Below are 121,896 nucleotides of genomic sequence, written 5' to 3'. Positions count from 1 at the left end.
GAGGAAGGGAACTTCTCTCTTCTTCTCCCAGGACAGCCCAGCCTATCAGAGACTACAGTGGCCCAACCTTTGGGGTCCAAAGTGTGGGCTCTTTGGTTGTCACAGCCCCTCCCTGCTCCCCCTTTTCCCTATGAAAGCAAGTTCTTCCTCCCTGTTTTCTTGATTTCACCGTGGTCTGCCCCAGTTCACATATCCTGAACTATAGTTCCTCTGCTATTTCCAAATAAAGTCGCTTTTGCTGGTAAAATAACTAGCCATTATAGTATTCAAGTTGACATATATGGTGTCAGAAGTGGGATGTGAAGGGAACCTGGAATTGAGTGAGGGACCCACACCAAGCCCCTCAAGCTCATCACTTCTGTGAGTCTCTTCTTGGATTCCAAACTGCTCTGTTTGCATTTGAGCTCTCTGACTTTATTCAGGATCTGGAAAAGTTTTGTCCTTTCAGGGAAAAGGTTTCATCTTTCCTGGTTCAAGGCTTCATCCTCAGTGGGTCCTCAGTTTTTTTCTGGGGCATGCATAGTGAGGTTCTTTTAGGGGGAATCAATCTAACTAGAATCCAGTCATCTGTTTTATTTCTTTTGGAATCTGGGCTAGGACTCCAGCAACATTCTTGACTTAGGGAAAAGAGATGCTCTGAGAGCAGCCCTCCCCCAGGGACTCTGGCCAGGTTCATGTTTAAAAGCTGTGGACCCTGGCATGCTCATTTTTAACTAAGTGGGTCTAACAAATTAAAAGTAATTCAGAATTGCAATGGCCATTACGGGGAACTTCCGATCTTCCCAAATTCGTTTTTTCTTAGGACCTAATTGGAGGACTGTGGTTGTAAAATTACACAGAATGAATGGTATATTTATTTTCTTTGGTACCTGCGAGCTTCCAAACATGCACGAAAGTCTAAAATTGCCTCTACTGAAAGTAACCAGGCCCTGGGAGAGCATTCCTTTTGCCGTGCGCTCCCGGGAGACGGAGACTCCAAACAGCACACCCCACAGCCTGAAGGTTCTGTGCACTGGAAGAGGCACCTCCAAGAAGGAAGGGCCCCATTGGTCCTGTTGACTAAGCCTGTGTCACCAAACTCCAGGGAATGGAATCCGGGATCCAGTGTCACACGTAAAGGAGGCACCAAGCCCCACTGGACCTGCGCCCTGTCTGGCCACCTGAAGATAAAGCCTGTTAGGACCTGGAGCAGAGGCTATCTGGGGCCAGCAGCTTTCCCAAGATGCCCGGACCAGGCCTGTACATTTGATTTCAATACTGTCCCTCAACTGGCTTCTTTCCTCCCTCCCACGGAAGCACAACGCCCTCGCTCACATGTCCCAGGCCCTGGAGAAGGGGGGACCCTCTCTGACTGCTGGATTTGCCACTCGTCCAGGACAGCAAGGGCTCCTGGTTCACCCTGTGAGTAGTTCCACTGAGGTTCCAGGTGCTGTTGTCTGTCCAGATTGCTCTGTGGTCCTGCTTTATAGAGTTAGGGAGCCAAGTCCACCTAAATTTATTCTTTGCTTCAAGTTGACCCAACCCTGGGACAGAAAAACAAACTCTTTTGAATATTTGCATGAAAAGCTCTGCAGAGTTGCCAATGCAAGTTGAGTGACCTGTGAACTTGCTGACACACCTGTCAGGTAGCTTCTTGTGTAACAAAATCTCTGAGCCTTGCTAAGTGATGCCGGCACCTCTATGCCAATGAAGGAATCTGCAGGTACCATCACTCGTGTGGGGGCTTGATGTGTGTACACCCCCGTCACACTTCCATATGTGGAAGGTCCGTGAGCAGCCCTTTTGTTTGGGCAACCTGTTGCCCTGCTGGCCGGAGAGCACAGGGCAGTGTGCCCCGCCATATTCACTGTCCCCTTCTCCCTACATCACTGAACAGAAGCCTCATATGGATCCGTCCCATTAACCCTTTACAACTGCCTTGAGCGAGAACTTCTAGGAGGCATAAGCAGTTCTGGCTTTGCCTCCGTAGGGACAGCTTTCCCCCCACGGGTGGGAGTGAGCACCAGCGAACCAGGGATCAGGAGCCTGGGAGAGCCAGCTGACCCTGGAGCCCGCGCAGTTTCAGCTGGGCGACCGTCACTCCACACTCTGGCCACGGTGGTTTTGTGTAACCACGCAGCCTGTGATCACCTGCTTGCTGAGAGGTGTCTGCAGTCGTAAACTCCTCTTGTTGCCAAGTGGTTAAATGCCTCTGGGAAGGCAAAGACTCAGTTACATACACTAAAGGGCAAGCACACTGGCCACAGTGAACACCACCTGACACCCCACTGGCTGTTCAGCTGGGTACCTTCATCTCTGGCTCCTGGTTTAGAACCACCTTGCAAACTGGCCAAATTCCCCCACCTCACCCCCTGCTGCCCCCAGGGAGCCCTGGAGCTGAGAGGAATCTGGTCCTTCTGGGCAGGACGTGCCTCCTCCCCACCCTTCCTGTCCTGGGCCCAGGAACTGGCCTGCCAGGCCAGCTGCTTCCTGTCCTGGGACAGACTCCAGGGGCAGGAGGGCTCATTCTCCCTCCCCCTCTGACAGACCTCAGACCCCCAGGTCAGCAGAGCCTCCAGGGAGAGAACGGGTGGTGGGGAGGAGCTCTAATTACACTGGCCCTCTGGGAACCAGCCTGCCAGTGGCTCTGTTGTCCTTGAGGTCCAGGGGAGGGGAGGGGTTGGGCTGAGTTCAGAGGCAGGGGGGCTAGAGCTCCTGGCTCAGCCCACTTCATCCTTGGGGTGTCCCCACTGCGACCGGCCCTCCCCTCAGCCCTCCCTTGGGATGTGTTGTTGCCCAGTTGTGGTGCTGGTGTTCCCCAAGCCCCCAGGCTGTGTCTTGTTCCTGGGTGGGTTGGTCCGTGCTGACCTGTGTGCCCATCAGGTGACAACACTGAGGCCTCCCTGACCCGCTTGGGAGCCCATGCAGGAGGTGTCCCAAAACTTGGCACTCACCCCGCCCCAGGCAGTGGGCATGATGCCTGCAGTCCTGCTTTGGGAGCCATGGACCTGCAGAGCGAGGGTGGGTGGAGGAGCTGCACGCCTGGAGAGGAGCAGGGACAGCAGGCCCCACTCAGGCCTGGGAAGCAGTGGGGGCCAGGGTTCTGCTTCCCTGCAGTTGAGTCTGCAGGATCCCTACTCAGATGCCACCCCTCCAGTTCAGCACCTTGGAGCCTGTTGGTGGTCAGGGCCCCCAACTTGGACCTACCTCCTGCTGCTGCCACCCTGAGAGGCCCCCTTCCAGAGGAGTCAGGATCCCACTGGATCAGCTCATTGGGTGGAGCGCTCACCTATCCCTTTGCCTGAGGCTGTGAGAAATCCAGGCAGATCCCCCATGATGCTTGTGGTGAAGCACCTGAGACTTTAGGCCCCCAGGGTGAGCACATGTGCGGAGGTTGGGCTATGACTCTGTGAGTAGGTGTGTGTGTTGGCTGCCGCTGCATGACCACATCAGTGCTGCAGGGAACCAGCTGTGTGACCCTGGCGTCTGCGCCCCCTCTGTAGTCACCCATCCTCTGTGCCGTGGGGAAAGGCTGCCCACCTGCTAGAGTGCCTGCGATGTGGGACAGTGGGGCTGAACCGGCAGGTGGCCCCCTGGGGCTGTAGGGGGTTGGAACTGGAAGGAGCTCAGAGTTGACCCAGCCCGCCAGCCTCCCCAGGTCTCAGTGTAACCAGCCAGGGGCCATGGACAGATTTATTAGGGGCCTCAGAAGCCTAGGGCAAATCCATAGGGTCCCCTCCCCCCTACTGCCACGCCCCATCGTGCCTGCCGGCGTCCACTGCGTCCAGCTGCGCCTGGGCTACAAGAGGTTCACCGTGGCCACCACCTGCTTGCAGCCGGTAACGGCGAACTCGCGTCCAGCGACGCGGTGGTAGCTGAGTTGCGCGGCCAGGAGCTCGGCCCGGGCCTGGTCCGGAAAGAAGCCCTCCCCGGCCATCTCATCCCGGAAGCAGTTGACCACATCTCGCTTGTCCAGCAGCAGGAAGGGCACGATAGCTGCGGCCTGCCACAGCGGGTGCTCGCGGACCAGGAGTGCACGCAGGCTGGCGCGCAGCTCCTCCTCCACCTGGGCCGCCGCCGCTGCGGCCTGGGCACCGTGGGCGCCGTCTTGGCGCAGCGCCAGCGAGCGGGACGCGTTCTGCAGTACGAAGCGCGTGACCTCCGCGCCACCGGCACCGCTGAGGAGCACGTAGATGGCGTTGTGGAAGTGGTGCGACCGCTGCGGCTGCAGGAAGCCATGCAGCTCGTCCAGCAGCACCGGCGGCAGGAACTCCACCTCGTCCAGCACCAGAAGCGGGGTCTTCTCCTCTGCCTCAGCCCGCGCCACCACGTCGGCCACGCGCCGCGCCAGCTCCTCGCGGCAGTCCTGGGCGGCGCGGTGCTGGGGGCAGTGGTGCCGCGCGTGGTACTGCAGCACGAGCGCGCCGTCCTCGAGCACCGCACGGAAGTGGCGCGCCAGGAGGTGGCCCACGTGGCTCTTGCCCACGCCGCTGGGCCCGTGCAGCGCCAGGAGCAGCGGGCGGCTGTGCACGTGCGTGGCAAGGTAGTCCCGCAGCAGCGCCACGATGCGCCCCACAGCCGCCGGCTGGCCGAACACGGCGCGCTGTAGCGCCTTCTCCAGCCCGTCGAGGTCATAGCGCAGCGCATTATCGTCCAGGTTCTCGATGGCGTTGAGCACCTGGAAGCCCACGATGGCCACGAGCAACAGCAGGCAGCGCTGTGCGCGGCTCTGGCTTTCCGCGTGCGGCCGGTACTTGCGCGAGGTCTCGGGGTAGAGCACCACGCGGCTGCGCCGGCGCCTCTTTCGCGGCGCCTTCGAGGGCAGCTCCGCCAGGCTGTCGAAGGTGAAGAACTGAGGCTTGTCCAGGTTCGCGCGCGGCGCCCCGGGCACGTAGTCCGGCCCCACGCCCGGCGGTGGGAGGCGCCGCTTGCGCAGGAGGCACACGCGGCGTCGCAGGCGGACCACGGCGCGCACCGGCGCGATCACGCTTGGGCCGGGGGCGCCGGGGACCGCGTCCGGGGGCTCCGGGCTGGGCTGGCCGCGGTCCATTGCGCACGGGTGGCGCTCGGCATGCAGGTCTTCCTTCCTGCAACGAGAAGACGGGGAGGGTCTCCAGACTTCCGCATGGCCGACTGGGATCCTTTCCCGCGGTCTCATCCTGCGGGGAGGCCCCCCGGAGTGCAGCCCACTGCCCCCAGGCCAGGGCCTGGTCCCCGCCTCGCTGGGCTGGAGGCTCGCCCCCTTGACCAGGAAGCCGCTCCCCGCGGGGCCCCAATGCAAATTGTTTGGGTCCTCCCATAAACAGCCTGGGCCTTGAGGAAGTGGCTGGGGGAAGGGGGTGCGCATCCTCTCGGGCAGCCGCCCTGGCTTCCTGGAGGAGGAGTCGGTACCAACCGGGCGCCTATCAGGGGTGAAGCAGGGTCAAAGCCAGACCCCGCCCCTCGCCGCAGCTCCGACTGCTGGGCGCCAGGGGCCTTCGTCCTCCCTAGAAGGGGGCCAGGAGAAGCAGAGGCCCAAGTACCCAGGAACACTTGGTTGGGGGGGGGCGTTCTGGCTGGAACTTATGCTTTTGAGAATGGGATCTAGCCCTGACCCCAAGCTGAGCCCGGGCTTCCAGCCCCCAAATTAGGATCCTCCCCACATCCCTCCAGTGAACACACTAATGGAGAGGGTGACAGGGAGCCCCTGAGAGACGGGTGGGGTGGGGTGAAAAGACGGACAGAAAGATAAGATCCGGACAAAGGATAAAGCTAGTGAGGAGACAGCTGGAGAAAGGTGGAATGGATGCCCCGGCTCCTGACACCCCCGTACCTGCAGCTGCGTCAGGTCAGGCCAGGCTCTTGCTGGCCCCCAGCCCCGCAGGGCAGCCCCCTGCCCACACTAGACACCGGGGCCTGCCACTCAGGAAGCAGAAAGTCCAGGCTTCCTGGTGAGGGTCGAGGTGGGGTCAGGAGCCTCACTGGGTCAGCTCAAGCTTGGAGGGGTAGCAACACCTGCGGGTCCCTGGGGAGCGTCCGGAGCGGAGGAAGCTCTGGGGAGGTTTCCGCTTCTGTGCAAAGGAAGTGAGTCAGGGGTGCGGCACGGGCGGGACTTAGGCTGGATGGAGGCGCCAGAGGGGGAGGCCTGGCAGGCTCTCCCAGGTCCCCTGGCCATGGCCATGGGTCACCTACCCTCTGCCCTGCAGCCCTCCCAGTCCTCCAGGCTCAGTCCAGGCCCAGGACACCCGGTGAGGCTGAGGGCCTCGCCTCCCCTGGGATCCCATGTGCCCTTGCACCCCAGTGTACCCTGCACGGACCCCCACCTCCCAGGGTGTCTCCTTCACCTGACTCCCCACGGAGTCCACGGAGAAGGGGTGGGGCTAGGTGTGCAGGTTGACTGGCAGCAAGAGCAAAGAGGGCAGGTGGGGTTCTCTGCAGCTGGGGGTTCCCCCAACCCTCCCTGTTCCCCCTTTCCCCACCCCAGCCTGGGGGCCCACAGAGTGGGGCTTATTTTCTTCTCCTTTTCTACCAGGGCCTGAGGCTCCATCGGCCCCATCTCCCCCTTTCTCTTCCTCTGTAGCCCAGCCTCGAGCCCCCCAAGGACAGGCAGCCCACACTGGGACAGAAGCTCTGGAACTTGGGAAGGACCCCACGTGTGGCCCAGGGCCCTGGCGGGAGAGCAAATTTGGAAAGAACTTGGGCCAAGAGTTTGCAGATGGAGGGTCTGGACCCTTCCCCGCCACCAGCTTCCTGTGGCCCTGCCCCCACTGCCATTCCTGCCTGCTTGATTGACCCTCAGCTCCTCTCCCTCCGGCCCAACCTGGAAGCCTCTCACCAAAGAGCAGGTCTGCCAGCCAGTAATGCCCCCAAATCAGTCCCGGCTCTGTGCCCAACTGTCCCGCTGGTGCTGGCAGTCCTGAGTACTCCCCAGATTCTACCCTGCCGGTGGCCCCCATCCTCCCAGCATCCCTACGCTTCATCCTCCACACCTTTGCCCACAGGGGTCCCTCTGCCCAGCGCATCTCTCTCCTCTCTCTCAGCTTTCATCCACCTCCCTGCATGACCCACATCAGGGAAATGGTCATGGGCTTGGGGGTGCCTGTGCTCCCCAGAATATAGAATTCATGGCTTCTTGTCGGCACGTGGGAGTTCTTGTCTGTCCATCTGTCCACTGCCCTGGGGCAGGATCACCACACAGAAACCACTGCTTCTCTGCATCCTCCTCTCCAGCTGGGGGCCTGGCTCCCTGGGACTCGCTGCCCTTCACTGTGCAGGCAGTTATGAATGCCTCATCCCCCAGTGGCCTGGCGGTGCTTTCAGCCCATACCCAGGCCTTCCATGGACCAGGACAGAAAGACATCTGTCCAGGCCCATGGGGTGGCTCTCAAGCTTCCTATAATGTCCATGTCTTCTGACACAGGGCGGACCCCAGGGGGCGACCTTGAAGGCATTGCTGGGGTTGGGGACGGGGGATCAGCCCTAGCTCCGATTGATCAGCAGTGGCTTCTGCCGAACCATCTAGGGTCCAGAGCCCCATCGCTGCGGGGAAGAGGGGGCTTGTACGCGGGGTGTAGCAGGAGTCAAAAAAGTCCTTCCTCGGAGGACCTACCCTCAGTGGGGTCAAGGGTGAACCTGAGGTCTAGGCTGAGGCCTTGCCTCCTCTGTGCTTTCTCCCCCGTCTCCAGAGGTGAAGGGGGCCCCAGGACCCCACCTCTCCCTGCTGAAGGACTAATCCCACCCACCCCGTGCTCTGCTCTGGGGCGCCTCCTGTCGCACCCTCTTCCAGCGTAGGTCCTGTGATCCAGCCCCAGCCCCGAATTCAGGTCCACGTCTTCAACATCTTCTCTGTAGCCTCTTCACCTCGCTGTCCACACCCCCGACCCCAACAGCCCAGTGGGGCTCCAAGGCTCCCAAACTGCTGGCCTGGAGGTGGACAGGTTCCCCCACCACACACAGGCCCCTCCCCTTACCGAATCCCCAACGTGGTCGCTCTCTTCCTCAGACCAGACCTCCCACGCCCATCCTCCCTCATTTCCCCACAGCTGCTGGGGTTGCTGTCTGGTCTAGGATTCCCACCTCACAGCCTCCCAGGGCCCCTGGGCTCAGCTGCCTCCTCCCCCCGTCCTTCCCAGGGCTCTCGGTTGCCCATGACTGAAACCCCCACCCCATCCTTGCAGCTCATACCCTCCACCCAACAAGCCCCCACCCACTGCGGCCTCCAGTCCCTGTTCCCTTCATCTGGGCTGGAGGAGCCTGGCCGCACTGACCGGTCTTTGTCCTGACAGTGAGACTCAGGTGGGTCACGCGGGTCCCTGTCCGTCCACTCACTCTCTCCTCCCACAGCCAAGTTCCTTCCTTGTCCTTTCTCCTTGGCCCTGGCTCCACCCAGTCCTGCCCCCCAAGCCTGCGACCTGGCTGCCTACTTCCTGGAGGAAAAAAGCAGCAGCTGGAAGGGGACCTTCAGCATTTGTACCCCCAGATCTGCCTCCCCTGCTCCCGGGAGGCCCCGTGGGCCCCGGCACCACCTGCTCCCACCCACTCCGTGACACTCCAGCCACCCCACCACCCTGTCTACTTTTCACTCACTGGGTCATTGCCACCAAACACAAATGTGTTTCTCCCATACTGGTTCCTGTGGCCCCCGACACCCACGCCCCCAGGTCCCTACTTTCCCCAGTCGTCATCTCTACCGGGGTCTCCAATCATTCCCTCCTTCTGTCCTTCCACCTGCAGAGCTGTGCCTGTCAAGGTCATGGTGACCTCCACGCAGCCTGACTTCCAGTATTGTCATCACTGATGATGGGAGCTAGGGCCCGCCCAGCGCCAAATGAGTCCAGTCTCGTGGCCCCAAGCGCAGCCAGGCCCAAGCCTCACCACCCATGGCCGCTGTCCCGGGCAGGGCTGGGCATCCTGATGGTGCCCACAAAGACAGAAAAGCCAGGAGAGCGGCCACCCAGCCTGCACTGCTGCCAACCTCGGGCATGCATGTAAACAGCTTACTGTGGATTTACCAAAATGCCTTTTATTTACATAAGTAAAAGTCTCACTATGTGCAACAGTTGATCCTCACCTGGCCGAGACCCTGCAGCTAAGCAAGAAGGAGCAAGCCCAGCACGCAGGGTGGGGCCTCCCTCTGCCCCGCCTGCTACACGGGGTTGTCACCGGGGAGGAGCTCCTGCAAGAGGGCAGGGCTGGGCTCCACCTGTGGCACCTGGCCAGCAGCCACATGATCCTGTCGATCTGTGTCAACCCTACCCACGCGCCTTCACTGCCAGCCTTCACCGCCTCTGGCCTGGGACCCTGCCCTCTTCCCTTGGAAAACGGGTGGCTTTTTTCTAATTTCAACTACTGCCCTTGTCTGACCAGCAACAGCAGAAACCACACCGCAAGGCAGGAAGAAGCAGAAGCTCCCGTGGCTCGGGTGCACAGGGCCAGGTGGGGTGTGGCAGACCCGGAGCAGGGCCTGCGGCACCATGGAGCCGGCCAGGGGCTCACACCAGCAGGGACACAGGTCACAGTCACACAGAAAGCACACACCTCCCGGGACCCAGTTCTAGGAGAGGCTGAGGCGCAGAGCAGGGGTGCCCTGCCCACAGGACAGCCCCGGGGGGTCTAGCTCAGCCCACCCACTGTGCTGTGAACCGTCCTCTGCCTCTAGGAGAGCCGGGTCCTGGCTCTCACTGGTCCAGGGGCCCCACCCACCCCTGAGCAGCCCCAGGTGGAGCCTCAGAGCACAGCTGGGGCAGGCACGGTAGGGAGAGGTAGCTCCAGGGCTGGGGCCTCCGGGGCCTGGGCTGGGCTAGGCTTCCGATGGTCCAGCTGCTCCAGCTTCTCACCGAGCTGGGAATAAAGTTCCTTCACCGCCTCTCCGCTCTGTAGGGGAAGCGCAGGGTTTTGGGGCAGCCCAGGCCGCTTGGTGCATGCGCCCAGATGACACACACATGGGCAGGGTTGGGCCAGCACAGGCAGTGCTGCCTGGGGGTGCGGGCTGGAGAGGGGCACTCACCTGGCCCGTGGGCTCCAGCGCCTTCTGCAGGGCTTCCAGCTTGGACGGGGCCACCCGGTGGTGCAGGTGGATGAGGAGCCTCAGCACGTGCCGCTGCACGTTCTCTTTCCTGGAAGAGGCCGTGCAGGGCTGGGCTGCAGGTGCCCACAGAACCACCCACCCTCCCCAGCCGTGCCTGGCACTCTGACCCCACCGCCCTGGCTGCCACGGATGTGAATCAAGAGGACAGGTACCTCGGGGAGGCGGTGAGGAGGAAGCCGTCGAAGAGGCTGCTGCAGAAGTCCTCCAGGGCAAATTCGTCAGCCAGCAGCGCCAGGTTCCCCGTGAGCAGGTGCAAGAAGATGTCACTGAACGCCAGGTCGCCAAAGGTCTCCACTGCAAACATGGCAGGCGTCGGCCCGGCCCGGCCCGGCCTGCCACCCACACCCCCCGCCCGGCCCGGGCCCTGGGAATCGTGACAAGATGGCAAAGCAGCACCAGCTTCTGAGGATGGGGGGGCGGACATGGGCCTGGGCGCCAGCAGTGGTGCAGGGCGACAGCATGGGGGGGGGCGTGAGATCCCATCACACACAGCCCTGACCTGTGGCCAGGGGACCGAGGACTGAGTGGCCTCCAGCAGAGGGAAACCTGAGCAGACCCGTAATTACAGAAGAACAGAGAAGGGCCGTGGGCCGGCCCAGCAAGCCCACCAGACCGCCGCCCGTGCTGGTCGAGAGGAGAGTACAGAGAAAGATGGGCCTTCTTTTTTGAATCTGCACCATCAAAACTCAAAAGAGATAGCCAGAGTCACTACTGAGGAGTCGCACTGGTCACCAGGGACAGGGCTGCCTGTGTGCACAGCCGGCAGGCCGTGAGGGCACACACACCCAGGCAGGTGGCTGTGGCAGCTGCTACAGAACCGCCAACAGGGGACTCTGACCAAGGATCTGAGACATCCCCTGAGCCCAGAGTGCACCCAACGCCGCGCGGGGCCGCGGCACCACGGGGTGTGCCCCACTGCTTAGCCGGCCAGTCCTGGCTGGCCTCACAGTCACCAAGGGATGCCACCAGCAAAGTCCCGCCTGGAGAACAAATGCCCCGGTTCAGCCAACAAACCCCAGGTAGCCCTACAGACCGTGAGAGACTCGAGGCAGCCAGGAGAAGCAAGGTGGAGGCAGCCCTCGTCTGAACCCTGATTTGAACAAGCCATCTGCACAAAGATGCTACGACAGTCCCGTGAGCATGGCCACCTCCGGAACCTAGACCCAGAATAAGCTCGGTTGCGTTCGTGGTAGGTAAGAGCATCTGTCTTTGGTCGAGACGCCGGCTGGGGCCATCACCGAGGGGACGGTGGCATCTGTGGACCCCACAGAGGTGGGCGATGGGCACTGGGCCTCGCCGCCCCGTGCTCTTTACTTCTGACTTTACCCAAAATCCCCACAATAAAGACAAAAAATGAAGAGAATGTAAAGCCTGACACCTGTCCTTCCCAGAACCTCCTAACAACACAGAGGAACAGAGCGCCCTCCCTGAACGCAGAGACCTGCAGCCCAGCCCGCCGGTGGCAGCACGTGCCCGGTGCACACGGATGCTGCCCTCACAGGACACCCTATTCCCACGGACACAATTCAACAAGACGTGTGCAAACATTTGAAACTGAATAGGAAGGATGAGGCAAATCTAGGTTCCTTTCGACTGCGCCCCCGGAAGCCTCCAAAAACAGACACGCTCTAGCCGGAGAGGCGCCCACGCCTGACCCAGAGCCTGCGAACGTGCCACCTAAGCAGGAGGGCAGGGGCCGGTCCTGCACAGCCCGGCTGGGCCCCCAGGCCGCGCAGGGGCCTTGGGCGAGGAGGTGGGAGGGCCAGAGTCAGAGAGAGACCCGAGGACGGGAGAAGCGGGAGGGCCGATGGCAGGAGGCTGGAGGAGACAGGGAAACGGGACCCTCCCTGGAGTCTCCAGGAGAAGCCAGCCTGCCAGCACCTTGACTTTAACCCTGGGAGACTCCTTGCAGACTTCTGACCTCCAGCACCACAAGAATAAGTTCGTGTTGTTCAGTTAGATGGTGGCTGGGCAAATTAACACCCACAAATACAGCATCCTCCACACAGATAAGTCAGGAAACAGCACGTGCACCACTGTCAGACACATTGATGACTCAGAAGCACCCTTAGCAAGTAACGCGTGAGACCTTTACGCAAAAAAAACCACAACATCCCAGAGGAAATCTGTGAGGAGGCCCTGGACCTGCTGTGTGGTAGGCAGGCTGGGTGCTCCCAGAAGCTCCTACGCCGACTCAACCTGCAGCTGACTCTTGAAGGGATCCACTCAGACCCCTCCCTCTTCCTCCTAGCTTGTGGCGACACCTCTGCCCCCACTCCCCACCCAGCTCGGCCAGAGGTTCCCAGGGAAGCGGCCTCCTCACCACCTTGCTGGCGGGGCTCTCTCGATTGTCTGAGGACTTGAGGGACTCCACCCCCCTCGCCAGTTAGGAAAAGGTTATGGTGGCTCTTCCACAAATGTGGACTGTGATGAGAAGAGGGTGCCTGTGAAAGGGCACCGCTGAGTTCCTGCCGCTTTTGTACCCAAATAAGCACCGGCAACAAAGACCTAGCACGGGAGGCAGGCAGTGGGCAGAGGGCAGGCAGGACGAAGGTGCTGCCCACAGACTCCCAGAACCCCGCAGACGCCCCGAGCCCCGCAGACTCACCCAGCCCCGGCAGCAGGCGGAGGAGCGCATTCTTGTTTCTCTGCTTGGTGATGTGCAGCACGTAGTACAGCCCCACCTCGCAGGCCATGCGCTGCTCCTGCAGGAACCTGCCCCCCACCCCGCACCGGTCAGCCCTGGGGAGCATCACCACCGCCCCCCCTCCCCCGATGGCGCCCGGAGCCCATACTTAGTGAAACTCTCCGGGAGCGTGTTTGGGTATGTGACCGGGGCTTTCTCCTCAGCCGGGAGCTTCTGATCCACGTTGAAGGTGTGGTCATCCACCACGAAGGACATCAGCGTGGGCAAGAACCTGGTGATGAGCTCCACCTCCTGGGGCGGAGGCCAGAGAGCTCTGTCCCGCACCGTCCCTGGGCCTCGCCATCGGCCTGCCTGCCCCTACCCCAGTGTGGGCCTGGGGGCAGGGCCTCCTTCCCAGCCCCCGCAAGTGCCACCCTCCTCCTCCTCCTCCTCCTCCTCCTCCTCCGCCGCCGCCGCCGCCGCCGCCGCCGCCGCCTGCGGGGCTGAGAAGGCAGCAGCAAGGACCCCCACTGGTCCTGTTACCAGTCTGGGCTCCTTGAAGACCTGGCTGTCGATCATGTCCCACGCCCCCTGGCCCAGCGCCAGCAGCCGAAGCAGCAGCAGCAGGTCAGGGCTGTCCTGCAGGGACACGGGCCTCAGCAAGCGCTCACCTGAGCCTCCCTCACCCGGGACTTCTGCCCTCTCACAGGCTCCACCTGCCCTCTGCTGGTCAGACATGTGCTCACCCAGGCCAGCACAGACCTGGATGCCTGGGGTTCGCACCCACATCCACCAGAGCTGGCATACAGCCAGCGGGGCACTCACCCTGGGCAGCGTCTCCTGGCCGACCAGCTCCTGCAGGTGCCTGACGGTGCTCAGGGACAAGGTGTTGATGGCAAAGGGGTCACACAGGATCATGGACAGGTCCCTGTGAGGATGAACCCGGCGTGAGCAAGGGGAGCCCCGACCCAGGGAGACGGCCCTCCCACACAGACTAAGCCACCCGACCCCGGGCTGCTTTCAAACGGCTCGCAGCCCTCAGCTGACTCGGGAAGCTGGAAGTCAGACGTGCTTTTAAACCCTGAGGTCCCGTTTTGTCTGGGGGACGTGACCTGGCTCCACAGACTCAACCAGGTGCCCACGTGGACGACTCCAGGGAGAAGCAGTCGGAGACGGGCCAAGCAGAGCCCACTCGGGGAGGGCCATCTGGGAGCCGGGCCCCCGGAGCATCCGCCCCTCAGCCCGCAGGCAGCCCCACATCACTGCAGACACCGGAGCCCCAGCCCAGGCACTCAGCTTGCCCGAGATCGCAACAGCCTTGTCCCCAGCAGCCACGTCTCTCAGGCGGTTTTCCCAAAGACATGCCAGAAGACACAGCCCACTCCCGACTGCAGACACAGCATTCTCGACCGGAAGACTGTGGACAGGACCCTGGGGGGCTGGGGCACCACACCAAGCCAACCCTCACCCCAGGACTTGCTCCTGTCCCTTCTTCACCCCGTCCAGAAACCCCTGCAGCTCTCGGGCCCTCTTGCTGTCCACGAACCGCTCTCGGATGCAAGCGTCCAGGCACCAGGTGAACTGTGGGGAGAAAGCGCAGTCAGGACTTACCAGAGACCGTGGCCTCCAGGCAGCACTCACCCTCACCTCCTTGCCCAGGTGCCGCCGCTGCCTGAGCCTTGAGGAAGCCTCGGGACCCACCCCTTCACGTGGCCCAGGCCTGGCCAGGTACCAGGACCTGCACCAGGAAAGGACGGCACAGAGGAAACTAGCCCAGGGCCTGAATCCCCACAGGTCAGGCGGTGCAAGAAAGAAGCAAGATACACGTTTTGTTCTAAAAAGGGCCTCTCCCGGGACCCCACTGTGGGGAAGGGCAGTGCGGTCTCAGAGTGACACCACCTCTGGCCCCACTGCGTCCATGTTGGGACAAGGGCAGTGCAGAAAGCCCTGTTCCTGGAACATGGAGCTCGCTGGTGAGCAGCCCCGGGGGGCCCTGGGGCAGGGGAAGGCCAGAGGCCCCGGAAAGACCACAGGAGGCAGAGCAAGGGTCCAGGAGCGGCCGCAGAGCCTGCCCTGGCTGGAGTGGAGGCAGAGGGGGAGCAGGCGAGGGAGGGAGACATAGGGCAGCTGGCTCTGGGTCAGGCGCTCAGAGGACACCGCAGGTGGGCAGAGGCAGTGGAGGGGTCGGTGCAGGCAGATGGCCAGGAGGGCAGCGGTGAGAGCCCAGGGGCTAGGACCGTAGTGTCCGAGGGAGAGGGGCAGGCAGGCCCCCACCTTGTGGCAGGGGTCCACGGAGCAGATGTCGCCGACATCCAGGTCGTGCAGGGACATGAGCAGCTCGGCCCGCAGGGTGCAGTAGTGCACGTTGCGCGTGCGCAGGAAGAGGGTGCGCAGGAACTGCAGCACCATGTCGTACAGCTTCACGTTCTTGCCCACCATCTGCGTCAGCTTCTGCACCACCTGTGCGGAGACAGCCCCGCCCCCTCGTCCCACTACACGTCTGGTGCTGGGGCTCCCCTCTGGCAGGACACCGGCCCACGGGGGTGGGGCGTCCCTGGTCTTCATGGAGGTGAGCTCCACAGCAGGCCCCCAGATCCCCAGCATAGCTGCCCAGAGGGCCGACCCCACCACGAGGTCGACGATGGGGAAATTCGGTCAACGAGCATGTGCGGTGCCACCAGGTGAGGCCCAGCTGTGGCCACCCACGCCTGCCTCCTCTCAGGCCCCCGTCCCGCCTCCAGCACCACACCCTGCCCCTCTTGGGTAGCTCCTGCCACGCTGCAGCCGCCCACAGGAGGGGCTCCCCTCAGGGCTCAGCAGCCATGCAGATGCACAGGGTGAGACACTAAGGAGGCCCAATGGGCTGGACATAAGGAGGGGAGCAGTCAGCAGCCCACCTGGAGGACCCCTGCTGAGGACCCACCAGCAGGCCTCAGGAACCCCGACGAGCAGAGCAGCTCAGAGCATGACCCGAGTCCAGGCACCAAGTCCCAGCACCTCTAACACCGACGACAGGAATGCACCAGCCTGACCCGCCGGGCTCGCCTCACCCGACAGGAGGGTGCGAAGCTCAGGCAGAGGACCAGGGCCCCGCAGCCGACCCACCCCTGCCACTGCTCCCTCCCAACCCCTACCGAAGGAAGGACCCAGCCCCCAAGAGGGACCTTGGCCTGGAGGGGAGAGTGAAGCAGGGGCAGGGCCACATCCCACAACCCTGAGACAAGGGGAAGGCAAGCAGGACAGGGCTCAGACACACTCAGCGGCCTGATCAGGAATTGGTGCTGCAACCACTGGCCCAACACCTGAGAAGACCCTGGGTCAGAGCCCACCTCGCACCACCCACACAGGAGACCCTGGGTGGGAAGGCTGACTGTGAGAGGCCACAGCAGAACAGCAAATGCTGCTCGGCCCACGTCTGGACGCTTGCCGTTGCCTCCTCCTGGGTTGAGGGGCATCCTGGAACCAAGCCAGGGACCCCCACCTCACCAGGAAAAGTCACAGTGTCCACAGTGGCCTCCAGACCTCCACCTCCCCCGGCCCCCTCCCCAGACACCCTCACCTGCCCACCTCAGCGCCTCTGCTCACAACACCCCCCCCAACCCGGCCCTTCTTCCTCAAACCCCAAGACACCACCCCTACCTGGCCCACCCTGCTCCACCGCTGGAGCTCCGAGACCCACACGTGACACCAGACTGCAAGCACCTGGGCAGGCGCCCTGACCTGGGGTTACTGAAGGGTCCAGACACCTGCGGCAGTGGGTCAGCGCTCAAGAGACGTGTTGAAGAAGGAATGACTCAAACGCAAGAACAGACAATTCCAGAGACCTTAACCAAAAAGGCCTGCTGGGCGGTGGAGTGCGGAAGTACATAAGGATACCAAGACTTGCAGGGTAGTGAGCGGGGCTCCACAAGCCCACCCCCAACACACAGTGCCCGGGGACCTCACCTCGCCCTGGCGCCTGGTCTTGGGGGAAGGACTGAAGAAGTTGTGCAGAACAGAGAGCTCCGTGCTGAAGAGAGCGCTCTCCTTCTCCACGATGTACTGCTTCAGCAGCGGAGAGACCTCGTCACCGAAGAGTGCCTGGTTGTCTTGCCAGATCTGCCGCTTCACCTCCACAGCACAGGCCCGGTACAGCTCTTTGTCTGCCATCACCAGCTTCAACTTCTTCTCAGGAACCTACATGACCCCACAGGCCACCTGTGAGCAGTGCCTGCCACCAGGGGCCCCTCAAGACGAGTCAAAAGCCCTCAGCGCCCCACAGCAGAGACCTCATTCAGCCCAGCCCCACCAACAGGGGCACCTGTGGCTGGCCCCTCAGGCCCCAGCAGGTACAGCAGCCACGCTGACCACACAGCTTTTTCCCAGAAAGGACTCCACGTGCCAAGCTCCAGGCTCTGCGAGGCTCCTCCAGGGGAAGTGAGCACAGAGAACACGCTCTGAGGCTATCCCTCCTCGGGCGGCCAGCTCAGAGAACCTCCCCGTCCCAAGGAGACACCCAGCTAAGCGTGTGCTTGACCTCCACCAAGCAAGCGCCATGCAGGGAGGCCCCGGGTTGGGAGGGCCTTTACCTTAGGCAAGTGTTTCATGACGCACATCACCACTGGCTGCAGGGATGGCATCTTCACCAAAGAAAAGCTCTTCTCCAGAAGGTCTTCCAGTTTCTTGTACCTAGAAAGACTCGCACTCCTGAGGGACTAGCACGGGACCAAGTCATCGCAGCTGCCTGCCTGTCCCCAGACAGATGACGTCCTCAGGAGGAACAATTAGGGGAGAGGCTCTTCTTGAGTAGGGTATGTGTAGCCACGGGGACAGTGAGTCCTGCTGATGTGGACCCCAAGCTGGTAAGGGGCTGCACATCTTACCTGCCCACTTACCTTTCTTCAGCCTTCCCCTCTGAAGCAATGGCTGACACCCGCTCCAGCAGCTTGTCCCGCAGCTCGTCAAACACAGACTGGTGGAACTCCAGCCGGGGCGTCCCGTGCAGGTCCAAGAAGGGCAAGGCGGACTGCAGGGAGGGCAACAGCACGCCATTCTCTGTCTGAGGAAGCAAAGGGTCAATGTGAGGTCGACTTGGCCTCCTCCCGCGACAAGAGAAACCTCGGCGGCAGCCACGTCTGCCCAAGCACCTGGATGCCCTGAGTACACAAGGAGGCAGGTGCAAGGAACGTCCCCGCTGTTCCCAGCAGCGCTGGTTGTAACTGCAAAAAACTGGAAACCACTCAGATGCCCGTCGACGGGGTCCTAGCTCAGGACACCTGGTTCCTCCATCCCGGGGAACAGACGCGCTACCAGGACGGCGAGAAATCTGCCCATTTCTCACGACCCCGCCCCGCGCCGGACTCACGCCAAGACGGCCGGCCCCTCCACCCGGCTCCACCTGGAACTGCTCGATGGCCTTGAGCGGCTCCGTGCAGTTGGTCAGCGTCTCCTTCAGGTCCTCGCCGTTGGCCACGCCCAGGTCCTGCAGCCCCGCGAACATGGCCGAGGCCCCGGCCCCCCCCCGACTCGGCGCCCCATCCCCTCCGCGCTCCGCCGGCGCCGCAGGGCCCCCAGCTGCCCGCTCGCCCGGGCCTCGTGGTCCGCCCGAGCTCCGCTCCCCGGCGCCCTCCAGCTCGGCCTGGTCCCGGCCGCAGCGCGGCTCCGCTCGGACCGCAGCAGCCCACTTCCGCCCCGCCAGCCGGCTCCACGGAAACGCCGCCGCCGCCGCGCAGAGGCTCCCGGGAGCTGCGCCGGACCGGCGCCTGGCAGAGGCCGAGCGCGAAGACGGCGCCGGGATGACGCACAGGCCGTCGACGAAACCCCGCCCCGCACGCCGGGCCACGCCCTCCTGCGCGGCCACGCCCAGCCTCACGGCAGCCGCGGCCTCCGACCTGTGCCTCTCGCTTGGCGGAGAACCCGGGTGGGCGGGAGCAGGAGGGTAGGATCCTGTAGGTCCCTGCTTTGTCCTTTGCAATCCAACGAGCTCCTATAGAGGCGGTGGGCACTGCCTGCTCTGTACCCTCTGTGGGCTCCCCATCGCTAAGTGTGCGAGCTCTTGGACCACCCCTCCCGCCTCTCGAGGCTCAGGTCTCTGCAGCTCTCCCTCCCTCCAGTTCACCTACTTCCATCGCACCAGCCCTGTGTCCCCTGCAAGCTTGGCCACAGCAAACATTACACCCTCTCCCCTTTCAAGTGCCTTGGCTTCTGAGGTTTGTTCTGCTAGAAATTCCCTTTCTGCTGCCCGGTAAAGTAGCTCATCCTTGAAAACCCATTCCTCCACTGCTTTCTCCAGGAAGCCTTCCTTCCTCCGGGATTGCTCCATCCTTCCTGCTGCTCCCACTCCTGGCTTTGAGCCCTAGGGGTTGCTGGTGGTGCAACTGGGAGCAAGGCTCCTGGTCCCCCTACCCTGGGCCAAACTCCTAAGGCCAGAGCTACCACAGCTCTGTCTCTGTTGCCCGCTGGCCAAGCTGGTCAGCTCAGGGCCCAGTGACAATAGTCTGCAGTCCCACTGCTCTGATTCCTGGGCGTGCTGGGACTCAACCCCCAGCTGGCTCAGCCCCAGAGGAGGTCACAGGTGCACGGCACTTAGACTCCCTTGTCCCTGGCTTCCCTGCAGAAAGGGATGATGCCAACACCATGGGAAAAGCTCTTGCAATCCTTTTTGAAGGGGTTGAGCTCTGGCAGAGGAGACAGAGGAGGGGGCCTGGCCCGGGGCTGGGGTAGCACAGGGAGGACGCCTGGAGAATTTGATGCGGTGATAGGAGCCACCACAAGCTACAGGGGAGGCCCCTGCATGGAGGCAGTCTTGGGGCCAGCCCCTGGGTGGGAGGGCAGGTCAATGGTGATAAGGCTGCTGCTGTGGGCAGGGGCAAGGCCCCAGTGGGTAAAGTCCTGGGGAGTCAACTGCCTGCAGCTTGGCCTGTATGGCCCTGGATGAGTCACAGGGTCTTTGGGCAAGTGCTGGGAGAAGAGGGGCCAGGCCCTAATGAGCTGGTCCTCTGGGCCCTACCTGGTGGCTGGGCAGGTTGACCTCAAGGTGACAACTCAGGGAGTCTGTCCACCCGCCCCCCCATCTCCACCCCAACGGTCAGTTCCTCGAATCAGCAAGCAGCATGACTGTTGGGTAGATTGGCAGCTAGTCCTCTCCCATGGGTGGCACGGCTAGGTAAGAATGTCCTACACTGCCCATAAGGCCCCTCCCACCCTGTCCCAGACCAGGAAGTCTCAGGTTGCCACCCCAGCCACCCTAGAGAGAGGGCACTGAAGGGGAAGTTAAGGGAGACCCCTGGCCAAGGAAAGCCAGACATGATAGGTCAGTAGCAGGACAGCTCACTGGGCAAGGGACAGTGGCCAAGATATAGCGTGATTCAGAAGAACAAACAGCATCCCTACATAGCAAGGGGGTGGGCAGGTGGGGGGCTTCAGCCTGGGCCCTCTGCAACCACAGCCCACAGAAGGGTCAACTGGTCAGAAGGCGGGTTGGGGATACCCAGAGGGTCAGAAGGCCAGGCTGTGGACACTGAGTTCCAGAGGAAGGCCTGATCAGGCCCCCAGGGAGGCAGGGGTCTCGTGATCACTGGGGTGGCAGCTCTATATGGCGCAGAAGGGGCCAGTGTCATGGCGCTTGGGTCTTCGCACGCCTTGGATGAGCACTCCAGGCACTGAGGGGAAGCGTGAGTTGTAGTAGTCCTCCACATGGTAGGCAGCCGGGCCGGGGGTGCACGCTGCAGAGAGCGACAGTGGGAGCCTGCCGTGCCACGGGTCCCCGCCTCCCCAGGGCCCAGCCCGACCCCATCGAACCCCAGCCCCCTGCCTCCTTACAGGAGCTGACCCAGGAGGCAAGCAGCGGTGAACGGCTCATGGAGAAGGTGGGCGGGCATGGACTCTTCAGGCGGCACCCGGACAGGATGTCATAGGTGTTGGGGCTGGGGCCGGTCTTGCCAGCCGGGGCTGGCAGAAGGGCCTGAAGCGGGGGCTGGGGCAGCATCCTCAGGTGGGCTCGGGCCTTGGGTGTCCTTGAGGCAGGGCGGCCCCCAAAGCTGGAGGCCCGGCAGGCGTGCAGGCTGGGCTGCTGGTAGTCAGCGGGCGATGGCCACTGCAGGGAAAAGTTGCTGCAGGCCCGCCCTCAGAGGACCTGCCCCTGCCGCCCTAGGACCTGCCAGGCCAGCCCCCAACCTTTTCCTCTCGGTTAAAGTCGGCTTTCAGCGTGAAGGGGCTTTCGCTCTGGAACCACACCGTCTGCCACGCCCTGCGGCCGCCGCCTTCTGCAGAGGGGACGGCATCACTAGGGGAGGCTGGTGGCAGGGGTGCCACCCCCTGGGCGAGGGGTCAGGGCGGGGTGTGGGGGAGGGCGCCTGGAGTGGACACGCACCGTGAGTAGGGTGCTTGCGGCCGATGCTGAAATGGGGGTGTGGGGAGGACTCTCGGATTGAAGCATCTGGCACCTGGTACTTGGTGGGGCCAGGGACGTCCAGGTCAATCATGATGGGGGGGCGTCGCTCCAGCACTGGCAGGAAGCAAGCTCTGTGCCTGGGTCCTCCTAGGGAGCAGCCCCCCAGCCCTGCCTACCCTTGCCTGCCTCCCCAGACCAGTCGGGGGTTGGGGGGTTGGGGGAGCAGGAACCCTCACTCACACAGCTCCCTCAGGCTCTGGGTGCAGATGGGATCCTGGAGGGGGCCTATTTGCATCCTGAGGCCTGCCGGGAATTCCTGTATCCCTAGGGGACGCATCTCATCCAAGGTGGCCCCTGGCTCCTGCTCCAGGCCCGACAAGAGCACAGCAGCATTGGGTCTGCAAGAGAGACAGCTAGCCACCATCCACCCAGCCTGATGGCCACCCTATTCGGGCTGACCCCCCAGCCCACCAAGCACCCTGGGAAGTTACGGGGAAGGCTCAAGGGGCTTCTGCCTCAGGGGGCCATGGGTCCAGTGTTTGCCTCCATTGATGTAAAAATTTGCCAAGAATTTCACAGACTTCTGGTCAAAATTCATTGTCAGGGTCTCTGGCTCCCTTCCCCAGAAATGTCACATGGCTCTGTGACCTCATTGGCTGGTCCTGCCAACCCCCTGTTGCCTGGGGGAGCAGCATTGTCCAGCCCTGGCGGGGCCCCTCCCCTGACCTCCCAGGTGGGTTGCCCTGGGATAAGCCTTGCCAGAGGCTCCCCAACATGACCCTGTGACCCCTGGCTTGGCCTCCTTTCTTCCCCTCCCCCATTCTTGTCCTCGCCCTTCCCCATTCCTGGACTGGGTCTCCTCGGGGGCTGGGGTCCACTCTCATAGGGCTTCTGGGAGGACTGAGGCCCTGGCAGGGGGTGGAGAAGGCAGCAGGTGCTGTGGGATGCCTAGCCATGCAAGGCCAGCGGAAAGTGGGAGAGGGGTTGGTGGAGCAGTCCCTGGAGACTCCCCAGAGGAGGAGGAGCCCCCGCTGGAAACCCAGCCCTGGAAAAAGCAAACCAACAGAGGGTGGGTCTGAGTGGACTGAGCTGACCCCAGAGGCAGCCCAGGCATGGCTGAGGTGTGGCGGCCTGTCTTCTCAGGGGCACAGAGGCTGGGAGGCATCATCAACAGTTGGGGCTGCTCAGGCTGAAATGCAAAGGAATAATGAGGCTGAGCGAGTGAGAGTCCACCTGCGCACCGGGGCCCTTGTGGTGCCCTCCAGAACTGACCAGCCTACCAGCCCCAGCCCCGGCCTTGGCCAGACCCTCCCAGGCAGGGCCCGGCCAAGAACGTCTCATCCTTCGCACCCCTGTCTCTCCTCCAGACCCTTGCATCCACACTGAACCTGTCTGGCCTCAGGATGGACAGACTGATAGAGACTTGCTTGAGGAAACACACATTTTATCAGGGTGAGGGGCTCCCAGCCTGTCACTGGACATGAGTAGCTGGATTTCTCCCTAGATGACACGCACGTCCGTCTCCAGCTAAACGTGGATCATCTCCTCGGCTGGACACATTGAGTGGAAGCAGTGGATCAAAGCACGTGTGGTCTTGGATGCGCTTGACCCGAGTCCCAAATTACAGGTGGTTTTCACGCTGGCGCGGAGCGTCAGAAATCGCCCACATCCACACCTCATCAGTGTTCATTTGACTGAGGCTCAGCCTTCTGTCCGTATGTTCGCTGACGGGGCCCTTCCTTAAGACTTTCACGCTACGTGTGCATTTTCCTGTTGGGGTGTTAATTTTTCATGTGTTTGTTTTATAAGGTTGTTTCTACTGATATCATATCTGCACATAACATTTGTTGCAGACTTTTTGCCCAGGCCATCATCTGCCGTGCAGGGTGCTTTAAGCTGTGTTTTGACGTGTACTTGAACCTGCTGATCTTTTCCTTTATGACATTTTTCTTCGTTTTTATGGTCCTCCCTATACAAAAAAAAAAAAGGAGAAAGAAAGAAAGAGGGAGGGAGGCAGGGAAGGAGGAAGGAAGGAAGATGGAAAGAAAAATCGAGAGTTTGTTTAAAATGGAAAATAGAGCCCAGCTCCAGGGGAAAGACCTCCAGGACAGAGTCCCGGCAGCTCTTCAGCTCAGGAACCTCACTGCTGAGACTTGTGACAGTGCCTTCCAAGCTTCCAGGTTCTCTCATCTGAGGAGGGGCTTAGGGTAGGAGGAGGGCTGTTTTCCAGTCGGCTCTTGCCCTTCCATGGGTAGTAAGAGTCCAGAGCTCCAGGCCCAGCCCTGCCCCTGGCTTCCTTGCAGGGCCGACTCAGACACAACTACAGTTCTAATTTTCCAAGCTGTAGGTCCTCAGTGTGCCATGTCCCCAACCTGTGCCCTGTCTGGGCCTCAGTGTCCCAGCCGTGAAATGGGAGTGCTCACAGGGTTTAGGAAGGGGCCTGGCTCAGGTGCTGCCCAACAATGCGGGGCCTCTTCACAATGGTTGCCAGGCAACGGGGACTCCTCTCTGGGAGGAGCCAGCCGCACAGGCCCGGGCAGGAGAGGGGCTGGAGCCAGCCAAGGCAGAGCTGAGGCAAGATGACAGCCATGCAGAAACACAATCTCTTCTCGCCAGAACCTCACTATATCCCGGGGTAAGCCCCAGAACGCTGGAGCAAGGCTGGGTCGCCAAGGATAGGGCAGCAGGGCTGGGGCCTGAAGGCTCAAGGCCGGCTGTGAGGGGAGCCCCAGAGCTGGTCTCCGGGGAGCTGAGACCAGAAGGTGGGGACCTTGAGCAGGAACCGGCCTGTGGACCTGGGAGGCCGGTGAGTTGGGGTGAGGCCGAGGCCAGGGCCTGGAGCAGGAGTGAAGGGCCCAGGCCTCCTCTCCTGCCCATACCAGGGAGCCAGGCTGTCCGTCAAGAGCAGAAACTGGGGACAGCCCGACAGCAGGAGTCTGGCTGTCAATGATGGGCTCTGGCGTCGTGGAGGGCCCTGCATTTTAAAGACAAGATGAGCGCCCAGTAAACTGACGGCACAGGTGCCAGGCTGCGTCACTAGGTGTCCCTCACATCCAACATGGGCCTGGCCCACATCATGTGCCCGCCCTGGCACACACCCAGATCCATGTGAAAGGAAAAGGCCAGGAAGAAACTGGGCCCAACTTCTGGGGGAGGTGACACCGAAGAGCCTCTTACTTTCACATCTCAGCCTTGCTTGTCTCACAAACTGACAGACCTGCATTCACTTGAATCGTTTTTAAAAAGAAAACAATTCACACCCCATGGGTGTCACACAGTCCCCCACCCTCACTGGCCACCCCTCGGGCTTAGCCCTGATACTTAATGATACTCAACTTCCACCAGCAGCCCTCCCACCAGCCTCTGCCTCTGGGCCAAATGCCCTCTAGGCCTCCCTGGTGGGACCAGCATGTGTACAGTCAGCCCCATGAGCCTCAGCCCCAGACTCAGACCCTATCACCATCCCTACAATGCTTTGAGCGGGCAGAACAGCCCATCCTCTCATCTTTAAGCCCCTCGTTGTTGGAAGATGGCTGGGTGCTGGGGAGATGGCGCCCCAGTAGTGGTGATGACAGCTGGGCTCCCCTCCTGGGGGCCAGGCCCATTCCTGATGCTCAGCATGTGCTGCTGTTCAAGCCTCAGGAGCCCCAGGAGGCAAGTGCTACTGTGACCCCCATTCTGCAGGTGAGGTCAAGTATCTTGCTCTGGCCAGCACACTGGATCCAGGGACCTGCTCCCAGGGGCCCTGCTCCCCTTCTCCCTCCACAGCTACGCAGGCTTCTATCCGCAGCTGCGCTACCAGGTGGGGAATACCTACGGGCGCACCACGGCACAGCTGCTCACGGACCCCAGTGTGCGAAAGAGCCCCTGCTCCGTGCTGTCCCCCACAGCCAAGCCCAAGTTCATCGAGGACTTCAGCAAGTCCAAGCCGCCTTGGATGCCCTGCCGTGAACTGATCGAGCCCTATGTCCCCCACTACACCAGTAAGCCGCCTGCACCCGGGCCCTGCCCCTCTCGGGCCGCCCTCCTGCCCACTCGCTCACGGCGAACCTGTCCGTACAGGTCTGAAGCCCTACAAGAACTTTGAGATCCTGGGCCAGTTCTCACCCCATGAAGTGGATGCCCAGGGGTCACTGGGGGTAGAGAATGTATCCAGGCAAGTCCCACTGCCTGCAGGCATCATGCCTTACCCGCCCTACCCGCCGTGCCCGCCGGGCAGGAAGGGGGACTCCAGAGACTTTGGACACCCAGGCCTGCGGCTAGCACTGGGGGAAGAGGGCTGGAAGAGCACCACTCCTGCCCATGAGGCGCCCGGGCAGTACCAGGTAATTGGGAGGTGCACTGAGATGGAGCCTCACCCTAGCCAGGCCTAGGTGGGGCTGGGGCGGTGACCTGCCCCTCCCTATTCCAGCTCTACCACTGCAGGAGGGACGAGTATCCACCCCCAGCCCACCAGGAGACACTGGACGTGGGCAGGTTCCACAGGCTGCCCCAGCTGGACCACCCCAATCTGATCCAACGCAAGGCCATATCAGGTGGGTGCCAGGGGCCCAGGCAGGACCAGGAGAACAAGTGAGGAGGGCTGCTGGGAGGCCCTTCCAGCTCCCCAGGGGAGCTGCTGCGGCCCATTCCCTCAGTCAGCAACGTTCGGGAAGGGAAAGGGGTCCAGGCAGAGCTCCCTGACACCCCTGGAAGCAGGTGCGTGTGCCCAGGGGAAGACGGGCATCAGGGTGGAACCCTGAACACCTCCTCCCCCAGGATATGCTGGCTTCGTCCCGCAGTTTGCCTGGGTGACGGGGATGAATTACCGTGATGGAGTCACACAGGCTATGGACGAATTCGACAAGAACCAGGTAGGCTTGTGGACATCATCCCTGGGCCTGCTCCCCAGGGTTCAGCCCAGCTTGCATGGCAGTCTCCATGCCTCTGAGCGGGCAGGAACAGAGACAGAGCTCAGGAGGCTTTCCAGAGGAATCCCCTGGAAGGGTGGCTCTGCCAGGCCCAAAGAGACTGTCCTCCCCATCCTTCTGACCAGGCCCAACTCCTTACACCCACCAGAACACTACTCACTGGTTACCAGCTGGGGGAAGGCAGCACACAGCAGCGCATGCCTCTTTCCCCAGTTCCTGTTCAGAAATCCCATCTGCGCCCTGGGGGAGAGGCTGCCCAGAATGCACTGGCCCAGCACCACGGTCTATAGCAGCAAAGGCCTCATACCTTTCTACATGGGGTTCATTCCATGTGAGTACAGTGGGCTTCTCACCCACCACCCAGACAAGGTCATGGTGATGGCCACTTGGGGGAGGGGTGGTGGCTGGGCCCCCTTACCTATGCTGCACCCCAGGTCCATGGCCAGCGAGGTGACCACAGTGTCCCCTTGGGGTAGGACTACTCCTGACACTGAGTCCTAGACAGAGGTCAGCCACCTCCAGACCGTGGGGACCCCCCAGGTTTACCGTGCACAGGCTGGGCCCGCCATCAGGAGGCAGGTGTGTGGGGCAGCTCCAAATCCCAAGGCACCTGCATGTTCGCAGGCTGTGCTAAGCCCTCTAGCAGCCACCTGCACGCTCCCCTGAGCACACTGTGGCCTGGCTCAGCTGCGGCCCCACCCCCCACAGCCATGCAGGACAACTACGCGCTGACATTTGGCAACAGCACCCGCAGGGCCTATCAGAAGGAGCTGGAGAGGCAACGCCAGACACTATGAAAACGCTTTAATGGTGGTGTCTGTACAGCATGTGATGTCAAGACAGGAAGAACAAATACACACACAAGGAGACAAGGCTATCAGAGAACAGGTTGTGAGTGAATAAAGAGTTCACACGGCTTCCACGCTTTACCGGCTACCAGACAGCTTTAGGCCACCTCCTCCTCTGCCTCCTCCTCAAACTCGCCCTCCTCCTCGGCCGTGGCGTCCTGGTACTGCTGGTACTCAGACACCAGGTCGTTCATGTTGCTCTCGGCCTCGGTGAACTCCATCTCGTCCATGCCCTCGCCCGTGTACCAGTGCAGGAAGGCCTTGCGCCGGAACATGGCCGTGAACTGCTCGGAGATGCGCTTGAACAGCTCCTGGATGGCTGTGCTGTTGCCAATGAAGGTGGCGGACATCTTGAGCCCCCGAGGCGGGATGTCGCACACGGCTGTCTTCACGTTGTTGGGGATCCACTCCACAAAGTAGCTGCTGTTCTTGTTCTGCACGTTCAGCATCTGCTCGTCCACCTCCTTCATGGACATGCGGCCCCGGAAGACGGCGGCCACGGTCAGGTAGCGGCCGTGGCGTGGGTCGCAGGCAGCCATCATGTTCTTGGCATCGAACATCTGCTGGGTGAGCTCAGGCACTGTCAGTGCCCGGTACTGCTGGCTACCCCGGCTGGTCAGCGGGGCGAAGCCGGGCATGAAGAAATGCAGGCGGGGGAAAGGGACCATGTTGACAGCCAGCTTTCGCAGGTCAGCATTGAGCTGGCCCGGGAAGCGCAGGCAGGTGGTGACCCCACTCATGGTGGCTGACACCAGGTGGTTGAGGTCACCGTAGGTAGGCGTAGTCAGCTTCAAGGTGCGGAAGCAGATGTCATACAGTGCCTCGTTATCTATGCAATAGGTCTCATCTGTGTTTTCTACAAGTTGGTGGACTGACAGGGTGGCGTTGTAGGGCTCCACCACGGTGTCTGACACCTTGGGTGAGGGCACCACGCTGAAGGTGTTCATGATGCGGTCGGGGTACTCCTCTCGGATCTTGCTGATGAGGAGGGTCCCCATCCCGGACCCAGTCCCCCCACCCAGGGAGTGGGTCAGCTGGAAGCCCTGCAGGCAGTCACAGCTCTCCGCCTCCTTCCTCACAACATCCAGCACGGAGTCAACAAGCTCCGCCCCTTCTGTGTAGTGCCCCTTAGCCCAGTTGTTCCCGGCACCACTCTGACCTGCAAAAGAGGGCAGCTGGTCACTCCTTGGCCGGGCATGTGGTCACCCGTGCCAAAAAGGCCAAATAACGCAAGGTGAGATGACACACAGAACTCACCCTGCAAGTAGAACACACGGGCCCCCAAACTGTTAAGGCAGCATCCTACCCCACTAAAAAACAAGCAGTCAAGCTAAAACAGCTGAACCATCAGCCCAGTGGCTCCCCTGGGAAGCCTCGGCCCATTCCCAAGAGCAGATGACCTGCCACCGGCTCCAACTCGGCCTTCACTGCAGGAAGATTACATCTGTCTGCTCCTCCCCTGTGTGCGGACAGCTGGGCCTTCCCCCTAAAGCCGCTTTAGGAGAGGGGATTGAGTGACCCGAGAAGGGAGGAGAGCGTCCTGGAGCCTAGCTGCTGCGGGGGGGGGGGGGACACGGACAGAGTGGATCAGGACCTCGGCTCTGCGGTCCTTAAAGTGGTGACCTTGGCACCCCTTGACCTTTGAGCCGTCCTATCAAGCCGCCACCCAGCCCCATCCGCGGCTCACCGAAGACGAAGTTGTCTGGCCTGAAGATCTGCCCGAAGGGCCCCGAGCGCACAGAGTCCATGGTGCCGGGCTCCAGATCCACGAGCACAGCTCGGGGCACGTACTTGCCACCTGGAGAGCGGGAGAGCGTCAGTCAGCGAGGGGAGGGCCGCGGGGCGGCAGGGGGCGCGAAGGGGCGGGGGTCTCACCGGTGGCCTCGTTGTAGTACACGTTGATCCGCTCCAGCTGCAGATCGCTGTCCCCATGGTAGGTGCCGGTAGGATCGATGCCATGCTCGTCGCTGATCACCTCCCAAAACTGCGGGAGACGCGGGCGGGCCGGGGCCGGGGCTGAGTCACACCGGAGGTGCCCGGAGCCGGCCCCGCCCCGGACGGCGCGGCCCTCCCCTCCCCCGCCACCGCCCGGCCATCCCCGCGGGCCCGCGCCGCCGCCCCCGCGCCGACCCGAGCCGCGGCTCGGTGCGGGGCCGCAATGCGGGGGCGCCGCCCGCTCACTGCCGCCATCTTTCCCGCCGCCCGCCCGCCCACCTGCCCCGCCCGGAGGACCCCGCGGGCCCCGACAGCCCCGCTCACCTTGGCGCCGATCTGGTTACCGCACTGGCCTGCCTGCAGGTGCACGATCTCCCTCATGGCGGCGGCGGCGGCGTGGGTGGCGGCGGAGGCAGAAAGTCGGAGGCGAGGGCCTACGAGCTGGCGCGCAGAGTGCTACAACCGACGCACCGCCGGTGCTTATATACCCACCGGGCCCGCCCCCGCCACCCTCGTATTGGGCTGCCAGAGTGAGGCTGGTAAGCGGCCTCGTTTGACTGGCTCCACCCCTGTCAATCGAACCGCCTAACGCCCGCCCTTCCGAAGCCTTTCGCTCTTGATTGGGCAGCCGCGGCCTTTGCTCTCCCAATCAAAATCCCCCCCTCGCTTTGCGGTGCTCTGTCCATTGGGTGTTTCAAATGATTGATTTGTCCTTTCATTGGCTGGTTTCGGAGGGCACGCCGACAGGCTGGCGCTATTGGCTGCGCGGGGCCAGCGTCCTGGTAACCGCCGCAGTGCCTCGGGGACCCGCGCGGGCGGGGCCGTAGGCTCTGGGCGCGGGCGGGGGCCGGGCAGCGGAGGAGGGAGGGCCGGCCCGAGGGCCGGGAAAGGCAGGCGGCGCCGTGCCCCGTGGGCGAGCGCGCAGACCCGGTCCCCGCCGTGCGCCTTCTCGAGGCCTGCGCGGCGCACTTTGCGGGGTGTCCCAGCCGTGGAGGGGTGCGGGGCCGTTCACAGCAGGGACGCACAGGGCTCAGGGGCCAAGGGGCGGCGGCGCCGGGGCGGGCGTGTCGGTGGAGTTGAGGCCCTCTCCGCAGGGTGGCGGAAGCCTCGCTGCCCCCTGCTCCTCTCCTTGGTCCGCACGCCCGCTCCCGTCGCGGGCAGGTGAGGGAGCGTGCGGGGCCTATGCGCCGGGCGGGGGAGGAGGGGTGGAGGAGGGGAGAGGTGGGCGCGGGTGGGGAGAGGAGGGCAGGGCGGGGCGAGGGCCCTGCCCTGCCCTGCAGCCGCTTGTTGTGGAGACGACGCTGGCGCCGCGCCCATCACCTTGGTGCCTTGGCCCCAGGGGCGCACAGAGCTGCGTGGAAACGAGGACGGCGCCCAGCCCTCTGGGCAGCCACGGATCAGGACACCTGGGTGGACAAATGCTTTTACTTCTCCTTGATTTTAGTTTGGGGAGTGGGAGAACTTGTAAAGGAGAAACAGTTAAATTACATGTAATCACACCTTTAATCAATCATTTTAAAAACAGTACATTTTTGGTATATCTTCATAATAACTTAAAAATAATGAACTATACTCTTGGGTCTGCCCTGGACAGTCTCCCTTGCCATGGCCACTGGGGCCTCTGTAGACTCTGGCTTTCTCAGTGAGCTTCTTACCCTCCTTTGCTACACAGCCTGAGGGTGTTGGGTGGGGGCAATGCTTGGCAATTTATTTCCCTCTGGAGGGGACGTGTTCCCTGCTTCACCATATAATCTATAACACCACAGCACCGCGGCAGACTGCGGTGGACAGTGTAGTACGGTATACCTAATGGGTGAGTGAAATCCTTGGGACAAGCAGCATGCTGGCATAGAGATTAATCTTCCCGTCCTCTGAGAAAGGTCTGCAGCTGCCTTGTGGGGATTGCAGTACTGACCCAGAGGGTGAGTCAGCACCTGGAAGTGCTGGTCGGTCCCAGCAGGGCCTCGGGTACCAGCCCCCTCCCTTACACCCTTCCAGGAAGGTAGGCCCCAGGCCATGGCAAGTGGGATGTGCAGGGCCACTGCCTGGCACCCTGGGTCCTCACAGTGCCCTGCAAAGTAGCTCAGCTGCCCAAGCAGCAGTCTGCAAGGCCCAGGCACTGCAGCAGGGAGGCTCTTGGGCCTGGTAGCATGGTCTTGTCACAAGTCCACAAATCACTGAGCAAAGGAGCAGCTCAGACTTTTCTCCAAGGGAGCTGGCACGAGCCTGCTGAGGTTGTCTTTGAAATGTGTATCAAAGCCTTTCTTCTTCCCCTCCCACTCCTGCCTGAGACCCCCACTGGAAAAGACCTCTGCTTCCTGTGATGGGTGGGCTGGGAGTTCCCTGTGGCATCCCCACTTTACAAGTAACAAAATAGAGATTATGTGGTGACACAGTGTAGAGAGGTGGCCCTGCGTGGGGCAGGGGGGTCTGTGGCCTGGTGGGATGCCAGGCAGAGAGGGCCAGACACACAGGGAAGCCTGGGCTGGGGCAGTGGGAGTGCTAGGCACCTGGCCCTCCCGCCCCAGCCTGCAGCTGCTGGAGGCATCCATAAGGACAGGTCTGTTTACGGGTGGCCATGGTCCCAGCGGGAGGGTGCCTTACCGCCAGGCAGACTGTCGTTTGCGGCCTCAAAGGACCCAGGAGTCAGCCTTTGTGGGCGGCCTCACTCGCTCCCGGAAGGAGAGGTGCATGGGGCACTTTCTTCCCCTCTCCCCGCCTTCCCACTGAGGAGAGGGGGAGCTCCCATTATGTCCCCATGGAAGTAGCCAGGCCCAGCCCCTCCTCAGGGGACTTTCATGGGAGTGAGGCTTATGTCAGAACCACAGGAGCGTCCTGAGGTCACAAAAGTGGGGGGAAGCCAAAAAGGGGTACATGAGCCTGCCCCAGGGGTCTTCCTCCCACGAGGCCCCTCGTGGCTCTCAGAACAGGTGGCTACCTCCTTCTGAGGCCAGGATGTGCCTCAGGCTCAGGAGACTTAGAAGCTTGTTGGCAGGCTCGGGTAGGGGAGACTGAGAGGGGCGGGGGGACATGGGGGCGCTGAGAGAACCCGAGAAATGAAAGAACATGATCGTGGGCAGTAACTGGTTCTGGGGTCCCCTGGTCTCATCTTCCTGGCTGTTCACACCCATTCCCCCACTGGGTCTGGTGAGGCAAACCTGGGGGGGAGGCTGGGAAGGAAAGTGCCCCGTCAGGGCAGCATCCCTGGACAGGAAGGAGGTGCCTGGAGGCCCCAGCAAACTAAGACATGGGGCAAATCAGACCCTGAGCGGGGTCAGCCCCTGTGCTCGCGGGTCTGCGCCTGTGCACCCTTCTCAGTGCACAAGTTCGAGGTGCAGGTTGAACGCGCTTCTGTCCCCGGGGTGGCGTGGGGTCGGGCTGGGGTTGTGGGCAGCCCCGGGCTACAGAGGTGTCCGGTTACCGGCTGGCTGTCACACAAGCCTTCCTGTGTGGAAACCTAGCTCACTGAGAGGGGGAATGGGGCCCGGGAGCGGCCCCCTCTCCACGCAGGCCACTGCCAGGTGGGCACTCGGCCCAGAGGCCTTCGCTTGCCTCCCAGTGGAAGTGTTTTACTCAGGTAAGGGCCTCTAGGGCGAGGGCTGCCAGGAGTCTCTGCAGGACCTGCTTCCTGCTAGGTCTGGGTGGGGAACACTGAGCACCTGCTTTGCCCAGGCCCGCGGGGTGGTGCCCCTGGCAGCTGGCCAGCTGCAGGCCTGCAGGCCGGCGGACCCCGGAAACTGCTTGCTGGCTTGCCCCCATCCCCCCCACCCCCACAGCCCTGTGCTCTGCAGCCCTGTAGGGGGAGAGAGAGAGAGGTAGAAGGGTGGTGGGGAGAAGTAGGGCGCCTTGGGTCCACCAGGTTGTTACCCGTCCCCTCCCCAATCCCCCACGCACCTGCAGGACTCTGGCCCCGCTGCGGCCACATGACTTCCTCCAGGGAGGCCGCCGAAGGTGGCGCGGGACCACACAGAAGCTGCCCACGTGACCTTGGGGTGGCGGTGGGTGGAAGCCAGCCACCCTTCCTTCCTACACCCACAGGAAAAGCCCCGGCCACCTCCAGACTCCCTGGACCCCCAGCTTCTTGCTGTGGCAAGTCCGCTGCTTAGGGCCTTCTGTCCCTGGTGGCTGCTGAGAAGATCAGAGTTACAGCTTGGGGCTTCAGGGTCAGCTGTGTATCCGCAACTCCAGGGGCGGCCAGCTCCCTTCTGGGCTCAACGCCCGCACCGCGTGTCCACTAGGGGTCAGCATGGGTGCGGCCTCACCCCAGCTCCCTGCAGAGGCGGGAGGGCGCTGGTGGCCCTGACTAGCCCTGGGTTACGGAAGGGAAGACCACCCACACCTGGGTGCTGCCTTGTTTATTTGCAAAGAGGGTGATCCAGGCGACTCACAAGTCCGCAGTGACTGGGATCACCCAGGGCACCCAGAGGTCAGCTGGGTGGAGGGTGGCCATCCCTCACAACTGCTGGGAGGCCAGGATCTCAGGGTTCTCGTAGCAGTGGGCGTCCTTGGCCGTGGCCTCAGGGGGGCTGCAGGCCTTGCAGGGGCAGCAGTGGCTGACCAGGCGGTCCCATGGCTCCAGAGAATGCAGCCAGAGGGGCAGCCAGGCCCAGGAGCGCAGGCATCGGGGCAGCCAGGCCGGCCGGCGTTGCTGCAGGATGGTGACCAGGATGATGAGGAGCACCAGCACCACCAGAGGCCCCCCAACTGCGGCCAGCACTGTGCCCCCTGCCAGGGAGAGCCCGAAGGCGGCCAGTGGCAGCAGCAAGAAGCTCAGTAGCAGGTAGGCGACAGCCACCCAGCGGTAGCGGGCGGTCAGGTCCCCGAAGCTCTTGGCCAGCGGGATGGGCAGCCGCAGGATGGGCACCATGTACCACAACAGGATGCCAGCCAGGTTGAAGAAGAAGTGGATGAGTGCCACCTGGAGGGCGGGAGGGCAGGCAGAGGTCAGGAGCCTGGGCCCAGGGTGCCGGGCAGAAAGGGAGCTAAGTCCAGTCTGTCTGGGTTCCTGCTTGTTCACCAAGACAGCCACCCAGGAGGGCAGATTCTGGCCACGTGTGGTGGGCATGCTCCTCCCGCAGCCCCTACACACTTGAGGGTGGGGAGCCGTGTGTGTCATCTCCATGAGGTAAGTACATCACTTATGACCCCGTGGATTTGACTTTCCCCTGAGCTGGCTCAGCTGTCAGTGCCTTGTCCACAGCTACCCTGCTCATTCTCATCCCGGAGTGGGCTTGGCTACCCAGCCCCAGGCTCTGGCCTGGCTCCTGTGGGGAGGAGTTGCAGGACCACACATGGAGGGAACACATCTCCTGCCAGGGGTTGCCAGAGAAGGCGTGGAGTCCATGTGGTGCGTGCAGTCTGGAGGGCTTCCTGGAGGGGGTGGAGCAGGGCCCTGCACTGGGAGCTTCCAAACAGACAGAGACAGAGCCAAGGCAGAAGATTCAGTAGGAGTTGGGAAGGGCTGGGGCTTCTCCTGTGGGCAGCAGCCCAGAGAGATCCAGGTTGTCAGGAGCTGCACCTGTTTGGGTACCAGGGCAGCGGCAGTGGATGGGGGAAGTTCGTGTCAGAGCAGTGGACCACCCACCAAGGGGGTGATTTGGAGAGAATGAGCAGGACTACGTGGGGCTGTGCAGAGCTGGGGGCTAGGGGGGTTGTCCTAGAGGCAGGATTGTGACGCTGCCAGGGTTTCTGGAGCGCCCAGCATAGGTGGGGCGGTCCCTCACAGGAGGAGGATGAGCGGTCCGAGTAGGGATCTGTTGGGTTAAGGCCAATGAGGGTGGGAGCATCCTGAAGGTGGTGGCACAGAGGGGCTGGAGGGCCCCCAGGAACAGGGGGCCTCAAAGGAACACAGCCAGGAGTATGCAGTGGTCCTTGGGGGAGAAGCTGGGGTGGAGCTGCCAGAGAGCAAGGGGGGAGAGGGCAGCCCGGGACTACAGGATTGTGGACATGTTTAAGTTGCAGAGGAAGAGGAGATGGTCTGGGGTCCCCAGAGATGCCCACGGGTCCCCTGGGGTCTGAGGAGGTTAGAGTGGGCAGCCAGTGGTGGGTCCCTGAAGAGTTTGAGCCTGAGACCCCAAGGCAGGCCTTCCACCCCCAGAGCACAGGGCTGGACAGGAGGGGACTGCACCTGCGGGGGAAGTCCCAGGCCTCTGTTGGGAGTGGGAGGGGCCGGGGGAATGGCTGGGGTGAGGGGGCCGGTACCTGGACGGCGCTGAGCAGCATGTCCGCAGGGCTGGCCAGGGCGGCCAGCAGGGCCGTGGTGGTGGTGCCGATGTTAGAGCCCAGGAGGAGGGGGTACGCACGCTCCAGGCTGATCACCCCGAGCCCTGGAGGAGCCGGGGTCACCTCGCGCCCCGGACCCCCGCCCCCAGGGCCAGGCGCCGCCCGCCCGCGCGCTCACCCATAAGCGGCACGATGGCGGCCGTGAAGACGCTGCTGCTCTGCAGCACGAAGGTCAGGCCGGCACCCACGAGGATGGCCATGTAGCCGCCGAGCCAGCTGAAAGGGAAGGGGAAGTCTGGGGAGGGGAGCCGGTCACCCGCAGCCCGGCCTCCTCGGCCCCGCTCCTGCCCGCCCGGCTCTGAGCCCCGGCGCACCAGCGTTGACGACCGTCCTCACGGCCCGGGCGACGCGCCCGCGCAGCACGGAGTTGAGCAGCTTGACGATGAGGACGAGGCAGGTGCAGAGCACGAGCAGGGAGGCGGCCAGCAGGATGAAGCCCACGGCCAGGTCCGTGAGCGCGGCGCCCGCAAACAGGTGGTGGCCTGGGGGCAGGGCAGGGTGGGTGAGCTGCGGCCGGCGCGCGGGGCGGGGCGGGGCGGGGCGGGGTTGGGGGCGGGCGCCAGGCCTCACAGGGCAGCCGCTCGTCGGCGGCAGAGCTGTTCCTCTCTGCGCAGGGGCTGAAAGCGGCCGCTCTGCAGTGGCTGCTGTTCCCCACAGTCTGGGAAGACGACGGACGTTGGGCTCAGGGCGGGCTCAGAGTGGCCAGGCCTGGCTGATTGAGCGGGTCGGAGGTGGGGGGTCAAAGGCACCTCACCGTCTGCCCCCTGGTGCGGCACCATCGCTTAATGAGGCTGCTGTTGGTGGCGTTGCCTGTGGCGCTGCCGGTAATCACATCAGGGTCCAGCTGGGGGACAGAGCCGTCTACCTGGCCTTGGGTCCTCAGGACTCACCTGAAGCTCAGATGTCTGCAGCCCAGCCCGCTGTGCGCGCTCGACCCCCGCCCAAAGCAGGGCGCAGGCAACCCCTCCATCCCCCAGGTGCCTGGGCACGTGGGCCCTGCCCAGAGCAGCAACCGGGCTCACCTGCACGATGAGGTGTGTGAGTGGCTGTGTTAGCACCTTGAGGATGTCGGGGGCGTGGCCCCCAGGCTGCAGGCTGGTGGCGCCCAGGGCCAGCGCGCTGAGCCTCTCCAGTGGGGCCATGGCGCCCTCCAGCGGCAGCAGGATCAGCACCGTGAGCCAGTTGAAGATGCCGTGCACGGCGGAGCCACCGAAGGCCCTGAGTCCACATGGAGCGGGCCGGTCGGAGGCCTCGGCCACAGCCGCGCCTGCAGCTCCTGGCCCTGCCCTCCCCCCGACTCACCTCCGAAACTCATCCCGGTCCCCTGACTGTGCCATCGAGACCAGAGTGCTGGTGATGGATGTACCCACGTTGACGCCCATGACGATGGGCACAGATGCCCGGACGGTCAGCACTGCGGGGGTGCCACGTCAGCCTCCCACACCCCACCCAGCCACCACCATCCCAGGAGGGGAGGGGGCACTCACGCTTGGAGGCCACCATGCTGACCACGATGGAGGAGGACGTGCTGGAGCTCTGCACGAGGACTGTGACCAGCACGCCGATGACCAGTCCAGCCACAGGATTGGACAGCACCATGTTGTCCTTGAAGATGTCTCCAGCTGCTTTGCCTGCACCAGGTAGAGAGGTGCACTGAGGCTGGGGAGGGCTGGCTGCCTGCCCCGCCCGCCACCAGCAGCCTGGCCGGCCACTCACTGCCCAGGAGCTGGAAGGCAGAGCTGAGGATGTCCAGGGAGCAGACGAAGAGGTAGAGGCTGCCCAGGAGCCCACATGCCTTGAGGAAGCCGACTGCTGCCTGGACCACCCTGCCGGCCACGCTGAGCTCTGAAGACGCAGGGAAGGGCTGTCCTCTACCAATCCCAACCTGCCCTCCCCAGCACCCTCCAGGTCCCTTGCTCCTCTGCCCCCCAGGGTAGGGCCTGAGTCCCCCTCCTCTGTTCCTTAGGAGAGTGGCCCAGCGACAGCCCCTCAGGGCCTCCCGGAAGCCTGGCTGCCAGCAGCAGAAGGAGGAGGAGCAGAGTGGGTGGGGCACGGCAGTTGAGCTGTGGGACAAGGTCCCCCTGCAGTGGTCTGCATGGTGGGTTTCCCATGGCCTGTGGGGGAAACCGCCTCCTTGCTTTCTTCCCAAGAACCCTCTCCTTGCTCAGACCCTGGTAAGTCAGAGCCTCTTTCGGCCAGTTACCCAGCATTTTCAGACCTACCTTTCCAGGACTGGCCAGTGTCCTTCAGCTGAGGGAGGGCCCAGGGGTCCGTGTCCCCCTCTTCCGAGATGGGGGCAGAACCGGAGTTCCCTGCAGGGGTTGGGGTCAGGGAGGGCCAGGGACCCAGCTGTTTCCTGGAGACCTTCAGGTGGGGGAACTGCGGCATAGGGGCTTGGGATGAGGGACCAAAGCAGGAAGCGGGAAGGGGAGAGGGGTCCACCAACTGGTCTGGCCCTGACCGGAGTTGTCATGAGCCCCCATGGGCTCTCATGGAAACAGGCTGGAGCCCCTCTCCCGGCTTACCCAGAGCCATGGTTTAGGGGCCAGGTGAGTGGGCAGGGAGGCAGGCCGAGCTGGGGACTCTGGGGCTCCTGGTACCTGCATTTCCCAGACTCCGGTCCACCAGGCCAACTGTGTCCAGAGTAGGGGTGGGGACCTGGCCATCAGTGAGGGAATTCGGCATGGATTTCAGGCAGGGACAGACCCAGGCCCAGGTCCAGATCTGCTGGGGAAAGTGCAGGTGAGACAGCTCTTCCCCCTCCCCACCAGGCTCTAGGGTACCTCACTGCTGTCCTCCCGTCCCACTCGCTGTTGGCCTCGGTGACCTTCCCCTTCCTCCATCCACGGGGGATGGCTACATTGCCTCAAGTGGCTGTCAGGCAGGCCTGGTCCAGCTTAGGGGGGCAGAGGTGAGGGAGCCCTAGCTTTACTGCTGGTTCTGGCTGGAAGGAGGCCTGGTGGGCAGCCCAGGGTGCTGGGGTGTGGGCCGGAAGTGGCTGGGAGCCGGGGGCCTCTCCTATCAAGGGTCACGGAGGCCACTGCCAATGGTCACCGCAGAGGCTTTAGCGTTTGACACCAGATGGCAACGTCTCTGCCTGGTGGGGGCCCTTTGCCCGCTGATGGGCGCAGGACAAGGGGCTCAGGAGCCCCCAGCCATTCCGCAGGGCTCCCCCTCAGCCTGCTGGACCTGGAGCCCCCGTCCAGCCCCTACCTTGACTCCCAGGCCCCCCTCCCTCCTGCTGCCCCGAAGCTGGTCTCTCACCCTCAGCATCTGGAGGCTCAGAGGGGAGCCGCAGCCCTGGGCCTGGAGGTCACCCAGCCCTGACCCCAGGGGCCCCCCTGGTTCTAGAAGCTCCTACCTGTGTGGGTAGTGAGGGGCACCTTCGGGGAGGAGACTCAGGGTAGGAGCAGCTGCAGGTCAAAGATCCGCTGGGCGCACACATGACCTGCTGTGTACTGAGCCCCATTAATGTTTACCCAGGAGCTGAGGCCCCCGAGGGGTACCCTCGAAGCCCCAGGTGTCTGCCTCGGCCAGGTCCCGCTGTCACCCAGGGGGTTGCAGGGCTGAGCAACTGGCCCTTCCTGCTGGATGTCCACAAGCAGACGTCTCTGTGATACTACTGGATACTACATGCTGCCTGCCAAGGCCGGGCAGGATGCTGGTGCTCTGGTGGGTTGGCCTGGGGACCCCGAGGAAGTCTGCCCTGAGCCTTGCAGACCTTATCGTGGTCTTCCTGCCCCAGTCAGATGGCACCAACTGGGTGGGGAGGGCGGGCCTTTCCATGTGACCCGGGAGGGCACCAGCCCCGGAGGTCATCCAGTTCAGGTCTGGGTTTGGGCAGGGCTGGGCCTGGCAGAGCTCCCAACAGGCTCATCCCCAGTGGTGGCCAGCAAGGGTCACATTCATGGGTGCCGTGCCTCTGTTGCCAGTGGGAGGGCGAGGCCCCTCCCCAGGCCTCATTGCTGCCCAGCCCACTGCCAGACCCCACCTGGACCAGAAGGCTTGGCCCAATCTGTTCTCTCCTCGGCTGACCCCTGACAGGCCCTCTTGCTTGTGGGCTCCCCCTTATTGGGGTCAGTCCCCTTCCTGCCCCTGCTGGTGCTGGGCACCTCCCTCTCAGGCCTAGTCTTCCAAACACCTTGCTGGCTGCCCACCGACCGCTGTGCCCAGAGGACTTTGACCCCTGGAAGGAGGTTTCTGAGTGTCCTCTCAGCACATTCTCTTGTCCGTCTCTCCCATCCTGCCACCCACTGCCCTGGCCCGGCCCAGCAGCCCTCCCAGGGCTCCTGAGTGACAGCTCCTTCCTGTGTGGGGGTGGGGCTGTTGCAGCCAGGTTGGTGGGTGTCTGCATCCGTAATCTCCGGCACCTGCTTTGCTCCCCTTGAACAGTCTGCATGGTGGCCACTGGGAGGTAGAAGGAAGCCGAGAGCCCCGTGTGGGGGTGGGTGGCAGCTCTGAGCAGTGCCACCTTGGGCCTGTCCCCACCTCACTGGGCCTGGAGCTCCTTGGACACCTTTTACAGAGGTGACTGTGCCTGCAGACGACCCTCCTGAACCAGCATCCAGCACACGGTGGGAGCTCAGTGAGCTCAGCTGAGTGAATGAACTTCACAGGGCTGCCTCACAGGCCAGAGGTGAAGGAAGTGGCCCTCCCTCCGCTGCCAGCTCACACCTCTGGGACACTTTGTTGAGGAGGGAAACTGCTCCAGCACGACCAAGACTAGCCTTTTCTGGGCTCTGGCCCTCCGACCTGCAGCCCAGACCCCAGGGACTGGCCATCAGACCCTTTCAGGAGCCATGCCCTGCATTTGGTCCAAGCGAGACTCTGACAGCAGTGCCCCACCCCCTGTTGCACACAGGGGCCTGGGAATCCTGGCTGGGATTCCAGCCTCTGCAGAGTCTCCTGGTACTCTGGGCACAGCTCCAGGCCTTAGGCTGTGACCCCCGAGGGGTGGCACCCAGGACACTCTGCCCCCAGGCTGCTCCCGGCTGCCTGTGCCGTGGTCAGAGGTTCTGAGGCAGGCCTGGCGCAGGCAGCAGCTCCCCTGCCGGGAGCTCAGACCTCAGGACTGCCCAGGGGGGCCCAGCAGAGGCTGCTGCAGCTCCCGCAGCAGCATCTAGGCCGGGGGAAGTGGGGCTGGGGGCCCAAGCTGGGGCAGAGCCCGGCCGGCTGCTGAGTGATGGCGGTGCTGCCTTTGAGGGGTGTGGGTGGCTGGGGTTCCACGCGAGACGGCTCCCGCTCCGCCTTGATGGCCAGGAAGGCGGCCAGGTCGAGGTCCAGCATGGCCACCCCTCCACGGGGCGTGGGCGTGCTCTGGCGGCACTGAGGGCAGGGGATCCAGCGCTGCTCGTGGGCTGGCGTGTCAAGCCTCCGCACACACGCCTGGCAGAAGGTATGACCACAGTAGAGGCGACGTGGCAGGTGCCCAGCGAGGTCATAGGCCGAGTAGCAGATGATGCAGTCACCTCGTGGGGTCCCTGCGGCCGTGCCCTCTTCAGTAGCCCAGGGACCCTCTGGCTGCAGCATCCTGGGGGAGGCATGCAGGAGAGATGCAGTTCCCCCTCCCTGCCTCTGCAAGTGCCCTGCATGGTTTGGGCCTCAGCACCGGGAGCTCACCCCAGAGGACACGAACCCAGGCCTCCACAGACCTGGAGGCTGAGTGGTGGCCACTGGGGCTAGCAGACACCAGGGTCTGGGTGCAGCCTGGGTTCCTGTCGCTGCTGGCTGGGCAGCATCCTGGCCTGCTGTTCGCACCATCTCTGGCCCCCACCCACCCACCCCAGCCTGCCTGAGCCCCAGGCCTCTCTTACCTGCATCCGCTCTGCTGGGTGCCCTATGCCCAGCCAGAGGGTGGCCGGGGTGGCCGGGGTGGGGGGGACCCAGGGTGCCCTGCGGCTCCCTCCTTGGGGCTCGCGTTACTGGTTGAGCACAGACCAGTCAGCAGGGAGGCAGGTGGTGGCTGCGGGCAGACATGGGCTCCCCTTTCAGCCACAAAGAGCTTGCAACTAGATCCATCGGCACCACCAACTCAGCAGGAGATAAGGTGCCCCCCATTCCAACCGCCCCGCCCGTCCACGCTCAGACCCCGCTCCACTAACCCCTCACCCAGGCCTCAGTGTCACTCCTCAACACTGCCCATTTTCTCGCCTTGTCCACCCAGACCTGCGTCCAAAACCCGCGCACTCATGCTCACTCGTGTCCCATTAACCCCTACCCCCAACAATGGGAGAGCTTTTTGGCTTTCAGTTCAAGCTCTTAAATTCAGGCATCACTTTCTCCAGGAAGCCTGCCAGGACTCCCACCAGTTCAGCGCCCTGAGGGGTCCTGCTGCTCCGTGGCTCAATGCCTTTGTGCATGTCCCTGTGGACTTGTCCCAGTGCCTTTGTCCCTGCCTGGGCTGGGCCTGTTGTGTTCCCATTATGGGGCAGTGGCCAGCCCCACAAGGCTCCAAGGAGGCCTTCAGGCACTGGTGTGGAGATCCCCGCTCACACACACACAGACCACCCAGAAACTCCCTGAGGGGGAGGGCACCGTAGGAAGCCCTGGACGCCCCTATCAGAGGCTGCCTGCCCCTAGCATCCACCTGGCCAAAGCCCCTGGGCCAGTCCACTTACAAGGACTGTGTGCACAGGATAATGGGGTGTGTGGGGAGGGGTTGGGACGGGGTCAGGACCTCCAGGACCCTCTCTGCCCGGCTAGGGAAGGCCAGGGGTCAGAGGGGCCCTCTTTTTATTTCTAGCACCCCAGCAGTCTGCCCCCAGCCTCCTGGACTGGTCAGATGGGTTTTTGTGGCTGGCCTGGGTAGGGCAATCTTCTTGTAGGGGCCAGCCATAGGGCAGGGGCTGGATCCTGGCATACCTGAGTCCCTTTGCAGTCAGGCCACTGATGTGTCTGCCCATACCTGAGACCGGTCCTGCCATGTGGCCAGTCACCAGGGATGAGGAGGGCCGGCACCAGGACCAGTCCTTCCTGCAAGGCCAGCTCAGCTTCCTCCTCCAGCTTTCTCCGCCCAGCCCCAAAAATGTAAGGGTGCTCAGAGCCGCCCCCCCCCCCAGCTCACACTCCACACCAGCATCCTCGCCTCACCCCGGTGCCGAGCTGCTCAGCTCCTCCCATGTCCCCTGACACAGTTGTGCTACGCTGCTTGGACAGGTGGGAGGCGGGTCTGGTCCCACATCTTTGCCCACTCACCCACCCCGCCAGGAAGCCCGGGCCCCAAAGGCAGGACAGCAGGGAGTCACACACAGCGGTTGCTCAGAAATTGGATGTTTTGAGGGAAACCAGAAAAATGCCCAGCCGAGGTAGGGCAGTGACTCACAGGTGGGCAGGGCTTGGTGCTGGCCGCCTGGGCTCCCCTCCCAGAAACCTGCCAGTGCTGGTCCCTCCCACCACTTGGCCGCCACCCTGGTCCTCTTCCTGGAGGCTTCTCCTGGGCTCTACCCACCCAGGACCACACACAGCATCCTCCTGCTGTCTGACCCACTGACTGACCTGTCTCCCAGGCTCAGCCTTGGCCCGGGGAACGCAGTGCAGCTCAAACCCAGGCCTGTCCAGCTTTTCTCAGGGCAGACCTGAGACCTGCAGTGCAGGTTAGGTGGTCAGGAGACAATGGCTTCCCCACCCCCAAATGTCCCGTAGAGGCTGGCAGCCTGTGGTGTCTAGCCTGGGACCCCTCCCAAAAGGGGCAGCAGCAAGGGAGAAGAGTCGCCGAAACAAAGCTCACTCTGCTTTATTGCCTGGGCCCTGGGCCTTGAAGGGGTGGTCAAGAGTGTCCCCAGGGCTGCCACTGCAGCCGGCACTCAGGGCTCTGTTTTGGGGGGCATGAGCTGAGATATTAGCCTTCTTGGCAAGTAGGTGCCCCTGGCCAGGGTGGGGGCTGGCCAATGCCCATGACAACAGTCCAGTGGCTGTCCCAACAGTCTGGGCACCGCTGTGGTCGCCTGAGCAGAGGCCGGCCCGGCTGCTGTGCCAGCGGTCCAGCAGCAGGCCCGACGGCCTGGCGGGGGCCAGGCTAGGAGATGACGCAGCAGCAGCTGTGGCAGCGGCAGAAGCGGGGGCAGTGGCAGCAGGAGCAGCAGGGACAGCAGCAGCAGTGGTGAGCGATGTCGTCGCCGTGCCCAACTGGCGGCAGGCCCGCATATGTCAGTCCTGCCGGGCGCTGCCCACTGCTGCAGGGGTTGCCGGGTGGCTGCCAGGCCTGCTGGCCCTGGATGGAATTGGCCCCCTTGGACCCTGGGGCCTCCTTGGCGGGTTCCAGGGTGCAGGGCCCCAGAGGCACAGGCTGCGACTCTGAGGAGAATGGAGCCGCCTCCAGCTGCTGCCCCAGGTCAGGCCTCAGGTGAGCCCGCGGGATGCTGATGTGGGCATATGGGTTCTTGACCATCATGTTGTGGGGGTCCATGGCCCAGCCTGGCAGGGGTGGCAGAGGCTGTGGAAATGCCAAGAGTGTTCAAGGTCTGTGTGTCAGTGCATGTGCAAGGAGGCAAGTGTCTCCCAGCTGTGCCCCAGGGGTCCTCTGCCTTCCCTGAGAGGCAGTGCCTTGCGATGGAGCTGGGTTGGGGTGGGGGAGGCTGGAAGATGCAGCTAAGCTGGTCCTGGGTGGGTGGGGGAGCCCCTCAGCTCAGGACTCACCTGAAGTGGTGATGGTAGCAAGGAGTCCTCTTGTCCTCTGGGCCAGGTCCCAGTGTCTGTGAGCTGAGGGACTGGCTGCTGCCTTTTCCCTACTGGGGAGGGGCGGGGCCATGGGCGGGGCTCCCAGACAGGGTTCCCAAGATCCCAGGAGGCCCAGCTCTTCCAGCACAGTGCCCACCCACCCTTCCTTTTTCAGATGGGTGGTGCCCAAGGCTTGGGCTCTGAGGGACATTGCCATTCGGGGTGACTCAGACTCAACACATCTGGGGCATGTCCTGGCCCTGCTGGATTGCAGGTCACTGGGGTCAGGTCCACAGAGTCCAGGCCTGCAGGTCGTCTGGGGTCCCCGGGCATCACTCACACACCTCAAAGCCCCTGCTTTGAAGCAGAAGGAAGAGGTGCCCACTGTCACTCACAGCTTCGACCTCGCAGGCAGAGATCAAGGTGTTTGTGAACAGACTGCGCGGAGCTTTGCTGTTTTTTAACTGATAAAAAAATGTTTGATTTACTTACTTTTGCCAATAAAACGTACTTAAGATTGGCGACATGGGCTTCATACACAAGTGACGCTTCTAGCTCATACAAGAAACTACGGTTTCCCTTCGCGGTCGGCTCGTGGGCCCCAAGTCCCTCCTCAGCATCCCCGTCCTTGGCCCTTGCACCCCCTCCCACCTTCATCTGTAAGGTGGCACATAGCTTGCGCCATACAGGGTCGCTGTAGACGGGGGTGACAGTGGATGCGATCACGTGAGTTTGGGCCTGGCACTGGTAAGCTCCCTCTGGGGCGACGGGGGCAGTGGCGTGCGGCCTGGACCCACATCCCTAACCCGTGGAGCTCGCGGGGGAACCCCCAGGAAGGGCGGGATCAAACCAGACGGGGCCCAGAGGCCAGGTGATCAGAGTGGCCTGTGTGGGGCCGGTCAGACCGGTCTGGACACAAGTTCTACCGATGGGGCACCGGATACGGGGCGAAACGGGCCGAGAGACCCGGACTTAGAAGGCGGGCGACAGAGGCCCACTGCGCAGGCGCCGGAAACCCCGCCCACCACCCCTACAGACTCTGCTCCTCGTTGAGAGGCGGAGGCTGGCGCATGCGCAAAACAGATCGGGCTGGGGATGAGGGAGGCTGGTGGGAACTTTATTCCCCAGAAGTCTCCGCGCTCGACGGTTTCCCCAAAGATCCGGTTCGGGGTCAGCTGGCCTCAGACCGTCCGGGATGGGCTTGGGCCGCCCAGCTCTGAAACGCCCGGATCGGGAGGCTTGCACGGGGCTGGACCTCATCCCTAGGGGCAGGGCCGCTGTTAGGGAGTAGGGCCTGGTGGCCGGTGCCACTTTGAATACGTTCCCAGAGTGCGCATGAGATGAGCAAAGCCCTTGGCGGAGGCTGGACCCCCGGCCCTCCCCTGTCCGGGGCTGCCTCGGTTGCCCTATCTTCCTGCCAGGGCCCCATAAGGCCCTCGCCGCCCCTCCCACAGGCCCCTGCTCTCCCTGAATGGCAGAGTAAACTTAGGCACAGGCCTGAGGTTGCAAAGAGCCGCAAATTCAAACGCTATGGGCGAGGGCTACCTCTCCAGCCCAAGTGGGCCCCTTCATCAGGAACACTGATCTCTCTCTGGGCTCTGTCGCTCTGCAGGACTGGGAGCTAGGTCTCTAGCCAGGTGCAGTTTGGACTGTACAGAGGAGAGGAGCTGTGGCCAGAAGAGGCTGGGGCTGTTCAGGGTCAGGTGCAGGGCCCAGTGCCAGGCAGAGGAGTGCCAGCATGCCACATGGTGGCCCTGGCAGGTCAGGAAAAGGCACTCTAGAGGCCCCTGCAGCCCTGGCCCCCTGCCCTGTAGTTGCCAGCATGTTCTCCCTCTCACTTGAGGGCTCCTCACAGGCAGAGGGTATATCCCAAGGGAGCTGGGGAGGCTGGCCTGAGGAGGAAGCAGAAAGGAATGGGGCCTCTCTGCTGGGTGGGGTCAGGTTAGCACACAATTGTGTGACAACCCAGTGCTTGCTGCCCTGACGAGATGCCAGAAGGGGCACCCCACCCTGTGTAGGTACGTGACCTCTGTGAGCTGGCCGACGGTGGCCTGACCGACTGTCTGACCTTCTGCAGACCTCTCACACCACCCATCTGTCCAGCTGCCCTGCCCTGGGAGCTTGCTCCCAACCACTGTTACTCCCTCGATGCCACCCCTGCTCATGCTCATACCATTGCCCTCTTGGAGCCTGCCAGCACTGGAAACACCCCGCTGCACCTGTGAGCCAGAAAGCCCCGGAAGCATTCCCACTGGTGGCCAAGTGGAAAGACAAGCAGAGACCTTGACTCTCTGGCGGGACACAAGGCAGTCCCAGGGTGGGGTCCTGGGAACCAGCTTTCCTGGGTCCACCCCTGGACTCTCTCCTTCCCTTCCTTCCTCTGGCACTGTGAGACCTCAAAGCAGGATTTCCCCTCCAGAACTGGGGTGGGGGTCTTGACCAGGACCCAGGGTCAGCCAGGCAGGGACGGGGTTAGGGAGACTGGAGGTGGGGACGCCGCGGGGGTCCTGACTCGCACGCTGCCAGCGGGGGTGTGGGGAAGGGGAGGGCGACCCCGAGAGCCGGCGCCAGGCTCGCGGTGGATCGAGGGGCGGCTGAGAGACTGGCCCCGCCCCGCGGACCCCGCGCGGGTCCCCAGACAGGGGGTGGCGCTGCGGGCGCGGGCGGGCGCCGCGCGCACTGCGGTCCCCGCGCCTCCGCCGCAGAGCGCGCCACGCTCCGCACGCACCTGCCGCCGCCGCCGCCGCCGCGCCGAGCCCCGTGCCCCGCGCCCCCGGGAGCCGCCGCGGCCACGCCATCGCCCGAGGTCGCCGCCGGAGCCTCCGGAGCCGCCGGGCCAAGGCGCGGGCGCCGCATTCGGGCCTGCCTTTGAGACAACCTCTGCGGCGGCGGCGCGCGGCCGGGGGACGCCAGGCTGGGGCAGGTGAGTGCGGGCGGGGCGGGACAGCGCGGGGTCGCCACTCGCCGGCCCCCACTCCTGGGCAGAGGTCGGGCTTGGGGGGCGGGGGTTGGGGAGGGGGCTGGGTTCCGAGTCCAGCGAGGGTCAGGGTCAGAGGTCGGGCGCCCTGTCTTTTGTGCAGGATGAGGGTGGGCCCGGGCGCTGCCCTCACGCTGTCTCTCACCTGCAGCTCGGGCCTCGTCCAGGCCTCTCCTCTGCTCCCACCGCCGCCGTGCTTGGGGCCTGGGTTCCTCCGCAACCAGGGCTCAGGCTAGCTGCCTTCCCTGGGCGCCCTGTCCTGGAGCCATGGGGCCCACCTAGCCCCTGCCTGCCCGGATGTCCCGGCCCCGGGACTGCTGATCTCGGCTGCAGGGGGACCCCCCCCAACGCCCCCTCGCCAGCCTCGGCAACTGGAGACCCTGGGTGAGCCCCTGGGCCCGACTGCCAGCCCAGGGCAGCCTCCCACGCCCCCCTGCCCCTGCTCCTCTCCCCCTCCCCCGCCCCTTTCTCCTCCTTCTAGGACTGGACCAGAGAAGCCACTGTGGCCACTGGGTGGGGCCCTTCCCCCCAAGTTCTTGCCAGCCACCCCCAGGAGTCCACAGGGCGGCCAGGGTCCCCACCAGGCCTGGCGGGACCAGGATGCTGCCCCCTCCCCTCCCCCCCGGCCGCACCCAACTCTCCCATCCACCCGAACACCCAGTCTGACTGGAGACAGCCGGATGCCGGCTGACCCTGGGCCAGAGGCGGGCAGTGGCTGGCCAGGGTTCCTCATGTCCTGCCTGAAGGGCCCCCATGTCATCCTCAAGATGGAGGCCATGAAGATCGTCCACCCTGAGAAGTTCCCCGAGCTGCAGGCGGCCGCCCCCTGCTTCCCACCTGCACCCCGGCCCACCCCGGCTCTGGCACCCAAGCGAGCCTGGCCCTCAGACACAGAGATCATCGTCAACCAGGCATGTGGGGGGGACATGCCTGCCTTGGAAGGGGCACCCCGTACCCCACCCCTGCCACGTCGGTCCCGCAAGGGCAGTGCGGAGCTGGGCTTCCCCCGAGTGGCACCCGCGGACGAGGTCATCGTGAATCAGTATGTGATTCGGCCTGGCCCTGCTGCCTCAGGGGCCCCAGCAGCAGCGGCATCAGCCGCAGGTGAGCCTCTCGAGTGCCCCACCTGCGGCCACACGTACAACGTCACTCAGCGGCGGCCCCGCGTGCTGTCTTGCCTGCACTCTGTGTGTGAGCAGTGCCTGCAGATTCTCTACGAGTCTTGCCCCAAATACAAGTTCATCTCCTGTCCCACCTGCCGCCGTGAGACTGTGCTGTTCACTGACTACGGCCTGGCTGCGCTGGCTGTCAACACGTCCATCCTGAGCCGCCTGCCACCTGAGGCGCTGACCGCCCCATCCGGTGGCCAGTGGGGGGGCGAGCCTGAGGGCAGTTGCTACCAGACCTTCCGGCAGTACTGTGGGGCCGCGTGCACCTGCCACGTGCGGAACCCGCTGTCTGCCTGTTCCATCATGTAGTGCCCACTCACCCGCCGCCCACCGGTCCTCGCTCGCTGCTTCTTCAGGGATCTGGCCCTGCCCTGTTGCCCGCTGACCCCTTGCCCACCACAGCTTCTGGCCCCCACCCGCGTGGCATTGTCGCTGCAGCCAACTTTGCCATTAAAACTCTTTGCCAAAGTTTGCACCTTGTTCCCTGGACTGAAGCCTCGGTCTGTGCACAGGCCTGGGCCAGGGTGGGTACCCAGGGCTACCGCCCAGACAGGGTCTCTGCTGGAGCAGCCAGAGGAAGGCCCGGTGCTGCTTGGGGGTAGGCCTGCTCTGCTCGCTGGGGGCCAGGCTGGGCCAGGCGTGCTGCTTGGGAGGGCTGGGCCTGACCGTGTGCGTGTGTGCGTGAAGGCCCTGTGCATCTGCGCAGAGCCAGCTGCTTGTATGCACCAGGCAGGACTGTGTGGGCAGGTGCACAAAGCAGGCCCAGCCAGGCAAAGGGAGGCCATCTCCTCTGCACTGCCCGCTGAACGTGAGTGCAGCCTATAGGCAGACAGCTCCGTCCAGCCGGCTCCTGGTGCCCGCATGGCTCTCTGAGGTGGTGTGAGAAGGGCCTACGGGCCAGTCTGAGCCGAGGCTGGGACACAGGCTGGCTGCAGTCACCGTCAGATGTGAAGCCCTCAGGGCCCTGGGTCTGGCACTCAGACGACCTGGATTTGAAGAAGGGGCTCTGTCACCTAGTTGGTGGAGGCAGGGTGATGACGATAAGGACTCAGTCACGACACTGTCAGGAGCAGCTGTTTATTGACAGCATTTCTTGTGCCGGGCACAGGGCTCGGCGTGCCACCAATGAGCCCACGAGGGGGGTGCTGTGACTGCGTCTGTCCCTCAAATAAAGGCCCCAGGCTCAGCCATGGGGGGCTGCAGGGGAGTGAGGGTGCCTTCGGCCCCAGGGCCCGCCCTGGTCCCTTGTGGCTGAGGGGCATGTGCTGCCACTCCCCTCCACCCCTGGGGCTGCTCAGGGCCACCACTTGGACCCCAGCCCGGCAGCAGAGGAGGCCCTTTGTGGGCCGGGCCTGTGCAGCAGGGGCCCTCCCCTCGGCTACCCTGATCTTCAGGGAACACACACTTGACTCTCAGCTGGAACGTGGGCAGGTGCCTGCTGAGGGCCCCACCCACTCCGAGCACTTGACCCAGGCCTCTGTTCATTTTTGTGTCCGCGGTGTCTGTGCCCCTCTTGCAGACAGGCCAGGCTGGAGAGCGGGGACAGCCCAGTGTCAGCATGGGGCCTGTCCCTCGAGGGGCACTTCGGGCCCTGGTCACAGGCCTCCTCTGGTGCTGTCCTTAGGCACCACTGGCTAGCGTCTGGGCAGCAGGGCAGTGTGGAGTCTCCGGCTGGGTCAGAGGCTTCTGGGTGGCCCTGGGTCCGAGGCTTGGGTCTGGGTTGAAAGTTAGTGCCCTGATCGACCTTGGGTTCTTCAGCCTGGCCATCAGGCCCCACGGCTCCAGGGCCTGGGCCAGTCTGGGCCTCCCATCCGTTGGTGGCCATGGCTACCTCAAGCCCAGGCCGTGCTGGTGGCAGACCCGGCGGGCTCTTCTCAGCGGCTGGAGCCGTCCAGCAGCACGAAGAGCAGCCCCAGCAGTATGAGCGGCATGAAGATGAGCAGTAGCCCCAGCAGCTCGAGGGCCAGCAGGCCCAGCAGCGCCATGCGGCGGGCGCAGGGCCCTCGTTCCCGCAGGGCCCAGAGCCAGGCACCCAGGCAGGGCGGGCAGGGCAGGAAGGGCAGGCAGCCTCGGCCGCCTAGGGGCCTCGTCAGGAAGTGCAGCTGGTAGCGGTGCTCTAGGCGGGCCCAGGGCCCGGGGCTCTCGTGGAGGGGCCCGAGGGGAGCAGCGGGCGCGGGGCGCTGGGGCCCGTCGGCCTGCAGCAGCTCCTCCTGCAGCCGGCAGATCTCCCACTCAAGCATGGGTGTTTTCTGGCGACACAGCGGGCAGCGCACCCGGCCCAGGTCGGCACTGGGGGCCGCGCCCAGCAGCCGGTGCAGGCAGCCTGCACACAGGCTGTGACCGCAGTTCAGCAGGGCCAGCTGGTGCTCACCGGACCGGTAGGGCTCTGTGCAGACGGGACACTCCTCCTCCTCCCCCTGCTCCCCAGCCTGCTCCTCCTCGTCTTCATCCCCGTCCTCTGTGGGGGCCCAGGGGCAGTCTATGACTGCTGCCCCCAGCAGGGGTTCACTGTCCAGAATCCTGGCACCCTGGAGGTTCGCAGGGGCCCTGCTGTCCAACCCGTCGTCTGCCAGCACCTGGCACAGTGAATCCAGGTGCTCAGGGCCCAGAGAAGCCGAAGGCGGACTGGTGAGCCCAGAGCTGAGGTCAGTGGGGCCATGAGTGGGGGCCCTAGGGCACAGTTCAGGGGTGGCAGCCCCAGGGCAGGAGTCAGGATGGGTGGGCGGGGACTCCAGGGCTGCGATGGGGGTGGTTAAGGCTGTGAAGTTCAGTGTGGCCCTCTAGGGCAGGGTCTGGCACTGACCTTACAGCAATGGCCGCCTCCTCCTGGCTTCGAGCCTCACTCAACGTGAACTTCACTTGGTCCCCAGCTGCCGGGCCAGCTCCTAGGCCCTGTGTTCTGTCCCCAACAGGATCTGCCCCAGCCCCGCCCCAGGTTTGGGGATCTGCGTGTCAGGGAGTGACTGACTGCCAGCCAGCCAGCCGATTCTAGGTGGAGGCAGGGTGCGTAGGCCCGCCCAACTTCTCCAACAAAAATTCCCCTCCCAGGGGCGGGGACTCCACTCCCACTGGCACCCCATCTTGGGCCACGCCCCTCCCCGCCCAGGGCCCAGGGCCTCTGTTTTGGGGCCAGTGGATTGGAGCACCCTGGCCTGGTGCCTCAGGCCTCCCACTGCTTGGCTGCAGGGGCCAGAGCGGAGCCTGTATAAGGTGGGCAAACAGCTGGACCCCAGCGCATCAGAATCAAGCACCAAAGTGCCTGGCTGAGCGGCAGTATACTTGTGCCCACCCTGGGTGGGCTATTCCCATGCAGTGAGCTGTGGGCCCACCTCCCACCTAAGGACCCTGACAACACCAGGAGGAGCAGGTGGGAAGCAGCCACCCAGAGGCCATCGTTTATTGTGGGGTCTGTCCTGGAACAGGGCGACGAAGGGTGTGCTGCCGGGGGCCTCCTCCGGCCGCTCAGGTCCTAAGCTCTGGGTGGGGTGGTGCAGCCCAGGGAGCCAACCTGACCAGGACCCAGGAACCCTGGAAGGAGGGGAGGGGCAGACTTGGAGCCATGGTGTAGGGGTAGGCTGGGTGGTGGACAGGTAGCAGGGTCAGGGTGAGGGTGGGAGCTGAGTCAGCTGTGCAGAAGAGCTGACAGTCCTCCGGCTGGGATCAGACGGGGCCCCCCTGAGACCACTGGCGGGAGTAGCCACGGCCAGCAGGACGACCCCTCAGGCCCACGTCTCCATCTGGAAACGCAGTGTCCGCTGGAGCCGGGCCAGGTAGGCAGCCGCGTCAGGGCCAGAGAGTCCGCCCTCCTCCTGGATGATGGACATCAGGGCGTCTGACACATCAGCCGGCATGTACTTGGCGTTGCTGGAGGGACAGGCAGGATAGGGCTCAGTGTGACCGGGTCCCGGGAGGACAGATTCCCACCCACAACCCACAGCCAGGACTCACCCAGCCAGGTAGAAGTGGGCCCCCTGGCGGTCCAGTAGCTCCCACACCAGCGGCCCCAACTCCCGGAGCCGGTGCTGTACGTACACCTTCTGCTCCTGTGGGGCAGGGGGTGGGGAAGTGAGTCTGTGATCCTCCTGCGACCCCTCCCCCCGCCCCCACCCCCTACACCCCAACCTGCTCCCGGGAGAAGGCTGTGACAAGAGTCAGGCAGCCCTGCTTCTCCAGCTCCTTCCACTCAGCCTCCCAGTAGAAGTCTTGGTCCCGCCGGCGGCAGCCAAAAAACAAGATGTTTTCTGGGGAAGCATGGGACGGGGTTGAGGGGGCCCTCGAGCCTGGATTTGGGTCCTCAGGGCTCAGCCGGGCCTCCTCCCCACCCTAGATTGTGCGCTCACCAGTCTGACCCCGGGCCACACGCTCCTGGATGGCAGCTCGGAAGGGGGCCACACCAGTGCCTGGCCCTACCATGATCACAGGTATGTCTGGCATCTGCGGAAACGTCAGGCCTCCAGGCTGCACCCACAGGGGCACCCGGACAGGTCCTATTGGGGGAGGGAGGTGGCATGAAGAGCTTGGAGGCGCAGGGCCCAGCCCCAGACCTGCAGAGAGCTAGGGTCACCTTGCCCAGGGTCCAGGGATGCCAGCCAGGAGGAGCAGAGGCCCCGGCGGGGCTCCTTGAGGCATGTCTGGTACTGCACCACGGCCACGAGGATCTGCAGCCTCGAGGGGTGAGCCTGAGGGAGGGGACAGTGGGTGCCCTGCCCCACTGGGCTCCCCCTGCCTGCTGCCCTGGCTTCAGGCTCCAGGCACTTCACTCAGGCAGGGTCCCAGGGAGATACTGAGGGTTGTGGGCAGCTCACTGCCTGCACGCCGGGCCCTGCCGCCCAACAGGGATGCCCCAGCCCCAGCTCCCCGGAGGCCAGCTCCTCACCAACTGAGAGGAGGCAACAGAGAAGGCCCGTGGCCGGATTGGGGGGATGAGGTCCAACAGGTAGTCTGGGGGGATGGCGCCAGCCGTGTGTGGGAAGTCGCACAGCACCTGGGCAGAGACAGCCTCAGGAGGGCTGTGGCCAACATGGCTGCACGCAGCTGTGGCCCAGAGCCCAGGCCCGCCCACCAGCCCCTGTACACACCTCGAGGATGGTCCTGCGGGGCCGGGTGCAGTAGCTGTGCAGCTCCTCGTGGCCTTGGGCAGAGCTGAACTCTAGCAGCTTCTCCCGCTCCCGCTCGTGGGGGGACAGACAGGCCAGGAGCTCAAAGAAGGAGCGGCGGGGCACGCTGGTAATGTCCAGGTACTGGGACACGAGGCACCGCACGGAGCAGGGCTGGGGCAGCTGCTTGGGGCAGGGGACATCTGCAGCAGGGAACGGAGGCCGTGGGGGCCAGGGACACGGGTGAAGGAAACAAGGTGGGCAGGGGACATGGGGGAAGGCAGAGAGGGGGCAAGGGTGGCGGCGGCTGGGGCTCACCTGGCTCCTGGGGCTGCAGTGTGAAGTGCTGGTCAGGTTCCAGGCCCAGCACCTGGCAGAACTGCCGGATGTGGCTGGCCGCGTTCTCAGGTTGGATCAGCACCACGTCACCGGCCGCAAAGCTGTATGGGAGAGCAGCCAGAGGGCGTGGGAAGGACACCGAGGGCTGGGGGAGGGCCTGCTTGTGGGAGGAGGGTGCTGAGAGCTCTGGGGAAACTGCAGAGGAGGGAAGCAAGTGTTGGGGGGGGCGGGATGACGATGGGGGGTCCTCCCACCCCTGGCCTCTGTCTCCCCTCTCTGCCCTGCTGAGTACCTGCTTTGGGAGAGGACCTGCTGAACCCCAGACCACGGTCCCCCTTGCCTTGGCTGTGCCCTCCACAGGCCCCAGGACAGACCCTCACCTGAGCCCAGAGCCTGCGACGTCGAACTCGATCAGCCGAACATCCTGGAAGTGCGAGGGCCCTGTGACCCTCCGGTTGGTGACCATGGGTGCCAGGACGGGCTGTAGCTCTGAAGGGGGTCCCTGAGGGTCTGTCCTGGCCACACGCAGCTCCTCAGAGCAGGTCCTGGGGGCCTCCTGAAGGAACTGCAGGGTGAACTTGGAGGGCCAGCTGTGAGGAGGGCGGACACCGGTCAGACCTGGAGGAGCGGCCCCTTGGGAGCCCGAGGCCAGGCCCAGCTTGCGGCGCGGACCCACGGCTCACACTTACGGGACCCCAGGTGGGTCGAGGGGCACAGGCTGGGGCCCCAGCACCTTCTCCCACAGGTTGTGCAGCCAGGGGTCGATGGTGGCGTCCGGCCTGCAGAAAGCACGGGCACGCCAGTCCGGGGACCCTGTTCACGGCGGGTCTGGGGGAGGGCGTGCCCGCACTCACCCCAGCTCATGCTGGTCATCGCCTAGGCAGACCGGCAAGAGGGCGCTGCCTCCGAGCTGCAGCAGCCGTCGGTACAGTTTCTTGGCCACAAAGTTAAACCTATGGCGAGATGGAGGACGGTGCTGGCCTGGGCGCCCGGCTGGGGCGGAAGGGAAGTGCCTAGCTGGCTGCACGTGGAGGGGGGTCCTATGTCCTCCTGGGGTCACTCCCTGAATGACAGCTGCTCCTAGGGACACTGTCAGCAAGAGAGCCTCCTACCCCTCCCGTGGGTGCACGCACCAGCGGGGACGATGGATGTTTCCATTACGCACAGAACAGAGTTCCAAAACGCCCCACAGGCGAGGGTCAGGATGCCACCCATTTTCTGTCTCGTTCATCTTGGTGCCCTCAGGCCTCATGCTGCGCCTGCCCCCTCCCTCAGTCTGCGCTTGGGAGACTTAATGCCCCGAGAACCTGTGAACACAGAGTCCTCAGAATTTCTCCGGGAAATAACGCACGATACGATCTCTGCTTAGGACACAGGCGTGTCGTGAAAACGTTAAAAGGAAAAAAGAAAAACAAAGGCGGGCAGTCATGTGGCCATGCCCAGGGAACTGGGTTGGGGGCTTCCAGGACCTGGGGTCTCTAGTGCCCACTGCCTGTTCACACATCACTGTGTGTTCTCTGTGCCCTCTGTGAGCCCAAGGATCTCAGGAAAGGCTTTTATAAAAGAAGGGGGAGAGCCAGGTGGGCCTTTGTTGCCCTCAGTCACATACTGACAGGTAACACTGGCTGAGATCCTGGACGTCCCGTCCTGACATCACCTCCTGCCCTGGAAGGTATGGCCCAAAGCCAGGCCCCCTCACTGCTGCCCCGCCAGCTTCCTGTGTGTGCCACAGGGCCTCTGGCCGTGGAGGAGGTGCCCACCAGGGAGTGTCTGTGGGACTAGGACACGTGGCCAGGGTCACATCCCAAAATCTAGGGGGAGCCCTGGGGGTGCCAGGACACCTTGTCCCTGAGCCTGAGCACAGGCCCCGCTGGCCAGCAGCCGGCCTGCCCCCACTCACCTGGCATAAGAGGAGTCCCCGAGGCCCAGGACGGCGAAGTCCATGTGGCAGAGGGAGGCCGCCGGCAGGCTCCTCCGGAAGATGAACCTCCAGAAGTTCTAGAGCCAGAAGAGACCATGTTCCAGGCTGGCTCTGTGCCGCCAGGGCCCAGGTGGGGAGAGGGGCTGCCTCCTGGACCATCCCAGGGCACCGCTCTCCTGCTCCTGAGCAGCTTTGTCATTAAACAGGACTTTTTTTTATTCTATCACAGTGGAAAGAAACTTGGAAAAAGGCAGAAGTTGGCAAAGGAGAAGCGAGCTGCCCCAGAGCCACCAGCACAGAGCTGGGCTGCCCATTTTATAGATGGAGAAGGCTACCATCAGGCTACTCTGGACGTGCTCCCCAACCCCAGGGCTCCCGCCTGACCCGGGTGCTGGCTGAGGTCCACACCTGTCCCCTCTCCCAGGGAACCCCCACCTCCATGTGTCTAGCCATCCCAGGGGACCTGACACCAGACCCCCCGAGGTCCAAGCCCTCTCCTTCCCTGACCATAGGGTCATGCACTGGGCGGCCCCTGCTGCAGCACGTCTCATTCCGCACCCTGCCCTGGCCTCCCTGAGGGCCTACAGAGGCTCTTCTGAAACACAGCTCCCCTTCACCTTTGGCCTGTGGGCATCTGAGCCCTGAGACGCTGCCCCCTACATTCGGTCCCGACTTCGCCTCATAGCCCACCTCCCTTAGGCCTCCTGCCTCACTGGACAGTGGCCCGGTCGGCACAACTCCGGCCACCGGCCCTTGACTGCACCCTGGGCTCCTCAAGACCTTGCTGCACAGGCCACTGCTGGGGACGACGCCCACTCTGCCTCCCGAGACTCCCTGCTCACTCCTGCTGAGACCCTGTTTCCTGAGGGTTGCAGAGCCCCTCCAGGACGCCTCCTGAGATGGGATCTTATGTCTGAAGATGCCTGGACCCTCCCTGCACACTGACCGGCAGACTGCTGGGCACACGTTAGGCTGAAGTCATCTTCCTCAAGAACCCAAGGTTTGCTCCAAGCTGGTCCAGATGGGTGGTGCTGCTAAGAAGCCAGTATCCCTCTGTGCCCTGCTCTGTCCTCCACCAGCCACCTGGGCACTCTCTGTCCCCAACAGCTGAAGCCCACATTCGACGTGCGTCACTGGGAGCTCTGCTCACGGCAGGCCCTTCCTGGGCACACGGCGGGCTCTCAGGCTGCAGACCCCTGTCCTTCAGTTTTGCTACTTTCCTTGATAATTCTCTCCCTGCTCCTCTTCCTGTTTTCAGGCTATGGAAGGGTCCTGGAACTCTGGTATCATGTTTCTTGTTTCCTCCCTTTTTGTTACACTTTCTGGGAGAATTTCTCAACATCATCTTCTGATCTGTTATTTTAAATGGTGTTTCCTCTGCTCCAACTCATCCAAGTCTTGTGTTTTTATCCCAAGACCTCTCTCCCTTCACACGTGGACTCCTGGCTACTCTGCCTCCGCTCCTCTGGGTTCTGCTGTGTCTCTTGGTCTCTGTCTTTCCCAGGGGTCTTTCCTTGAAGAGTGTGTGGTGGTTCTTTGTGGCCTTTCTGCTGAAGAAGCTGAAGGGAGACTCCACGTTCGGACCTGTCACCACTGAGTTTCATGGCTGGGAGATGGGGCAGGGCTCTGGCTGCCTGGGAGGGCACGCCTGGCCGGTGTTCTGAGGGCCACGACAAGGAGGCTGGGGGCTTCCTGTTCAGTGTGTACCCAGTCCGAGCCTGGCTTTCAGCAGGAGCTGTGCCCCTAAGCCCCTGGTCTGCAGCCTCTTGAAGGAGCCTCCGATCCAGCTGTGTGGGAGAGGGCCCCCACCCTGATCACCTCCATGGGGGTCCAGCCCCACACTCTACCCTGCTTTAGCCACCCTCGACCGGGGTGACTGTCACTACCTTTGTGCTGTTGGCTTCTGATGTCAAGTCTGCACCTCTGCCCTGACTGCCCAGCCCGCTGACCTGATGGAGGTCTTCACACCCCACCTGCCCCGATGCCCTGCGTCCTGGGCATCTACCATCCTCCTGCCTGTGATCTCCCCAGACTTACCTCCTCTCCTGTCCCTCTTCCTGTCTATAGAGACCCCTCCTGCCTGTGCAGGGTCTCCCACCTCATCCCAACTCTGGTTCCATTCATTTATCTGCTTCCCTTCCCCTAACCACCACTTAAACCTACCTGAGTTCCTCTGTCTCATAAATACCTTCTATTTAACCCCCTAGCCCCATTCGCAGCCAGTACCTTTTTTGAACTGTTTAATGTGTACATGTTCTTCAAAGCTTCTCTTCTGAGGTCACAGTTCCTTTTGCTAATAAACCCCACCAAGCCTCTCAGGACATGTCTTACTTTGTTCCCATCCTCTCGAAACAGTCACCTCTCTGCCCTTGACCTTGGAGATGGTGTGCTTCCCCTTCCTACTGGCCGGCCGCTTTCCTCCCTTCAGGGCTTTCCCCGCCTTCCACGCCCTGAGTGGTTAGGATGGCCTGTCCTGGGGGAGGGAGGAGCTTCCTTTGTCACACCTCTGCATTTTGGTCACTGCAACATCTCCCTCCACCCAGGATCCTCACCGGAGCTCCAGACCCACACTGTGCATCTCCACCTGGACCACTTCTAGGCACCTCACCCTCCGTACTCTCTTATTTCTGTGCACAGAACTACCCCCCAACCCCAGTACCTGAGCCCAAATTCTTGTCTTGAATCCACCTCCTTTCTCAGCTCATAGATGGGATTCCATGTCCTAGCAATTCTACCGTCTCCTTCTTCTTCTTTTTTTCTCTTTTAATTGAAGTGTAGTCAGTTACAGCGTGTCAATTTCTGGCGGCAATTCTACTTTCTTATTGTCTCTGGAATGTGTCCGCTTTTCTCTACTCTGCCACAATCCTGGCTCGCAACGCCAGCCTCTTGACTGCATTGTGCACTCCCCTGGTGTTGCTCTTGCTCTCCTACAGCCTGTTCCCCCACTGCAGACAAATGCTGATTCTTCTAGAACTTACAAACATGACTGTGTCACTCCATGGATTCTGGGGGCCTTCCTTTCAAGTCCATCTGCCTCGCTGTGGCGGCAGGGCTCCTTGGGATGGGGCCTGACTTCCTGCCTCTCTTCTCCCCTCCAGTCTCAATTCACTCCTTGGCTCGACCATCCTCAATGACTTTCTGTTCTTCCCAGAGGCTGCTCCCTCTTTCCTGGTCCCTGGCAAGCCCCCACTTACCCTTCAGGACTTAGCCTACACTCCTTTCCTCCAGAAAGCTCTCCCTGAAGCCCCAGATTGGGCTAGACAGCCCTTATTAATGCTCCCCTAACACATAGCACTTTCCCCAGCAGCAAGTATTTCCTGGCATTGTAACTGCCTGTTAAACTCTTGCTTTTGCTACATTTTGGGCTCCACAAGGATAGTTATGTGATTACTGGGTTCATAGTTGGATTCCTAGCACTAGATTATGCTTAAAACACAGTATGTGCTCAAAAGATGGTCAAAGAATTGAAGAATGTCCCCTAAAGGTCAAACAGTTTTGAAATACACACAAGACCCATACCAGATTTATATACAGGCCTGGAGAAAATAGGAAAGCTTAAAATGGTGGCCTGGGAAGAGTTTATTAGGGAGGACAACCAGGGCCCCCAGCTCCACCCAAAGATATCCTCCCAAATCCACAGTTAATGTGCAGCAGCCACAGGAGGGCATCTGTTTATTGTGCTTCCTAGGCAATGAAAATGGGGATCTGAGCTCCCGAGAGAGATAGCCACCTCAGGTCAGCCTTACCTTCATGTTGTCAGGGGGGTCTCCTTGGCCTGTAGTTGCACAAACAAATATCACCAGGGGCTCATTAATCAGATTCACCTCAACAGAAAAACACACATGTAAGGCCTCAGGCTGTAACGGCCAGGCATCCCCCCAGCAACCTGGCTCCCTCCTTCACATAGGGTGACGGGGCAAAGGGACTCCGTGCACACCCGCGAGCGCCGGGATGCCTTCTCTCTTTCAGGCTCCACCCGCCTACCTTGCCCCCTCCTCCATGTGCTACGCTGTCCGCTGTTCCCACCTTCCCCGTCCCCTAAATCTGCCGTAATGGAAGGGCCTGCTCTCAGACAAAACGCGGCTCCCTTGGGTGGAGGACTTTAAGGGCCGGCGGCCCGGGTCTGCTCGGTCTCCCCTCCGAGGCCCAGGGAGCCCTCACCACCGGGTAGGAGTCCAGGGCCTGCACCCGGCAGCCGAGCCGCCGGCGCCGAGCCTCGCGGCCCAGCCTCTCCGATACATCCTGGGCTGTGCCTGTCTGGCTGCCGAAGAGCACCAGAAGTCGCGGGCTCGGCATCGAGGCTCGCCCCAGAGAGCCCTGCATTCAGGGACCCTCCCAGCAAGCAGCCCCACAGGCCCCGGCGGTCGGCCCCGGCTCCGACTTCCGACTTCCGACTTCCGGCGTCGACCGGAAGTGACGCCTTTGGGCCGCGCCCGGCGGGGCATGGCGTCCGAACGAGGCGGGCATCCGCTGGCGGCCAGTGCTGGGTCCCGGGCCGGGGCCGGGGGATCGGGGGCGCGCCGGGGCCGAGGGCCGGGGCAAGCGAGGTCGCTCGCTGCCTCTCGCACGCCGCGGCGGCGACGGCGGCAGGTGCCAGTGAGGCCCGTGGGGAGTGGAGGCGCAGCCCGGCGGGTGGGACGCTCGGCCGGGCCCTGGCCCGCGCTCAACCGGCGCGATGCTTTTCTCGCTCCGGGAGCTGGTGCAGTGGCTGGGCTTCGCTACCTTCGAGATCTTTGTGCACCTGCTGGCCCTGTTGGTGTTCTCCGTGCTGCTGGCCCTGCGTGTGGACGGCCTGGCTCCCGGCCTCTCCTGGTGGAACGTGTTCGTGCCCTTCTTCGCTGCTGACGGGCTCAGTACCTACTTCACTACTATCGTCTCCGTGCGCCTCTTCCAGGACGGAGAGAAGCGTCTGGCCGTGCTCCGCCTTTTCTGGGTCCTCACGGTTCTTAGCCTCAAGTTTGTCTTCGAGATGTTGTTGTGCCAGAAGCTGGTGGAGCAGACTCGGGAGCTCTGGTTCGGCCTGATCACTTCTCCGGTTTTCATTCTCCTACAGCTGCTCATGATCCGCGCCTGCCGGGTCAACTAGCCTCGCAGAGGACATGCTGGACCCCAACCTGAGGACCCACTTCTGCCGCATCAGAGAAGTCTGGGTCTGAAAGCCAGCTTGTGTCCTGCTGAGTGCCCAGTTTTCTCTATACAAATCATATCTCAAATTGTTTCCTCAGCAGGGCTAAAAAGAGCAGCCTTGATCTTTAAAATGTATTCTCTCTTATTTCATGCTTTGAATAGCTAATCCTGAATTGAGATCCTAAGAAGGGCCCCAGGCCAGACAGTCCTGAACTCATCTGACAGTTGGAAACTGCATACAAGTAAAATGTCCTGATGGACTCTTGAGTATTTTCATGGATCCTGGGAAAATACCCCCATGCAAAGGCTGCAAAGCTGGCCCCGGGGGGTCCTCTGGCCAGCAGCACTGACCTGAGAGCTAACTAACCCTATCCCTTCAGACAAGACTTCCTTAGATGCTTGAGCTCTAAAAAGTTGTAAACCAGCTTGTGTCTTCTCCTCTGTGCTACTGGGGAGGAGGGCCCTTTCTTCATTCCAACCCAGGCAGACAGGAATATGTTGAATAAGCATGACTGGGACCCTATCTGGAGAACTGTCGCTGGAGAAAAGAACTTGTTTTCATGGTGCTGCTCGGCTTCCTGTCCCAGCAGTTTGCAGTATCGCGACTTTCCACCACCTTGTGGCCGGCGCTGTTAGTGCACCTGAGACAGATGTAGGCCTCCTTAAGGGACCAGAGAGGAACAGGTGCTCTGATGCTCACAGGACTTGAGACCTACAAATGAGAAGTTTGCAAATGACTTCAGCCCACGTTAGTCAGCCTGAGGTCTTTGGTCTGATGCCAGGCAGGTGCCAAATGAGAACATTTGCTGAGATAAAAATAAAATAAGAGAATGTTTTGCTGAAATGCGTAGTGTTTGCCTGACCTCTTGAGGGTGAAACACAATGAATGCTGAGATGCCCCCTGCTGTGTGGTGGCGCTGGTTACAGAGCTGAGGTTGTAAGGAGGGCTGGAACTTGGCTAGAGTTTCATGGGCAGATGGGGGTCAGTTCCCCCAGAGAATCCCGGCTTCCTGCCTGCGGAGCCAGGGTGATGACAACACGGGGGAGGCCTGTGTTGAGAACCTGCCAAGTAGTTTGTGTGATATTGGAATCTTGGTTCTTAGCAGTGTGGTCTTTGTGGGCCTTGCTGATCTGCAGAGCAGGGGTCAGCAAACTGTGGCCAAGTGCCTGTTTTTGTACTGCCCATCAGCTAACGAAGATGTTTACATTTTCCAAGGTTTGTAAAAGCAAAGAAGAATCTGACAGTGACCCAGGGGCTGCGGTGCACAGGGCCTCAGTCTCAGCGCTGTTTAACAGTGACTCGGGGCCTGGTGCACAAGGTCATCTGACAGCCACCTGGGGCCTGGTGCACAGGGCCTCTTAGTCTCGGCGCTGCCTGCCTTTTAGGTTGGATCGTTCTTTGTTGGGGGAGGGGGAGGAGGGGTGCTGTCCTGAGCACTGTGGAAGGTTTAGTGTCATCCCTGGCCTCCACTCACTAGATGCCAGTAGTACCCCTCACTTATGACAGCCCAAAATCTCCAGATGTTGCCAGGTCTCCTGGAGGAAGACCGTCCCAGGTAAGAACCACTGGGCTAAAATATTTGCTGTCTGGCCCTTTACAGAACAAGCTTGTGGACCCTAATTCTAGCGAAGCAGCTTTGTGACCCTTTTCCTGGGATGGTTGCCGCGTGGCATGGAGACCACCGAGATGCCTGAGCTGGAGACTAGTCTGGTTTGTCCCCCTGCTAAGAGAATGTCTCCTACCCAGGATTGGCATAATGTGTCAAAACCAGATACAAGCTGACCATTGGGAGTGGGTTTCCTTCTAATATTTTTAGGTTGTGTGTTTCGTCGTTCCCTCATTTTATTGTGGTGGCTCAGAATTAGGTAATCCTGTCGGCATAGCGTGAGGAGCATTAGAAGGACTTAGCTCCCTCTGGAAAGGTGATTTGAGGAGAGTCCTGAAGGAACACTTGAAAGGTTGAAACCCAGTTTCTCTTCTCCAGCTTAACAGACAGGGCTGTTAAAGTAGTGGTAGCTGTAGGCTGCTGTGGGAGCCACCAACTGAGAAGCGCATGCCAGGTTGAGACCAGCCCCTGGGCTCTGCAGAGCCCCATGGGCTCGTGGAGCCTAGTCCCTGAAAGGGGAGGGGCATGAGAGGCTGTAGTGTCATTGCTGAACAGTTGCTGACTGTAGGGCAGGTAACAACTGTGCTCGAAGAATTTCCCTTCTCTCCTTGTGTCCAACAAACCTGAAAGAATGTGGTGGGCACTGTGCAGCCCTCCACGGGAAGTAAGCTTCCTTATGGCAAGCGAGCAGAGCAGCTGTGCCCTCAGGGTCAGTGGCACTCCTGCCGGCCTTGGGATGGGGGCGATTCAACAGATGAAGAAGGAGTAACATGGAAAGGCAAAACAGGGTGCAATACACGCCCTGGCTTTTGTGGCTCTGTCTGCATTGGAGAGCTGTGGCCCTGCTTGTGGCCCTTCCTCTGTACCTACTCACAGCTTCTGCACTGCGGTCCGTGTTTGGTGGGCCCTGGATGACAAAGTGTGGGCAGAGCTCACTTGTCTGAGCAAGAGTGGATTCTGGGGGTTGGGCAAAGGCTAGGGACTCCTGAGAAATTTCTCAGCGCTGGGTACGGCTCCCGCATTTGGCATCTCCGTAAGTCCGTTAGGGGACTGAGGACCGCGGACCGCAGGTGGGCAGTCCCTCGACCGAGAGGGACCAACACCAGGAGGCGGCAGGCCTGTGTGTGCAGCCGGTGCACTGCCTACGGGAGCGGGACAGCCTTCTGGTCCTAGGATGGCCCTTCCTCCACCTAGCTTTCTGGAGAGGGGTAATAGGCGGGCTGAGTGCTGGCACGAAAAGGAAGGACTGAGCCCGGTCAACGGCACCCGCCAGCAGGTGTCCAGGGTTGTAGGTCCGCCGGCCGGTCAGGGCCCGCCTCCTCCGGGCACCGCCCCGCGGCAGCGGCGGGCCGAAGGAGCAGAGGCGGAAGTGGGGGCCTCCGAAGAGCGCTGTGAGGCGTAGGGGGCGTGTCCAATGGGGCCTCCCCAATGGGGGCCTGCTCCGGCGACGGGCGCTGTCCAGTGAGGTCTGCGGGAAGATGGGGTCGGGAGCACTCTCCAATCAGCACCGCCGGCCATCCTACCCTGCCGTAGGTGGGGCCTCCGGGTGCGGGGCGGGTCTGAATGGGCCTCTTCCAATGGGCTGAGGCCAGAGGGGCGTGGCCGGGGCGCGAAGGCCGGCGGCGGGCGGTGGCCGCAGTTCCCGGTGCGCGCTGGCTCTGGCAGCCGCTCGGCAGCATGGCTGGTTTGGGGCGGCCAGGCCCGGGGTCCCGCACCGCGATGCCTGCCTGGAAACGGGAGATCCTGGAGCGGAAGCGGGCCAAGCTGGCCGCCTTGGGTGGAGGCGCGGCGCTGGGCGCCGAAGCTGGCGAGGCGGAGCCCACGGGGCCTGCCGCCGAGAAGCTGGTGCTGGCGGAGAGCTTGGGCCCGCTGCGCGAGAACCCGTTCATGCGGCTCGAGTCGGAGCGGCGGCGAGGGGCGCGGCGCGGCGGCAGCGCGGGCGCGGCGGGGCCGGGGGTGCGGCCGGCTGAGCAGCTGCTGGAGCTGTATCGCCTCGTGCCGGGCGTGCGCACCATCCGCGCGGACAACATCCTCATCATCGAGTCGGCTCCCGGCTTCCCGCCGGCGCCGGCACCCGCGTCCGGCCCGGATCCGAGCCCCAGCCCGGCCGCCCGCATCCGCGCCGCCGAGGTACTTGTGTACGAGGCACCGCCGCCTCCCGGCCGCGTGAGCCGCCTGCTCCAGAAGTTCGACCCGCCGGTGGTACCGCGCCGTCGCGGGAGCCCGGAGACCGGGCGCCCCGCGCCTCCGCCCTCCCCTGGCCCCGCCGTCCCGCGCGTGGGCGAGCGCGCCTCCTGCTTGGAGCCCGAGGTCCGCGTCGCAGGTCCTGGCCCCGGGCCCCGGCGCAGCGACTTCCTGCACAAGACCAGCAGCAACTCCTTCACTGTTCATCCTCGAGGTCTGAACCGCAGCGCGGGCACTCGCCCGCTCCCCAACGGGCCCGCATCCTTGGAGTCCCGGGCCGGCGCTGCCAACGTTCTCGCGGGATCCGCGCCTGGGACGGGCGAGTGGAAGCCAAAGGTGGAGTCCGAGGAGGCCCCCGCCCACCCGTCCCCCAGTCCCGGGACCCCCAGTGCCACTCCAGCCGCGCCCCCGGCCTTGCTCACGCCCAGCCCTGCCAGTGCCACTCCCAGCCAGCGCCAGTGGGTCTCCTCGGCCACCAGCGCCAACGACTCCTTCGAGATACGGCCGGCCTCCAAGCCAGACGCGGACACGATCCCCACTGGGGACATCCAGGCCCGGGCCCTGGCCAGCCTTCGCATGAATTCCCGAAACTCCTTCGTGTTCATCCCCAAGTGCAAGGCTTCCGGAGCCCACCCTGGGGAAGGGAGGCAGTCTGTGGGGTCTCCAGAAGGAGAGCTTGGCTGGGCCTCCCAGCAGGAGCGTGAGGCCCAGCAGGTGCCTGGAGAGGATGGTGTACTTGTCTGTGAGAGGAGCCCCTTGGAGGCTGAGGAAGGGGGATGCCCCAGGCCAGCCAGTGCCCTTGTGGACCCGGCTGTTAGGTGGCAGAGGCCATCCTCACCACCCCTGTCCCCACTGGCCGCCACTGAAGCTGAGCCTACCCAGGGCTTCAGGATTCCCGGCTTGGCCAAGAATGGTGGGGAGCCTGGGAGGCCAGGGCTGCCGGTCACCTTCATTGACGAGGTAGACTCGGAGGACGAGTTCCCCCAAGAAGCCAAACTGCCCTGCTCCGGGGCTGGTGGGCCTCCCCAGTACCACCCACAACCCACCAGGCCTGAGCAGTCCACTTTGCTCCAGCACCGAGGGAGCAACACGTTCACGGTGGTGCCCAAGAGGAAGCCAGCGGCCCGGCAGGCCAGTGGGGAGGCCAGGCCTAGGGAGGCTGAGGAGGAGGGGCCAGGCAGACTTTCGGAGCCACCTGCTGCCCTGGGGACAGCACTGAAGAAGCGTTACCCCACCGTGCACGAGATCGAGGTGATTGGCGGCTACCTGGCCCTGCAGAAGTCCTGCCTCACCAAGGCTGGCTCCTCAAGAAAGAAGGTCAGTGTGGGGCAGAGTCACCAGCAGGGAGGGGGCGAGGTGATGGGTCACAGAGTTGTGAGTGTAGCATGTACCTTGTTTCCAGGACACCTAGCCTGGGTGTGGTATAGCCTCTGTGTGGACAGAGGGGAGCTGGGGCTGGTGGCTATGCAGGCTCCAGGGGAGGCTGAGTTGGCAGGGAATCTCTGGTCTGGATTCCAGTGGAACCCTAATGACCCTGGGCCCATGGGGACACCTTGCCTGCTCTGTACCTTGAGAGGCTGGTGGAGAGAGTCAGTCAAGCCAGTGCCAGGTCTGCCTGTTGGTTCCTGAGGCGCTGTCTGGAATTGGCTGGGCAGGCCTGTCCCGTCGTTGGTCCAGCTGTTGGCCCCGCCCTCATGTGGCTTTGAGGGGGTAGCCTGGCATGTTCTTCAGGAGTCTTGGTCTATACGAGTAGCAGGTGCCAGGATGGAAGGGGAAAGGGGCAGGAGACCTTTGATTTGGGTGGGGTCAGATTCCTACCTCCCTCTCAGCCTAGAGGCACAGCACTGGGAGCCGCTCAGAATGGCTCTCAGCTCCCAGAGGCATAGTGGCCCAGAGCTTAGCAGGACTGGCCTCTTGGAGGTGTTTATCCCACTCCTGGTGTGTGCCAGGCCTGTCTGAGCCTGGGTGTGATGCTGGGCTGCGCTGAAGACACTCCCCTCATTGAGGGGAGAGACTTTAAGCCAGAGAGAGCCCCAGGTGCAGGGCCAGGAGCCCTCTTGGAGCCTCACTCTCCCAGCAGGGCTGCCTGGTGGCCTGGAACCCTCTGGGCATGAGGAAGCGTTCCTCAGATTCTTCCTAGTCACTCTAGCAGCTAGTTCCTCAGTCTGGCCCTGGGGCAGATTCCAAGGCCATCCCCACATGACTCCAGTCAGCAGGCGCACTGGGCAGATGCACCTTCCCCTGGAGCCAAGATGGTGCCTGGCCGGCTTCTCCTGTGGCTGCCCACACCTAGGCCAACTTTGTCCCCAGCCTGTTTCCTTGGAGCAGTGGGGGTGATGTGCCCTGTGTCACCAGAGCCCCCTACCTGCTGTTCTGCTGTCGCTGTCTACTAACACGTGCCACCTCCTTCCTCTGCTTCCTTTTGACTTTCTGCCTCAGAGTTGGCCTTGGCCCTTCCCTCTCTCCCTGTATCACCTGCCCCTTCTTGGGTGAGGGCCTTGGCCCTCCTGCCAGCTCCATCTGCCCCATCGGGCATCCACGCTCATCGCCCACAGTGCTTCCGGTGGCCCCGCCCCCACCGTCCTGCGTGCCTAACCTTGCCTCACCCTCTAGGCAGTGCTGTGGTCAGCCAGCAGCCATGGTCACCAGCCCCACCCCCTGTCCTCTCCACCTTGCCTGCTCCTCCTTCTGCTTCCTGACCCTTGACCGTGGATGCTCTGGGAGGCCGTCCTTTCCCACGTTGGCCTCGGGCAGTGGAGGTGATAGTGCTCCCTGCTTTGTAGATGAGGCTGTGGGGTCCGGAGGAGGTCATGGAGCTTGGGGGGCAGGAACCAAGTGCAGCTGTTCGAGGCCCTGTCCTCACCCGGCTGCCCTTATCCTGTGAGCCCAGCTGCTTTCTGGGACTGGAGGGCTGCAGCCTTAAGCCTGGTCATTCTCTTCCCAGCTGGGGTCAGAGCTATGGGGGTCACTTGTGGCTAAGTTGGGGTTAAAAGGGCAGGGCAGGGTCCTGATGGTGGTTGGGGCAGGAAGACATGATAGGAAGAAGCAGGCCGGGCTCCAGTCTCCATGCCAGCCTGTGTGGTCGGGGGTCCAGATGGATGAGGCCTGGCATGGCCAGGCGGCCTGGCTAGGGCCCTGCCAGAGCATTGTGAGCTGCTAGGGGTGATTTTCTGCCTGGGCACGCACCAGCTGCCCTGCCCAGGAAGAGCCTGAACACCTGTTGGGTGCGATGGAGGCGTGCGGCTGCCCAGCCATTCAGGGTGACCTTGGGCTGCCCTTGGGCTCTGCCCATTCCCTGTTGTCCCACTCGCCTGCTGCTCCTCCAGGCCTCGGGCTGAGGGTCTTCATCCTCACCCAGGCCACCCCTGCCAGCCTGTGATTTGGATCGCCATCCTGTTCCTCCAGGCCCACACTCCAGGGACGTGGTGGCCTGGAGGCCAGCAGGACCTCAGGGGCCACCCAGGACAGTGGTGGGAGGCGCTGGTGCCTTTTCCCAGGGGCAGGTGGGGTGCAGCTCTCTAGGGGTGGGGCCTGCCCCTAGAATGGCACCTCAGTGGAGGGCGCAGTGATCTCACCTGGCCTTGGAGGGCTGCCGCCCTGCCCTGGGTGGTAGGGGCGCCCAGCCAGCCAGGCACACATCCCCACTTAGTTATCTCTTGGCAGAATCGCAACAGCCCTATCTCCCTACCTGGATGCCCGAGCTGGCTGCTGCAAGGCACTGCCGCCGCGCCCCCTCTTGCCCCTGCCCCTCACTGTCCCAGTGGGCGGGGCCGTCCCACAGCCCTCCACACCTGCCTCCTGTGGGGCTGGCGCTGTGGGCGTCTCCCCTCTGTGAGGTGCCGGCTGGCCGGGCTCCTGCCTGTCTGGCAGCTCCTTCCCCTCCTGTCTGCCCTCCTCACCCTCTTCCCTGCTGGTCCTCTGCCGAGCCCAAGCAGGCCACGTCCCCAAGGCTTGAGCCTCAACACTGAGCCATTATCCTCGCCTGCGGTGTAACAGCCACCCCCACGCAGACCACTCTGGTCCTCAGACCTCCCCTCAGCCCATGCTGCTGCCCTCAGGGTCTGCTCCGCACCTGCTCTTCCCCGGGATGCTGCGGCCCCTCCTGCGTGCAGCTGCATCTCCTCTCTGTTCTCCTTTTTCACCCTCTCCGCTCCCCAGCCTCTTCCTGCAGGCCACCCCACAGTGGTCTTTCTAGAGCCCCAGGACCACCGGAGCCAGCCTGGGACTTCTGCCACTCAGCTTCCCCACCAGCGGGGGTCTGCCCTGGGCTGGGGGCTGCCCTCGACCCCAGGCATCCCACCTGGTGGCTGTGAGAGCTTTGCAGGGACTGCTTGGGGTGGTCCCGCGGGCCCCTGAGCTCAGGCTGAGTGGGGGATGGGAGCAGGCTGGGGAGTGCAGGGTGGGGCGGATGTTCAGCCCAGCCTGGGGCTGGTGGAGCCCAGCTCCCAGCCCAGAGTCCAGGGTGGACGCCCTTCAGTAACCCAAGCTGGGCGTGCATAGGCAGGGTGGGGTGAGGGAACAAAGGGTGCTCTTCCCGTGAGAGGCAGGAAGTAGGCCTAGCCAGGACCCACCTGCTGGCTGCACCTTGCAGCGGGCAAAGTCCCTAGGAGCTGAGTGACCAGGTGTGTACAGGTGCCAGCTCCTGGCCACGCCCCCTCCCATTCTGTCTGCCTGGGGTCTGGAGGCTGGGCCCCCCCCCCGCCCACAGCATGAGTCATGGGATGTCCTGTGACCCACAGACTTGCACTCAGAGGAGGGAGACCTGTGAGCCTGGCCGGGCAGACTCATTCGAGGAGCCTGGAGATGGAAGGGGAGGTGGGACGTGACCTGGGCCCCGGGCCCCAGCTGGGTGCAGACTGGCCTGTGAGCACTGCCCTGTCCCTGCCTGGCCAGGCTGTGCCAGGCTCGGTGCCTGTCCTCACCCAGCCCCCTCGCCTCCCTGCTAGGCGCTGGTCACGTGGACTAATGAGGGCATGTTAATCCAGCTAGGGCCTGGCAGCTGGCCCTACCCTCCTCTTCAGTGGCGGGGGATGGGCCTAGGGGACTCCAGGTCGTCAGGGACAATGCCGCATGCCCAGGAGCACCGTTCCCTGTGGGGACTTGGGGCACGGGGGCATCCCTGTGCTAGTGGCCCCATCCTGCCTTGGCTCCTCCTGGGGTCTCTGTCCCTGCGTCCCAGAGGTCCAGGGTCCTAGGGGCCAGGTGACTCCATCCCTGGGCTGGCTGGCAGCAGGTGGGCTGCTGCGAGCTCTGGTGATCACCCATGCCAGGCCTCTGCCCTGCTTGGCCTCCTGTGGCGGCAGCTGGAGGTTCGGGTAGGGCCCGCTTTAGGGCAGGGCAAGGTGAGGGGCAGCACACCTTTGAGAGAGAGGAGCGAACGTCTCAATCCTGGCTTTGCCCACCTTGGTGGTGGTCTGCCAGTCTGCTCAGGTCCCTGACTGCCCATCTGTGCAGATGGCCAGGTCAAGGGGAGCTGTGGCTGTGCTAGCGGCTTGCGCGGTTGGTGTCCTTGTGGGAGCTGTGCTGAGACTGGGTGGTCCAGGAGCGCAGTGGGCCCTGGAGGTGCCCACGGCAGTGTGGGGCTGTGTGCACACGTGTGGCTGTGGGGAGAGTGTGGCGGCATGGCAGGAGCGTGTGCCCTTGTTTCTGGATGCTGGCTCTACGGAGCCGGGCATCCCGCTCCTGGCCGGCCCGCCGTGTGTCCCCTGGGGCCAGGGCCCTTCTGCCGCCCAGGGCTGCGAGCCCAGCCCTCCTGCAAGGCCCCTGCCCGTCCTGCTGTCCCTGGGCCCCCAGATTCTTTGCCTGAGGGCCTGGCTCCTGCCTCTGGCTCCTTCCAGGGGAAGAGGAGGAACTTGAGCTGGCTGCCGGTGTCCTGTGCCCTGGAGTTTAATATTTCGAGCTCCACCGGGGCTGCTCCCATCTGCTACAGGCGGGCAGCTCTCATGTTCATTACCGACCCGCGGGGCCTGGCTGAGCCCTTCTGAGCAGACCGCGAGGGGCGAGTGGCTCTGGTGGGGAGCCCAGTCCCGGGGCGCCAAGGGCGAGGATCCTGACCCTCAGAGCCTGTGGTCCCCCTGCCGGTGCCTGTTCCCACTGCCCCTCAGAACCAGCAGCCCAGTCTGGGCTCCGAGGCCACGGAGAAGGGGAGGATTTGCCCGGGTATGAAATTCTGGAGCCTGTAGGGTGGGCAGTGTGGATGTGGGCCACATGGGCAGCTCGGGTGGGAGGAAAGGGTCACTGGTGCAGCCCCGAGCTTCCTCTGACTCAGGCTGTAAAATGTGGTGACAGCACATGGTGACCGCCTGGCTTCAGCACTTCTCTGGGCCCTTGGGGTCCTGGCTCTGACTCTGCTGGGCCCTTGCCCAGCAGCAGCGGTCCGTGTGGCGGGCAGGCTCGTCCAGGTGCCCGGCTAGCTGGGATATGAACTTGGCCCTGGAGAGAAGCCCCTGCCAACAAGAGAAGCTTCTGGAAGCTAAGGCTGTGGGCTCCGCTGGAGATATAGGCCTCCCGCAAAGATAGGGGCTCCCAAGTGCAGCCTCACCTGGACCCTGCTTCCCTGAGAAGGCAGACCTCCAATCCTGGGAGTGGCCTTTCTGGAAACCCCAAGGCTTTGGGCTCCTGGTGTTGGCTGGGGTCTGCTCCTTGGGAGGGGTGGGCCACTCAGGGTGATGTGATCCTGGGGTTGGAGACGGGGAGGGGTGGCCCTGGGCCTGCACACTCTGTCATCTCTGGTGAGGGGCAGCCCCCCACCTCTTACAACCTCTGAAGGGCTGATGGTGGGTTCTGCTCCTGCTCTGGTCTGACACCCCCCACTGCACGCTTTGTGGGTCGGGGTCACCGCACCCGGCTCTGTCCGGCTGGAAGAGCCCTGGGGGCCGGGCAGCAGGGCCTTGGCTGATGTGCCTCCTGCCCCTAGATGAAGATCTCCTTCAACGACAAGAGTCTACAGACCACATTTGAGTATCCCCCAGAGAGCTCCCTGCAGGAGGAGGAGGGAGAGGCTGAGAAGGAGAGCGAGGAGGAGGAGCAGGAGGAGGAGGAGGACGAGGAGGAGGGGTCCGGCTCAGATGGGGCTGAGGAGCAGCCCTTCGTGCTCTTCCTGCCTCGAGCCTCGTTTGTGAACAGCGCAGGGCCTGAGAGCCCTCGGCCGCCAAACGGCAGCTCAGGTGAGTGCCCACCTGTTGGGATGGGCGGCTCTGTGGGAGCCTGGGCCACATGTCCACGCATCCACACATCCACCCATGTGCCACTTGGCCTGCAGGCCTGTCCAGCTACACTCCAAAACACTCCATGGCCTTCAGCAAGTGGCAGGAGCAGACGCTGGAGCAGGCTCCGAGTGAGATGGAGCCACCGTCCAAAGAGGTCATGGTGAGCAGGGCGGGGCAGGCAGATGCCCAGGGCGGGGGTGGAGGGGGGGGTCTTTAAAGTCTGGACGAGCCCCTTTGGCTGCCTCTGTGCCTTTCTCTTTCAGCTCACCCCTGCCAGCCAGAACGACCTCTCGGACTTCCGAAGCGAGCCAGCCCTCTATTTCTGACCCCGGCCCTACCAGGATGGGCAAGGCTGAGCCCCAGGGGTGGGGCCCTGGGAGTTGGGCAGTGCCTGAGAGCACCACACTCATTCTGCACCCGCCCTCCCCCACCACCCTGACCTGCCAGGCCCTGCCTTCCCAGCTCCCACTCTCTCTTCCTGAGGTCTCAACCAGGCTAGTAGTCAGGACTTGAGCCTTAGGAACCTGGCACAGCTTCTTCCTATGGGGCTGTCTGGGTCTCGTTCCCTGACCCTCGTTTGGGGACACTGCCTGTGAAGGAGGGATGGGGTCCTGCTAGACACCGTGCCCAGTGGCTGTCAGGTGTGTCCAGGGTGGGGGGCTGACCCGGCTGCCTGTCCTCTGTAGGACTGCAAGGCCCCAGCCCACACCCCCAGCATGAGCCACTCCGCTTCTGGTGAACGGGAAGTCTTCCCGCCTCTGCTGATGGACTCAATAAACAGCACTGGACGAGGCTGCCTCCACCTTCCCTGCATGTTCTTCAGGTTGAGAAGGGGGAGCAGGAGTGGGGTCTGCTGGGCAACATGGAGGCACTGGCAGTGGGGAGGAGGCCACCCACACGGTGTGATGGAAGCCTAGCTTGCACTTCTGTGCCCAGGGGAGCCTGCCCCCGGCAGCTCGCAGCCCTAGTAGTCCAGGCTCTCCCCACCCCCATGGCCCTAGATGTCCTGCTTCCCTTCCCAGCCACCCGCTTGGCCGGAATAGGGACCTCATTGTGCCTGCCCTGTGAGCATCCCCAGGCTCTGGGGCTCCCCTTGTCCCCTATAGGTGGAGCTGTGGTTGGGCCTGGAACTGCATGTACAGGGGCCTAGGCTCTAGGTAACAGGGATGGGAGTGCAGGCCAAGAGCCTGGGAGTGGATCGAGAAGGTGGGCAGAGCCTCTGGGATCTTGCCTCCGGGATCAGAAGGTTCCCTTGCCCACAGGAGCCTGTGGGAAGGCTGTAGCAGGCAGACCACTCCCCTGGGGTTGTACTAGCCTGGAAATCTGATGAATTTGGAGAGGTGACAAGACAGAGCTGCCTGCTAGGGACCTGGTGCCTGGCTGGGCTGGCTGCGTCTGGAGACGTTCTCAGCTGCCTGTGCAGAGCCAGGCTGCTTACAATCTGAGCATTGGATACAGGTCTTTTCCTCTTGGAGAGTCAGGCCCATGGGAGATGCCACCTGGCCAGGCTTGGGAGGGAGCACATTTTCCTGGGAGGGATGGGCCCAGGTTTCTCCAGACCCTCTCAGCCAATACATACTTCCCAATCCGCCTGGCCCAGCTCCTGCACCACCCAGACCATGGTGGTAGGAACCCCGTGGGTGCCAACAGGTCAAGACAGATGGACCGAGAAGTGACTCAGGATGGGGGGCTGAGCCCCAGGCTGCCTGGGAGGCAGGCACAACCGGGGAGGCTGCTGTGCTGTCTCGCAGAGTCGAGTCTGGAATCACAGAGCTGGGGAGCAGCCCTTGTTGGAGGACTTGAACCCAGGAAGAGCCTCTCCCTGAGCCAGGCTTCCTGCAGGACACCAGGGCATGGCAGGGAACAGGACCAGTGGCCCTGGCAGGGAAAGACAGTGGGTGATGAGGGTCACAGGAAATGCTTAGGGGCACCCTTAGTTCTGTCCTCAAGGCCAGCAAGGCCAGTCACAGGGAAAGCCACTCCAGGCGCCCCTCTCCCCTCCCAGGAGCTGCACTGTAGCTAGGTAGGGGTTCTGGGTCTGGGGGTGTCTGGCACACTCCTGACACAGGCAGCAAACCAGCACAGGTCTTTACAAACACAACTTTTATTGATAAGTCACATGCCCCGAGGGCAAGCTCTCAGGTGAAGGAGGGCCCCAGCCTGTCCCCCATTGACCTAGGCACTTGCTGGCTGAGGAACAAGATGAGGGGCCTCCTATGGTGCTGAGACTAGAAGCAGGTTCTTCCTTGCAGCCCAAGGGAGTGTGGGGGCCTCAGAGAGGCCCTGAGTAGGGCTGACCCAGAACCTGTGTGAGTGTGGGGCCAGGACCCCCACTTGCTGGGCCACACCAAGGGCTTTCTTGTCACCCAGAGCCAGTGGAGGTTGGCAGCTGCCTCTGGCAGCACTGAAGACACCAAGGGAAGGAAACTGCTGCCATGAGGGACAGAAGCTTTGAAAACACTTTCTGGGGGTTGACTACAGTGGAGGTGGGCCCTCCATCCGGGGCCCATCAGCTGTCCTTGCCTCCACTGCTCTTCTGCTCTGAGGCTGTGGCCTTGGTCAAGTTTCCTGCTTCCCTCTTCAGGACACTGAGCAGGGTCTGCGAGCTCTCCAGGATCTGAGAACAGAGACGTGAGACAGCTGTCACTGTTCCTCCTGTGGGAAAGCTCTGGAGTCCAGCCCTCATCCTATGCTGTGCCAGGGGACAGCAGGACAGGGTCTGTGGGACAAGGAAGCCTGAAGGGACGGGCGGACAGGGTCTGCAAGGCCCTTTTCCCTTTGAGTCTAGCTCAAAGTCCCTTCCTTACACTTTGGGAAGCCAGGCCCAGGTTGGCTCTGGCTCCTGCTGCCACTCTGTTGCTCAGTGTCTGGAAGGAGTGATGTAGTAACAAGCATGGTGCAAACAACAGGACCCGGGCCACACTGACAGCCATGCTATATCTGTCACTCCACAGTGGGCCTATGGCCTATGTGGGGGCGCCCCAGGCCAGAAAGTCTTGAGGGACTCTGCCCAGCATGCAGGCCCCCAGCCCCACCTTGAGGTAGGCTGCCTCTGTCTCCGCAATGGTCCGATCAAACTCGTTCCGAGAGGCGATCTTGCGAGCCAGGTTCTCGTTGACTCGGGCCAGCTTCTCGGTCAGCTGTCTCACTTCATTCTGCAGCCGCTGCTTCTCATCCTCCTCCTGCTGGATCTGCCGGCACAATTCTTCCCGCTTCTGACACAGCTCCTCAATGCCTAAGGTAGGCCGAGAAGGGCACGCGCTGTGGGCCCAGGGCTGGAAGAACACCACCCCTCCCACTCTGGAGCCCACCGCTTTGTGGGGAAGAGGATAGTGGAGGGCCTCGGTGCCAGCTGGGCCACCTTCCGCCCGAGCCAGGCCAGTGTCCTGCGTCCCGGGGTCTCGGGGTTAAAGAAGGCACCGCACGAGACCGCGGGCGCGGGCCCGGGACGCCGTGCGTGCTCACTCTCCAGATACCCAGCACTCGGGGCGGGCCACGCTGTGGCTGTGCGCTGGACAGGGCCAGACGGCGTCCGCGCCGCCCCGACCGGGACACCCACGCACGGACCGTACAACACGCCAGACCGCGCGCTGCGGGCCACCTACTGCTCAGGCCCGCAAGCCGGCGAGCCCCACTTCCTCCCAGTCTGCCCGGTGGGCCCCGCCGCGCGGCTGCTCACACTTGACCAGCTCGTTGTTGTAGTTCTGCAGCGCCGCGCCCTGCTGGGTCATGGTCGTCGCCCGGGGTCCCGTTCCCTCCAACCGCCGCTACCGCATCGCTTCCCGCGCACGCGCACGGGGGTGACCACGGCTGACGTCACCGTCGCGCGCCTCTCGCGTGCGTCATCGCTGTGCGCGCGCGCCCAGGCCTGCGTCATCACCGCGCGCCACGCCGGGAGGCTCTGGGAACTGGTGGGTGCAGATGGCGGCGGCGGTGGAGGAGGCGTCTGCTGAGGCGCACGACGACCCCGGGCCCGCACAGGAACTGCTGGTGGCCTGGAATACCGTGAGCACCGGGCTGGTGCCACCGGCCGCACTGGGACTGGTGAGGCCCGGGAAGAGGGCGGCGGGTTCATACGGCTTCCTCCGTCGTCCGCTTGTCTCGCCTCCTCTCTTTACGGTCCCTCCGTGTTCGACAGCCCTTCCCTAGCGTCGGCTCTGCATCCGTGCGAGCAAGGGCAGCGGGGTTTCCGCAGCCTCCCCTTCGCTCCGTCTCTTCCTCGCCTCTCCCCACCTATCACCGCCCTCTCCACCTCTGCGCTGTATTCCCTTCTCCCCACAGTTTTCTGTACTCCAGGCATCCTCCCGGACCAGCGGCGCGGTCCCTCCAAAGGAGGAGGAGCTCCGGGCGGCGGTGGAGGTTCTCCGAGGCCACGGTCTGCACTCGGTCCTGGAGGAGTGGTTCGTAGAGGTGCTGCAGAATGACCTGCAGGCCAACATCTCCCTAGAGTTTTGGAATGCCATCTGCCAGCGCGAGAACTGTGCAGATGAGCCCCAGTGCCTTCTTCTGCTCCTTGATGCTTTCGGTCTGCTGGAGAGCCGCCTGGATCCCTACCTGCGGAGTCTAGAGCTCCTGGAGAAATGGACTCGCTTGGGCTTGCTGATGGGCACCGGCGCTCAGGGGCTTCGGGAAAAGGTCCACACCACGTTGCGGGGCGTCTTGTTTTTTTCCACTCCCAGAACTTTTCAGGAGATGATCCAGCGTCTTTATGGGCGCTTCTTGAGAGTTTATATGCAGAGTAAGAGAAAAGGGGAAGGAGGTACAGATCCAGAACTGGAGGGAGAACTGGACAGCAGGTATGCCCGCCGCCGGTACTACCGCCTTCTGCAGAGCCCCCTGTGTGCAGGCTGTGGCAGTGACAAACAGCAGTGCTGGTGCCGCCAGGCGCTGGAGCAGTTCCACCAGCTCAGCCAGATCCTGTGAGTACTCACACCTGCGTGGCTAGGCCCCTGTTCCTCCTGACTCCGCCTTGCTCTTCTGGGCCCAGCTGGCCTCTGTGGAGAGCTGGTGAGACAGGTGGCAGAGCTGGGGGTCTCTGCTGCTTGTCGTGATAGCCAGGAGCATGACAGAGGGAGAGTCCTCAGCATCTGTGTGCTGTGAGTTTGTACCTTTTGTCCTGAACACAGGTTGTTTCTGTCTGTCACACTAGCTCAGAGTTCCATATTTTGCTGGCACTTAGATTTAAGGGCTTCAGACTTAGATTACATGATTCCAAGTTTCTTGGGTCTGGTAGAATTCTGCTGTGCTTTTTGTAGCTTTTGGGTGGAGAAATGATATTTATTCTGTTCTGTAATTGTAAAAAGGGGCTTGCTATTTCTTTTGTCTAGAGCAAGTCAGAAGTTAGACCAACATGTTGGATGAACAGGTTGCCCTTCTGACCTCTTGAGGAGGAAAGGATTTTGCTGTTAGAGTCGGGTTGTGTTGTGCGGTCCCTCTGCTGCCTGACCACGTGTGATGGTTTTGTCCCACTGAGTGAAGTGGCAGCAGCGCAGCTGCTAGTCTTCCGGCTGGCCGCGGGGCGTGGCCCTGTTGCTGGACGGGGCCAGGGAGTCCCTGAGGGCTTTTGCTGGGTTTCTCCCAGGTGACAGTTACACGGAAATGTTCTTTGTTTTCTCATGAGTCTGCAATTACTGGCCGTGGTCCGCACTGAAAAGCACAAACAGCTGCATCTCTGCATGTGTGGCCAGAGTGGTAACTCACTTAGCTGTTGTTTTAGGAGTGTTTCTGGGAGTGTTCCTGCAGCTTTGGTTCTTGTGGCTAGATATGCTGGTCCCATGGGGAAGGCCAGTGCCCCAGCGTGGGCGGTGGGCCAGCTGGGGAGGGCAGGTGGCCCCTTGCCAGCCCTCTGTCCTCCCAGGAGCTTTTCCTTGGAGCTCTTGGTGCAGCTGTGTCCCTGCCAGGAGGTCCGTGGGGAGGTATGTGCTGAGGGTGGCGGTGGGTGCCTGTTGGTGTGCTCTGTGTGCTCCACGGGCAGGGCTCTCCTCTAGACACAGGCTCAGTCTGCTGGAGCGGGTCAGTGCCGAGGCCGTGACCACCACCCTGCACCAGGTGACCCGGGAGAGGATGGAGGACCGCTGCCGGGGCGAGTATGAGCGCTCCTTTCTGCGTGAGTTCCATAAGGTGAGGACCCCTTTCAGGCCCTGTCCCTTATGGACCAGAGAATAGGTTTCTGGCAAAACGGACATCCTGGCTGTAGAAGCTGCCAGGGCATGGAGACCTGGGTGAATCAGGCCCTCGCTGGTGGGTGAAGCCATCCGTCTTGGTGCTGAGTGCAGGCTGGTCATTCTGGGCCCACCATGGTGACAGCAAGGAAGAGCCCATGGTGTGCTTGGTGAGGTCTGTGCGGGATCACATGGCTGGAAGCAGTGTCACAGCCTGGGGTTTCCTGGGGGGGCCTCAGGGTGTCCACGCTGTTGGGGCATAGTCTGAGGCTCAGCTCTGGGTTCCACAGAAGCTGGGCCCAAGCATGGGGGCTGTCAGCCTGCTCCCACCTCCCACCTGTCCTCCTTCACCACTTCCTAGCCCCTGTTTCTTGAGACTGGAGCGAAGCTGCAGTGGTGGGGATGGGTATGCTATTCAAAGCAGGTGTATCTGTGGCAGTGGTCAGGTGTGAGCCCGGAGGCCTGTGAGGCAGATGTGCTGTCCCCAGGCGGCAGATTGGACAGCCTTGTCAGCGGCCGGACAGCCTGTGGAGGACGTGCCCTCCCCGGGTCTGTGTGGCAGCGTCTCCTGTAGGCTCATGTGCGCGTGCTCGGAAGCGCCCCCACTGAGGGTTGCGCTGCCTGTGTGTGGAAGGGGTGGCTGTGCGTGTGCCTCCCAGGGTGCGCCTGTGCATTCGGACCTGCTGCCCTACCTCAGAGTCACTGTCACCAGAGATGAGCATGGGCCCTGGGTGTGTGGAAGGGGCCTGGGTGTGCGTTGATGGAGGCCCTGGGAGGCCCCCTTTGAGCCCCTCATCCTGCTGACTTCGGTGTACTCTGGGACTCCAGAGCAGGTGGCCCTGGGGCCAGCCAGCAGGGTGGGTAGCTGCGTGGCTTTTCCTAGCGCCTGTTCTGGGCTCAGCCCCCAAATCCCCACACTTGTGCTCTCCTGACAGTGGATTGAGAGGGTGGTCGGCTGGCTGGGCAAGGTGTTTCTGCAGGATGGCCCCAGCAGGCCCACGTCCCCAGAGGCTGGCAACACACTGCGCCGGTGGCGCTGCCACGTGCAGAGGTTCTTCTACCGCATCTATGCTGGCCTGCGCATTGAGGAGCTCTTCAGCATCATCCGAGGTGGGCGTGCCTGCCGGGGAGCCGCCTCCCCGAGCCTCTGCCCGTCAGCTCTCGGGGAGTAGGGGCGGGTACACCTGGGACTGTGGTGTCTCGTCCTGGCTCTGGGCTGGCCCTTGGGAATTGCTGTCTGTCTGCCCTGCAGGGCAGTCATGGTCAAGTGTGTGGGCACGGGAAGGTGCGAGAGCCACACTAGGCCTGCAGCAGGCGCCTCTCCCTGGGGTCAGGTGGGGGCGTGGCTGCTCACCCCCCAGCCCATATGAGTGTCTTCTCACGTGCACAGCGGCTGTGTGCCCTGTGTGCACGTGCCAGGACCTGCTCTCTTCCTTCAGACTTCCCAGATTCGCGGCCAGCTGTCGAAGACCTCAAGTACTGCCTGGAGCGGACCGACCAGAGGCAGCAGCTGCTCGTGTCCCTCAAAGCTGCCCTGGAGACACGGCTCCTTCACCCAGGTACCTTTTAGCCTCCGGGTCCAGATCCAGGAGCCCTAGGGTCCAGCCTTCCAGCCTTGGGGCCTGTGGAGGGAGTAGGTTAAGAAGCAGTTTGTGCAGTCTGTAGGGAGCAAGGGCAGTGCCCGATCCCTTCAGGACAGACCCCACTCAGCGCAGGGAGAAAGCGCACGTGAGCAGGTGGGAGGTGAAGAGTGGCAGCTGGCCTCTTGAGGGGTGAGGTCACAGTGGCGGCTTGCCAGTCACCTTACCAGCGTGGCTGCCTCCTGTCCCTGTGCCCTCCCGGCCATAGGAGTGAACACGTGTGACATCATCACCCTCTACATCTCAGCTATCAAGGCGCTGCGCGTGCTGGACCCCTCCATGGTCGTCCTGGAGGTGGCCTGTGAGCCCATACGCCGCTACCTGAGGTGAGTGCTGGGCTGGCTCCCAGGAGCTGCTCAGACTCGGGAGCACTGGGCTCCCATCTCCACTCAGCCGAGCTGCCCGCGTTGGTGGTGGAGCCAGACGCGGCCCGGGGGCACCAGGGCCGCTCCATCTCCCGGGCCAGGGCTCCTCCCTTTTGCCAGTGCCGGCTCCTGTGCCCGTAACCCAGGGTCCCCATGCACACCCCCACCTCTCTCTGCCTGGTGCTGCCCCCATGGGGCCAGGGCTGTCATGGAGGAGTGGGCCTTTGTGCCTGACCCTCCCTACCACAGGGAGCAGAAACCCTTAGGCTCTCTGTTGGACAACGTGTTTGAGTGAGTGCCATGTCTCAGCCGCCCAGAGACCCCAGGGTGGGCAGTAGAGGCTCGGGACCTGGACTGGGTAACATCTGGAGCTTCCCTGACTCACTCCTACTGCCTCTTGTTCACAAATGAGTCTGTCTGATCATCTCAGCTCCTGTCGTCCGAAAATGGTGGCTCTTTGATTTTGGGGGTCATGGGAAAGTCTACCGGGCTTGCTGTTAGCATGTGGCTGACCGGAGCTGGCTGCATGGGTCAGGTGGGGTCGTGTGGTCAGGTGGGACAGGCAGTGAGGAGTCACACTTGGCAGGACACGGGAGGACACGGTGCGGCAGATTGTGGCGGGGCTGACCGGGGACTCGGATGGGACCGGGGACTTGGCTGTTGAGCTGTCCAAGACAGACCCTGCCAGCCTGGAGACCGGCCAGGACAGTGAGGATGACTCTGGTGAGCCAGAGGACTGGGTCCCTGACCCTGTGGATGCAGATCCAGGTCAGTGCCTGCCGGCCCTGCTGCGCTCTGGACTGTTGGGGGTTGTCTACAGCTTGTTGCTGCATGTGCTGTGGTGGTGGACTGTGTCCCCGTCCAGACCTGTAGGAGGGCACCCTGCCTGCCCCACCCGCCTCTGCTGCTTTCGTGGGGTTGGGGGAGGAGCAGATCTCAGGGCAGCCGGTGCACCCCCTCACCCCAACCTGGGATCCAGACCTGGGCCTCATGGGCTGCGCTGGGCGGGCCCTCCCCGGGCACAGATGGCGCTGCCTCTGTCTCTGAGAGGTGCCAGTGGTGCCTGTGCTGTGCAGGGAAGTCCAGCTCTAAGCGGCGCTCCTCCGACATCATCAGCCTACTGGTCAGCATCTACGGCAGCAAGGACCTCTTCATCAATGAGTACCGCTCCCTGCTGGCTGACCGCCTGCTGCACCAGCTCAGCTTCAGCCCTGAGCGGTAAGGCCCGACAGGCCACTCTGGGTCTGGACGAGGTGTGGCCTTCAGTCCCGAGGGCTGCCCTCTGCCACCCTAGTGGTGTGGGTGACGATCCGGGCCTCCTGGGGAGGGAGTGGGCCCAGGGATGTGCAGGCTGGGTCTGGGCGGTGCTCCCTGGCTCTCCTCCTGGCCGAGGGGCATCCCTGCACTGGGGAGGGCAGTGAGGCACTGCTGCAGGTGCAGGTGGGGACAGGGCATGCCACAGCCCTCAGAGACGCACCCTTCCAGGGAGATCCGCAACGTGGAGCTGCTGAAGCTGCGCTTCGGCGAGGCCCCGATGCACTTCTGCGAGGTCATGCTCAAGGTGGGCTCTTTGGGCTCCTGCCACTGCCCAGTCTCCGTCCCCACCAGCCCAGCCTTCAGGAGGCCTGGTCTCCCCCTCAGGACATGGCGGACTCGCGCCGCATCAATGCCAACATTCGCGAGGAGGACGAGAAGCGGCCTGTGGAGGAGCAACCGCCGTTTGGGGTCTACGCCGTCATCCTGTCCAGTGAGTTCTGGCCGCCATTTAAGGATGAGAAGCTGGAGGTCCCCGAGGACATCAGGGAGGCCCTGGACGTCTACTGCAAGAAATACGAGAAGCTGAAGGTACTGCTGCGCCTCCAGGGGGCCGACGGGCCCGTGTCCTGACTGGGTGTCCCTCCCCTGTGTCTGCGTCCTGCACGCCACCCACAGCCGCCCCTCCCCTCCTGGGAGTGTGTGTGCACCTGCGCTTTCTCTCCAAAAGCACTGGGGTGGGCTTGCCCCCGGGCTGCTGCTTCCACGGTCCACGCTCTTGACCTCAGGACCAGGGCCTGGGGTGCTGTGCTCTCCCGAGGGAGAGTCAGGGGCGGGGGCCCATCTGGCATGTGCCCAGGGCATGTCCAGGGTGCGTCCAGGCTGCTCTTGAGGTGTTTGACTTCTGTGCCCATCCCCATCCTGCCCCTCCCCTGGCTTGTTTCCCTGGAAGCAGCTTTCTGGTCCCGGGACACTCAAGGACCAGGACTGTGCCATCTGCTGTCAGGTCCCTGGGCCACAAGGCTCTGGTGAGGAGGAGAGAAGGGGCAGTGCCACAGGGTGTGTGGGTGGTCAGGGCCATGGGCTCAGGGTGGTCCATTGGCTGAGTTTATTGCTTGTCCCTCCGGCGGGGCCGAACCCAGCAGTCCCGGGGCAGGGGGTCCAGGCAAGAGGTGTGGGCGGATGGAGCCTGGCATGGGCAGGGGTCAGTGGCACAGAGGACCTTTCCTTCCAGGTGATGCTTCGGTGGAGAAGTGTTGGGAGAGAGAAGGGAGTCAGCACACCTGTCTTAGGTTTCTGGGGACGGGTGGAAAAGCAGGTTCTGGGGCATTTAGTCTGAGGAGTGGGGTGTAGGGCCCAAGAGGCCACAGGCCTGAGGGGATGCAAGGCACCCGAGCAGAGAACGGAGCCACAGGTATGCAGGGTGCATATCCCGAGCCCTGGAGGGACCTGGGACACCCCTGGAGGTGAGGAGCCAGAAGCTGAGGCTCAGGGAGCCCTCGGGATGGAGCCCCAGGAAGGCAGCAGGTGGGGGCTAGGCCAGGCCTGGCTGCAGGAGGGGTGACAGCTTCTGGAGGTTTGCTGTGAGGTGGCCCTGGGTCTAGATGCAGCTGCTATGAAGGCTGAGGAACCTAGTGTCTGAGGGTGGAGGGCTGAGCACAGGACGGCCAGTCCCTCGAGTGGCCTTACTTCCAGTGACAGGCAAGGGCGGGGGGCCCCGGGGTGGGGAGGCGGGGCAGTGGCAGGACCGCAGGAGCTGGCCTGCAGCCTCTGAGAGTCTGGTGGCTCCCAGCCACCCCCTGCTTCCTGCCCCTGCTCCCGCCCCCGGAGCAGCTCCTCTGTGGGGCCTCAGCACTGCTCCCCACCTCTTCCTGGTTGAGAATAGGTACGCGGCTGGTCCACCCATGCTCGGTGCCCTCCCCCAGCCCTCTGGCTGTCCTGTTGGCACGCGGCTTCCCTCTGCTCTCCAGCACCCCTGCTGGGAGCGGCCCTGCTGGCTTCCGCCTGAGTGTGACCCTGGTTCTGGTGCTATCTCAGACACGGCATACTTCCCAGCCTGATGGACCCGACATGCCGGCCACTCCAGCACACCTCGTCTCAACGCCAGCCGGACGCTGGAGTGGCCAGGGCAGGCCCCAGGGAGGCCCCGAGAGGGCGGGCCTGTGGCCAGGGTGCCTGTGCCTCCCACCAACTGGGCTCCTGGCCTGAGGACTGTGCCGAACGCGTGTGGGGGGCCGTGTCGTCCGCCACTGGGCCTTGCACCTGCCCTGCTGCAGCCTGGAGAGGCGGTTGTCGAGGGCGCGGCCTGGAGCTCGAGTGCCTGTTCATGGCCCAGGCAGGCTTCCAGCCTGGCCTCCCTTCCCTTTCTGCAAAGCGGGGTCGGTTGTTGCTTTCTCCTAAGGGTTAGGGTTCGGGTTAGCGGAGGGACTCAGTGGCACTCGGCCCAGTGGCTCTGTCTGTGTCCTGGGGGTGGCCGCAGCTAAGCACCATGCCGGTAGGCCTTCAGAACACAGAAATTTATGGTCTCGGTGTTGGCAGCCAGAAGGCTGGGATCAAAGTGCTGGCAGGGCCGTGCTCCTCCTCCAGCTGCTGGGGGGCGCCAGCGCGCTTGGCTTGTAGGCGCATCCCTGCAGCCCCGGCCTCTCGGCGCGTGGTCTCTCCCAGCATCTTTGTGTCCAGGTTTCTCTCTTCTACCGACAGGCCAGCAGTAACTTGAAGGGGGGCCCACTCTGCCCGCCTAAGACTTCGTCTTAACTAACTGCGTCTGTACTGACCCGATTTCCAAGTACGGTCACTGGTGTTCGCGGCCTGGGGACTAGGACTTTCTTCTTCAGAGGTCACAGTTCAACCCATCAGAGTCCACCCTCTGGCCTCCAAAATTCATGTCCTTCTCACATGCAAAGTACGCTTAGCCAAGTTCAGCATCCCCAAAAGTCAGCTGTCGCAGCCCCAGCGCAGAGCCCCACAGCTCAGCGCCTAAGTAGCGTCCGGGTCGGGGCAGTGTGAGCACTGGCATGCAGTTCTTCAGCTGTGAAGCCAGGCAAGTATCTCTCTGCTTCCAAAGTCCAGTGGAGGGGCAGGCACTCCCGTGGAGAATCCGGAAGGGAACAGAGGGCCCCAGGCCTAAGCAATCCTGAAACCTAGTGGAGGAACTTCCACTCAGCTTTGCGGCCCAGCTTTGCCCTTAGAGCCACGCCACCCCTCCCTTTCTGTTCAGGGCGGCATGAAATCCTCAGAAACCTCGTTGGCCTCTGTATGGGTCACGGTGCCCAGTCTGCTAGACTGGGGCTTTCACACTGTTCATGGACCCTCTCTGTCCCAGCTTCCCGCACACTGCTGGTTGGCGTCACCTGGACACGGCTCCCCACTGGGACCACGCTCTTGGCTCTGTCCACGGAGCGTGTGGGCAAAGGTCCACATCACCAGGTGCTGGTTCCTTCTTGCTCACCGGCTCCTTCGGTTTCCCTTTCAGTTAGAAACCAGGTTGCACCTTCCACTTTCTACTTGGAAATCTCAGCCAAATATCCAAGTCCATCCCTCGAAAGTTCTGCTTTCCACCCAACAGAACAGGTCTCTTCCACCTCTTAGTAAGGGCCAGCTTTACTCCAGTTTCCAGTGATACGTTTCTTGTTTCAACAGACCTCAGGAGAATGACATGTATTTGTACCATGTGTTTGTACCAATAGGAGGGCACCCTGGGCTTGCAAACACGTGGCCCAAAACTTTCCCGGCCTCTTCCAATCCTCCACCACCACAGCCCCTTCCAGGTTTTTAAAAAAGTATTATCTGTACAGCAGTGCCCCCTCCCAGGGCTGAGTTCTGTGCCACTTCCCTGCAGCTACTGTAGCAAAGTACCACTAACCAGGCGGCTGAGACGGCGCTTAGCTCTGGAGGCCGGAGTCTGCCGTCAGGGTGTCAGGGCTCTGCTCCTGGAGGCTGTGGGCGAGTCCTTCCCACCTCTTCCAGCTTCTGGTGGTGCCTGTGGCCCTCCAGTCCCTGCTGCCGTCTCCCTGTGTCTGTCTGCACACCGTCTACCCTCTTACAAGGGCACCGATTGGATTAGATTAGAGCCAATGTGACTCCAGGGTGACCTCATCTTAATGGCCTCTGCAAAGACCCTGTTTCCAAGTCAGGTCCCATTCTGAGGCCCTGGGGATTAAGACGTGGACGTCTCTTTCGGAGATACAGTGGCTCTCAGTAGATTGTGCTGGTTAAGGATGTGGGAACTGGAGCCCCGCCATGTGCCTGTCCACCTGCCTGCTCAGGGATGGGGAAGCAGGTCAGGGAGCCCCTTGCTCACCCGGTGCTGCATAGCCAAGCCTAGTTCAGCCAGCCCAGCCCAGCTGCCTGTGCTAACCCCGGCCCTCCGCAGGCCATGCGGACGCTCAGCTGGAAGCACACCCTGGGCCTGGTGACCATGGATGTGGAGCTGGCCGACCGCACCCTGTCTGTGGCTGTCACCCCTGTGCAGGCAGTGGTCTTGCTGTACTTCCAGGACCAAGGTGAGCCCACCAGGGCACTGCTCAGTGTCTGGCAGAGGGCGGATGGCCTGGGGCCACCCCTCCCAGGCCCCTTTCTGGGCGGGTCCTGCTGAGCAGGGCTGGCGAGGCCGAGGGAGGCCCTGCCCCGCCCAGCGTGCCCACCCTTACCCGCAGCCAGCTGGACCCTGGAGGAGCTGAGCAAGGCGGTGAAGATGCCCGTGGCACTGCTGCGGCGGCGCATGTCAGTGTGGCTGCAGCAGGGCGTGCTGCGCGAGGAGCCGGCCGGCACCTTCTCGGTGGTGGAGGAAGAGCGGCCTCAGGACCGGGACAACATGGTGCTCATCGACAGCGACGACGAGAGCGACTCGGGCATGGCCTCCCAAGCCGACCAGAAGGAGGAGGAGCTGCTGGTGCGGGGGACGGAGCGCCGGGTGGGACGTGGGGGTGGGGCGTCAGGGAGTGGTGCCGGGGCGCTGAGGTGGCAGCCAACCTGGCCGCTGTACCCCACAGCTCTTCTGGACATATATCCAGGCCATGCTGACCAACCTGGAGAGCCTGTCGCTGGAGCGCATGTACAGCATGCTGCGCATGTTCGTGGTGACCGGCCCCGCGCTGGCCGAGATCGACCTGCCCGAGCTCCAGGCCTTCCTGCAGAAGAAGGTGCGGGACCAGCAGCTTGTCTACTCCGCCGGCGTCTACCGCCTGCCCAAGAACTGCAGCTGACCGTCTCCGCGGGGCCTGCCCTGCCCGGTCCCGCTGGCGGGGGCATCCCTACATCCTGTGCAGCCCCGAGTGCCGAGTAAAGCAGGTGGTTCTTCATCCTTACACTGTCCTGGTGGCTTTGTGGGCCCCTCGTGGGCACGTGACCGAGGTTCTCCCACGTCAAGCTGGCAGAGCCTGCCCCCCCTCCCAGGGGCAGATGAGGGGAGCCGCACACTTGTGTTGGGCTTCCCACTGGGAGTCATGCACGTGGCTTTCCCAGGCCACTCCAGCCAGCCAAGGCGCATGCCGGGCTGGTGGCTCAGGCAGGAGCTTGCTGTGGGTTGGCTGCCTGGGAGACCTTCCTGAGCTGCCCTCCAGAGGGGCCTCCTGCTCCAGCCTCACCCTTCTGACCTTTGAAAGGAGACCTATGCCTGGCCTAAGGGTCTGGTGCCCACTTGCTGGGCTGAGAGCCCCAAGGCTGCTGCTGGGACTCAGCTCCATCACCACGTATGAGGCACCCCCTGGTGAGAACTTTTCATGTCCAGCACCAGGGGCTGCCTGGGACTCACCTTGTGGTGAGAGGGACCAGGCGTTTGTCCACCTGTCCCGCGCTAGTGTCAAGCAGTGGCGGTGCTCAGGGCTTAAAATGAAGTGAGCTTTCAGAAAGGCCAGTTCCTTCCACGCCTCTCAGTGTGGGGCCAGGAAGCACGCCCGGGGCCTCAGTGTTCCCAGCACAAGGTGTCCTGCTGCACAGGCCTGTTGTGTCCAGGGCGCAGGGTCCTGCCAGGCCGGCACTGGGGGCCTGGCACTGCCCTCGCCCTGAGGTCCCAAGAGGTGGGGAAGGTGTTGGCTCTGCGAGGCCTGAGGCCTTCAGAGCTGTGCTGGGTGCCACAGCCTCCGTGGCCAAGACCTTTGCTTGTCTGGCGGGAACCGCTCTGTCCTGGTGGTGCTGTCCCTGCAGGTGACAAAAACTCTTGGAACGAGTGTCTCCACTGTCCTGTTCCTGCCCTCGGTGCGCTGCCAGACCTGAGCCACGCCCGCTGCCCCCAGTCCTCTCCTCCGTGCTCACCCACACCTCTCCGCTTTGGCCTGTTCTGCACAGGGGCCCTTAGTGTCGGTCTGGCTTCTAGGACCTTTCCTTCTTACTCCAGAGAATTCTGCCTGGGGGTGGGGTTGAAGGAGGAAGTGGCAGGGGTTAGGCACGTAGCCTAATCTGAGGACAGGCCGATGGCTCTCTCCCTTGGGGTCCACCTGTCCATCTCTTCTGAGGCAGGCTGTGCCCTGGTTACAAGAAGCGGGGCTTCCTGCCTGTACCGGGCTGAGTGTACTTTTGTCATCCTAAGTAGGTTGCAGACCTGCTGGACTGGCCTAGCAGGGTGGCAGTGCCAGCCCCCGGGCTCCTGGGCCTTTGGACTCAGCTTGCGAGCGAGTGTGGTAAAACCCAGCGTCTCAGGTCACAGCATCACTCAACAGGTGCAGAGGTGTGCCAGGCACTGCCACCAGAAGAGGACACCTGTGTGAAAGTCAGGGAGGTCCCCAGTGGTGAGGACTGGCTGTGGCCCAGCTGTACCCTCCCCCAACTCCATCCCCTGCGAGGACAAGGCGGGTATTTCCTCCTGCTGCCTAGGCGGTTTGATTGGCATGTCCTTAGGGACAAGGGAGGAGGCCTCAAAGGGGAGGAGGCAGGGAGGAGCTAGGTTAACCCCAACCATGCCAGCCCGTGGCGACTCTGGGCACCACTTTCCTGGTCAGGGGAAGTGGCACAAGAAACAGACCTCCGAGGGGCAGTGGGCTCTCCCTGTGAAGACACACTTGAGCCAGAGCCTCAGTTGCTGGCTGCAACCATTTCTGAGCCACCTGCTCCTACAGGGTGTTCTGGAAACGTCGCTGGGACCAGCATGGGGGCAGCGGGTGCAGGCCCGCCCCGGGCCCCTCCAGGGCCCCTCAGCCCCTGCTTGTCCAGCCTTCGGGGATGGGTGGTGACAACAGATAGCAGGACCCCAGGCCCTGCCTCAGCTGCTGCAGCCCTTATTCTGACAGGGAAACTAAGGCCTGGGGTTGCCCACTGTGGACCTCTCTGGGTTTCCAGGCCACTTCCTCCATGAGCCTGGGGGCCTAAGTGCAGGCCCTGCCCCTTCACCACAAAGCGCCTTCCCCTGGAGGCCAGGGCAGCCCTCCAGAGTGACGCCCTATCCACCCTACCTGCCCTACCCCAGGGCTGCCTGCCCAGGGCTCCTAGGCCTAAGGGCATTGAGGCACCAGATGAGGCCCTGCCCCCACCCTCCCTGCCTCACAGCTCCACTGTGAGGTCAGCGCCTTCCGACAAGTTCCGTCCAGAGGTATGGCCTGGGGCCGGGGGCTGGACATGGCCCCCTGTCCCCAGCCTGACTCCTGTCTGGTCGGCAACCCCCTCGGCCTGATATGTTTGTCCCTTTTGCTCATCCCTGCTGCAGGTGCCTCCTCATGTCCCCAAGCCCTGCCCCCCACCCCCAGCCAGGGCCTCTCCTATGTCCTGGTGGCCGGCAGGGTGGGGGGTGGCCTCAGGAGTCAGCCACTGGCAGGTGACTACGGCCCCTTGGCCATGTGGACCCTGTCTCTGCAGCTGGAACCTACTGTGAGTGCAGCCTTGGCCTCAGCCGAGAGGCCCTCATTGCCCTGCTGGTGGTGCTGGCAGGTGTCAGTGCCAGCTGCTTCTGTGCCCTGGTCATCGTGGCAGTTGGCGTCATTCGAGCCAAGGGGTGCGTGAGCCCCAGGGCCAGGGCGGGTGGGTGAGGGCCGCAGGGCCATGCTGCCCACGCTGGGCCCTTGGTCTGGCCGGGAGAGGGCCCTCCCCTGGGTTGGGTCACCAGGGGCTTGGGAACGGCATTTCCCAGACTGTGGGTTGGGGAGAGAGGTGGGGTGCGCTGCTGGGCTCCTGGGGACCAACTCCACTGTTCTGGGATTCACACCTTACCTTTTTCCCCCAGTGAAACATGCCCTGGACACGTGGACAGCCGGTGAGTGACCCTAGGGGAGGATCCAAGGGCAAGTTGTACCCCTGCCCCGAGGTGGTGTGGTTCACAGAAGTGTCAGGTGCCCTGGGTGGTCGAGGCCTTGTGAGCCCACACTGATGGCTACTAGCAGCTGGCCTGACCTGGACCATGTTGTGCAGGTTGGTGGGGCACTTTGGGGTCCAGGAAGATCACATGGACCTGCACACGGTGCACGTGGAGTCCCACCTCATGGACCCTGAACTTGGGGTCCCCATGATGCCACCCCTGGAAGATCAAGGCCTCATGACCATCGCCGTAGACTCGATGGCCCCCTCCATGACCCTAGAGGATTCACCCCCCACAACCCCCGCCACCTGAGTAGGGCTTCAGGCAACTGGGGGATGGGAAATTAAATGATATTTAATGATTCTGTGCTGTCCTCCCTGCGCCTGTGCAGATGCATCCTGTGGTGGGGGAGGGGGCTGCGCACCCCTGGGTCATCTCCTGGGTCTTCAGTGGGGGTGCCCAGTGCTTATGCTGGGCCCCTGCTGTCCACCCTCCAGGGCCGGGAGTCGCACCCTGTGTTTCCATTTCCTCCTGTTCTGTTGTGCCCAGCTCCTCTCTGCATCTTCCTGCTGCTTTGTGCCATGAAGTTGGCAGGCTCCCTGGGTCCCTGTCCACCCCACCCCCACTCTCACCCCAGCAAAGTGCCACGACAGTACCTGCAGCTCTGCTGACTCCAGAGGGAGAAGCATCTGACAGAAGGACTTGGAAGCTGGTGCCCCATCCCACCTGTGCCATCTCCTTGAAGTTCTGGGAGAGCCCTTGGAGGGCGGAGTGGGGCCAATGTGACTCTATCTCCCCTTTCTCAGGTGTGCAGTCCCCCTCCACCCACAGCCTATCCCCTGGGCTCAGGCCCCCATCCTGTGCTAGTGCCTGAACAATCCCCACCACGGGCACCGGACCACCCCTAGGCGGGGGCTACTTGGTGGGAGCTACTGGCTAGAATCACTTTGCTAAGCTGGAGACAGGCAGAGTTGGGGTGAGGAGCAGGGTGCACCGTGTTCCATTCTGCAGTCGCATCCATGAGTTCGTTGGGAGGTGAGGGGCAGGGGCTGGTGTGGTCCAGTTGCTCAGGCCTCACCTGGGCACTGGGTGGTGGACCAAGCAGGTGAGGAGGGGTGTGGAGGCTAGTCATGCTGCTGCTGGCACGGAGCCAAGAGGAGCCTGGCGCTTTGGGACAGGTGGCTGGCAGTGCCGGGTGCTGGCTAGGTGCCCAGCCTCCGCCCTAGGCGTGAGACCAGTCGTGGGACAGGAACTGAGGGTGCTCCGGTTGGAGAGTTAACATTTGTGCGAACGCCGCCGGGACGAACGGTCTCTGGGGACACGCAGGCAACTGGCCTCCAACTGTTGCCCCCATGCGGAGACCCTCCTTTCTCTCGCAGCGGCCGCTATTGCTGCTGCTGCTGTCGCCGTGGCCAGTCTGGACCCAGACGCCTGCCGCGGCCGCCCACTGGGGAACTCAGGGCGCCCCTCACTGCCCCGAGGCGTGCGCGTGCGCGCCAGACGGCCAGGCCAACTGTTCGGGGCGAGCGCTGCTCGCCGTGCCAGCGGGCCTGAGCCGGCCGGTGCGCGCGTTGCTGCTGGACCACAACCGCGTGCGCGTGCTGCCGCCTGGCGCCTTCGTGGGCGCTGGCGCGCTGCTACGCCTGGACCTGCGAGAGAACGGACTGCGCTGGGTGCACGCGCGGGCTTTTTGGGGCCTGGGCGCGCTTCAGGAGCTCGACCTCGGCGCCAATCAGCTGGAGACGCTGGTGCCCGGCACCTTCGCGCCACTGCGCGCGCTGCGCGTCCTCTCGCTGGCGGACAACCAGCTGGCGCGCCTGGAGCCCGCGGCTCTAGGCGCGCTCCCGCTGCTGGGCGCGCTCAGCCTGCAGGATAACGATTTGTCTGCGCTCGCGCCCGGCCTGCTGGCCGGCCTGCCCGCTCTCAACACGCTGGGCCTGCGCGGCAACCCCTGGGCCTGCGGCTGCGCGCTGCGCCCGCTCTGCGCCTGGCTGCGCAGGCACCCGCGCCCCGCGCCAGGTGAGCCCTTGGGGGCGAACGCGGGCCGGCGCGGGCCGGGGCGGGCCACTGCGCGGCCGCCGCCTGACTCCGCGCCTGTGTCCCGCAGAGGCCGAGACGCTGCTCTGCGTGTCGCCCGGGCGACTGACGCTCAGCCCCTTGACCGCCTTCTCCGAAGCCGCCTTCAGCCACTGCGGGCAGCCCCTTGCCCCGCGGGACCTGGCCGTGGTCTACGCGCTCGGGCCCGTCTCCTTCCTCGCCAGCCTAGCTGCCTGCATGGCTCTGGGCTCCGTGTTCACCGCCTGCCGCGCGCGCCGCCGGCGCCGCGCCGCCGCCGCCCGCCTCCGGCCGAGGAGACTGCCGGATCCCGGTCGCGGCCCGGCCTCGCCTGCGGACCCTGGGAGCACGGAGAACGCCGCCGCCCAAGCCTGAGAAGGCCGCGGCTGCCCTCGAATCCTTCCCTACCCCGTGTCCTCCTCCACACTCCCTGCAGGCATCAACAAGCGACAGAGATCGAAATTTTCGTGACATTCCTTTAGGCATCACCACTGCACACACCGGGTCGGGGCGGGGGTGGGCGGTGCGCGCCCGGCCCCTGGGGCAGAGGGGTGGCCCGCGGCTGCACACAGGCTGCTGGGGGAAGGCACGCGCCGGGACACGGGAGGGGCTGGGCCTGTACAAGGTGGGGCGCAGGGCTGAGGACAGTCCTGCGCCAGCGTCTGGGGAAGCCCATCCTGGGCTGCAGGCCAGAGGAAGCAAAGAGAAGGCTCAGCCCTTGCAGAGTCCAGAGAAGGTGGGAGGCAATGGGGAGCTGGAGCACCCCCTGGGAGGCGGCTGCCAGCTGGGGGGGAGGGTCAGGGTCTGCAGAAGGGGAAAGGCAGGGCAAGCTCGGAGGATGGGGTCAGGCGGAGGAGGGGCGTGAGCAAGAAGAGGAGAGGTGGAGCGAGGCGGTGAGGTGCGGGCGCTGTGGGAGGGGGTGGCCAAGGGCCCCCACTGTGGCTCTGGTGGTGGCTGGGGGAAGGATGGGGCTTCAGTCTCTGCTCCAAGCCCCTCCGCCTGGGGCCAAGTCAGCCCCTCTCCCCACTGCTCAGAGACCCCAGGGCCCTGCCTCTGCCGGAGCGCCCTGTGGCCCTGCCCAGCCCGCTCAGCTCTGGCCCGTCCTCAGCCGCTCTGGTCCGTGCCTCAGTCCAGTAGGGGCTGCCGGCCAGCAGCAGGGCAGATGTAGGGACGGGAGGCCCAGGGTGGGCAGTCTCTGGCGGGTGGGCTTCCCTCGGGCCTTCCCAAGCTGCAGGACCCATCAGTGTCCTTGGCCGGGCTAACTGGGCAGGTGGGCGCCTCCGGGGGCCTTACACCACGGTGCTGACCGAGGGATCTGAGAGGTTGAGCGGGCCCGTGATATCAGTGGGATGGTACTGCTGCAAAATAGAAATACACAGACAAGGCGCCCATTAGCCCGACGCTCGGGGGCACGCGCGGGGCCGGGACGGGTGGACCGGCCAGCCGGCCGACCAGCAGGCAGGCGGGCGCAGCCTGGGGGAGGCTGAGGGGGCGCTCCTCCCCTGACCCCGTCGTGCTCCGGGACTCTGCGTGGGCCGGGCCGCTGTCCCGTCCGTCTGTCTGTCTGTCTGCGGGGGAGGGGGGCAGAGGAGGGCGGGCAGGGCGTCTCAGCTCTCCCTATGACGGGCACACATCTGCAGCTGGCCCTCCTCCCTCTCAATAGCGCGTCGCGGCAGCACTGTGTCTTTTTGGTTTTGCAAAGCGCCGCGTCCACCCCCGGTGCTCTATAAATAAGAACCAACAATCAATACCCGCTAACCCCGCCGGCCGCCAGGGACCCCAGCCCTGAGCGCCCAGTGCCGCCCTGGCCCGGACCGGCCACAGGACAGGGGCAGAGGATCTCAGCAGCCGGACTGACCCCACCCCTCCCGACAGAACCCCCCACCCAGGCCTCCCTCCGAGCAGGCGCCCAGCCTGGAACAGTGGGAGCTGGGCTGCCCTCCCCCACCCAGCCCCAAGCTGGCAGTGTCCCCAATCACCCTTGCAGGGCAGGCCAGCCCCAGATGCCATGTGGCACCAGAGCTGGCCTGGAGGAGGATCCCTGGTGCCCAGGGAGGCTTGGGCAAGGAGTCTGCTGGGAGCGTGTCCCCGGAAAGGCACTGTGAGTGTCTCTGAGCTGCACCTGGACCAGCTAAGGGGCGTGTGTGTCTGCTGCAGGCTGGGGCTGGGGGGGCACTCAGTGATGCCCTCAGAGAGTGGCTGATTGCCTGCAGAACTTTCGTGCTCCCCCTTTCAGCTGCCTGCCCCCAAAGTGCTGTCTGCTGGCGTTCTTTCTCCCTGGATTGCCTCCCCCCAGCCCTGCTCCTCTCTGGCTCTGCACCCCCAGGTGGGGTCTCTGGCTCAGGCTCTACCCACTTTCCTGGGCTTAGACAACCCCAGGCCTGTGCTCCCAGCCCCGTGGACCCTCATTGTCCACCCACCCTGCCCGTGCTGAGCTCTGGGAAGTGGAGCAGCCAGGCCTGATGGGCCCCTCTCAGTGCATCTGGTGGCTTCACCCTGGACTCACATGGCTGTGCCAAGCCCTGTCTGTGTCCTATGTCTGCCCCTCTTCCCATGAGCTGGGGTGGGGAAGGAAGCTGCAAATCTTGCTCCCACCTTTGAGCATGACCCTGTGGGGTGATGCTGCCTATGAACTGGGGACTTCCTGTGGGCTGGAGGCCAAACTGCCCCTGGACTGCAGGGAGGCCACTGGGCTGAGGGCAGTGCTGGCTCCGGTGGCCCCTTCCTCACCCGGGGATGCTTCTAGTGGGGCTGGGTCAGGTTTGGGGTTCAAGTGCACACATCTGGGGCAGTGAGGGGCTGCCCAAGGCAGGAGGGCAGGGAACATTGGCTCAGGCGGGAGGCCTGGCTATGAAGAGGCCAGGGGTCAGGAGATGAGGCGCCGGTCTTCTCTGGGGAGGCCTTTCCTTCCCGGGCTCCCTGTCTGGGAGCCTCAGTGCCCACAGCTTGCAGGGCCACCCCTGCCTGTTCTCAGACCTCTGGTGCTGCCAGCATGCCTCTGGCAGGGCCCCTGCTCGGCCTGGGGTGGGAGCCACCCACTCAGGTCCCACCCATTCCCACCTGACGGTCCCCTGTGGCCAAGGGCCTGTTCCCACTCCAGGCCCCAGCCGTCCACCCAGATGGAGCCAGGCCCGGCCCCCAGCCCCGGCCCACACAGAGACCACATGGAGGGGGTGCAACAGGCATGGCTCTGGTGAGACACGTGAGACAGGTGTCTGGGTGGCGGGGCTGGCAGCCAGACAGATGGACGGATGGGACATCACAGCCACCCCTCCACGGACGTCGCAGGGAGGCAGAGGGCGGCGGGCCCCTCTGGGAGAGGCTGGAGAAACGGACGTGACAGAGAGGTGGTGTGGCCTCCTGACAGGTGAGGAGCCTGGAACAGGGTGGCTCTGGGCTCCTGGGGCCCCGGGCACAGCCCCGAGGCGATGAGCCTGACTGGCTGACCAACAACATGACACAGCTTCAAGATGGCGCATGGTGTCGTGGCATGGCGGGGCAGACTGACGCAGAGACACACGGGGAGAGGACCCAGTGAGGGCCAGCAGGAGAGAGGACCAAGAGAGGAAGGTCTAGAGAGTCAGAGAGAGAAGACCTAGTGTGCTGGGCAGATAGAGGTGAGGGCAGAAGGGCCAGGGCAGTCAGCGGTGGGGGTGGTGGGATGGCAAGGGAGGGGAGAGGGCACGCCTGATGCACGGGACACAGACACGGAGGGCGGGCGAGATCAGAGTTGGAGACGTGGAACTGGGCGCTCTTCCCCTTACCGTGTCTTTGGAGGACCTACGTCTCTTGAAGCTGGAAGCCAGGGTGGAGGTGATAGCCCTAAATGTGGCTTTCTTTTTAGGGTCAGGCTCTGCTCTACCACTCTTTCTATCCTAAAATGAATATGTATAAGTGATTAGATGGCTAAGGGTGGCGGCCACACCTGCCCTCGCCTGCTCCTGGGGGGCTGCTGCCTGGCCTGGCTGGCCACTCGGGCCCTCGCGCCTGCCTGCCTCCATGTGCTGGACAGACCGACCGACCGTTGGACACGCGCAGATGGCCTCTGCTCCTGCCCACTTCTTGGGCCTGACCTTGCTTGAGTTGGGGCTGCTGGGCTTAGGGTGTCCCATTTGGCGCTCTTGCTGGGAGACCCGCCTGGCTCCCTGGCTCCTAGGGGCCCCTGGTTTCTGGGCATCCCAAAGAGGAGGAGCCCTCCGAGCCCTGAAGGGGTTGCCTGCAGGCCCCACCATCGATTCTGACCCCCAAGGAAGCACATTGAGATTCAGGAAGGGGCTGAGGGGCCAAAGGCAGGTGGCGAGATGAATTGGAGCGATAGAGAGACAGAGGCAGCTCCGGGGACACTGGCCTCAGGTCTGAGGGCCAGGATGGCCCTGCGCCTGCCAGCGAGAGCAGCGGGCAGCGGCCAGGTCCCAAGAGCAAGAGTGGGCAGATGAGAGGTGCAGGGGCTCCGGCAACCCCGTCCGCCCGTGGCCCTCCCTCTCGGCATCACCAGCTTCTTCCCAGGATGCGGGCTCTGGGGAGGCACCCAGAGAAAGAGAAGAGATGGGGCAGACGGGCTGGACCATGGGGCACACGCCCAACCCAGGTGGGCTGTGGCCACCCCACACACAGCCTGACACAGGCTGGGGTGCCAGGCAGGACCAGCCGGCTTGTTAAGACTGGAGTAGTAGGCAGCACAGGACACAGCAGGGCATCAGGGGAGGGGTCCCCAGAGGGTGCCAAGGAGGGGCTTGGGCGGCGAGGGCAGGATACGTCTTGGAATCACGTGCTACACCCAGGTGGGTCCCTGTCTTACCCTGCCTCAGTTTGCCTTCCTATGGAATGGGTGCAGGTGGGCGACTCTGGAGACAGAGGGGCCAGGCAGACGCTTGGAGCCCGGCTTTGCAGTGGCGGCCACCTGCAGGTGGCCCTCCACCAGTGCTGCCCCTGGCTGGGCTCCTAGCTCCAGTCTTGCCCACATGGGCTCCTGGGAGCCAGAGCCAGTGCTTCGGCCTGTGGGGATGGAGGAGGGCCGGGGCCAGGCCGGGCCATGGGCACCAGGCCTCAGAGGGTGTCCTGCCCTACCTGCAGGTTCTTCCTCCACACGTTCACCGCCGCGAAGGCCAGCTGCATCTGCTTCCGGCGAGCGTCCTTGTGCCTCTTGTAGGCGATCTCGATAAAGATCAGGAAGATCCCGGCCACGATGCCCCCGGCCACCAACATGAAGACCCCTGCGGGCCAGGACCCAGGGCCTCAGCTGTTGGCCTGCCAGGCTGCCGGCCCCCTGGGGCACCCGCCCAGGACCAGCAGGGGTGTTGAGCAAAATGGGGGGACTCACCTGCCATGTTCTCAAAGGTGAGGGTAGCAGGGGCGTTGCTGCGAGAATCACACTCCTGGTACCGTACCCACGTCTTGTCCAGGTCTTCCATGAAGCCGTTCTCGTGCGACCTGCGTGGGCAGAGCGTGTGAGCCAAGTGGAGTCTGGCACTGGGAGCCGGTGTGCCTTGGGCGGGGCTCAGGAGGGGGTCTTCGTGGGGCAGAGATACGGCAGGTGAGGAAGACTCACTTGAGGATGGACAGGGAGACATTCTGCTTCCAGGGGCTGTCCTTGCGCATGCCGATGCCAAAGCCGGAGCGGAAGAACAGCTCACCCGTGGTCACCAGGTCGCACTTCTGCGAGGCCTCAAACTCCAGCACCGCGGAGTCCCAGATGAAGGCATGCAGCTTGCTGTGGGCAGGGGCAGGGGTCACCGGAGCCCGAGCAGTTGGGCTGCCCCGGCTCCCTCCCAATCCTTCCTCCTGCCAGACTGGAAACCTCGTTTCTAGCCCCTGCCGTGGTTCCCATCTGGTCTGGACATTCCGACTTTTACTGTAAAGGTGTCGCCTCACTTGTCCCGCCCCGCCCGGTGCCCCTCCCCCTCACTTGTCCCGCACGGCCTGGATGGCCTCGGCCGCGCTCTCGTAGTTGTGTTTCTCCATGTGCCGGTACATGGTGCTCAGCTCCACCTGCCGCCGGAAGTAGATGTCCACCGAGCTCTGCTTCACTGTCGCGTAGATGAACTTGTCGGAGGGATTCCTCAGCTGCGGTGAGAGGCGGGGCTCGCAGCTACTCCCCGGCCCCACCTGCCGCAGCCACTGACCTCACCCCCCTCCCCCGCCGGGTCGGGCCAGGCCTCACTCGTGGGTCGTTGATGCCTGTGATGCGCTCTTCCGGCCGGTCCAGCACCAGGAAGGCCGCCAGGTTGGCAGTGTAGGAGGCCACGATGATCATGGCGAACCCAGCCCACACCATACCTAGGATGCGCGCGGAGAAGCTTCGGGGGGCGCCTGCGGGCAGAGAACCCTCAGTTCCTGGCCGGCGGAGGTGGGCGGGGCGGGATGGGCCCCGGGCATGGCCTCACCTTCCCCGATGCCAGAGTTGAGCAGGACGCCCCAGGAGAACCACATGGCGGAAGACAGGGTCAGCGCGTCCTCCTCTTCCTCCTCGCTGTTCACTTTGAACCGGCCGAAGGGGCTGCGGGGCGCAGAGGGCGGGAGGGAGAGGGCGGCAGAGGCAGCCTCGCCCCACCCTCGCCCGCTGCGCCCAACCCGCAGGTGGAGGTGTCCGGCCCCCAGGCTTCGCTTACCTGAAGCGGTCCAAGAGGTACAGCATCACGGCCACCACGTGCACTGACAGCCCGACCAACAGCCACAGCGTGCTCTGGAAGGGCTGCATGAACGAGTCCAGCGTGCTCCGGGGGATCTCCTGCGGGAGGACAGGCCGTCAGCTCCGCCCAGGCCCTCCGAGGGCCGCGCCCCACTCCGCGGGCCCCGCCCACCTTCTTGACCAGGATGGTCAGGCCCTGGTACTTGAAGGGCTTGGAGAACTCGATGTACTGCGCGCGCTCGTTGTTGATGGTGAGCGGCGCCACGATCATGTCCGCCTGCCCGCTGAGCAGCTCGCCCATCATCCCGTTCCACTCCTTCTTATTGCTGTTGTTCACCTGCGGGGCGACACAGCAGGTGGGGACTCGGACCCCGGCGGCCCCACTCCCGCCACAGGCGCCGGCCCTAACCTATCTTAGGGCTCGCCCACTCCAGACTCCGCCCCAGCTCGCAGGCCCCGCCCGCCCAGGGCCCTTCCCCTAGCAAGGCCGGGTCCGCCCCACCCGGTCCCACGCCGGCTCCCAGCGGTCCACACGCACCCGCTCCTGCGTGCCGAACTTGCCATCGGCCACCAGGTGCACCTCATAAGTGAAGTTCATGGTCCGCGCCAGCTTGATGAGTAGGTCGATGCAGAAGCCGTAACAGCACTGAGGCACCGTGTGGCGTGCTGGGGGGGCAAGGGGAGGAGAGGTAACCGAGGCGTTCGCCGCCGCCCCGCCCCGCCCCGCCGCGCCCCGCGGCGCGCGCACCGGCCCGGCACTCACGACTGCCCGGCGACGTGTCGTTGGGCCCCGTGCAGATGACCTTCTTGACCGGGTCCCCATTGACCGTGAACTCCTCCTTGCACGTGCCGTCGCTCAGCGTCGGCTTGACGTACACAAAGGGCTCCTGGTGGATCGTCACAATCTAGAGGGGAGAAAGATACCCAGCCTGGCCCACCCAGCCTGGGCTGCCCTGGGAGTGCCCAGACTCCCCTGGAGCCCCTCCAAATCTCCCACGTGCCCCCCACCCCCCACCCAACAGTGCCCCTTTCTGGAACTTGAGGGAGTCAGTCCGCCTGCTGCCCGTGCACTGCAGCCTTCAGAAGGCGCCTGCCCCTCTGAAACACTGTGCTTTTGTCTCCCCCACTTTTCCTCCCTTTCTTGGCTTACACATCACTCCCTCCGTTGGAGGCACTTGCTGGAATGTCCAGTCTGCCCTGGGCGCCTCCTCTGACCTCTCAGGGACAAGAAACTCCCTGTCCTAGCCAAGGCCTGCCCCCTGTCGTGAGGACAGGCGCACGTCCACTCAGAGCCTGCACAGTCCCAGGGACCCAGAGGGCTCCCCTTGTCTGATCCCTGGGCCTCTCCCGGCCCTCAGCCTCCCCAGCAGCGGGTCTTGGTCTGATGGTCTGTCTTTCCTCCCTTCCTCTTCCCCCTACGGAGGCTGCACTCTCTTCTGTGACCTGCCTCTTCAATCCAGGGGCTCCCTGCGGCTCGTGCTGGAACTCTCTTTCCCCCCTGTCCTTCAAGGGCCTTTAGCCTGGGGGTGGGGAGGACACAGACAGGGCAGAGGGGACTGGACCAAGCCTGGCAGAGGATGAGGAGTCCCCGGAAGCGATGCTGGGGTTAAGCATGCAAAGTAAACAGGGCTCAGCATGAGAGGTCCGGTCGCCTGCAGGGTGGGCAGGCCCAAGCCTCGGCTAAGGGGTAGCATTTTGTTTTCTTCCCACAGGGGATTGGGAGCCCCTGAAGGAGCTTACTTGCTTTTAAAACTTTCATCATGTTTTTCTATTACACAAGCAATATGCCTGTGCTTGTAAAACCTCAGTGAAGCCCCCCCAAAAGTTATAAATAGCCATTTGCCTCACACAGCCTGTGTGGGACCATCTGGCCATCTGTTTTGGCTGTTTTGCTTTCAGACTTTTCAACGTGACATGTCTGAATGGCACAGAGAGGTGTGCCAGTCGAGAGGGGTGGTGACCTGTGGGCAGGTGCCGACAAAGGGGTCCAGGTGAGCGGCCACGGGGGTGAGCTCAGAAACCAGAAAAGATCCAGAGACGTTTGAAGACCTGGGGACCCCAGGAGAAGGCTGACTGAGCACATTGCATGTGGGGTCCTTGCCTTGGGTGAGCTAAGATGCCAGCTGGATCTTGTATGGGAGGGACTCACAGGAGAGCACCCTGGGAGGAGCAGGGGCCCAGGGACGAGCCCAAGGGGCATGGAAGAGTCAGGCCAAGGAAGAGAAGCTGGGAGAGATAAGTCCAACCAGGAGAGGGGGCTCCCAGAGGCCCAGAGTCATGGCGGGGACAGCCCGCCACGGGGAGTGCTGCAGGGAGGCCAGGGTCAGAGGGACAGCTTGACCCAGTGTTGGCAGGGGGCCACGAAGGCTCGGGGGGGTGAGGACCACCTGGGGGAGTGATAAAGAGTATGGAGGTCCACCCCCAGGAGCAGGACTCAGGATGGAGCGTACTGAAGCTGAAGTCCACAGAGTGGCCACCCATCTGTCCCTCTGTCCCCGATCAGCTCATCCCCAGGGGAGTCCTGTCCCACATAGGGTGGTCAGGAGGGACACTGGAGAGGGTCCTTGGGATGGGGAGCCAGCGGCTTCCTCTCCTCCCTCCGCTCACTCCCCGCTCCCCGGCAGGGCCAGGTGTGCACCGTGGCAGCCAGGCCGGTCCTGCTCCCACTTCCTTCAGTCGCTTTCATGGCCTCACTGTCCTCTCATCTGCGCCTGAGGGGCTGGAGGGAGAACACAGGGTACGGAGGCTATGGCACAGTGGCGGGCCCCCACCTTCAGTCTGGTGGACATCTGGTAGCCTCGGGGCTTCTCTGTCTCTCCACCGGGCCAGATGATCTTCCTGTCATTGGGGATGACCTGGGGGTGGGAGTATGAGATGGAGGGTGGCCACGCAGGAGTCTTGGCCCCAGGACCCTAAGGCCCCAGCCCCCACCCCCTCATGACCCCCACCTACGTGGGTGCCATTGTAGACGCCCACTTGCACCAGCTTGCGGTTCTGCAGGTTCATGATGCTGTAGTTGGCGAACTTGCGGTCCCCGTCCTCGTTGAACTCCACGCGGCCCGTCACTCCTTCCGCGTACTTGGAGGACATCAGCACTCTGGAGAGGGCGATGGGTTAGTCTCCAGGGGCACAGTCGGACCCTCGCAGGGTGAGCCCGATGGGTGGCGTGCTTGTCTGCCGGCACCGAGGGACAGCACAAGCAGCTCCCGGGGTCGGGGCCCTGTCTGGAGGGCTTTCTGTGGGTTGGAATGTTTGATTCCCAATGGCCGTCCTGGCTGTAAAGACGAGGAGGCAGCAGCCCAGGGAGGATGCTGCGGCCCACTGAGCAGCAAGCAGGGGAGGCAGAGTTCAAGTCCTGTCTCCCTGTGTGGTCGCACCTGTGTGTGTGTGTGCGTGCCCTATATGTGTGCACACAAGGTCTTTGTGTGGGTGCAACATGTACCTGTGGCACATGTGTGATGTGCCATGTGCCTCTGAGTCTGTGTACAAGCACATGTGCATGTATGCACATGTGGTCCCTTTATCTGCAGTGGTGTGTGTACTCCTCTTGTGGGCACCAGAGACCATGGCTCTGCACATGATACTTGGGGGTGGGGATGCTGGTGATGGGTAGGGCCTCCCCACCCTAGTGGCATGGTGTCCAGGATTCTGTGAATTAACTCCTGCCCCACTGCAGCCATCCACCTGGGTCTCTGGCCAGCCCTGCCTCTCTACAGACTTGTATGTCATCCCTGGACTTGTGGTGTGACCTCCTGGGCCTGTAGAGTCTCACAGCACCCCCTGCAGCAGGATCCTCCTCCCCAGGGCTGTTAGCCACCCTGGTGAGTGGGGTGGAGTCTGACGGTTGGCTGTGGTGTGAAAAGGTGGTGGCAGGAGCAATGTAGGCAGCCATGACTTCAGTGACATTCAAGGCGTGGGTGCCAGCGTTGGAAATGGGGCAGATAGATGATTATCACAGTGGAAGTGAGGGTGCAGAGGAGGAAACTGGGGAAGATGGCTGTCTCTGTAGGATACAGCAGGCTTGGCTGGAGCACTGGGCGAACAGCGACTGTTCCCAACCCTGGAATGGTGCCCCCCCTACCTGAGGAGAGTAGTTTTCCCACCTTAGAAGAGCGGCCACGCCCAACTCAGAAGATTGGCCCTGCCCACTCAGAAGAGAGGCCCCGCCCCCCGAGGAGAGGCCCCGCCCACCTCTTGAAGAGCGGCCCTGTCTTCCAGATGTTGGTGTTGCCCACGCAGCCCCGTGGCGGGTCGGTGATGTTCTCCTTCTCCAGAAGCTCGTGCACCGCCTGGGCCACCACGCCCACGGCGTCGCTGATGTGAGCTGACTCGTTCTTGCCGTTGATGAGCTGCAGCCCGATGATGCCTGGGGCGAGCGTCTGCTTAGAGCCCGTGGGGGACCCCTGCCCACCGGGACCCGGGAGCCCAGCACTCACCGTCCGGGGCGTAGCGCAGGGCGTTCCCTGAGATCTCGCGCTCCCCCACCAGCCACACGTACCCTGAGCCCGTCATGTTCAGCATCGCGGCTGCGCGGTACACGGTGGCAGCGTCGTCCTCGCTGTGGGGCAGAGAGGGGTGAGGGGCCAGGACTCCAGTGCTCCCCACCCGTGGCTGGCGGCGGCTGCTCCAGATTCCCAGGGCCGCCTCCGCAGCGTGGCCTGCCCCTACCCCTTCCCCAGCCCCTGGCCTGCCCTGAGGCCTGCAGGCACTGCAGAGATGGGGGACAACTCCCGTCCCAGGCCCCCACTCTCAGCCTGCACTGCTCCTCGGCCAGGAGATTCCCACAGAAGTGATGGGGGTGGGGCAAGACCCCCAGAGCTTCGCAGGGGTCTCTTGCTGGCCCCTGCCCTTGGTGGTAGGGACACATGGGATGAGGATGGGCGGTAACTGAAGGATCAGTTGCTCAGCATGTACGAGGCACCATTCCGAATGCGCTGTGCACTATCTTATTTGATTCTCACAACATTCCTGCGAGACGCGCTTTAGTGCTACCCCCATGTCAAGAGGGGAAATTGAGGCCCCCGGGACACAGCAGTGGTGAGTGGCAGAGACACTGTGCCAGGACAGTCCACCCCGAGCCCATGCTCCCGCAACTTCCTGGACAAGCCATATCCCCTCTGGTCCTTCAAGTCTGAACTTGTGGGATGAGGGGCTGGGGGCTTTCTGGAGGGTCAGATGCTGCTGGGGCCGAGTGCCTGGGAGCTGTCTGGGCATGGCGGCAGAAGCCACTGGAGAGATGAGGGCTTCTGCTCTCCCATTTGGATTCCGCACAAGTGGCCGTGCTGTCCCTGCCTCCCAGGGCTCGGGCCCCTGGCAGGACAGAACACAGACCTCGCCTCGCAGGCACATGTGGTCCTGAGCTCTCGGTGTGTCCTCACAGGTGAGCCCCTGTGGACCCGGTCCTCTAGGGCTGGCGTTTCCCTGGTCAGGAGAAGGACCTTGGGCCTGGTGGCACTCCCACCTTCTCTTCCCCGTTGGGCCAGACCTGGCCCCAGGTGGGCCTGGGCCACAACTGGCCCTTTGCTTCTCAAATACATGGGCATTAGGGTACTGATGTCCAGAGAGGCTGGACAGATTGTCCAAGTGGTGGGTTATTTTCACAATGGCTGACTCTGGAAACCAAGGTGACTCTAGGTTCCCTGAGAGGTCTGCCCCCAGTCTGCTCAAGGATTAGGCAACGAAGAAATGCAAACCTCCAATGTTTGCTCTCAAGAAGAATGCTACTGTTGGATGTAAGCCACACAGAATAGGGGTGCTCCAGGCAGCCCCCAGCCAGGATTGCCCGGCAAGACCTACACCGTCATGTGTAGGGCGCAATGTGCCCACTCTCAGCGGTGCCCACTAGGCCTGGCAGAGAAGATTGCCTGCTTGACACCATTCAGGTCTGTGATGCTGGGTTTGGCAGCAGGAGCACACGCCTCTGCTCAAGTCCGGGGAAACTGATACCTTCAGTAAAACAGTTCCAGACAAAAGTCCGATCAACCCATCAAACTGTTTTATGAAAAGAGCGGATCCCAGTAAAGACAATTTCAGAAAGTTTTTTTTTTTTAAGTTTTGGAAGCAAATTAGAAACTCGGAGGCTCCCTGTAGCAAATTGGTCAAGGACTGATCGGCTTGATGAGGTCTCTCTGCAAAACGCTCTCCTCAGCCCTCATGAAGGAGGAGCCAACATGTGCTCATTCAAGAAGACCTGTCTCTGCCCTGCCCAGGGGACAGCCTGTCTTCCTGGGCTCCCGGGAACTGGGTGTGCTGGGCAGGCACATCTCCCTCTGCCGTGCGACTCTGGCCTCTCTGAGCCCAGCGTGGGAGGGGAAGGGTCCCTTCCTGCCCTGACGATCCAGAGGCCTTTCATGGATTCAGAAGGGGCCATGCTGTGCCTCTGGGAACAGTATATGTGCATGGGTGGGGTTGTGTGTGTCTGGAGGGTGTGGTATGTACATGGTGTATGTACACACGTGTGAGGGCATGTGTATCCTGTGATGTGCAGAGCACGTGCGTGTGGTGTGCATGCACACGTACATAGGCGAACGTGTGTCTGTGTGTGTATGCCTGGTAATGTCCTGTGTGCTTGCGTGTGTGGTGCACACACATGTATACGGCACGTGCGTGTCGTGTGTTCATGTGTATGCCTGTGAGTGCGTGTGGTGTGCCCACGCATGGAGGTCTGTGGGGGATCAGTGTCTGTTTGCCACACCCGGCTGGCCCCCTGGAGTGTGAGAAGGAAGCTGCTTCCTGCTGCCTAGCGCGAGGAGCCCTGGGGAGCCCTGGGCGGGCCCACCCTGCGCTCTGCCTCTGGGGGAGGGGCGCACCTGGCTCTGCACCAAAGGTTTGTTGACTGAATGTGCAAAGGACACCTGTCTGCCCTGCTGCTCAGGGTATTGCTGGCTCTTTCTGGCCTGCTGCGGGGTGACCCCTGCTGTTTTCCCCTGCTTTGTTGGAGACTGCAGAGCTTCTGGGATAGGGAGACAGTGTGTGGGGGGGTCCACACAGGCCTTCCCATGTCCCATGGAGCAGAGCTCTTCCTGGTGGCCAGGACTATCCCTTCCCAGGAGTTCACAGCCACCTGCAGAAAGGGAGGTATTGACTGCGGGCTCGTGCCCACGGCCACAGCAGGGCCAGGCTGCGGCAGCCTGGGGTCACGGGTCCCCATCTGCCTCCCCACCTTATGCTGCCCATTCCAGCTGTTCTGCCTTCAGTCCCAGGACACCAGCCCTCTCCCTGCCGTGGGTCTCCCCCCTATGCCCGCATGTCACTTCCTCGTCCCTTTCCCAGGTCCCAGCTCCCAGAGCCCTGTGTCACCCTATGCATTACCTGGGCCACGTTTGCATTCACAAGGGCAGGGGCTTATCCATCTCCCATCCCCAAGTCCCGGTGTATGTGGGCGGGGGGCTGGGACTGTCCTTGGCAAGAACATCTTGGAAGTTGGGAAACTCAGATCCAGCCCAGCAGTGCCCGGGCCCCAGCCCAGCAGTGGAGCAGGGGGAGGGGCACAGCCTGGCCTCACCTGGCAGAGAGGATGATGACCCGGGCCTCCAGCTCCCGTGCCTCCATCAGTAGGGCCGTCACGTTCTTGGTCCCCGGGTCGAACTGCAGCACCTTCTCAGCCTGTGGTGTGAGCAGAAGTGTTAGCAGGTGGCCGGGGCTGGGGACATAGCGCCTCAGGGGCGAGAGTCGAGCCGCAGCCGCTAGGAACCCCGAGGCAGCTTAGCTAGGGCTGCCGCGGCCTGCACCTGCCACCTGTACTGTCCACCTGCCTTCCTGGCTCCTCGCCCGGCCGGGCCTGGCCTCGCTCGTCCTTTCTTCGTCCTGCTTGCTTTCCTGCGCTGCTCTCTGCTCTCTCTGCGTCTGTCTCTCCACCTTTCACTCCTGGCCTCACTTTTGCACTGAGCATGCAAGCTGAAGTGGACCGAGATTCAGAAAGAGGCGTGCAGCGGACAAGAAACAGAAAAGAGTTTTGGAATGCAATCGGGAGCGGAGACGGGGCCGACTTTTCCAAAACCACGGGAGTTCCTCTCAGGCCTGGTCCGCAGGCCCTGCGGGAGTGGCCCCGACCGCAGGCAGGCGGGCGGCTGGGCGGGTGGGCTCCCTCCTGGGCTCCACGAGGAAACCCTGGGGGTCCCAGAGATTCGCATGCACTTCCCAGAGAGCAGCTCCTCCTGCGGCCGGGCCTGCCTCTGGGGTGCAGGCCAAGGCCGAGGCCGCCGTGGGTGGGCCGCAGGTGCCCACTCGGCCTGCACCTGCCTTCTCCTGCCTATGGCTGCTGCCTCACGACCTCGCTCTCCTCACTGCTCGGGCCTGCGGCGCGGCGCGGCGGGGCCGGACTGCGGCCCTAGTGGCCGAGGCGCCGGAGGCCAGGGCTCCCTAGTCGGTGGGTGGCGTGCACGTCCATGCATATATACCTTGGGTCCGCGCTTGTTGTCATAGGACAGTTGGTCGAGGTTTTCATAGTTCCTTTTTTTACTCTGATGAATAATGTGCACAGAGAAAATATGCAGACACAGAAGAAGATTATAAACGGTTGAAAATGACGGCGCTAAAGCAATCACACCACCTCCTCGGCACGTCTGCAGACGGGCACGTACCTGGAGCTCGCAAACACCTAGGCCCGGGGCGGGGCTGGGGGCCGGGGTGGTGCTGGGGGACGAGGCGGCCTGGGGGCCACTGAGTCTCCCTGCCATGGAGCTGTGCTCTTAGAGAAGTTCACACTCAGGACAAAGGGAGGCCCTGTCTGCGTCCAAGCTGAATGTGTCCCTCTGGGGTGCCCCCTGCCCCCCCACCCCTGCCATGCACCTGCTACGTGGCCCCAGCAGTACCCACCCCTCCCACATCAGTCCTGAACGGGGGTGACAGCCCCTCCTGGCCCTGACCCCTCTTTCCCTTCCCTCCCAGCAGCCCCTTCTGCCTCTCTCAGAGGTCTGGGGTGTTCTGCTTCCGCTGACTGGTGTGTGACGGGTGCACACTGTCTGTCAGTCTGCACTGGAGAGCTGGTGTGAGGAGTCTGGGAGAGCACATGTCTGTGGGCATCTGCATAGGAGCGGCAGCCCACGTTAGCCTGTGGTGGGGGTGGGAGTGGGGACCAGGGCTCTCTGAGCACTTGTGTGTGTCTGTGTGTGTGTGCCCATGTGTGGGAGTCTGGGTGAGACTGCTCGCAGACACATGCTGTGTGTGAGCCTGGTTGGGCCGTGGGGAGGTGTGGAAGGCTCCTGTGGTCTGGTCTGTGGCAGGAGGTGTGGAGTGTGGGGCAGTTGTCTTGGGGAGGGTGGCGTGTCCTTGTGAGAGTGAGTGTGTGTGGTTGGGTCCCAGGGGGTGTGACTGATGAGCGTGTGTGTGCCCTGGGCATGTGTGAGGCCACAGGTGGGCCCACCAGGAGGTGACATGCCTGCCTGGTGTTGAGGTGCTCTCTCTGGGTGGGCGGCCTGCGGTCCTGCTGGCCAGCCGCGCCTCCCAGACTCAGCCAACTCCCCCCAGCAGGACCCCCCAGGGCCCTCTGGGTCTGCCCTCTGGCTTCACCGCCACCCGGGACCCTCTATTCCCTTTGGAGCCTGTGGTGCCTTGGAGGGCCTGGGTTGGCACTCAGTTTATTGAAGCCAACTCTAATTTCACAGACAGAACATGCGCCCTGCCACCCCTTGGTCTGGCCTCCCAGGGCCCTCCCCAGCCTGGGCCTCCCTCCCTCTCTGCCCGGCTTGGCCCCCACCCAACCCGGGGGCCACGGCCTAGGTGCTGAGCGCCCAGGCCTCTGGGCTGGGTGAAGGCGGGACCCTGGGCCTCCTGTGGTGAGCACCTGCTCTTCCTCAGGCTGGCAGTGGTGGTGGGCAAGGAGGGGGATGGGGGTCACCTGGACCCCCAGAAGTAGCACTCCAGGCTATTTCTCTCCATGCCCCCCAGATGGGGACTGGGCTGGGGCAGAGCGGTGAGTTAGAGCCAGACGGCTAACTGGTCCCCAGGAGGAGCCTGGAGCCCAGCCTCCACAGTGGGAGGTGAGGAGAGGAGGGGCAGGGGGCTCAGTGGGAGAGCAGAGGCCTGAAGGCGCAGAGCCCAGACTCGGGGTGGGAGGTGGCAGGTGTCCGTGGATGGGGTTCCGGTGAGGGTGACGGGCAGCTGTGAGGTGGCGCCTGCGACGGAGGTGAGGCCAGCGCGAGGACATGGAATGGGTCACAGCAGAGAGGGGACTGAGTCCTGTGGGGAAGGACGTGGTGTGTGGTTCCATCTCACTGAGAGCGACGCCCGAGGGGAGGCCGCTGAGGACCGGAGCAGTGTTAGGGGGCAGAGGCAGCGCCCGAGTTCCGAGCCTGACCTCGGCCTCGGCCTGCGTGGGCTGGGGACTTGCGAGCCGCGCGCCGGCGCTGCGGACCCGTGTGAGGGCAGGGGGCGGGGCGGGGCGGGGTGTTTGCGGAGCTCCAGGTGGTCCTGCCCTCGCCCCGCAGGGACTGACACGAAGGAGATTTCGACTAATGGCAAAAGCGAGTGAAATGAGCCGAGGACAGGCTGGGGCGGGCGCTCGCCAGACGTAGTGGTGCTGACCATGCACGATGGAAAGAGAAGGGTGTTCACACGGGCCACAGACACAGCGGCGGCTCGCCGGCTCCTGGATCTGCGCGAGGCGCCCCGGCCCGGGCCTCACCTTGGACTCGCGCTCCTCCAGCAGCGTCTCCAGGCGCTTCTGCGCCGCCCGGCCCTCGTGGTCGTCGCTGACCAGGAGGATGATGTGGTTCCAGCTGTAGACGCGCATCATCTCGAACCAGACGCTCGACTGGTGGGAGTAGGGTGGGACGGTGCGCAGGAAGCTCAGGTGGATGCTCTGCGGCGACATGGGGAGGCTGAGGGGCCGGGCCGACACCGCCGCCAGGGGGCGCGGGCGGGCCGCCGCTTCCGCTCTTCGCTGCCTCGGCCCGGACCCCGGGACCGGCTCCCCCACCCCCACGCTCCTCCCCGTAAACATCTGGCTTCTCTCCCCACCGTGCATCACCTAATCCGAGACACGGAGGCTGGGTTTTTAACCTGCAGCACCGTGACAGAGACAGTGGGTCTGCGGAATCTTTCCTGGGGTGGCTCCCCTCCTCCCCAGCAGCTGCTCCTCGCTGGGCAAGCTGGGCTCAGAAAGTCCTTGCTGACACTCAGCATCTCAAAGATCCCCACTGGATCCTTCCCACGTTTATGGAACGTAGTCTTTTTTAGGCAGTCTTCGCTCGTGGGGCTAAATATTCCATCTAGCCACCAGGGCGAGGATGGACCCTGCCTTGGTTCTCTGAGTGCGCTAACTGGAGGGGGCGGACCGCAGGCAGCAGGCGGCGCCCTCCTCAGCACAGGTCCTTCCTGTCCTTCCAGGCAGCGCTGATCCTGTCAGGGCTCCTGTGGACCCACACTGATCCTGGGGTCCTCTGAACCCTCCAGATTACTTTCACCTGCTCCCTCTGTGTGCTTTGGGATCTGAGTGCAAGCGTGCCCCGTTGCCTCTGTCTGTTACCCACCAGGTGACATGGCTGCAAGGGGCTGTAGTTGGGGTCTTGGATTGGCTCTGACTCATGGGTTGGGCACAGGTGGTCTGTGGGTTGGGATGAACGGAGTCAGAGTGGAGCTCTGAGCTGTGGCCATTAGGTTTGCCCTCATGCTGGACCAGAGAGTCAGGCCACAATCTGGACCTGGGGTGAGGGCACTTGATGGGCTGGTGTCCTGCCCTGGGAGGGGGTGCCCCCGCCCAGCCTCTCCTGTGCTCCACCTGCTGCTCTCCTTTGTGGAGGTATTTTTCGCCCATTTGCACATGAGTGGACTGGCGCCCAGGGAGGGGAAGGAGGCAGTGGTGGAACCTGTGTGTCTGGGAGCAGTTGAGGTGCCTCCGCTGTGTGCGGCACAGAGGCACACAGAGCCTCTGGAGGGGGTGGCTCCCTCCCTTGGGGTCCATCTCAGAGGACCCTCACTTTGGCCTCACTTTCCCACTACTTCCAGGCAAACCCATCCCTGACAATCCCAGACACCTTGGGCCTGGCTGAGATGACCTCTGTGCCTCAGGCCATGCTATCTACGACTCCGGGCTCCCAGCAAGATGACAAGAAAACCGGGAGAGCTGGGAAGCATCCCCCAATAACCTAGACCTCTGGCCCCTCAGCTCAGGCACCAGGCTAGGGTCCCTGCCCAGCAGGCTGTGGGACATTTCCAGCCTTTTGGTGGCCAATTTGCATCCCCAGCTGACCAGTCCTCCCCGAATCATGGGCAGACACTGCATGGGGAGCTGCATGACCTAGTGCAAGTTCCCCACTGCTATGGGTGTGAGTTTCTTGCAAAACCTGCTTGGTGACCTCCTGACTCCCCCAGCTGCTACTTCAAGACTGGACGGCTCCAGCCAGACCCCCCAGCCTGTGGGCCAAGATGCTGAGCAGTCGGACCTGCAGCTCTGAGACCCGAGAACCCCAGGCCAGTCCCTCCAGCCACAAGCTGCCTCTGCGTTCACCTGACACAACGTGGACATTCTCTTCCATCTGCGCCCTCCGGGGGGAGGGGCTGGTAACCAGCCCTCATCATTCCCTTGTGTATCTACCTCTTCTAGGCTTTTCCTCCTCCCGGAGCCCCCCTTCTCCAAAATCCCCTCATCCCGCTGTCTGGGAAGCTGCCCTGTCTATCCCTTCTTCTGGCCATGAGGACCTCTGGTGCTTCCAAGGGCTGGCTATTGGTGCCTGTCTCCTGTCAGTGGGCCAAGTGTGTGGGTCTGTGTGAGCATGTGTGTTAGTGTGTGGGTGTGCATGTGACTCTGCCTGAGTGTGGGTGTGTATGAGTGTGTGATGCAGGATGAGTGTGGAGGGCAGGGAACACATTAGTGTTATGTGAGTGTGTGCGTGAGCATGAAGGAGTGGGTGATGGTGTGGGTGTGCATGTGAATGTCAGTGTGTGCATGTGTAAGAGCATGTGAGTGTTCTCACGAGGGTGTGTGGATGGCTGGAATTGTTAGTATCTATGAGTTTGTGTGCTGTGTGTGTTGTGTGCACATGCATAAATGTGGGTGAGTGTGTCTGAGACTGTGAGTGTGCATGGGTGTGAGTGCATGAGTGTGCTTAAACAGATCACGGTGTTGCACCTGGAGCCAGAGCCCAAGGTCTGAGTACTGCTGCCCATGGCCTCCACGGCTGTCCTGGCACAGCACCTGCCCCTGCCCCAGTCCCCGGGTGGCTGCTGGTGCCCCGGGCCGCAGGAGTGAGCCGCCAGGTCTGAACAGCCGGAGCAGAGCCGGCCGGGCCCCCTCTAGCTGTTGGGCTTACCTTGTCTGAGTAGATGGACATGCGGGTGGTCAGCCCCAGGACAGGGATGCGGTAGAAGCCGGCTGTGTAGGACACGGGGGTGGGAGTGAAGTGGTCGTTGGGGGTAGGTGGGTGGCTAACTAGGATGGCGTAGACCTGTGGACACAGGGGACAGGATCAGCTGGCGCAGGGGAGCAGGTGGAGCTGCTATCCAGAGGCAGCGGAGGTGGGGCGGGGGCTGTCCGGGGGCACTTGTGCTCACACAGCCCCAGGAGCACGTATCCACGAGGCAGGGGCGCAGGACTCCCTAACCATCTTCTGAGTGTAAATGAATCATAAGTGTGAGTCAGAAGTGGAGAAAGACCACGAAGGCACGCAGGAAGACCACAGACCACCCCATGATCCCCTGTCCTCACACTGGAGGGCTGCCCTGAGGTGTGTGGTGAGGCCCTGAGACCCCAGTGCCGGCTGTGGGGACTCACACCCAGACCACCCAGTGACCTCAGCCTGGGTCAGAGATGGGTGGGGGCCAACACTCCAGAGCTGGAGGGCAGCGCCAGAAGGTCTGTGTGGAACATGGCAGACCAAGCATTAGCCAGAGGAGCCGGCAAGGAGCCACCCAGAGGCCACTGCTGGTGTCTTCCAGGGGCAGGCTGAGCTCTGCCCGGTTTGGGCAGGCCCCAGTGCTGACTTGGGCACTGACCACATCCTCAAGGATGCCTGGCCTTCCTGCCTGCACCAAGGCACCTGCAGGCAGGTCTGACGCTGGTGGCTTGGTCCCCTAGGCAGGGAGTCTGGACAGGTGGCTTGGCGGTTCCCTGATGCCCTCACATTAGAAGGACCGGTGTCTGTCCCAATCTGCCTTCTCCTCTCTGAGCCACAGGGCCCACAGCACGCAAACAGGGTGCAGGCTGCACGGACCTCACATGGTGTAGGCATGCACAGTGCCTGGACCACAGGGTGTGACAGTGAGTGACAGCTGCTACTATCACCTTTGCTCCTGGAACTGGCTGTTCCCTGCGGGGATGGTGCCCACAGACAGCCAAACTGAGTAAGTTGGAGGAGGGATTCCCAGAAGGGGCCCTACCTGGACTCCCTATCTCCACCTCTTCGTGTCCCTCCCCCATCCCAGGTGGGGCATGTGACCGAAGTTGCTGGCCACAGAGACTCCACCCACTCCTCTCCTGTGGTGCCCTGGGCTGGAGCATGGGGAGAGGCTTGTGAGACGGGGAGTTTTCCCAGCAGAGCTCTGGCCTGGCCTCACAGTTGGAGCTGTTTGGACTGGTTCGCCCTCCCTTGGCCCTTCCCTCCAGTTTGCGCCCAGAGGTGCCTGGTCAGTCTTTGCATGAGCGTGTGTGTGTACACGTGTGATCATACAGATACTGACAGTGTGTGCTGGGACATGCATGTGTACACTGCGTGCCAGCATGTCTCTACACGTGCATGTGTATGCATGATTGAATGTGTGTGAGCACCTGTTTTGGAATGTGTGGCACATGAGGGTGTGTGTCTATGGATATGCACATGTGTGGGGGCAAGTGTGTGTGTGAACGAGCATGTGCAATTGACTGGAATGCTGATGTGCGTGAGTGGGGGCTAGTGTTAAGTCTGCATCTCTGGGCACAAACATGGGTGAATATGTGCACATGTGAGCATGTGTGTCCATAGATATGGTGTGCCTGTCAGGGAAGCATTGTGAGCAGCACTGGCACCTGGGTCAGTCCTGCCTCTTACATAAAGGGCTGCATTGCAGTGATCCCGTGGCTTCATTGGAATTCAGCAGGCAGCACAGCCCAGGGGCGGACAGCTCCGACAGGCAAAATCCCGGAGCCGTGTCCTCCCCCGCAGCGCTGGCTGCTGGTGGCTGCCATGCTGTGCCCGGATGCCTCCCACACTCGGAGGGCCTGTTCCTACCCTACGGAACACCCTGCTTCAACACCTGGGCCATTTCGCATCTCAGGCAGACCTGTGGATGGGGGAAGGGGAGGGAGGAAGGGAAGGAGATCTCCAAGCAGAAACAAAGATGGCCTCAGGCCCCATCCAGTTTAAAGCCCTACAGTTGTGCATGGGGCTGGGACAGGCACCAGAATGCCCGCCCACAACACTGATACACAGTGACCAAACAAACAGGCCACATGTCTGCACATGCCACTCTGGGCCTTGAGCCCTGGAACCCTTGTGAGGACAAGCCAGGATGACAGGTGACCAGTCTGGAGCTAAGATGGGGAACTGGCAGACACTGGTGTTTGGCTGCTAATGAGACCAGCCCTCCGGGATCCTCTCCTAAGGGGAGGGAGCTGGCTAGGAAAGGATGGAATGAAACTGGGACAGCGGGAGGGATGGAGGGTGAAGGAGGGAGGATGGTGGGGGGAGGGGCTGGAACTGGCGCAGTGTGAGCCCTGGGGGTGCTGGCACCTGGCTGGAGATGAGGTCTTCGCACACGGACAAGGCCATCTGGATGGCGTTGGGCTTGTGGGTGACGGAGGTGGCGTTGAGCTGGATCTTCCAGGAGCCATGCCGCTTGTTGGCCTGGTTCACAGCCTCGCGGAACATCTGCTCGTGCTTCCGCGTGCTCAGTACCGCGCCGATGTTAACGATCTTGGGGTCGCAAGCGGCTCGGGCGAAGGAGCAGGAGAAAAGCAGGGCGAGTGTCAGCAGGCGCATGGTGCTCATGGGCTCCGGGCAGCGCCCTGGCTCTGGGCAGTGCGAACGCGGGGCTCTCGGCGCATCCCCAGCGGGACGCCTCGGCCGTCCTGCGCGCGCCCGATCCCGCGGGCTGGGGTCGCCACGTCTTCCCCGGGAGCCTTAGACCCGGGACGTCTGCGAGAAGGAAGGGGGCACCCGAGCCTTCGGCCGGCGGGGGCCGTCCTGGGCGCGTGTGGGTTCCCCGCGCTTCCCTCCGAGCAGCTGGCGCTGTCCACGGTGCTGAAGCGGGTCTCGGCGCTGCTCCGGGCGCCCCGCACCGAGAGCACAGCTCCTGCGGGCGCGGCGACAGCTCCTGCGGGCGCGGGCTTCGCTGGTCCCGGTCCCGACGCTGCGGCGACTGCGACAGCTGCGGAACGGCGAGCGGGGCCAACGTCTCCTACCCCTCCCGCCGCCCCCGCTTCCCAATACGGAGCCGAAGGTGGGGCGCCTCCCGCTCCAGAGTGCGCGCCTGCGTTCGTGTGAGCATTTTCCAGCGCGCGCGCGAGCGGGGGAAGCCTGTGTGCGCGTGTGTGTGCGTGTGTGCTCTCGCGTGTGGATGGGTCGCTGAGACAGTCACCTGGGCTGTCTCGAACCTGCAGGGAGCCGAATTTGGGGAGATTAGTGGGGTCCGTGTCGCCGCGTGCAGCCTTGCTTGTCTTTTAACATGACCGAATGTCTGCCAGTTAGTGTGCGTGCGCGCGCGCGCGTGCACGAGTCCTCACCCACAGTCAGTGGTATTTCAGGGCCTGACTCCGCCGGGTGGAAACTCCGGTGGTTGGAGAGGCCCTAAGCCATGCTTCTGGGGGAGGGGCAGCGGGGCTACCCTCCCCAGAAGTCTCAAAAATGGGACCTCATCAGCCCCACCATGTGACTTGGACTCCCCCCAGAAGGCTGAGAAGACTAGAAGGGGTGACAGTGGCCGCCCCATGTTGAGCTGGATCTTCCAGAAGAGTCTGGGGGTCTGAGCCCAGACCAGCTGTAGAGAGACCAAGGCCAAAGGGAGTTGGGTCTGCAGCAGGTGAGACTAATGCTAGACGTCGAGAAGCACTTGCTCCAGTGAAGTGTGTGCCTGGATAGACATTCCATGTCTATCCTCTGTTTCCACTCTTCTCTCTGCAGCCCCTCTCCTAATTTACTCCAAGCAACCCCTTCCACCCCTTTCCAGAACCTCCTTGTCCTTCTGGTCCTCGTGATCCCAATTCTTTGTCCTCATCACCCGTGGAGTGTGCCTCCCCCTCCCTAACTCAAAGGATGGCTGAAGCTCCACCTCCTGCCAGTGACATCACCGTTTCCAATAGCAACCGAGGATTCTGCAGACCCAACAGCAGAAGCCCCCAGTGGGGACAAAGCAGGTTGTCCCCACACCTTAGTGATGTCCTGAGCAGTAGAGAGGGGAGGAGCCATGTCCCTCACAACAGGGTCACACTCCCTGTCCCCCTACAATTCTCACGACTAGGCTGACCTCCCCGTCTTCAGCCCAGCATAGACGCTGCAGACTCCCCTAGCTCTGAGGCAGGGGCTGCAGTGCTTGGTGTGCTGGCTTTCTTGTCATTCTCTTGCAGTGCAAGGAAATCATTGCTTGGGGGCTAATCTGCCCACATCCGGATACAGCCCTCCACCTCTCTCTGTTCTGGGATTGAGGTCCACAGTGGAAGGAGAACCAGCCCTGGTTCTCTGACCTTGACATGGTCAGAGTAGTTACGTGGAAACTACCAAACTCTGCAAATCAGGGCTTTTACTTCTCCCGCTTTAGATGCCAGTTTACCAGCACACCACTGCCTCCCCTAGGCTGTTGGAGCTCAGGCGTCTGCCCCTTGCACGTCACGGGCCTCAGCCCCTCCCATGAATGAGTCTGTCCTGGGCTCGGCTTTACCCTGTGGGTTTCGTCCACACCCCCACTGAGGGGCGTGCTGCTGTGGAAGGCGTTGAACTTGCTTTGCCCTGCTATGCAAGAGACTGCTGGGACTTGGACCCCTCTGAATCCTGGTTCATCAAACTCTGTGGGGAGGGCCAAGGAGACCTGGGTGCTGCTTCTGGCCCCTAGTTGGGAGGAGGCCCTGACTGCCCCAGGGAGAGATGCCCTCTGAGTGTACAACCTGCCTCAGTGCTCACTCATTCCCTCCACTAGAGGGAGCTGCTCCTCCTCCTTCCCAACGGCAACCAAGGGGCTCTAGTAAAGGTTGTCATAGATACAGCCGTCCTTGGCCTCAGTCGATTGACCCAGAGGTTGTCACATGACCCAAGCCCACCGCTCAGGATTCTTCCCTAGGATTCTGGTCAGATCAGAAACTGGGACAAGAAGCCGCTTCCACATCTCCTCTGGAGGTGAATCTGAGTGCTGGGCTGCCCGTGGGAACGTTTCTGCAGACACATTGACAGGAGACGAGGAGAGGAGGAGAATGACCGGGAGGCAGGAGCAGTTGTGCGAGAGCTGTGCCCAGACACCTGGCCTGTGGCTGGCCCAGCGGGCAGAGGGTGGCCACTGGCTGGCGTCCCCCGGCTGCGAGGGCCGGCTCCCAGTCAGGACTGGGGAAGTGGGCTGGCTGTCAGCAGGCCTGGCCACTGGGACCCCGTCCTGATCTGAGGAGCCCAGGGGCCCTCACAGGGAGCACTTGCAGCCCCTGGTACCATCGTGCTTCCCTCTTGCTGATTCCCACTCGCACACTCTCCGCACGGTTCTACCTCCGCCTCCACCACCAGGTCCCTTCTACCCCTGTCCCCATGCTCTCTGACTTTGCAGATCCCACCTTTCCTGGAAGCCCATCTTCCCACCATCACAAGGTCCCCACAGATCCCACCGTGGGCAAGGCTGGACTTTCACATTTGATTCACTCACAGGCATTCACCGAGCTCCCTCTACGTGGCAGGTGCTGCTCTAAATTATTGGGGAAGGTTAGACCCCTGATTCAGCATATATCAAACGAATAAGCACCTCAGACCATTTCATGCAGCTTTATGTTCTCTGAGGAAAAGGAAGCAGAGCAGGAGGACAGAGTGATGGCACTGTGTGGCGGTTTTAACGTGCCTGCAATTTCCCTGACGTGCATCCCTTTGAGGGGGGAGCCCAATTCTGCTCTCTCTGAATGTGGATGGACTAAACGACCCTCCTACTGAGAGGAACCTGGCAGAAATGACAGTGTGTGACTTCTGAGCTGAGCAGAACAGCCTCCCTCTGACATTGTCCTTCCTGGGTCACCTGCCCTGGGGGAGGCCAGTGTGGAGAGGAACTCCTCGCCGACAGCCTCCTGCCAGTGGCCAGCACTGACTCGCCAGCCGTGGGAGCGAACCACCTTGGAAAGTCTAGAGGCCTCCAGTCCCCCACGGAGCCTTCAAGCCTGCAGGCCTGGCTGACCTCTCGATTGTCACCTCGCGAGAGACCCTGAACCTGAACTACCTTTCAAGCTGCTCCAGAATTCCTGACAACGGAAACTGTGAGAGATGATAAATGTTTGTTGTTGTTTTAGACCCTGAGTTTTGGAATAATTTGCCGTGCAGCTGTAGATGACTGCCTGATCAATACAGGTTGCTATTTTTCGGAATGAAATGAGGGAGCAAGCAGATACCTGCGGAAAGGGTGCTCCAGGGAGAGGGGTGGCCACGGAGCAGAGGGAGCGATGGGGAGACAGGAGGAGGCCAGAGAGGTCATGGGCCAGGTCCTGCGGGACAGAGACGACCGTAACCAGGGCTCCAGGTTTATTCTGGGATGAGGAGCCATTGGAGGGACTAGACCAGGAGAGTCTTTTCTCTTCTCACGGTTCACTTTACGTTTTAGAAAGGACCACCTGGCTGCCGTGTGGATAACCGAGGGAGGAAGCTGAGTGGCTGGCCAGGAAGTCACTGGGATGATTGGTGTGCCCAGCAGAAGGCGTGCAGGTGACCGGACACAGGATGAGGAAGGCAAGGATCCAAGAGGAACGCCAAAGCTTTCGTCCTGCGCAATGAGAGGGTCGTGGCACCACCACTGGGAATGGGGATGTGGGGGGGAGCAGGTCTTGTGAAGGAGGAGTCCAGACTTCCATTTCCTTGTGAAGTCCCCACTGAGCCCCGCCGTGAGCCCTGCAGACTCCGACGGGCTGTGGCGGGCTTCATGCGTCTCCCGTGTTTTCCGATTTCCCCTGTGATTCCCTCTTTGACTTACGGCTTGCTTAGCAGGGTGCTGCTTAATTGTCAGACATCTGGAGTTTTTCCGCATGTATTTCTGCTATTGATTTTTACTTTAACCTCAGTGTGATCAGAGAACATAGGTTGTATGATTTCAAATGTGCTGAGACTTCTTTTGCAGTCCATAATACAGTTTTTTTGGTGAATGTTCTATGAGCACTAGAGGAAATTGTGTGTTTTTCTGTCATTAGGTGAAGTGTTTCAATAAGTGTAAACGCACCTCACTGTGGGCAGCTCCTTTTAATGAGCGTTTCCCCTAGTGACTGATGGCGCTGAGAACTTTTTCATGTGCGTATTGGCCTTACGTATATTCTCTTTGGAGAAACGTCTACTCAACTCTGTTGCCCGTATTAACTGGGTTGATTTTCTTCTTGATATTGAGTTGTTAATGTTTTTATATATTATGGATGAAACCCTTCTATCAGATACATGTTTTGTAAACACTTTCCCAAGTCTGTGAAAATATTGTCATTTTCTAAAGATTGCCTTTTTTGGGGGTGGTGGTGGATGTAATTAAGCTTATTTATTTATTTTTAGTGGAGGTACTGGGGATTGAACCCAGGACCTCGTGCAAGCTAAGCATTCACTCTACCACTGAGCTGTACCCTCCCCTATTTTCTTAGTGTTCTCTTTAAAGTGCAAGAGCTTTACATTTTGATGAAGGCCTATTACCAATTCTTTTCCTTTTCCTGATTGCACTTTGGTGTATCTAAACTACCTGCCTAACCAAGCTGCAAAGACTTTATTTTATGTTTTCTTCAAGAGTTTTGCACTTTTGTTTCTTACATTTAGGTCTACGATCCATTTTGAATTAATTTTTTTTTAATTTTTGAAAATTTATTTTTAAAAATGTTTTGATTTTTTATTAAATTTATTGATTTTCTCTGTTATTTTTCTGCTTCCTCTTTCATTGATTTCTCTAAACTTTATTCTTTTCTTTTGCTTGCTTTTGGTTTAGTTTGAGGCTTTTTTCCCCCTAGCTGCTTAAGATAGAAACTTTGGTTTTAAAATTTGAGATTTTTAAATCTCTTCCAATATAAATGTTTACAGTTACACATTTTCCTCTAAGCTCTGCCTTAGTTGCATCCCATAACTTTTGGTTTATTTTCAGTTTTCATTCAGTTCGAACTGTTTTTGATTCCCCTTGTGACTTCTTCTTTGAACCGTGGTTGATTTAGAAGTGTGTTGTTTGAATTTCCCCAGTATTTTGGGATTACCAAAGGCTTTATTTTTCTTTTTAGATTCCTTCCATTGTGGTTAGAACATGTATTGCACGACTTGAAACACTCTAAATGTGTGTAGACTTGCTTCATGGTGTGACATGTGGTCCTGCTGAAGAATGTTCATGCACACTTGGGAAGAATGTGTGCTGTGCCGTCTGGGGCAGAGTGCTCTACACATGCCAGTGAGGTCAAGTCAGTTGCTAGCACTGTCCACACCTTCTAGCCACTGTTTATGCTATGCCAAGTTCTAGCTATTATTGAAAGTGGGACATTAAATATTAACTTCGAATTGTCTAAATCTCTCTTCACTGTAAGCTTTTTGCTCCGTGCTTTTGGACCTTGTTCTTAGGTGCATATGTGTTTCAATTGTTATGTTGGAGAATGATATATCATGCAGACAGCAACCATAAGAGCTGGAGTAGCTATACTCAAATCAGATGAAATCAACTTTAAGACAAAAATCTTACTAGGAACAAAGAGTTCCCTTCTCCCCCTCAGAACTCTGAAGGTGTTGCTTTGCTTTCTAACTTCAGGGTAAACAATAAGAAGCCTTATGCTAATCAGACCATTGATCAGCTGAGCTGAAGCCGCTCTGGGCTGCCCCCTGCCCCGTAGTCCCGGCCAGCTCTGCCCAGGCTCTCAGGGGAGCCCGAGACAGCCTAGAGAGTCAGGCACCCTGGGGGCCGGCCCAGAACCTGCCCCTTGAGCCAGTGCTCCAGGGATGGGCTCCTGCGCCCCCAGCTTTGAGAGCCGTGACTCACCCTCCTGCACATGCATCCTTCAGATGCCACCATTTCCCTGACAATGGGTTGTGCAGGGACAGGTGCCTGAGGGTGTCGCTGGAACTGCCAGCAGAGCTGTGAGTGGGGTAAGACCTACAGAGACCTCAGGGACGGCCCTGAGAAAGGAAGAGGCAGGAGGGGAGGAAGATCTTTCTGGAGCAGGCTCAGACAAGCCAAGGAGCTGAGCGGGAGGTGCAGGCACCGAGGAGCTCCTGTAACACCCAGGAATGTCATGGACAGGACTGCAGGAAGCAGTGGGCTCACCAACAGGGGAGGGGGCAGCCTGTCCTGAAAGCACAAGGGAGGGACCGAGTTTGAGGCTGGCCCGAGAAAAGTGCTGGACGGGGCCCTCAGCTGAGCAGTCCTGGGTAATACAGGGGTGCTTTACCTTGTTTGTTGAGGGAAAAACATGCTCACAGCCAAGTGATCTTGAGCACATCCTGAAAACTAGCTAGTCTGTTGATCTTAAAAATAAGCAGCCAGTTATTTTACCAGCAAAAGCGAGCTTATTTGGGAACAGCAGAGGAATTGCAATTTGGGACAAGCAAGCTTACAGCAAAAGCCGTGGGTAGATCCAGCAAAGGAGGGCAACGCTTATTTTACAGGGAAAAATGAAGTTGAGAGGTGTTTTCTGAATGAAAGCCCAGTGGAAAAATGAGAGAGTTCAGGGTGAGAAGTGTTTCTCATCAGATGCGTTGCTAGGGTGGTTGATTTCTTGTGGGAGATGCAATGTATACCTTTTCCCACTGGAGCCTCTGATTGTTGGTACTTTCCTGTTGAAGGTTCTATTGCAGGTTGTAATTGACTGTTAACAACCAATTATTTTACCAGCAAAATAGGTTTATTTGGGAACAGTAAAGACCTGGAGTTCAGGATAAGCAACCTATGGTGAACCACGGGTGAGGACAGAGAACAAAGGCGAGGAAATGATTTTATAGAGGAGAAGGGGAGTTGGGAGGGGCTGATCTAAACAAAGAGTCCATTGGAGGAAAATGGGAATTGGAGGTGTAGTGGCTTTTCACTGGCTGAGCTGTGATGGTCTCTCATTGGCTGGGCTGTTGCCGGGCAGGGAGAAAAATCTCCCTTCCTCCTGCTGGGTAGTATGTAGGAACCTTCCTGTTGGGTCTGAAATTGAGGCTGAGTGGTAGGGCGTGAGAGCTCCCCTTTCTGGCCTCTCAACTCCGTTTCATTCATTTATTTGTTTTATTGGGGGGGGGGTCATTAGGTCTATTAGTTTTCAATCTATTATTAATTTTTCTTTTTAAACGGAGGTACTGGGGACCGAACCCAGGACGTCATGCATGCTAATCATGTGCTCTACCACTTGAGCTATATACCCTCCCCTTCGACTCTATTTTAAATAAAGTTTTATTAGTTTTTACAGGTCCAGTGGATGAAAACTCCCAGAGCGCGTCTGTCCAACTCAGCGGGCGGCCTCAGCGAAAGGACTGATGGCCGGGAACCCTCCTCAAATCTGCCTGGTGTTGGGGCGGGTGGGGCCCCGGGTCCGGGGCGCGGGAGCTCCCTGCCAGCCTGGCGGAGCGGCGGGAGACCTGCCCGCGCGGAAGCCGAGCGCTTCTGTTGCCATGGCCGCCGCGCGCTTCTGTTGCCATGGCCAGCGCCCAGCTCGGAGGAGGCCTGCGCAGGCGCAGAACGGCGCCCCAGGTCCCATCCCTGCGCGTGCGCGCTGCGCTCGCGGAGGCCGGTCGTGGAGGGCGCGGCGCTAGCCGCCAGCAGCGGCTTTAGGCCGGCGAGCTCCGCGCCCGCTCCGAGCCGGCCTCCGGACCCCCGAGGGCCGTCCGGGCCATGTATCCGCCCCCCGCGCCGCGTGGGGACTGCTTCGCGCTGAGGCTGAGCCCCGGCCGCAGCTCTGAGCGCGGCAGCGGCTGGCGGCGCCGCTCGGTGAGGGCTGGCGGCCGGGACTGCGGGGCCGCGCGGCGCGGGCGGGAGGCCGTCGCGGTCCCCGGCCGGGCCGAGCCTGCGCCGGTGCCTCGGGGAGGACGGAGGAGCCCCTGGCGTCCAGGGCTCGGCCGCGGCGGCGACAGCCGGACCGAGACGCCTGGGACCCAGCCTCGGACGAGGTCGTCTGGGACGCGATGAGACGGCTGAGGCCGGCGCTGTCACACTGTCGCCTGAGCACGGACGACGCGGCCGCCTGCCGCCCGCAAGGGGCCCCAATCAGAGGCTTACCC

At 62.5% G+C, this 121,896-nt stretch overlaps 19 protein-coding genes and 1 long non-coding RNA gene across 32 annotated transcripts in view; 8 read left to right on the top strand and 12 right to left on the bottom strand.

Annotated features, from left to right (window-relative positions):
* Positions 1 to 3,659: 3,659 nt before the first annotated feature.
* TOR4A (torsin family 4 member A) lies at positions 3,660 to 8,098 on the bottom strand. Its single transcript, XM_072960580.1, has 3 exons — positions 7,701 to 8,098; positions 5,792 to 6,029; positions 3,660 to 5,066 (listed from the first exon to the last, which is right to left on the bottom strand). The coding sequence occupies exon 3, from the start codon at positions 5,027 to 5,029 to the stop codon at positions 3,779 to 3,781; it is 1,251 nt and encodes a 416-aa protein (XP_072816681.1). The 5' UTR covers positions 5,030 to 5,066; positions 5,792 to 6,029; positions 7,701 to 8,098; the 3' UTR covers positions 3,660 to 3,778.
* Positions 8,099 to 8,964: 866 nt separating this feature from the next.
* On the bottom strand, positions 8,965 to 18,452 carry NELFB (negative elongation factor complex member B). Of its 2 annotated transcripts, none has more exons than XM_072960581.1 (13): positions 18,016 to 18,452; positions 17,546 to 17,709; positions 17,240 to 17,339; positions 16,617 to 16,847; positions 14,946 to 15,131; positions 14,140 to 14,252; positions 13,497 to 13,599; positions 13,215 to 13,310; positions 12,841 to 12,983; positions 12,654 to 12,760; positions 10,198 to 10,339; positions 9,965 to 10,073; positions 8,965 to 9,831 (listed from the first exon to the last, which is right to left on the bottom strand). In XM_072960581.1, the coding sequence occupies exons 1-13, from the start codon at positions 18,148 to 18,150 to the stop codon at positions 9,685 to 9,687; spliced, it is 1,776 nt and encodes a 591-aa protein (XP_072816682.1). In that variant the 5' UTR covers positions 18,151 to 18,452; the 3' UTR covers positions 8,965 to 9,684. The 2 variants fall into 2 exon arrangements, with proteins under 2 accessions (XP_072816682.1, XP_006220439.2); XM_006220377.4 differs by having other exon boundaries at positions 18,049 to 18,451.
* Positions 18,453 to 20,154: 1,702 nt separating this feature from the next.
* On the bottom strand, positions 20,155 to 23,505 carry STPG3 (sperm-tail PG-rich repeat containing 3). 3 transcript variants are annotated; one of them, XM_072960577.1, is made up of 7 exons: positions 22,484 to 23,505; positions 22,137 to 22,231; positions 21,283 to 21,440; positions 21,022 to 21,156; positions 20,826 to 20,914; positions 20,472 to 20,745; positions 20,155 to 20,374 (listed from the first exon to the last, which is right to left on the bottom strand). In XM_072960577.1, the coding sequence occupies exons 2-7, from the start codon at positions 22,208 to 22,210 to the stop codon at positions 20,241 to 20,243; spliced, it is 864 nt and encodes a 287-aa protein (XP_072816678.1). In that variant the 5' UTR covers positions 22,211 to 22,231; positions 22,484 to 23,505; the 3' UTR covers positions 20,155 to 20,240. The 3 variants fall into 3 exon arrangements, with proteins under 3 accessions (XP_072816678.1, XP_031532924.2, XP_072816679.1); XM_031677064.2 differs by lacking the exons at positions 22,137 to 22,231; positions 22,484 to 23,505 and adding an exon at positions 21,534 to 21,756; XM_072960578.1 differs by lacking the exons at positions 22,137 to 22,231; positions 22,484 to 23,505 and adding an exon at positions 21,586 to 21,671.
* Positions 23,506 to 23,550: 45 nt separating this feature from the next.
* CIMIP2A (ciliary microtubule inner protein 2A) lies at positions 23,551 to 26,870 on the top strand. The gene is made up of 7 exons (XM_006218240.3): positions 23,551 to 23,677; positions 24,811 to 25,025; positions 25,105 to 25,367; positions 25,454 to 25,577; positions 25,801 to 25,895; positions 26,166 to 26,283; positions 26,661 to 26,870. The coding sequence occupies exons 1-7, from the start codon at positions 23,622 to 23,624 to the stop codon at positions 26,747 to 26,749; spliced, it is 960 nt and encodes a 319-aa protein (XP_006218302.1). The 5' UTR covers positions 23,551 to 23,621; the 3' UTR covers positions 26,750 to 26,870.
* Positions 26,740 to 29,302, bottom strand: TUBB4B (tubulin beta 4B class IVb). Its single transcript, XM_072960575.1, has 4 exons — positions 29,060 to 29,302; positions 28,676 to 28,784; positions 28,488 to 28,598; positions 26,740 to 27,959 (listed from the first exon to the last, which is right to left on the bottom strand). The coding sequence occupies exons 1-4, from the start codon at positions 29,114 to 29,116 to the stop codon at positions 26,899 to 26,901; spliced, it is 1,338 nt and encodes a 445-aa protein (XP_072816676.1). The 5' UTR covers positions 29,117 to 29,302; the 3' UTR covers positions 26,740 to 26,898.
* A 3,784-nt stretch (positions 29,303 to 33,086) lies between these two features.
* On the bottom strand, positions 33,087 to 37,875 carry SLC34A3 (solute carrier family 34 member 3). Its single transcript, XM_072960574.1, has 12 exons — positions 37,618 to 37,875; positions 37,240 to 37,329; positions 36,734 to 36,862; positions 36,505 to 36,648; positions 36,320 to 36,431; positions 36,040 to 36,235; positions 35,772 to 35,861; positions 35,588 to 35,675; positions 35,332 to 35,499; positions 35,136 to 35,252; positions 34,937 to 35,061; positions 33,087 to 33,653 (listed from the first exon to the last, which is right to left on the bottom strand). Exons 1-12 carry the CDS (start codon positions 37,700 to 37,702, stop codon positions 33,189 to 33,191), a joined length of 1,809 nt encoding a protein of 602 aa, XP_072816675.1. The 5' UTR covers positions 37,703 to 37,875; the 3' UTR covers positions 33,087 to 33,188.
* A 2,200-nt stretch (positions 37,876 to 40,075) lies between these two features.
* RNF224 (ring finger protein 224) lies at positions 40,076 to 42,231 on the bottom strand. 2 transcript variants are annotated; one of them, XM_072959032.1, is made up of 2 exons: positions 42,107 to 42,231; positions 40,076 to 40,547 (listed from the first exon to the last, which is right to left on the bottom strand). In XM_072959032.1, the coding sequence occupies exon 2, from the start codon at positions 40,544 to 40,546 to the stop codon at positions 40,076 to 40,078; it is 471 nt and encodes a 156-aa protein (XP_072815133.1). In that variant the 5' UTR covers position 40,547; positions 42,107 to 42,231. The 2 variants fall into 2 exon arrangements, with proteins under 2 accessions (XP_072815133.1, XP_072815132.1); XM_072959031.1 differs by lacking the exon at positions 42,107 to 42,231 and adding an exon at positions 41,879 to 41,932.
* A 500-nt stretch (positions 42,232 to 42,731) lies between these two features.
* CYSRT1 (cysteine rich tail 1) lies at positions 42,732 to 44,062 on the bottom strand. Its single transcript, XM_006218216.4, has 2 exons — positions 43,652 to 44,062; positions 42,732 to 43,448 (listed from the first exon to the last, which is right to left on the bottom strand). Exon 2 carries the CDS (start codon positions 43,419 to 43,421, stop codon positions 43,032 to 43,034), a length of 390 nt encoding a protein of 129 aa, XP_006218278.1. The 5' UTR covers positions 43,422 to 43,448; positions 43,652 to 44,062; the 3' UTR covers positions 42,732 to 43,031.
* Positions 44,063 to 44,806: 744 nt separating this feature from the next.
* RNF208 (ring finger protein 208) lies at positions 44,807 to 48,290 on the top strand. 2 transcript variants are annotated; one of them, XM_072959030.1, is made up of 3 exons: positions 44,807 to 46,595; positions 46,801 to 47,033; positions 47,417 to 48,290. In XM_072959030.1, exon 3 carries the CDS (start codon positions 47,417 to 47,419, stop codon positions 48,125 to 48,127), a length of 711 nt encoding a protein of 236 aa, XP_072815131.1. In that variant the 5' UTR covers positions 44,807 to 46,595; positions 46,801 to 47,033; the 3' UTR covers positions 48,128 to 48,290. The 2 variants fall into 2 exon arrangements, with proteins under 2 accessions (XP_072815131.1, XP_072815130.1); XM_072959029.1 differs by having other exon boundaries at positions 44,808 to 46,595; positions 46,801 to 48,290.
* A 591-nt stretch (positions 48,291 to 48,881) lies between these two features.
* On the bottom strand, positions 48,882 to 50,770 carry LOC140695899 (ring finger protein-like; the record flags this gene model as incomplete). Its single annotated transcript, XM_072959007.1, has 2 exons — positions 48,882 to 50,488; positions 50,622 to 50,770. Coding segments are annotated over 2 exons (945 nt in total), but the record flags the coding sequence as incomplete, so codon positions are not given.
* A 416-nt stretch (positions 50,771 to 51,186) lies between these two features.
* On the bottom strand, positions 51,187 to 59,567 carry NDOR1 (NADPH dependent diflavin oxidoreductase 1). Of its 5 annotated transcripts, none has more exons than XM_072960571.1 (15): positions 59,336 to 59,567; positions 58,921 to 58,949; positions 55,154 to 55,251; positions 54,387 to 54,560; positions 54,108 to 54,206; positions 53,943 to 54,032; positions 53,634 to 53,843; positions 53,233 to 53,354; positions 52,897 to 53,117; positions 52,695 to 52,802; positions 52,383 to 52,497; positions 52,159 to 52,305; positions 51,941 to 52,059; positions 51,767 to 51,861; positions 51,187 to 51,682 (listed from the first exon to the last, which is right to left on the bottom strand). In XM_072960571.1, exons 4-15 carry the CDS (start codon positions 54,503 to 54,505, stop codon positions 51,538 to 51,540), a joined length of 1,590 nt encoding a protein of 529 aa, XP_072816672.1. In that variant the 5' UTR covers positions 54,506 to 54,560; positions 55,154 to 55,251; positions 58,921 to 58,949; positions 59,336 to 59,567; the 3' UTR covers positions 51,187 to 51,537. The 5 variants fall into 5 exon arrangements, with proteins under 5 accessions (XP_072816672.1, XP_072816674.1, XP_006218280.3 ...); XM_072960573.1 differs by having other exon boundaries at positions 54,419 to 54,560; XM_006218218.4 differs by lacking the exon at positions 54,387 to 54,560 and having other exon boundaries at positions 58,921 to 58,998.
* Positions 59,568 to 59,604: 37 nt separating this feature from the next.
* Positions 59,605 to 61,145, top strand: TMEM203 (transmembrane protein 203). Its single transcript, XM_015251170.3, has one exon. The coding sequence runs from the start codon at positions 59,850 to 59,852 to the stop codon at positions 60,258 to 60,260; it is 411 nt and encodes a 136-aa protein (XP_015106656.1). The 5' UTR covers positions 59,605 to 59,849; the 3' UTR covers positions 60,261 to 61,145.
* A 2,281-nt stretch (positions 61,146 to 63,426) lies between these two features.
* On the top strand, positions 63,427 to 72,102 carry TPRN (taperin). The gene is made up of 4 exons (XM_072960569.1): positions 63,427 to 65,409; positions 71,009 to 71,258; positions 71,354 to 71,460; positions 71,564 to 72,102. The coding sequence occupies exons 1-4, from the start codon at positions 63,472 to 63,474 to the stop codon at positions 71,624 to 71,626; spliced, it is 2,358 nt and encodes a 785-aa protein (XP_072816670.1). The 5' UTR covers positions 63,427 to 63,471; the 3' UTR covers positions 71,627 to 72,102.
* A 1,284-nt stretch (positions 72,103 to 73,386) lies between these two features.
* SSNA1 (SS nuclear autoantigen 1) lies at positions 73,387 to 75,132 on the bottom strand. Its single transcript, XM_006218221.4, has 3 exons — positions 74,980 to 75,132; positions 74,336 to 74,535; positions 73,387 to 73,917 (listed from the first exon to the last, which is right to left on the bottom strand). The coding sequence occupies exons 1-3, from the start codon at positions 75,029 to 75,031 to the stop codon at positions 73,810 to 73,812; spliced, it is 360 nt and encodes a 119-aa protein (XP_006218283.1). The 5' UTR covers positions 75,032 to 75,132; the 3' UTR covers positions 73,387 to 73,809.
* A 34-nt stretch (positions 75,133 to 75,166) lies between these two features.
* On the top strand, positions 75,167 to 86,022 carry ANAPC2 (anaphase promoting complex subunit 2). The gene is made up of 13 exons (XM_006218244.4): positions 75,167 to 75,344; positions 75,597 to 76,219; positions 77,288 to 77,420; positions 78,397 to 78,571; positions 78,901 to 79,020; positions 79,310 to 79,427; positions 80,053 to 80,234; positions 80,543 to 80,684; positions 80,952 to 81,027; positions 81,108 to 81,311; positions 85,093 to 85,222; positions 85,376 to 85,611; positions 85,712 to 86,022. The coding sequence occupies exons 1-13, from the start codon at positions 75,222 to 75,224 to the stop codon at positions 85,922 to 85,924; spliced, it is 2,475 nt and encodes an 824-aa protein (XP_006218306.1). The 5' UTR covers positions 75,167 to 75,221; the 3' UTR covers positions 85,925 to 86,022.
* LOC140696210 (uncharacterized) lies at positions 83,221 to 87,464 on the bottom strand. The gene is made up of 2 exons (XR_012072382.1): positions 87,259 to 87,464; positions 83,221 to 87,064 (listed from the first exon to the last, which is right to left on the bottom strand). It is a non-coding gene; the product is annotated as an uncharacterized lncRNA (long non-coding RNA).
* A 640-nt stretch (positions 87,465 to 88,104) lies between these two features.
* Positions 88,105 to 89,303, top strand: TMEM210 (transmembrane protein 210). The gene is made up of 4 exons (XM_072960568.1): positions 88,105 to 88,356; positions 88,506 to 88,641; positions 88,870 to 88,899; positions 89,055 to 89,303. Exons 1-4 carry the CDS (start codon positions 88,245 to 88,247, stop codon positions 89,251 to 89,253), a joined length of 477 nt encoding a protein of 158 aa, XP_072816669.1. The 5' UTR covers positions 88,105 to 88,244; the 3' UTR covers positions 89,254 to 89,303.
* An 890-nt stretch (positions 89,304 to 90,193) lies between these two features.
* Positions 90,194 to 91,441, top strand: LRRC26 (leucine rich repeat containing 26). The gene is made up of 2 exons (XM_031677059.2): positions 90,194 to 90,960; positions 91,049 to 91,441. The coding sequence occupies exons 1-2, from the start codon at positions 90,294 to 90,296 to the stop codon at positions 91,369 to 91,371; spliced, it is 990 nt and encodes a 329-aa protein (XP_031532919.1). The 5' UTR covers positions 90,194 to 90,293; the 3' UTR covers positions 91,372 to 91,441.
* Positions 91,442 to 91,457: 16 nt separating this feature from the next.
* Positions 91,458 to 113,563, bottom strand: GRIN1 (glutamate ionotropic receptor NMDA type subunit 1). 4 transcript variants are annotated; one of them, XM_072960564.1, is made up of 21 exons: positions 113,269 to 113,563; positions 110,875 to 111,009; positions 108,249 to 108,425; positions 106,024 to 106,086; positions 105,129 to 105,229; positions 102,061 to 102,182; positions 101,816 to 101,990; positions 100,577 to 100,721; positions 100,396 to 100,479; positions 98,388 to 98,529; positions 98,163 to 98,290; positions 97,797 to 97,961; positions 97,605 to 97,723; positions 97,380 to 97,492; positions 97,157 to 97,305; positions 96,902 to 97,059; positions 96,545 to 96,706; positions 96,317 to 96,426; positions 96,064 to 96,209; positions 94,761 to 94,871; positions 91,458 to 92,354 (listed from the first exon to the last, which is right to left on the bottom strand). In XM_072960564.1, the coding sequence occupies exons 1-21, from the start codon at positions 113,524 to 113,526 to the stop codon at positions 92,286 to 92,288; spliced, it is 2,832 nt and encodes a 943-aa protein (XP_072816665.1). In that variant the 5' UTR covers positions 113,527 to 113,563; the 3' UTR covers positions 91,458 to 92,285. The 4 variants fall into 4 exon arrangements, with proteins under 4 accessions (XP_072816665.1, XP_072816667.1, XP_072816666.1 ...); XM_072960566.1 differs by lacking the exon at positions 94,761 to 94,871; XM_072960565.1 differs by lacking the exon at positions 106,024 to 106,086 and having other exon boundaries at positions 113,269 to 113,526.
* A 7,898-nt stretch (positions 113,564 to 121,461) lies between these two features.
* The window catches only part of LOC140696208 (endoplasmic reticulum mannosyl-oligosaccharide 1,2-alpha-mannosidase-like), a 7,871-nt gene continuing 7,436 nt past the window's right edge, over positions 121,462 to 121,896 (top strand). The window contains exon 1 of the mRNA XM_072960563.1: positions 121,462 to 121,606. Coding sequence (XP_072816664.1) covers positions 121,511 to 121,606 — 96 coding nt within the window. The 5' untranslated portion in view covers positions 121,462 to 121,510. The remainder of the gene's footprint in view (positions 121,607 to 121,896) is intronic.

This window comes from Vicugna pacos, chromosome 4, assembly GCF_048564905.1.
Source record: "Vicugna pacos chromosome 4, VicPac4, whole genome shotgun sequence".
Classification (NCBI taxonomy): domain Eukaryota; kingdom Metazoa; phylum Chordata; class Mammalia; order Artiodactyla; family Camelidae; genus Vicugna; species Vicugna pacos.
The sequence above is the reverse complement of the archived record's forward strand: the minus strand, read 5'-3'. Positions and strand labels throughout refer to the sequence as shown.

Bases quoted from the DNA above. Each gene is read 5' to 3' on its own strand.
- TOR4A (XM_072960580.1), bottom strand. From the start codon at position 5,029: ATGGACCGCGGCCAGCCCAGCCCGGAGCCCCCGGACGCGGTCCCCGGC.
- NELFB (XM_072960581.1), bottom strand. From the start codon at position 18,150: ATGTTCGCGGGGCTGCAGGACCTGGGCGTGGCCAACGGCGAGGACCTG. The intron at 17,710-18,015 runs GTGAGTCCGGCG...TTGCTTCCTCAG, and splicing joins GAGGGGCCGGCCGTCTTGGC to ACAGAGAATGGCGTGCTGTT. The intron at 14,253-14,945 runs GTGGGGGCCTGC...TTCTCCCCACAG, and splicing joins CCGTGGACCCCTGCCACAAG to TTCACCTGGTGCCTGGACGC.
- STPG3 (XM_031677064.2), bottom strand. From the start codon at position 21,640: ATGAATTTTGACCAGAAGTCTGTGAAATTCTTGGCAAATTTTTACATC. The intron at 20,915-21,021 runs GTGCGTGTCCAC...TCCCCTCTGCAG, and splicing joins CCGCAAGCACCCTACTCACG to AAGGCGGCGGCCGCAGGGCG. The intron at 20,375-20,471 runs GTAAGGAGGCAG...CGCTCTCTGCAG, and splicing joins TGCCTCCTGGGTCAGCTCCT to CGTGCACCCCCGGCCCGGCT.
- CIMIP2A (XM_006218240.3), top strand. From the start codon at position 23,622: ATGACAGCCATGCAGAAACACAATCTCTTCTCGCCAGAACCTCACTAT. The intron at 23,678-24,810 runs GTAAGCCCCAGA...CTCCCTCCACAG, and splicing joins GAACCTCACTATATCCCGGG to CTACGCAGGCTTCTATCCGC. The intron at 25,578-25,800 runs GTGGGTGCCAGG...CTCCTCCCCCAG, and splicing joins CCAACGCAAGGCCATATCAG to GATATGCTGGCTTCGTCCCG.
- TUBB4B (XM_072960575.1), bottom strand. From the start codon at position 29,116: ATGAGGGAGATCGTGCACCTGCAGGCAGGCCAGTGCGGTAACCAGATC. The intron at 28,785-29,059 runs GTGAGCGGGGCT...CGTCTCCCGCAG, and splicing joins GTAACCAGATCGGCGCCAAG to TTTTGGGAGGTGATCAGCGA. The intron at 27,960-28,487 runs GTGAGCCGCGGA...CCTCTTTTGCAG, and splicing joins GCCAGACAACTTCGTCTTCG to GTCAGAGTGGTGCCGGGAAC.
- SLC34A3 (XM_072960574.1), bottom strand. From the start codon at position 37,702: ATGCCGAATTCCCTCACTGATGGCCAGGTCCCCACCCCTACTCTGGAC. The intron at 36,649-36,733 runs GTGAGTGGCCGG...TACCTGGTGCAG, and splicing joins TGCCTTCCAGCTCCTGGGCA to GCAAAGCAGCTGGAGACATC. The intron at 36,432-36,504 runs GTGAGTGCCCCC...GCACCCCCGCAG, and splicing joins CAGCATGGTGGCCTCCAAGC to TGCTGACCGTCCGGGCATCT.
- RNF224 (XM_072959031.1), bottom strand. From the start codon at position 41,919: ATGGGCAGACACATCAGTGGCCTGACTGCAAAGGGACTCAG. The intron at 40,548-41,878 runs GTATGCCAGGAT...TGCCTCCCCCAG, and splicing joins CTGACTGCAAAGGGACTCAG to GATGCTGCAGCCAGAGGGTC.
- CYSRT1 (XM_006218216.4), bottom strand. From the start codon at position 43,421: ATGGACCCCCACAACATGATGGTCAAGAACCCATATGCCCACATCAGC.
- RNF208 (XM_072959029.1), top strand. From the start codon at position 47,330: ATGCCGGCTGACCCTGGGCCAGAGGCGGGCAGTGGCTGGCCAGGGTTC.
- NDOR1 (XM_006218218.4), bottom strand. From the start codon at position 59,497: ATGCAGGGCTCTCTGGGGCGAGCCTCGATGCCGAGCCCGCGACTTCTG. The intron at 58,999-59,335 runs GTGAGGGCTCCC...TTTTCTGTTGAG, and splicing joins CCCTGGACTCCTACCCGGTG to GTGAATCTGATTAATGAGCC. The intron at 52,498-52,694 runs GTGAGGAGCTGG...CCCCTCCCTCAG, and splicing joins CTGTTGCCTCCTCTCAGTTG to GCTCACCCCTCGAGGCTGCA.
- TMEM203 (XM_015251170.3), top strand. From the start codon at position 59,850: ATGCTTTTCTCGCTCCGGGAGCTGGTGCAGTGGCTGGGCTTCGCTACC.
- TPRN (XM_072960569.1), top strand. From the start codon at position 63,472: ATGGGCCTCTTCCAATGGGCTGAGGCCAGAGGGGCGTGGCCGGGGCGC. The intron at 65,410-71,008 runs GTCAGTGTGGGG...TCCTGCCCCTAG, and splicing joins CTGGCTCCTCAAGAAAGAAG to ATGAAGATCTCCTTCAACGA. The intron at 71,461-71,563 runs GTGAGCAGGGCG...TTTCTCTTTCAG, and splicing joins CACCGTCCAAAGAGGTCATG to CTCACCCCTGCCAGCCAGAA.
- SSNA1 (XM_006218221.4), bottom strand. From the start codon at position 75,031: ATGACCCAGCAGGGCGCGGCGCTGCAGAACTACAACAACGAGCTGGTC. The intron at 74,536-74,979 runs GTGAGCAGCCGC...GGCCTACCTTAG, and splicing joins CAACAACGAGCTGGTCAAGT to GCATTGAGGAGCTGTGTCAG. The intron at 73,918-74,335 runs GTGGGGCTGGGG...CTCTGTTCTCAG, and splicing joins CAGAGGCAGCCTACCTCAAG to ATCCTGGAGAGCTCGCAGAC.
- ANAPC2 (XM_006218244.4), top strand. From the start codon at position 75,222: ATGGCGGCGGCGGTGGAGGAGGCGTCTGCTGAGGCGCACGACGACCCC. The intron at 76,220-77,287 runs GTGAGTACTCAC...GCTCTCCTCTAG, and splicing joins CACCAGCTCAGCCAGATCCT to ACACAGGCTCAGTCTGCTGG. The intron at 80,685-80,951 runs GTAAGGCCCGAC...GCACCCTTCCAG, and splicing joins CTCAGCTTCAGCCCTGAGCG to GGAGATCCGCAACGTGGAGC.
- TMEM210 (XM_072960568.1), top strand. From the start codon at position 88,245: ATGGCCTGGGGCCGGGGGCTGGACATGGCCCCCTGTCCCCAGCCTGAC. The intron at 88,357-88,505 runs GTGCCTCCTCAT...CTGTCTCTGCAG, and splicing joins TTTGCTCATCCCTGCTGCAG to CTGGAACCTACTGTGAGTGC. The intron at 88,642-88,869 runs GTGCGTGAGCCC...TTTTTCCCCCAG, and splicing joins GGCGTCATTCGAGCCAAGGG to TGAAACATGCCCTGGACACG.
- LRRC26 (XM_031677059.2), top strand. From the start codon at position 90,294: ATGCGGAGACCCTCCTTTCTCTCGCAGCGGCCGCTATTGCTGCTGCTG. The intron at 90,961-91,048 runs GTGAGCCCTTGG...TGTGTCCCGCAG, and splicing joins GCACCCGCGCCCCGCGCCAG to AGGCCGAGACGCTGCTCTGC.
- GRIN1 (XM_072960564.1), bottom strand. From the start codon at position 113,526: ATGAGCACCATGCGCCTGCTGACACTCGCCCTGCTTTTCTCCTGCTCC. The intron at 105,230-106,023 runs GTATATATGCAT...CTCACACCACAG, and splicing joins ACAACAAGCGCGGACCCAAG to GCTGAGAAGGTGCTGCAGTT. The intron at 102,183-105,128 runs GTGAGGCCAGGC...TCTGCCCCACAG, and splicing joins GTCATCATCCTCTCTGCCAG to CGAGGACGACGCTGCCACCG.